The 112,758-nt window shown below is 34.1% G+C and overlaps 9 protein-coding genes and 2 long non-coding RNA genes across 16 annotated transcripts; 5 read left to right on the top strand and 6 right to left on the bottom strand.

Moving 5' to 3' along the window:
- Nucleotides 1-14,219: 14,219 nt before the first annotated feature.
- On the bottom strand, nucleotides 14,220-19,455 carry LOC145611459 (putative inactive receptor kinase At2g26730). Its single transcript, XM_081666788.1, has 2 exons — nucleotides 17,820-19,455; nucleotides 14,220-15,515 (listed from the first exon to the last, which is right to left on the bottom strand). The coding sequence occupies exons 1-2, from the start codon at nucleotides 19,153-19,155 to the stop codon at nucleotides 14,839-14,841; spliced, it is 2,013 nt and encodes a 670-aa protein (XP_081522914.1). The 5' UTR covers nucleotides 19,156-19,455; the 3' UTR covers nucleotides 14,220-14,838.
- A 10,552-nt stretch (nucleotides 19,456-30,007) lies between these two features.
- Nucleotides 30,008-37,095, bottom strand: LOC145612457 (uncharacterized). Its single transcript, XM_081667825.1, has 7 exons — nucleotides 36,763-37,095; nucleotides 36,064-36,440; nucleotides 35,755-35,940; nucleotides 34,508-34,606; nucleotides 34,110-34,181; nucleotides 33,880-33,993; nucleotides 30,008-31,508 (listed from the first exon to the last, which is right to left on the bottom strand). Exons 1-7 carry the CDS (start codon nucleotides 36,977-36,979, stop codon nucleotides 30,252-30,254), a joined length of 2,322 nt encoding a protein of 773 aa, XP_081523951.1. The 5' UTR covers nucleotides 36,980-37,095; the 3' UTR covers nucleotides 30,008-30,251.
- Nucleotides 37,096-37,854: 759 nt separating this feature from the next.
- LOC145612754 (uncharacterized) lies at nucleotides 37,855-38,469 on the top strand. Its single transcript, XM_081668048.1, has 2 exons — nucleotides 37,855-37,972; nucleotides 38,048-38,469. The coding sequence occupies exons 1-2, from the start codon at nucleotides 37,855-37,857 to the stop codon at nucleotides 38,467-38,469; spliced, it is 540 nt and encodes a 179-aa protein (XP_081524174.1).
- Nucleotides 38,470-43,904: 5,435 nt separating this feature from the next.
- Nucleotides 43,905-49,862, top strand: LOC145610306 (sodium/pyruvate cotransporter BASS2, chloroplastic-like). The gene is made up of 13 exons (XM_081665633.1): nucleotides 43,905-44,264; nucleotides 44,404-44,500; nucleotides 45,419-45,548; nucleotides 45,657-45,698; nucleotides 45,812-45,925; nucleotides 46,029-46,091; nucleotides 46,618-46,745; nucleotides 47,047-47,128; nucleotides 47,688-47,739; nucleotides 48,278-48,375; nucleotides 48,467-48,625; nucleotides 49,243-49,332; nucleotides 49,427-49,862. Exons 1-13 carry the CDS (start codon nucleotides 44,153-44,155, stop codon nucleotides 49,502-49,504), a joined length of 1,245 nt encoding a protein of 414 aa, XP_081521759.1. The 5' UTR covers nucleotides 43,905-44,152; the 3' UTR covers nucleotides 49,505-49,862.
- Nucleotides 49,863-51,484: 1,622 nt separating this feature from the next.
- Nucleotides 51,485-61,188, top strand: LOC145610348 (transcriptional corepressor LEUNIG-like). 6 transcript variants are annotated; one of them, XM_081665684.1, is made up of 18 exons: nucleotides 51,485-51,735; nucleotides 52,239-52,336; nucleotides 52,436-52,545; nucleotides 53,899-54,225; nucleotides 54,330-54,418; nucleotides 54,508-54,592; nucleotides 54,742-54,826; nucleotides 55,600-55,655; nucleotides 56,227-56,529; nucleotides 56,604-56,756; nucleotides 57,477-57,722; nucleotides 58,012-58,126; nucleotides 58,209-58,318; nucleotides 58,442-58,591; nucleotides 59,121-59,276; nucleotides 59,361-59,477; nucleotides 59,685-59,894; nucleotides 60,769-61,188. In XM_081665684.1, exons 1-18 carry the CDS (start codon nucleotides 51,695-51,697, stop codon nucleotides 60,907-60,909), a joined length of 2,592 nt encoding a protein of 863 aa, XP_081521810.1. In that variant the 5' UTR covers nucleotides 51,485-51,694; the 3' UTR covers nucleotides 60,910-61,188. The 6 variants fall into 6 exon arrangements, with proteins under 6 accessions (XP_081521810.1, XP_081521809.1, XP_081521811.1 ...); XM_081665683.1 differs by having other exon boundaries at nucleotides 57,474-57,722; XM_081665685.1 differs by having other exon boundaries at nucleotides 52,224-52,336; nucleotides 56,227-56,409; nucleotides 57,474-57,722.
- A 760-nt stretch (nucleotides 61,189-61,948) lies between these two features.
- On the bottom strand, nucleotides 61,949-70,608 carry LOC145611346 (ABC transporter G family member 32-like). Its single transcript, XM_081666664.1, has 24 exons — nucleotides 70,099-70,608; nucleotides 68,877-68,997; nucleotides 68,688-68,776; nucleotides 68,512-68,596; nucleotides 67,987-68,146; nucleotides 67,816-67,892; nucleotides 67,664-67,717; nucleotides 67,346-67,436; nucleotides 66,949-67,250; nucleotides 66,591-66,872; nucleotides 66,152-66,468; nucleotides 65,891-66,051; nucleotides 65,707-65,810; nucleotides 65,455-65,605; nucleotides 65,178-65,300; nucleotides 64,996-65,087; nucleotides 64,561-64,893; nucleotides 64,083-64,373; nucleotides 63,905-63,988; nucleotides 63,688-63,821; nucleotides 63,373-63,600; nucleotides 63,098-63,269; nucleotides 62,753-63,007; nucleotides 61,949-62,382 (listed from the first exon to the last, which is right to left on the bottom strand). The coding sequence occupies exons 1-24, from the start codon at nucleotides 70,374-70,376 to the stop codon at nucleotides 62,110-62,112; spliced, it is 4,257 nt and encodes a 1,418-aa protein (XP_081522790.1). The 5' UTR covers nucleotides 70,377-70,608; the 3' UTR covers nucleotides 61,949-62,109.
- Nucleotides 70,609-84,803: 14,195 nt separating this feature from the next.
- Nucleotides 84,804-88,519, top strand: LOC145612096 (uncharacterized). Its single transcript, XM_081667466.1, has 6 exons — nucleotides 84,804-85,243; nucleotides 85,585-85,752; nucleotides 86,624-86,858; nucleotides 87,165-87,353; nucleotides 87,562-87,827; nucleotides 88,100-88,519. Exons 1-6 carry the CDS (start codon nucleotides 84,974-84,976, stop codon nucleotides 88,277-88,279), a joined length of 1,308 nt encoding a protein of 435 aa, XP_081523592.1. The 5' UTR covers nucleotides 84,804-84,973; the 3' UTR covers nucleotides 88,280-88,519.
- Nucleotides 88,520-88,976: 457 nt separating this feature from the next.
- On the top strand, nucleotides 88,977-93,075 carry LOC145612161 (protein PGR-like). Its single transcript, XM_081667535.1, has 5 exons — nucleotides 88,977-89,307; nucleotides 89,460-89,573; nucleotides 90,591-90,813; nucleotides 91,381-91,629; nucleotides 92,566-93,075. The coding sequence occupies exons 1-5, from the start codon at nucleotides 89,141-89,143 to the stop codon at nucleotides 92,695-92,697; spliced, it is 885 nt and encodes a 294-aa protein (XP_081523661.1). The 5' UTR covers nucleotides 88,977-89,140; the 3' UTR covers nucleotides 92,698-93,075.
- LOC145612162 (uncharacterized) lies at nucleotides 93,061-94,048 on the bottom strand. The gene is made up of 2 exons (XR_014106548.1): nucleotides 93,730-94,048; nucleotides 93,061-93,398 (listed from the first exon to the last, which is right to left on the bottom strand). It is a non-coding gene; the product is annotated as an uncharacterized LOC145612162 (long non-coding RNA).
- Nucleotides 94,049-100,540: 6,492 nt separating this feature from the next.
- LOC145612752 (uncharacterized) lies at nucleotides 100,541-102,418 on the bottom strand. Its single transcript, XM_081668047.1, has 5 exons — nucleotides 101,682-102,418; nucleotides 101,186-101,347; nucleotides 100,985-101,092; nucleotides 100,818-100,886; nucleotides 100,541-100,684 (listed from the first exon to the last, which is right to left on the bottom strand). The coding sequence occupies exons 2-5, from the start codon at nucleotides 101,333-101,335 to the stop codon at nucleotides 100,541-100,543; spliced, it is 471 nt and encodes a 156-aa protein (XP_081524173.1). The 5' UTR covers nucleotides 101,336-101,347; nucleotides 101,682-102,418.
- A 260-nt stretch (nucleotides 102,419-102,678) lies between these two features.
- Nucleotides 102,679-104,968, bottom strand: LOC145612597 (uncharacterized). Its single transcript, XR_014106656.1, has 4 exons — nucleotides 104,793-104,968; nucleotides 104,373-104,592; nucleotides 103,617-103,724; nucleotides 102,679-102,693 (listed from the first exon to the last, which is right to left on the bottom strand). It is a non-coding gene; the product is annotated as an uncharacterized LOC145612597 (long non-coding RNA).
- Between the last annotated feature and the right edge of the window lie 7,790 nt (nucleotides 104,969-112,758).

Raw genomic sequence — 112,758 nt, 5'->3', positions numbered from 1 at the left:
TGTCACTCTTGCCTTAGATGTCTATTGATAATAATTTAACCAAAAAGTGATTTTCTGTTATATGCATATTATATATTGTTGATGACATATCTCATTGATTTGCTGTATTAATCATACAAATGAATTAGGTATGAGCAAGTGATAAAATGGACCATAGCTCCTTTTTATAGGAATAATCCTTCTCAATTTAAGTCTTATAGCACATGGAAGGAACCCTCTTTTGTTAAAACAAATTATATTCTTAATTTTCCTTGCAAGAAAGAATGATTAAAAAGGTTGGATAAAAATTTCTTTTGTTTTGTTTTGGCAAAAAGAGAACAATCTTATCTCATCTCATATTATTATTCAGTTTCCTAATGCTTGTCTTCTCTGTCAGTATCATGCAGTTGGTATATTACTTATTGTTGCTGCTGATTTTTGGTGTGTTGAAAAGCTAGCTAGCTTGCTTACTCGCTCGCCGTATCACCGTGGTTATTTTCTCCGGTACGACCACACATCCACACTATTTACAAATCAAAGAGATCAATCTATCAAGCTATTGGTCTTGGAACGTTGAACAACCCTAATTTTGTCGTTGAAACTTCAACTTCTAATCACGTAATAAATGTTTGGTTGAATAATTAGCTAAAAGTAGTTTATTACACCATGTAGATGATTGATTGCCTAACACTCACGTCATAGTTTTTTTTTTCTCCCTCTTATAATCATAGCTATTGAACCATGCAACTTTATTATGGTTATTGTGGAAACACCAAAACTTGTCACTAAATAAATAGAGTAAAAATAAGGTGACTTTGTTTACAAGTTCTCCATATTTGCCACTAAATTAGGTGAACGGTTAGGAAATTAAATGATGATTATGGTCATGGTTACAGAAATAGTATTTGTCAAAAGGAAGTCATCATAATTTTGGATGAGTTGTAGATGAAGTTGTTAATAAGAAGTATAAGCCTTTAAGGCTGTAATATATGGTCGAGCATATGGAGGCATACTGGCTAATTCTGAGTTATATAAACTACAAAGTCCATGTTAATTAAACTTTCACACAATATTTATAATCAGATCTTAGACTCGATCAGATGGTTCCATCCCTAAATAATCGCCCACATTTAATTAGAGTTCATTTCACTTTTAAGAAATGTAATACGAAGTATAAATTATGAACTACGAGTTAATTTGAAAACACTTTTGTGTCAGAGAGTGCTCAAAAGCAGGTATATGCATACACTTTCTCCCTAAGAAAGCAAAAAAATTTCCTCAAGTACGCTCCAATGAACTAACGGTCCAATTCAACAATATATATTTTTTGGTTTGCTATGTAACATTATTTAGTAAGTTATTAAACTATATGAATGGTAACATTTTAGATGGACCATGGAATAATCATGGATACAAATGATGGTATCATATGTTAATATCCGTTGAGAGAGACATATCCTGCAAGCCTAATAAAGATCTATGATTGAAATTTTTTTATATCATAGAACTTTCTTTTCTTGTTTTATATTCTTTTATTATTATTAGTTTATTGCCATGAATTTAAGTTCATAATTTATTAATAGAGGATGTTCTTTAGTGTTGGTCTAAGTAGATTTCTGTTATGTTGCTTTCTTCGTCTTTAAACCACTAAATATAAAGTTAAAATAATTGGGTTACAAATCTTCTTCACTTTTTATTATACACGACAATATGTTCCGTTATATAATGTAGGATTTAAAGCCCTACCATTATGTAAAGTACTTAAATTATTAAGCCTGTAATTATTTATTATTTACTTTAGCTTATGATTTGGAGAGTTACAGTTCTTATATTTAAATCATGGTTTTTTTAAATGATAGAAAATAATAACCATAATTATACTAAAATTTGAAATAAACGGCTATTTGAAAGACATTGTTTGCTCATGAGTACCACGGGATGACGAACCATTTCATGACGAGTTGTGCAACACATAGTGTTTTCATTGCATGCATCATACATAAATGTAATAATTAAACTTATCTAGCAAGTATGATGCATAATAAACACACAAATTCAAAGGAGCGTTGTGTAACTATGTTGCTTCTACTTTATGTTTATTTATAAGAAATAAAAATGAAGAGAAATAAAAATTAATAAGCTAAGGGTTGTTCAAATTGTTTTTCTCGTAAATTTAATCTCCTTTTGAATGGGTTTTTTTTTCCTTGACTCCTTCTATCCTTTTCTTCTTTCCTCCGATCTCCCATTTGTTCCTACAAAGTAACAACTACATTGATACAGTTTATGTAACACTCGATCTTGTCATAAGAATAGTTGCAATAATATGCCTATTGTATACAACTTTTAATTTGCCATAAATATAAATATATAATCATCAATCAATCTCTATCTAACTATAAAATCATCTAATTAGTTATTGTAATACTTTTATCAATAGCAAATAACATAATGTTTTACATCTATACTAGACTAACTAGAGCTGTCAAAAACTGACCCGACCCGAGAACCTGACCTGAACCGGCAATGATCTGAACCCAACATGTACCCGGACAATGGGGTGAAACTAGTGACCTGTAACCCGACCTGAACCTGACCTGATGTTAACCGACAACCTATTTGATCTAATACTTTTTGACCTGAACCTGAACCTGCACCCGACCTGAGAGTAACCGTCAACCGATTTAATTCGACCCGAGTACAATCTGAACCCGAACTAGTACCCAACCCAATTAGAACCTGTACCTGAGTCATGGTAGGTTTAATAAAATTTATATGCCATTTGTTCAACTTATAAACTGGTACAAATATGTAAACCCACAATCCGATTCAGCTTGCATACCCTTTGGTCTCTATTACTCATATATAGGTTTAATAAAATCTTGATAATGCGTATCAAATTATGTAAGGCGTAATTATATAGGTTCAACTTGAGCACATCGATATTTATTGGAATTGAACTTGAACCAAAACCCAACGAACTCAGCACTCACTCGAACCCGAATGTACCATCTATTAACCCACTCAAACCTGACTCATACACAACCCGAACTTAAAATTGAATCCAATCTTAATTTGGCTCCAATTGAACCCGGGGACCCGACCTTAACCGACAATGATCTGAACCCAACCTGTAATCGAACAATGGGATGGATTATAGTTTTCAATTTTGCCACTTTACGCCATCAGCCCCCAAAACCTAAAAATTTCATTAAAAAAAGTGGATTATAGATTTATAGCCATCAATTTTGTAATTTTTTGACCTTTTTTTGCCCGAAAATAAAAATTGTCAGGTTGTTTACCATGGTCCCTAATACCCCCTAGATGCCCAATTGGGTTGGTAGAACCATCCAATATGTTGTGAAACGGTCATTTTACCCATTCGAAACTTGCACCGATTTCGTAAACTCAAGCCTACCACGGACGTTTATGACAACATATAATGATTATATATGGTTTCAAACGGCAATATATGATCCCGAGATGTATCCCCTAGGGTCTCAACACTTTTCGCCACCGGGTCCTTAAATCTCAAAATTTCCTCAAAAAGTGTGGATTATAGTCTTCAATTTTGTAATTTTTTGAACATTTTTTCGCTCCAAAATAAAAATTGCTGAGATGTTTACCATGGTCCATAAAACTCTCCGAAAGTCCAATTGGGTCAGTGAAACCATCCAATATGCCCTTAAACGGTCATTTTACCCGTTCACAACTTGCAGTGATTTCGTAAACTCAAGCCTACCACGTACATTTATGACAACATATAATGATCATATATGGTTTCGAACAACAATATATGACCCCGAGATATATCCCCTAGGGTCACAACACTTATCGCCACCGGACCCCAAAACCTCAAAATTTCCTCAAAAGGCGTGGATTATATCCTTCAATTTTGTAATTTTTGAACTTTTTTTTTGCCCGAAAATAAAAATTGCCGAGATGTTTACCATGGTCCCTAATATCCTACGGAAATCCGATTGGGTCGGTGGAACCATACAATATGTTCTGAAACGGTCATTTTACCCGTTCTCAACTTGCACCGATTTCGTAAACTTAAGCCTACCACGGACGTTTATGACAACATATAATGATTATATATGGTTTTAAAAGGCAATATATGACACCGAGATATATCCCCTAGGGTCTCCACACTTTTCGCCACCGGGCCCCCGAAGCCTCAAAATTTCCTCAAAAAGTGTGGATTATAGCCTTCAATTTTGTAATTTTTGAACTTTTTTTCGCCCGAAAATAAAAATTGCCGAGATGTTTACCATGGTCCCTAATACTCTCCGGAAGTCCAATTGGGTCAGTGAAACCATCCAATATGCCCATAAACGGTCATTTTACCCGTTCACAACTTGCAGTGTTTCGTAAACTCAACCTACCACGTACGTCTATGACAACATATAATGATCACATATGGTTTCAATCAACAATATATAACCCCGAGATATATCCCTAGGGTCTCAACACTTTTCGCCACCGGGCCCCAAAACCTCAAAATTTCCTCAAAAGGCGTGGATTATATCCTTCAATTTTGAACTTTTTTTTTGCCCGAAAATAAAAATTGCCGATATGTTTACTATGGTCCCTAATATCGTACGGGAGTCCGATTGGGTCAGTGGAACCATCCAATATGTTCTGAAACGGTCATATTACTCGTTCTCAACTTGCACCAATTTCGTAAACTTAAGCCTACCACGGACGTTTATGACAACATATAGTGATTATATATGGTTTCAAACGGCAATATATGACCCCGAGATATATCCCCTAGGGTATCAACACTTTTCGCCACCGGGCCGCGAAGCCTTAGAATTTCCTCAAAATGCGTGGATTATAGCCTTTAATTTTGTAATTTTTGAACTTTTTTTTGCCCGGAAATAAAAATTTTCGAGATGTTTACCATGGTCCCTAATACCCTCCGGAAATCCATTAGGGTTAGTGGAACCATCTAATATGCCCATAAACGGTCATTTTACCCGTTCACAACTTGCAGTGATTTCGTAAACTCTAGCCTACCACGTACGTTTATGACAACATATAATGATCATGTATGGTTTCAAACAGCAAAATATGACACCGAGATATATCTCCCATGGTCTCAACACTTTTCGCCACCGGGCCCCAAAACCTCAAAATTTCCTCAAAAGGCGTGGATTATATCCTTCAATTTTGTAATTTTTGAACTTTTTTTTTGCCCGAAAATAGAAATTGTCGAGATGTTTACCATGGTCCCTAATATCCTCCGGGATTCCGAGTTGGGTCATTGGAACCATCCAATATGTTCTGAAACGGTCATTTTACCCGTTCTCAACTTGCACCGATTTCGTAAACTTAAGCCTACCACAGACGTTTATGACAACATATAATGATTATATATGGTTTCAAACGGCAATATATGACCCCGAGATATATCCCCTAGGGCATCAACAATTTTTCGCCACCGGGCCGCGAAGCCTCAGAATTTCCTCAAAATGCGTGGATTAATAGCCTTTAATTTTGTAATTTTTGAACTTTTTTTTGCCCGGAAATAAAAATTTCCGAGATGTTTACCATGGTCCCTATTACCCTCCGGAAATCCATTAGGGTTAGTGGAACCATCTAATATGCCCGTAAACGGTCATTTTACCCGTTCACAACTTGCAGTGATTTCGTAAACTCTAGCCCACCACGTACGTTTATGACAACATATAATGATCATATATGGTTTCAAACAGCAATATATGACCCCGAGATATATCTCCCATGGTCTCAACATTTTTCTCCACTAGGCCTTGAAACCTAAAAATTTTCTCAAAAAGCGTGGATTACAGCTTTCAATTTTGTAATTTTTGAACTTGTTTTCCCCCGGATATAAAAATTGCCGAGATGTTTATCATGGTCCCTAATATCCTCGGGAGTGCAATTGGGTCGGTGAAACCATCCAATATGTCCTGAATCGGTCATTTTACCCGTTTGCAACTTGCACCGATTTCGTAAACTTAAGCCTACCACGGACGTTTAATTATGACAACATATAATGATTATGTATGGTTTCAAACGGCAATATATGACCCCGAGATATATCCCTAGGGTCTCAATACTTTTCTCTTACGGGCACCAAAGCCTCGGAATTTCCTCAAAAAACGTGGATTTCAATTTTGTAATTTTTTGAATTTTTTTTTTCGCCCGGAAATAAAAATTGCCGAGATGTTTACCATGGTCCCTAATACTCTCTGGGAGTCCAATTGGGTCTGTGGAACCATCTAATATACCCTTTAATGGTCATTTTACCCGTTCACAACTTGCAATGATTTCGTAAACTCAAGCCTAGCTACCACGTACAAAAATGACGACATATAATAATGATCATATATGGTTTCAAACGACATTACATGACCTCGAGATGTATCCCTTATGGTCTTAAGGCTTTTCGCCACCGGGTCCCAAAACCTCAAAATTTCCTTAAAAAGCATGGATTATAGCCTTCATTTTGTAATTTTTTTACCTTTTTTCGCTCGGAAATAAAAATTGTCAATGTTTGCCATGGTCCCTGATACCCTTCGGAAGTCCAATTGTGTCGGTGGAACCATATAATATGGCCTTAAACGGGCATTTTACCCGTTCGCAACTTGCATCGATTTTTTAAACTTAAGCCTACCACAAACGTTTATGACAACATATAATGATCATATATGATTTCAAACGGCATTATATGACCTCAAAATGTATCCCTTAGGGTCTCAAGGCTTTTTGCCACCGTACCTTTAAACCTCAAAATTTCCTTAAAAAACGTGGATTATAGCCTTCAATTTTGTAATGTTTTTGACCTCTTTTTTCCCGGAAATAAAAATTGCCGAGATATTTACCACGGTCTCTAATACCCTCCGGAAGTCCAATTGCGTTTGTGGAACCATCTACTATGCCTTTAAATGGTCATTTTACCCGTTCGTAATTAGCATCGATTTTGTAAACTCAAGCCTACCACGGACGTTTATGACAACATATAATGATCATATATGGTTTCAAATGGCATTATAAGACCCTGAGATATATCCCCTAGGGTCTCAACTCTTTACGCCACGAGGCCCCAAAACCTCAAAATTTCCTCAAAAAACGTGGATTATGCCCTTCAATTTTTTTAATTTTTTAACCTTTTTTTGCTCGGAAATAAAAATTGTCGAGATGTTTACAATGGTCCATAATACCCTCTGGGTGTTCAATTGGGACAATGGAACCATCCAATATTCTCTTAAACGGTCATTTTACCCGTTCACAACTTGTAGTGAATTCGTAAACTCAAGCATACAACTTACGTTTATGACAACATATAATAATGATCATATATGGTTTCAAACGTCATTATATGACCCTGAGATATATCTCTTAGGGTCTCAACACTTTTTGTCACTAGGCCCCGAAACCTCAAAAAATTTTCAAAAAGTGTGGATTATTAGAGCTGTCAAAAACTAATTCGACCCGAGAACTTGATCATAACCGACAATGATCTGAACCCAGCCTGTACTCGAATAATGCGGTGAAACTAGTGACCTGTAACCCGACCTGAACCTGACTTGATTTTAACTGAAAATCGATTTGATCCAATACTTTATGACCTGAACCCGAACCTGCACCCAACCTGATAGTAACCGTTAACCGATTTAATCCTACCCGAAAACAATCTGAACCCGAACTAGTATCCAACCCGATTAAAACATGAACCCGAGTCATGAAAGGTTTAATAAAATTTTATATACCTTTTATTCAGCTTATATACTAGTATAATTCTGTAAACCCTCAATCTGATTTTATAAAATCTTTTGTTCAACTTATATACCATTTGCTCTCTATTACTCGTATAAAGGTTTAATAAAATCTTGATGATGCTTGGTCAAATTATGAAAGGCGTAATTATATAGTTGTAGACACCAAATTGTGTCTCCCCAAAACCAAACCCAGTGATGAATACCTTTCGCGTCGAACCATAATCGAATGAGGTGAAAGTGTTGAAAGTCAAGTGTTGCGGTTAGTTTTTATTAAAATCCTTCTTTCTGTTTTCGAAAACCCACTCTATTTTATGAAAACGTCCAATTCAGTTTATTTTGGTCCATGATAAGGGTCCAATAATAGTGTAGTTGGATGGGGCTTGAAAAGACCTTTCCAACGATATATTATAAGCCCAATTCCGATGAATAATGAGGAAGTTATGGCCAAAATACTAAACTGGGCCCAAACCGGATTTTACCTACGACCCAATGATCATGAGAAGGGTCCAAAGGTTTAATCCTATTCCTAAACTAATTAGGATTGATTAGAATCTTCTATAAGTTTCTAAAATATCTTAATTATCCTTTTTTGAAAAGATAAGATCATGGAATTTGATTTGAATATAAACTTTCCTTTTTTAAAACTTTCCTAATTCTATTCGGATTTAAAGATGTTCAAAGATAGTCAGATATTATTTTCGTGCCTCATATATTTTATCCAAATTTTATATGGTTAGATAGATCTTGAAATTATCTTTCTAATGATATATTATAATAATAAATCCGAGCTATAACGAAAAAGATATTAAAGATATACGAAACTCTATCCAAAACTGACACCGTCCTACTATTTCGTCCATATCTTTTTATCTACAAAAGATTTTAATCTGATTCCAATTGCATTAGAAAGTATACTTCAAGAGATTTCCAACGACATATTATATGCCTTATTTGGAATTCTGGATCAAAAGATATGATAAAAACAAAATTCGCAAAAACTGCTGTCTACGAGTTTTATTTCGATTTGAATTCGGATTTCTTCGACCTTCTCTTTTTTCTTATAAATAGAGGTCTTATCTCCCCTTTTTCATTCATCATCTCTCATCAATTCTTACTCAATTCTCCCAATCAACTCTCCTATCAATTATTATCTTTCATCAATTCTCATCATCAATTCTCATCAATTCTTCCTTAATTCTTATTTTCTCTCCCTCTCTTTCTAAACTAGCTTTTTACACACAATTCCGCATTCGCAAGACTTAGAGTCTCTTAGCCAAGTTCGAAGTTGCCTTCGCCCTAGACGTGAAAGGTTGATAATTTCTGAGGGTTTGGTCAAAAACTAGTCAAAACTTTATTTAATTTGATTTCAATTTAATTCTTTAATTCTTTAATAATTCTTTATTATTTTCATTGAAGTTTACTAATTTGTGTATTTTGTTATTAGAAAGAGATACGAGGCTTCAAAGTATGTAATCTTATTACTCTCTTTCAATGTAGAAAGCATGTTTAGATTTGTTTATTATTGTTTATGATTCCTAGTATCATGTTAGGATGTTTTTTATGCTTTCTAGTATCATGTTAGGATGTTATTTTATGTTTTCTAGAATCATGTTTAGGGTGCCTTTACTTATTTCTAATATCATGTTATCATGTTAGTACCATGTTAGGTTTAAAGCTTTGATCTTTGTTGTTTAGTGACATGCTAGGGTTTGTTATTAATCTTGTTAGTATCATGCCTAGGATCTTGCTATTATTATTGAGCTTTATTATGCCTTATCATGCTATTATCATTATTGATTTATTATTATGTTGCTTGATTATATTTTGTTATTGCTTGATCACACCTTTTATGCATGTTAAAGGGAATTTGTACTTGAGATCACGCTTAATAAGATAATTAATAATTTGGTTTAGACTAATGTGATTTTAACTCAAGTGATCGCCAATAATAGTATTATTTGTGCATTAATTTCAACCAACATAGATAAACAGGGTAGGTTTAATACAATGTTTGTATGTTATTCGAAAAGCGCACATGAATACGAGCAGAACAAAGTAGAGGCCTATTTTATAGGGCGGGTCCTTTCTTTTGTAGATTGGATTCGTACCCTCATCCCCGGACCCTGTTTGGTTCAAGACCTTATGGAGTAGTTGACGGTCCTTTGGATTGTCTTTTGGGTTTACAAGTTCCTAAAACTTGTTGGCGACTCTTTTTGCTCTTTGTCTTTCCCTTTGGAACGCCGCCGTACTTTAGTGTATGATCACAGTGGGGTTCAAGTTTGGGGTTATCATAATACTTGAAATATTCCCTACAATAGTTCAAATTGGCCACATCGATATTTATTAGAATTGAACTTGAACCAAACCCGACTCAACACTAATCCGAACCCGAATGTACCATCTTGTTAACCCATCTAAACCCGACTCAACACAAACCGAACCTGAAATTGAACCCGATCTGATTTTAACTCGTATTGTACTTAAGGAGTTATGTCTTCGATAAGTGCAATTACTAGATATATCAAGGATCACTATTATGAAGATAATAAGTTCATTCTATAGGGTCGTCAATATCTGGTGCTGGATAAGATAATTGATTTTTGGGTTAGTTAAATAGCCCAAAGCCTTATAGAATGGATCCTATGAGGTCACACAACAAGGGTATTGGGTTAAACAAGTAAGAGGCCCATTAATGGGCCTCATGAGATTATGACATACCATGTAGAGTGTTGGGCTAGAGTAGTGTGTTTAGGATAAGGGTTTTGGGATTTTGTCATGGGCTCTTATTTAGAGATGTGATCTATAAATAAGATCCATGCCTAGGGTTGCATGTAAGCAGTAACAATCAACATACAGTGGATTGTGAAAAAAGCAACCAAGTCCCAAACCCTAAACATTCTCCTCACCTCACGGCCCTCCCCTCTCCCTTCACGTCCGTACGTGCGGCGCTCCTCGTGGTGGCTCGTGGTGTTCGTCGTGGTGGTTCATGGTTAGCTCGTGTCTCTCCTCTCCGTTGAAGGTTGATTGAAGCGTTCAATCACGACTAACTAGCATTAGTGGAGGTTTAATCTGTGCCCGTGGACCAAGTAGAGGAATCACGCTTGGGGTTCTTTATCTCCCATTGTTCTTGCTCGATCGCACGTTGAATCACGCTTCAAAGGTACAATTATGTGTTCTTTATGTGTTATGCATTAGATCTTGGGATTAGGTACTATATGAATATGATTCATGTTATTTCCGCTGCATAGTACCTATAAACTCCTACAGTACTCGACCTATATCCGAAAAGGTGATTGACACGTTATAACTTGAACTGAAATTGATTCGACCTGAATCTGAACCTGATCTGAAGCTAGATTGACCCGACATAACCTGATCCTGATTTAACCCGAGACCTAATTTGGCCCAACTCAAACTTGACTTGAATACCCGAATTGACTGCTCTAATCTATACATATGCCATTATCTGACCTAAGCCACCAAACTATATATATACTTTTGCTAGCTGAATGTTGGTATGAAAATAACAAAAACAAAAAGCAATCATCTCTTTGGGTGAACACCAAAAAAACAAAAACCTAGAGTTCTAGAAAATATACAAGATAGTTACAAAGTTACTTAGCAAACAAGAAGATAAAATCAATTGATTTTAACGTAGGTCAAAAAAAGAAGGTACGTTTGGTCAATTTATCATAACTTTTTTGTAGTAAATTAAATTAAATCACTTTCGGTGCACAAGTGGCATCTTATGCTCTCTCTCAGTCTAAGCCCCTCTCATCTCCCATGCACGTGCTTGCTCACCTCATTTCTCTTGTAAATTCTTCACCCACGCTTCTTTGGTGGCGCGTGTGTGTAAGTAAATAAAGGGCAAAAGAGGGTAAAACCGTAAATTTACAACTTTTACAATTTTGTAGCTGACAAAAATTCACTAATTATTTATTGTATGTAGTCTTATGGTGGTATTTAAAACATCGGAATATTAATTTTTTTTTTATATAATATTCCCTCGGTCTTTTTTTTTTTTATTATTATTGCATCACTTTGACAATTGCACTATTCACATATCATGATTGACTTAATTTTTTTACCTTTAAAAAATGAATAGATGTTATTATATTATATATCATTAGATTGGTCATAATCTCTAGTTTCATAATATAATTTTGTTACAATTTTTACTAATACACAATTAAAGATATTTATGGTCAAAATAGCATCTCGGCAAATATACCGATTAAACTGATGCATATAAAAAAACAAAGGGAGTAACCTTTTATGCAGGTTAAAAAGTTGGTCATACGAGCATGTTTTATGACAAGATGAGATAACCATAAGTTTATACGAGTAGTAATTAAAATAGTTCATTGTACGATGTTTTTCCCCTAACGTATCACAAGGTAACTTGGATGGGCTATGATTTACAATGCATTGCCTATTAATGCTTTACAAAAGAAAAAAAAATATATATATTGTGCCTTTTTATACACCTAATTAAAATCAACTAATTCTTCAACAAAGTTGATCTAATTAGGATTAATTTAATTGGAAAAAAAAATTGATCGATGTCTTAAGTTCAAACCTAATTGATAATGTATAGTTGAGAATATATAGGGAATTAGGAATATAATTATGCTAATTGTGCAATAGATGGGGACATTAAGATTAATAATTTAATACGGAGTAATGTTTATAATAAAATGTGATGTTTGTACTTTGTAGACATATCGATTTTGTTCATTTTTGACATAACAAGTTTGTGTTAGTCGATCAAGCTGTACAATAAGTCGTAGAAAAACTACTTGTACTTTCTTGCTATATTTGATGTGTACAATTAATTATATGTTTGGGGAAAAACAGTGAAATTTAAATAATTGCAAACCAAAAGATTAAAATAATGATTGGAACTTGAGCATGCTAGAGTGAAAAAAGAAACTCAATCATCAAATATCAAAGCATGAAGGTTCGAGATACAACCAAAGGAGTCAAACTAGGGTGGATCCACGGTTGATATATTGATAAATCACTCAATCAAATCCAAATATATAAACTAGAAAATTAATTTTAAAATTTTAAATATTATTTTTGTAAAAAAAAAAGTCAATAAATAAAAAGAATGGGATTTCAATGGGGACTATTTTGTCAGTAATGTGAATGGAGTAGAGTTAAGCAGGCCAGCCTGGTTCCCTCAACTCCCACATGCATACAAATTTCTCCATAGTGCTTCTTTCTTTTATTTTTTTCCCTCCTTTTTTTTAATTGTTTTTATAAAATTTACTTAAATAGATAAATAAATTAATTCATATGATAACAAACATTCAAAAATACAAAAATATAAATAAATACAATAAATAAAGTTACTCCTTATCAAATTTCTCCAATTATTTATTTCTTATTTTAACTTTAGTCCATTAGAAATCAATTTTTTTTAATCTTAAGAATAGCTTATTATGAGTTATGAATCTTGTGATCAATGGCTATCTTCCAAGCAATCACTGACAAAATGATTTTTTTTTTTTTTCATAAATTGGATTAGTTTAAACAGTTTAAAGACACTTTAAGTTGGATTAAACATAATTGTAGGCCTTACCAAAAGGATCATGTTTCCTAATTGATTTTTAGCATTTCTCCGTTTCTTGATACAATTATGTGAGGCCTTACCAAAAGGATCATATTTTCTAATTGATTTTTCACTATTGCAATTTATAATGTTTTGTACTCTATAAATTCAACTCTTGTTGACCTATCTAAATATCTACTAGTAATGTGTAAGTAGTTAAGTACATTATTACAGTACACATTGTTTGTAAACAGTTCATATTAGATTTTATTTTTTTTTATTTTTATTTTTTACTCGTATCATTTATAATTAATACCGTAGGAACATTATACCCAACACATGTCCACTTTGACTATCGACAAGATCAGGTACTTAAGAATTTTCAATTAATTATGCTTGGGTTTTACTCCGTAAAAAATTTGATAAAAAAGTAATTAAATGGCTGCTATCAATTCGTAGAAACTAGAAAGAGTGACAAAATAAGGCGTTTACACTTACCATTGACTTCAAACATTGAAGTAATATCAGAGATTTGTTATTTTTAATACAAAAATCACCGTACATTTATTTATTTATATGGTGCAACCAAGAGTATTTTGAGTACGACATATACCCTACACTACAACATTTTAAAAGGATGCCTGTTCGTGATGGGGTATGAAATAAATTGCGACGAAAATTAGATAAAGAATTTATTCTCCATAAAAGAGTGCGTTGGACAACAGCAAAACAGGAAATTGTTATTTGTTAGAATGATGATTGCAATCCTTGGGTCTTAAGTAGCAAAGGTGGAAGACAAGGAAAGCAAAAGTGATGCAAGCAAACACTTTAGAACAAACATAACTACACAAGCATTAAAAGTTATGGAGCAAAAATACTTAATTACAAAGCCTTGTTATTAAATTAAGCATTATTATATAACAGTACTAACTGGCAGATCATAACACAGTACTAAAAAACTTTATAATATAAGATTGTAGCAGTTTAAATAATTAATACAGCATGAACTGTAAAGAACATAGGTATATATAGATCAAAGACAAATATTCTGAGGATAATATTGCTATTTAATTGAAAAAAGAATTAAATAAACAAAGTTGAAAAATTAACAAAAAAAAAAAAAATGAAAATGAAAATGATATCCCTCCCAATCAGAGTACATCCACCAACTTATAATAAAATGGTCAAAAGCCAAATTCCAATAAGTTCATGGAATCCCAAAACCCTTTACATAAAAACAAACCATAAGATCGATCCCACCATTTTTCTTGTCTCTCTCAAAAACCATTTCACACATGTAATAGTGACCCCAATCTCTTAAAAAAAATAAAAATAAATAAAAAAAATAAATAAAAAAAAAAAATTAACCTCTCAAAAATATACTATTAAAAAAAAAAATTTAAAAAGAACCTAAAATGGTCTGTTTTCCTCAATCTAGCCTCATCTCCACAAATTTCTGCGCGATTTATACACTTAATTACGCGTTGTGCGCAATTTTTGTTCGAATTTCTGTAAAATAATTGATCAATGAGATGACATTTTGTGCCTTATTGCTCAAGGAGTAACAGAAGAAGGGGGTGTCCGAGACTCCATGGGCGGGGTATGCCCGTCAGACCCTTTAGAAGGGTCATCTGAGGACTGTCGGATACCATCATCGGTGTTACTTTCACTCCGGTTTATATCTTCAATCATCCGGAGTACCTCAGACATTGAGGGTCGTTGATCAGGCACGGTTGAGACACATGCCATTGCTATTTGCAAGAGTTGTACCATTTCCTCTTCAATATTGTGATATCTCATCAGCTCAACATCAAAGACCTCGGCTGTCCATTCTTCACGGACAACTGACTGTACCCACCTAGGAAGATCAATTCCATCGTCTCCTAATGAAGCTTGGTTTGGGGATTTCCCTGTAAGAAGTTCCAAAAGGAGGACACCAAAGCTGTACACATCGGATTTGTATGTTGGTTTTCGGGTTTCAACAACTTCTGGAGCTCGGTATCCAGCAATGCGATTGTTGGTGGAGGAAGTATTAGGGGAGAATATGTTAGAGAGGCCATAATCCGATACAGCAGGGTCATTGTTTGGGTGCAAGAGGACGTTGGATGATTTAATGTTACCATGAACGAGGTTGTTTTTTACATGAAGGTTATCAAGACCTCGAGCAGTGCCAAGGGCTATCTTCATTCGGTTCTCCCAATCTAGTGATGTGCGGCCTGCACTTCTGCTACCTGTATTTTCACAACACATTATATCAGTACAGTCGCTTGAATGAAGCAAAAGAACACATTTACAAAAAGCTGTTGCCAATTTGTAAAATTCATGCAAGTTGAACAATATGCAGAACTCCTAGATGATTTTTGTGATCGGAGTAAAAAGTCGCTCGTACAGAACCTTCTCTGTCTAGTTCAAAATTCTACTTATGGTTATCTTAAACAGGATACTTAAGACAAATAGCAGCAAACTGTTAAGCTAAATGGATGTACAGTGTTAAACCTTTTTTATCCACCTTTTTCAAGCCCCATTATTCTCCAAGTTCAATCATGTTCTACTCTCCCAACTTTCTAAGCCCTACTAATACTCCGTACCTCCAAGTAAAGGCAAGAAGGACCTCAGGTTGATACTGAAAGGATTTAGTGGAGTGTGAAGTATGACCCTTTGTAAGTTGCAATATTCTACATTCTAGCATATGTAGGTTGCACATTAGATTAGCAAGCCCTTTTGATAGATGACAAGCATGTTTGTGACCGGAGGAAGTGGGAGATGAGCGCACAAAAATACTATAGAATGACATGAAAAGGCAAAAGTTCGTTCATCACTACTCTGCCGACCCCTTTCTGCCCAAACCAGCAATATCCATATCTTATAAAGTTGAGGTATAAATGCTCACATAATCGCATATTGACAAAGCAACCTTCAAATGTGTTGTTATAGTTGGTATGTTGGACATAGAATTTAGCAAATAGGCACTACTTTCATTTCGATTCTAATGGAATTCCCATAAAAAGCAATGCTTCCCTTGGTCCCTCATCAAAATATTAGCTTGGACCAATTTTGCTTGAGAAACATTTAATGGTTGTCCTTGCAACATATTGCCTATATAACTAGTTTTTCCAGAAGAATGTTCGATAAATATAAATGAATTCACAGCAACCAGAATCCAAATCTTCAGTCCTACTTCTTAGGTTCTACACTTCCTACATTCGTGTTGATCATTTTTATCACTATCCAGGTCTCATTACTCAATCCAATCAAAACGAACAGCATACAAGTGACACATGAAACGTAGGACATGACAATTTTGTTCGGCCATGGCACGAACTAGACAAGGGATTCCTTACATTCAATTGTAGTGCCACTCCCTCCCTAGGAACTTTAATCTCCATTCTCCAACCAAAAGTGAGACTACCAATAAAACTTAGAGGATTATTAAAATGACAAAACTAATCTTTCGGTTCTCATTAACCAAAAGAAGTACAGCAGCCCCACGTTGATCATCAAAAGTGTCACATTATTTACCAAAAAACAGTTGGCTAAAGTTGGAAATTTTGCCTTGGGAAACTCCTTAATTTTCTCACCTATTTATACCAAAATCTCACTAATCAGCTTTCTCAACAGAAAAAGAGAGCACCCTAAGTTTTTTTTCATGCTTTATGGTCCCAAGAAAGAAAATAAAAATAAAAAAAAAAATCAGGGAAAAGTCCAAATTGCCCTCAGAGAATGGGATTCACAGAATGTCAGAATCATACAATGGGCAAATCATACTGAACACCTTCACAAAGTCTTTTTTTGGGTTTTGATGAAATTTTGTAACATGCAGCTTTTTTTTTTTTTTTTTTTTCTTTTCTTTTTTCCTTTTTCTTTTTAATCTTTTTAGTTGAAAAATGTGAGAGACATTGTTAGAACAGAGTGGCTTAACTCAAATCATTAGAAGTAAAAAAAGAAACCTAAGTCACAATGACCTTTGTCGGTGCCTAAAATCATGAAAGGGTATGTTACAATCTTGGTCCCAACTTCTTATAACCAAATAAAGATTAAATTTTAATCAATAATAATTTTAATTATTTTTTTTCTATATAAAAAAAATTTCCTCCTCCCATTGTTGTCCAGCTCAATTCTCTCAAGTACAAGTGTGATAGAAGCAACCAAAATAAGCAACAATCTATCATCTATGCAATTCAATATCCACCCACCACCAATAATATTCATCTTATCAAATAATCCAAAAAATAAAAGAATTTCATTCTATATTATGATGGCCAAGCAAGTAACTGTACCTAATCATTAAAGAAATGGGTATGAACTTTAAGTAATTAATTTCCCCTTATAGTTAATTAATTTAACAATACTCATACGAGTACTAATTTTCTACTGTTTTCGTCTCTAAAAGTTCAACCTATTTGGACGGTGTATTATCAATTGTCCAAAAATAAAAAAAAAAATAACTAAAAATAGCAATGTAATTGTAATTTGTAAAATGTAATGCAATGCAATAATCTCAATAATAAAAGAATTAAAAATCCAAAATATCATACCGTGTAATAGAGCAGACAAGCTACCGGCGGCCATGTAATCATACACTAGCAATTTCTCATCTTTGGAGAAGTAAAATGCTCTTAGTGGCACAACATTTTCATGCTTACACTTTCCTAGTGCCTCCATTTGTGTCTCAAATTCCTTCTTTCCGGCCACCACATCTTTGAGCCTTTTTACGACAACCGTCGTCCCTTCCTCGAGCACCGCCTTGTAACTCGTTCCGACACTGCCTTTTCCGAGAACCTCAGCAGACGCCCGCAGCAGATCCTCGAGATCGAAGCTGTAGGCGCCGCCGTTGACGAACACCAGCCTGTTCCTCTCCCCGCCCTCGGGGCCGGTGCCGCTGGTGAGGTCGTCTTTGGAGGACGACGTCCCAGCCTCCCCGGCCCCGCCTCCTCCTCCTCCAAGCCCCACCGCCCTGGCCCCCGCGACTCCCGCGGCGGGCCCTTTTAGGGCAGTAGCCTTGGAGGACTCCCTCTTCCTCCTCCTCAAACAACAGAAAACAAGACACAACAACAGTAGCAAAAAAGCAGCTGCAGCTGCTACTGCAATACCAATAATTGCTCCCTTTGACAACTTCTTCTTACCACCGACCTCGGCAGGAGAAGACGGAACCACCGGCGACGGCGACGGTGACGGCGACGGAAAGAACGACGAGTTACACGGCTGAAGTGGGCCACCACAAAGCTGTAAATTCCCGGAAAACGAAGCTTCTGGAAACTTCGAGAGACTCTTTGGAATAGACCCATTTAAATAATTATTAGAAACATTAAAATCGATCAAATTAGCATTGATGCTTGGAATTTGACCCGAAAAATTGTTATTTTCCAAGAACAACCCATTTAAGGAGGTAAGATTGTTGATAGAAAACGGTATTGGACCAGAGAAATTGTTGCTAGACAAGTCAAGACGAGTCAACCGATTCAACTGAGTCAAACTCGCCGGAAACTCGCCGGAGAATTGGTTTCTTCCGACGTAAAGCGCGCGAAGAAAAGTAAGGTTGGAGAAATCAGAGGGAAGATTTCCGGTGAGACGGTTATTGTGAATGCTGAGAACACGAAGCTCGGACAACCGTCCGATTGTGCTCTCCGGAATCGGGCCCACTAATCCAGCGGCTGGGAGACGAAGCGAGTGAACATGGGTCTTAGCCGGATTACACTGAACCCCAACCCAGTTACAAACCGAGTCAGACGAGTTCCAATCAACCCGCGACGCGTGTGGTACCTTAGAGAGAAATGCTTGGAGAGCTTGCTTGTCCTGAATCGGCTCCGAATCGGAGCACTCAATCAGCAATAGTACTAGTAATATCAACAATGGTGACAATCTCAGCCTCATTTTAGTGGGTTTTGAAGAGAGAGACAATTGGGTGGTTAAAATCAAAGAATAGTTGTAAATGGTTTCATGAAATTGATTGTTTGGGTTTGGTCCGATGAAGAACAGAGCACAAACCCATGTGAGAGAAAATGAGTGAAAGTAAGGAGAGAGAAAATAAAAAAAAGAGAGTGTATCACGAGAAGAAGAAAGGAGGAGGAGAATGGAGAGAGAAAATAGAATTAAGGTCCATCTTTCTGCTTTGCTGGTTATCAAGTGAGGTTATAGTGGTCTACTCAATGTTTTTTTTTTTGGTGTATAAAATTAGGTTTGTAATTTTTGAATTTAAGAAACTTCAGACAATTATTGGGTTTTTTTTGTACTACTATCACCTACTTGTATAGTTGTATCTATTTTTTATTTTACTTTTTGATCTTGCAGTGGTGGCGCGTTTAGTTTCTATTTTGGAGAAGGTGGAGTCTTACGTTTTCAATACAGGACGCTTGCGCGATTGGTGTACTTCCTCTGTTTCTTTTAGGAAAAATTGTCAGGAACTACACGCTTAATGGGGGTATTTGGAAACAACTACCCACTAACAAATTTTATCAAAAAAACTACCCCCTTAATTTAAAAAGTTAGAGTAGCACTACCCATTTGATTTTCCGGTGAGAATCTCCGGCGCGTGGGCCCACTTTTTCAATTTTTCTCTGAAAAAACACGATGCAATGACAAATTGGACCTTAATTCTTAACCCTAGGATAACCAATTTGAATTAAAAGCAACAAATTCAACTAATTTCAAATTATCCCCAATTTCTAAGAACCCTAATTTTTCTAATCGTGACACCATAACATCAAAATTCATAATTAATGGATTTAAAGAGACGAATTAACTATGAATTGCATACCCTACTTGTTTTCAATTCTTCAATTAGGGATTTTCAGAAGAAAAATTGAAAAAGTGGGCCCCACACACCGGGCTTTCTCGCCGAAAAATGCAAATTATGGGTAGTGCTACTCTAAGTTTTTAAATTTAGGGGGTAGTTTTTTTGATAAATTTTTTTAGTGGGTAGTTGTTTCCAAATACCCCTATTAAGCATGTAGTTCCTGACAATTTTTCTTTTCTTTTATACTCGTAATTTTGTTTGGACTTTTAACTATGTGTGTTTTTTTATCTATATACGTTAAATAAAAAGAATACACTAATGATCAAGCTATATTTCATAGTTCATAGAACGGTAAAATCAACTGTTGCAATTAAAGAAGAACGGAATAATGTGCGATCCCTATATTCTTGATCAAAATTTGAATCAATTGTACTAGTAGTATACTTAAAAACAAAGTGAATTTCTTGATCAAAATTTAAATGAGTTGTACTAGAATATTAAAAACAGAGTGAAATGTTTGGTGCAAAATAATTGTGGCGCGTGGAAAGAGAAGACTGACAGAAGTGAGAGCTTTAGAAAGACGCAAAGAAGTAGTGGCAAGACAGTAGGCAGAGGTCGGGGAACAATGAAATGGGTACGGGTAAACGGGTTACTGGGTTAGAGTTTTGTAATGTGTAAGAAACCCATTAATATAATCCGTATTTGTTACTAATCATGATTATAATATGCGTGTTTTGTGTGTATTCTCAAAGGAAGGTTAGAAAATTAGCAATTTGGTGAGAATTTTCATGTTGTGTTCTTTGTTAAAATTAAGTATGACAGTTGAATTACTTTTCTTTCACTTCACATGACTAATTGGTGATGAGAATTATGAGTTTCGTCTCTATTATTGGGTGCCTAATCTCTTTTGTCCAATCATTAATTATTTTGTTATATTTTAACTTTGTATGTGCTTTTTTACTACATGATTTTTTTTTTTTAAAAAAAAGAATGTATAATTGGTTAGTTGATACATAGTTTTCCTTATATACTTTCTATATTTTCTTTCACTTGAAAGTTGTAGTATATAGAGTGGTCTTATAACACTCGCTTTAAGAGAATAATTAAAATAGGTAAACGCGCAAACTATTTTATCAAACGGATTTTTACACTGAGTAAAGGGTGCCTACCTATATTATTATGTGTGTAAATAAGATCAAATTACAGGTCATGGAGTTGTGTATGCTCAATCTTTTAATTTTATCTTATGTGATACATGAATATTTTTACAATCCATAACAGTTGTTTTGATTTGGTGTCATCAACTATACATGCATGTAAGACACTTTGTAACACCACCAAGATTTGAGCATATCATAATTATTGTATGTAGTGATGTAAATAAGATTTAGGGTCTGTTCTCTTACGTTAATATTCAGTTCAGTTCAGTTCAGCTGAATTCAGTTCAGTTCAGCTGAATTCAGTTCAGTTCAGTTCAGCTGAGTTCAGTTCAGTTCAGTTCAGCTGAGTTCAGTCAATGAGAACAGGCCCTTAGTCTCAAGTAATAGCAGACTAATAGATACATCATTATCCTTTATTTGATTACTAATGTATAATACCACTTTATTTCTTTATTACATAAATTTTTTTTTGTATTTTTTTTTGTCCATGGCTACATACATTGTAATAATATATCAATGATACTTTGGGATATCATAATTGATATCATATCATCCCAAATTTGCATGAATTTTTTTTTTTTTTCTTTTTTTTGAAAGAATCTCACATATCTACTAAATGCAGAAATAATATACAAGTATATCATAAATTTGGAATATATGATAAGAGTATTTTGGATAACTTATAATTGTGATATCCATATATCCCAAATTAAAAACACAAACTTTTAAATAAAATGGATGTTCAGTAAATTACTGAACATCCGTTATAAATTGACAATAAAAGGCGCAAAAGTTACACTAAATCGCACAAAAGTTACACTGACATATGTAAGAGTTATGTATGCTTCATTGATAAATTTGACAAAAGTGATACTAAATTTGACAAAAGTGACACTAAATTTGACAAAAGTGAACTCGATGTACAGTAAATTACTGAAAATCGGGTGTATACAAAAGTGATTAAATTAAAAATATAATATTATGATCTCTAAATAAAATTACTACTCGTGTAGTGGGAAATGATTTTGGCACACCCCTCATGTGAGAGCACAATTTTCTATGCTTTTCTCACATAGGGATGTGCCAAAATAAATTAAAGGCGTGCCAAAATTAATTTCCCGTGTAGTGTATTCATATCTACTCTATTGAAGTTGTTCATTAAAGTCTCCAACACGAATATAATTGAACATGCATTATACATTTATACTTGACAGTTGATACTCTACAGTCGCACAAATTTCAGCATGAATTAATGCATTATATATAGTTATGTTGAATCAAAATAATATCAATGTTAGTTGATCATCACCATGTGTTTGTTAATTTTTTTTCCCGCTTTTTCTCCCTCATCTATCTGTTTTTTCTCTTCTTTGAAGATCCATGTGGTGGTTTTGTCAAATGACTCAAATCAATGAGGAAGGAAGCTAAGTAAACTTCGACTACAACATATAAGCATCTTGTTATATCTAATATACCTTCTTCGTTTCTGAATGTTTAACTAATTTGACTATTGCATGCACAATTTGAAATGCACATTTTTTACTATTAGAAACATTTTTTTTCCTCATCTATATGTCAACCAAACAAACACTGAGGGCCTGTTCATATTTACTTAATTTTAGTTCAGTTCAGTTTGGCTTCAATCAATTCAGTTCAGTTCAGCTCGTAATTTCCTTCTCTCATAAAATATTCATTTCAGCTCAGTTCAGTTCAGTTCGGCTTCAATCAATTCAGTTCAGTTCAGCTCATAATTTCCTTCTCTCATAAAATATTCATTTCAGCTCATTAGCTCCAATCAGTTCAGTTTTGTTCAGTTCAGCTCCAATCACTTCAGTTCAGCTCAGTTTAGTAAATGTAAACAGGCCCTGAGTGTGGGTGTGTTAGCACATGCCAAAAACAAAGCAAAAACAACTCCTTATTAGCTAGGAACATGCTATATTAAATTAAAAAAAAATAAAAATAAAAAAAAAACAAAAAAAAGGTGTACCGATCTAGCCTTATCTTGACCTTTTGGTCACCTGATCAAGTTTCTTTAGGGGCAACTTTAGGGCAAACCGACAAAGTAAGTATTTTCTGATCCTTTTTCATTCTCAAAGTGTCTGGCTAGTAACACCTTGAATAAGTAAGCCTAATTCCATCAACTAATAACGAATATGAAATAGTAAATAAGTAAACTAACACTTACTAACGAATTTTCTTTATATATAAAGCTTTATTATATATCATTAATTGAACAATATATTACTCCCTTGAATAGTTGATATAACAAGTTTTGTAATTAAGGGCCTGTTCTCTTACGTTGAAATTCAGTTCAGTTCAGTTCAGTTCAGCTGAGTTCAGTTCAGCTCCTAATTTCCTTCTCTTATAAAATATTCATTTCAGTTCAGTTCAGCTGAGTTCAGCTGAGTTCAGTTCAGTTCAGCTGAGTTCAGTCAATGAGAACAGACTCTAACTTGTCCATTTTCATTTTCATTAAACTTTGCATTTATTATATTAGAAGGAAAAATAAAACTTGGTGAGTAGGTATAATATTTTTGAAATTAGCAAGAGACGTAGCCCGGATTTTCTCTATTTAAACACCCCCTTCCCCCTTATTTTTAAAAGTGAAGTTGTATTGTTTTCTTCCTCTAATGTGTACCTTTCAATTATAATTCTCCACATAAAACTAGAAAGCGATTGACATCAACATCATTAAACTTAAACCTTACGGTTATTGATAATTCTACATAGATATTTTGTAAGTCTATATTTATAATAAGAATAAATATATTTTTATCATCAAAATCATAGTCCTACGTACGTACATTATGAATTTGTTAGTTGTGCATAGTGAATTGAACTTGTATTTGAATGGTTCAACTTTGAGGTGATGTTTAATGTGGATGGAATGTGACATAACCGCTTTTACATTGGCTAATATTCAAAACACTTCTTCAAATACGTGTTTCACTTCGGATTTGTTTTCTTCACTTAAAAGTACGAAGTACTGTAGTATATAATAAGGCCGGTTTGGTCATAAATGGTCTAAATCTCTTTTATTTGATTGGTGTCATTATTTGAATAAACTTCAATTGTAATTCTACAATTGTATTGAAAAACTTTTTCAAGTGGTATGGTCATATGGTCTCTAATGTCTTATTAATTTCGTTTCAATGTATATTACGGAGTATCCAATATCAAATATTCACTAAATAAAAAATAAGCAAATGAAAGAAAGAAGATTAAATCTGATTAGATCTAATTGTTTTAGGTACAGTCTAATAATTTTGACAAGAATATGACTACTTTTTCTCCATTTTTTGTTATATGTAACAAAAAATTTGAATATAATTTGGAAAAATACACAACTTTGTTCATTATCAATTACTCTCTCCATTTCTAAAAGTTCCTCTTATTTTGGTTAGTTTTGGAAAACAATCATTGTCCAAATATTAAAATAAGCAAATGAAAGAAAGAAGATTAAATCTGATTAGATCTAAATATTTTAGGTACAGTCTAATAATTTTGACAAGAATATGACTACATTTTCTCCATTTTTTGTTTGTATGTAACAAAAAATTTGAATAAAATTTGGGTAAATACACAACTTTGTTCAATATCAATTACTCTCTCCATTTCTAAAAGTTCCTCTTATTTTTATTATTTTTGGAAAACAATCATTGTCCAAATATTAAAAATTATTTTAGTCTACTTATGGTATGTCCTAGGAGTAAAGATGAACTATACAGGTCCAAAAAGTGACACATAATTATTCAATAAACCTAATTATTTATCTTATGTGATTAGATGGTTAGGTGGATTGAAATGATAGAAATATGTCCATTTGGTGTCACATATCATCCATAATTATAATTCGAGATTATGTTGTGGTTAATTAATCATGTCATGACCTATTTATATGTGTACTAGCTGATGGCATAGGTTGGAATGCAATGAAAAGAAATGGACTTTTCCTGCGAAGTTAGTTTGATATAAATGTAACTAAAAAATTAATAAGTTTTTAGAAAATATGGAGTAGTCCTCCAATTAAATTAATTTGTGCTCTAGTGTTACATAGATTATGTTCGAATATGAGTCAATTTTGTGTGTGTTTGATCAGTTTGAATCATTTTAAGCACAAGACAATTGTAAGTTACTCCGTAATAAATAATGCCTCAAGGGCTCAAGGTGCATTCATCATCTAGTATGGTGCTCTTGTCGACAAGTGCAAGACACACGAGGTAAATGTCATTTACAAGAAAGCATGTGGTGCGCTCTCTCTTCAATCTTTACCGGACTAAATTAGACTTTTAAAAGTTATTAAATCAACTTATTTCGACTCTATCTTGGCCCATAACATTTTTAATCAAACTTTGTCAATTTGAATAATTTTGGGTTGAAGCCCTCGTTCAAATTTAAAAAGAAGAAAAAGTACTTCCAATAATCTCGATATTGATTATCTTACTAGTAATTCATCACTTGGTACAACTTAATGTAGCACATACAAGGTTTATAAAATTTGGCCAATCAAATCAATTGACATCTATAGTTAGAATAACATATATTATAGATTTTGGGGAATAAAATTGCAACAAGAAAATGTCAATTGGACAATAAGAATAAACTTAGCATACATGATTCTTGTAGCCTAAACCTACCAAACAGTCCTAGCTAGTACTCAACTAGAATTCTAGAAACGACCCTCCCCATGCTTCATGTTTCTCCCCTAAAATTCAGTTACTATATTCTTTCTTGTGTTATCTTCAAATACTAAATTGGTGTATGATTAGTACATTACATTGATTGATTGGATCGGAGAGCCCTTTTTCTTTTAGCAAAAGTAATCAAGAATTCATTTAAATACAGGAAAATATTTCCTTATTAGTTGTCAAAGTTTGGAAATTTTAAGAATTTAAAGTTTATATACACGTAGTATTGAGTGAGTCTATTAGACCATAAGTTCACCCAAAAATTGATATATATGTTTAATAACTTATTATTGAACAAATATCTAGTTAATTAAAAAATAACATATAAGCTTCTTCAAAAAAAAAAAAAAAATAAATAAAAATAAAAGTAGTAAAGTCTTTCAAATTGATATTTAAATGAGATTTATAAGATAATGAATGATGTGTTCATTTTTTTTTTTTACATTTCTTCTTTTAGTCTTTTGTTTATACATAGTTTTAGCATAAAATAACTTGACTTACTTAGTCTGATTGTAAATATGACATTTATCTGAGTGGTATTGCGTTTACATATTTTGAAAAAAATATGTAAAAATTAGTACGGAGTACTAATCTAAATTGATTATAAGAAAATGACCTTATTTTGACTATGAAGATTGAAGAAGACATCAGACGATCACTTTAAGACACTTTCTTAGTCGGGGAGTTGGGAAATCAATCAATCTAGATGTAGGTTGACTACTAAAAATAGCTAGCTTACCTCACATCCAAGCAATTAAGCAAGCTTACCACACCCAAATGCTGTTTACTTTCCTACAAGAAATTGACTATATCCTTGCCTTAATTTCTTTTGGTCTACTTAGGATATTCCGGTTATATTAGATATTTTTATATTCTGATTGTAAATATGACATTATTATTTCATAAAGTAGTACGGAATATTACGGAGTACATATTTAAAAATATAGCACTCCGTAAATTTGATTGTTTTTATTCATTAAAGATGAAAAATGTATATAATGTTTAATGCTCACGGAGTATACAATAACCGTTATCAATAAGTAGCCGTGATATTAGATTGGGTGAACCCTTTAAACAGTATTTATGGGCTTTTGCTCAGTAACGTACGAGGAATTCTTGGACTCTAACTGTTAGAGTCACACGTTGGTATTTCACATGATACCAACAATAAATTATATCGATACCAACAAAACAACTTTATGTTCGTTGGTATCATTGAATAAAGGTGGTTGGTATCATGGTGATACTATCTAAAGTATAATGAAATACCAACATGTGTTATGACATTATTTTTTTCAAGTACGGTAAAAGTGAATGGACGATTATGCCCCTTGTTAAAGTCATTTATGACTCTAACAGTTAGATTCCTAGAATTCCTCGTAACGTACCTATCAAATTCCTCATTAAGGAGACCAAAATTCTTAACTAACGTTGAAAAGAGGGAAACATGAAACAAAGTGAACGGGACTTCACTTTTATCCTGCTTACTTTTCCAAGCAACAAACACTAACATGTAAAAACTTGTCAAAGCAAGACGAAAGAAAAAAGGAAAAGAAGAGGTAGGTAGAGAGAAAAAGAAGAATGCTAATATTTTTACTTAAAGCAAATTATTGTTTTTTTTTTCTTCTTAGGACACTTTTCACTATTAATATATCTCACTCCGATCTTATCATTATACTAATGTATAAAGCAAAATATCCTTTAATGATTTATTTAAAAAATAACAATGTGTATAGAAGTTCCGAAATACTTAGTGTAATTACAACATTCATGATTAAAATTGTGTTAGCCAAACATAAGAAGTCTCTTAGTGAAAAGATTAAACATAACAGACTAACAGAGGAAGTAAGAGTCTCATAAAATAGATACTCTGTAGTAATCATATACGAAGTACTTCAGTCTAACAATCTTGGTTTAATGTAAGTTTGTTTTTTTTTTTTTTTTTTTTTTTTTTTTTTTTTGGACAAAGAGATCTATTAATTAAAAAAACAAGATTACAACCTAAGCTAAGTAAAAGGAAATAAAACACCACACATACAATAAACTCTAACACATACAAACTAAACTAAAACAAAACAAACGCTGGTAAAATGTGGCTTTTGCACTTGATGGAGGCTTGATTGTTGGACGAAATCCACGAACGGTAGTGGTAAAACTTGTCAAAACAACCGACACCTGTGGTATGCCTTGACATCAACCCATAATATCTGTTGGCTGCACTGAAGAAGAAGAAGATAGTGTAGAGACTGGGGTAGAAACCTTGAAATGGAACCAAAGGACACCAATAGAGCTTGACAAAACATGGGAAAAGTAAAGAGAACGAGTATCCATGGCCTGATTGAGAGAAACTTGCGAGCAAGACTTGATGCTCACAATAAGAGCAATCCCAATGACCTATAGTCAAGTGGGATTCTTGGCTCATTACTACAACTTGAGTCACATTTCCTTGTGACTCAGTACCCATTTGAAAGGGTACGGTTGGTCTATCCTCCTTGAATGGGATAAGACACAACTTCATTAGAGCGCTATGAACCCCCAAACATTGTGTAAGGGGAGCCTCTTTCAGATAGAAATTTTTTAAAGCAATGACTTTAAAGATCATTGCAAACTGACAAAGGGAATAACCTGTCCTTGTTAATTCCCTCTCGACCCTCATATACTCAATCAAAGACCAAGAAACATAAAGTTGCGTTCTGCCACAAACCACTGCTATAACACTACCCATAAACACCCTGCATTCTAAACCCTGCAAATCTGCAAAGTGAAATACGCTAAAACCCTTTCCCAAAAATCTAACCCTATAGAGGAAAAAACATAAACATCCCAACCCCAAACCCACAAACAGAAATAACTCCTGTGTAGTAAACCAAAGGACAAGCACCTGCCAAGTCCGAACAGCAAAACCCCGAACTACCTCCCTTCGCCCCTGTATTCACCAAGGAGTAAACCAAGAAGCAAAACCATACAGCCTAAACCATGGATAGCCAACTACAACTTCAAACAAAAGAACTCCAACTATAAGAAGCCTAATTACCAGACTTATTAGGGAAAATAAACTAAACAAACACAACATAAAACTAAGAGAACACGAATAAGGCAAAAAAAAAACTGACCAAGAGATTTAAGGCTAAACTAACTAGAACAAGGAAAAGGAATACAGAGGGGAGTGACCAATTAAGCTGAAAAACTACCTCACCGGCGGAAACACACCCGAAAAACTTCGGTCAACCGTCAAGGCCAACGCAAGGAAGCCGTCTCACCTGAATCAGACTTCGATTAGCGAGAAAACCCTAACCTTAACTTCACCTTTACCGTCGGGAAAACAATTAACGGAATTCCTTTCGACGGCGGCGTTAAGACTAGTCTTGACTCCTTGTTTCGTTGGAGAAGAAGCTAAACCACTTGACGACACCAAAAAACAAGAACCACCGATGAATTAGGCGAACAAATTTGCTGTGGAAACTCCTTGTTTCCAATTCCCAAACAAACACCTAAAAAAATAAAGCAAACTAAAGCTAGTAAAGAAGACCAAGACTCGCCGGCGATGGCTAGGAGAAGAACGTCGATCGCCGGCGAGCAGAGGATGAGAACAGGGGAAGCGGTGGGGAGATAAGGTTGGGGGTTTTCTAGAGAGAGAAGCTGATGGTTTAATGTAAGTTATGTAACTAATGTCGATTTAACTTTAGTACATAATGTTCAGAACATGAAAAGAAGACTCAGCGGTACGAAATGTCATTCTCCAAACTAAAGAACTACTGTGAAAAATATGGTTTAATTTTACAATCTCCTCGAGGCTCAATCCAGGCCAACCTTCTTCATATACGCAACAAACATCAATAACAGAGGGAACAACTCACAAAAACGCACAGGCATAGGGAAGTTCAAAATGCTTCATATGGGACTTGTGCTAGGGCAATATCGCAACTACCAACTCGTGACAAACTCCCCCCAACTAAGCCACAAACGTCCTCATTTTGGCTCTGCAAGGTTAGTTCCACGGCACTAACCCTGCGCAGAACATATTACCAAAGCCTCTCTCGTATAACACAAGTGAGATGTGCTGCTCTCCTCTTTGACACATACCAGGTCTTTGAAAGTGTAAAAAAAAACCCGGCAGTAATAAGGGAATGTAATCTCTCATATAAAGAAATGAAAAACCCTTATACATAGAAGTTAATTAGATTTTGTCAAATGGGTTTCAGGTTCCAACATCCCTAATATCCTAGCTAATGAAAGAACACAAAATTGCCAGTTTCTCATAAAACTCTACTTGCTAGGGAATACTACAAGTCCTCTCAACAGCAGAAAACTACAACTAATTGTAATTGACAGGATCAGCAAATGCTTCCTTAAATCGAATCAACATCATAACAGTTTAATGTTGAATTATCGAGGTGCAGTGTACACCTGCTGAGATGCATCATACTGTGGATAACCAGGCTGAGGCTGGGGTGACAGGGTTTTTCCATAAGCAACAGGAGCACCAGCAGGAGCAGTAGCATAACCACCAGATTGAGGGGCCACTGCCGACTGGTCATAACCAGTTTGAGTTGGAGCTGGTTGAGCATAGCCTTGTGCCACTGCAGGTGTGGCACTGTAAGCTTGTTGTCCTGCCGCTGCAGCATAAGCTGATGGGTCTACTTGTCCCTGATACCCATAGGTTGCGGCACTAGCCGCTGCAGCTGCAGCTTGATCGTTGTAGCTCGCTTGTGCAGTTGGTGGATATTGACCATAACCTGTGGTTGATCCAGCAGTTTGAGCATAACCAGTGGCTTGCTGCCCATAAGCAGGAACAGGCTGGGCCGCTTGCTGTGGGTAACCCCCTGCAGCAGGTTGGGGTTGACTATAGCCATCGTTTGCTACAGGAGCAGAACCATAAGGTGCTTGTGGATATTGCTGCTGAGGCATGTTTTGAGCATAAGGCTGAGCTGCAGAAACAGGAGCTTGGTAAGGTGTATCTACAGCAGGTTGGCTTGCTGCTGGAGGGGCATAACCCTGAGGAGGGGCACCCTGTGATGGCATGCCATAGGGTGGTGGTCTATTGTATTGCTGTTGAGGTGCATAGCCTTGTTGTGGTGCATAGCCTTGTCCTGCATAAGGTTGCTGCTGCTGCATTGGTGCCTGTGCATCATACTTCGGCTCTCCATACCCATGACCGTAACTTTGAGCAGATGGTGCAGTTTGGGAGTATGGAGTAGGGTGAGCATATTCTGCACCTCGAGGCTGGGGGTAATTGTAATTTGCTTGAGAATGAGGAGGTGCCATCGATGGTGGGCCAGATGCATGATGACCTGGCATGTGTGTAGAGTGTGGAGCAGATGCCGGAGCATTTGCTCCATGTCCTCCTTGTCCGTAATAATCATATCCACCGCTATGAGAAGGTGGTCCTTGAGCTGGTGGTCTTTGCTCCCAAGAACCAAAGCCGCTTCTTGGAGGGCCCTGTGGAGGATAATTTCCATAAGGCTGAGGTGGGTATTGCTGATTTTGAGAAGGATAAGGACCTCGCTGGTGATAGTCGTATGGCATTGACTGACCGCCATGAGGGCCACGGGCACCCCACTGAGGACCACCGCCAGGTACTCGAGGACGATAACCCTGCTGGCTATAGCTATTGCTAGAGAATTGTGATGGCCTCCCAGGCATCTAGGAAAATCGAGAAGAAAGAATTAATAGTTAATATATTTTCATAAATCAAGGTCTTAATATATAGACAGTGACAAAAATTGCTTAAAAACCATAATTATAGCAAATTGCCATGTGATATCAGAACTGAAAATAAATAATCATGATAGAATCGGAAACTAAAGAGCATGAAGCAACAGCAATGGCAGAATTCAAGAAACTTAACAGGATTGACAATCACCTGGACAGGCAAAAAATAAGCCTACAACAATTATTTATATTCTATAGCATGAAAAGTAAAACACAAGATACCAAAAAAGTGTGCAATGGCATGCCTTCATAACTGAATTTCTCAAAAGAACCCTCTGAATACAAGAATACGCAATTAATTGATACGTAAACAATTATCAGTTGTAGCACAATGACAAGCTTTGACATTCGTGAAACTAAACCATGAAAATATCAACGCAACAGGAGTTGAAATAAGTAGATGTGTTCTCCACTGCTTATCACCTTGACTAACTTACTATGTTATAGGCATGAACAATACTAGCAGAGATTCATTCAGAGCAGTGATAGCAGCAAGCTGGGACCAAACATAGAGGGAATAATTAAAAAGAAAATACATTTCTATACACTAAAATCTGCATGCCTTGCATTCTTCAAGTATTTGTCTGATACATATGATAAATTACATGCATCCACAATCTGAGAAAAGGAAAAGTGAAAAGATAACAAGTGAAATATTCCGATCTTTCATATATAACGGGACTTGTATTTCAAAACTCTCATCCATACAAACAGGAAGATCATCAGTCAGAATTGCTTTCTATTAATACATGTTTTAGTACATGTGGCACCATAGAACACTGAGGTCTACATAACATTCTCTTGGTAAAAATCATTGTTTCCAGTTTCTAAGTCTCAAAGCAATCTTACCAACTAGTAAAATCCAGCAATGGCGAGACTTAACGCCTGATACCTCTCTTCGGTGGATGACACTGAAATTTGGTTGCCTACTGATACACCAAGAAACGAATGCTGACCGCATTTGGAAGGCAATAGCCATATCTGCATTTTTAAAGCCAACCAGTTCGCAGTCGGAACTTTTTAACATATGAATGGAATACAAGATTTTTCCAGTTGCATCAAGTGATCTTGGCATGGATTATGTATCATCTTTGCAAACTCTCATATAGATCTATCTCTCACTCTCCAGTCAGTATAAACTACAGCATAGTGAACACCCCCCTTCCTCTCCCAATGAAGGATCAACAAGTCAGCTATCCAAGTGCCAACTATGATATGTATGCTACCCATTACAAACAAAGTCAACCTCTTCATAGCAAAGATAACATTCTCCCACATAAAAAATTAATATAATAAAAAACAAAGAAGCTTCTAAGAAAGCAACATACTGGACTAAGAGTACTACAGCACTACAACAATCATAATAAAATTCATTAGAGAAGTTTTGTTACTTGTACGGTAGTTTTTAAACTGAGTATAATACTAGATGTAGCAATTAGGCTCTTGCAGAGGCAAATCATCTTGATTAATTTGAATTAAAACCCCAAAAAAGAATTTTTGGAAATAATACGTGAATGTAGATGAGAGACTACAGATAGCTCATTAGGTCAAAAACAATGAATTATACCTAGATAATGCAAGTATACATACAGAGAACAAATACGATGCCAAAAGGATTGTTTTTACAATTAAGATGTACCTTCAGATATCTTTTATATTTTGATAAGAACAGGTGTATCTCTTGATAAAAAAAGAAGTGACTTGCAAGATGTATTATCATAGTTGGCAAAAGGAAGAAAGTCAGCATGTTATGCAACTTACATCAGAAGAAATTGATGTCAAGTTGTCAGCTTATGTAGGCTACACAGTATGACATCCATTAAGTGTAAGAAGCAAGAATACAAATTTAAAGCCCCAGCTTATCTCAATTGAACAAATACAAGCCTACGGGTGGATCAGTAAATCAGTACTGAAGCATTTGTTCCTATAACTACTAAAACAGAGATTTCAACTGAACATAAGAATCAGACTCCACCCTCAATAAAACTTTGTGACATTCATAGCAATTAAGGAAGCTGCTACAACAATTCATTGTGTAACTAGAAAACTTTTTATGTGGGCCAACAAGAATAACAGGTACAATAGTGACATGCTAACCTAAATCAATATCAAACACTTGTATCAGAAGTGCCAGCACATACATAAATACATAATCTTAGCGCATAAATAATAATGATGTAGAAGAGGATACAGAACAGATAGTACACTCAAACCTATATTATTAAACCAAAAACTCCAAAACAAATATAGTAGCTTCTAAATAATTATGTAACAAAATATTTAGATTATGGCCATTAAATACCTGATTCATAACTTCCTTTATGAGTTCCCGGGCTATCTCCAATTGTTTCTTGTCACCAGTAACTTTCACCTTTTTCTCTTTGGATTGGTCCCCAGGAAGATTTTGCGGTATCAACTATAAGCAACAATTGGAGGTTCAGATAAGAAAACTTTTATTTTCTTGGAGATACAAGTTATCAGAATAAGATATGCTTAATAAGTCTATTCGAACATTATTTTTATGTGAGATACCTGGATGCGTGCACCAGATCTCGTCTGCAGATTCCTAATAGTCTCTCCGCCCCTGCCTATAATTAAACCAACCTGCATGACAAAAATGAGTATTCAATAAGAAAGCAAGAACTCCAGCAGACTTAAGACAGTTTAACACAAGATAATTCAAAGACCTTTTACAAGTTCAATTATAATATGCTAGCTTTTTACTTTAATTTCAGGTAGGCTTATCAAACTAGACTTGTCAGATTTTGATATGTACATAGATTTCACAAGCTATCATTTCCCTATCTCAGCTTTCTACTACTCAAAATTGAACTCCTTTTACAGAGATTATTCATCTTAAAGTAAGTATACAGTGAAGAATTACAAGGAAAAAAAGAAAGGAAAAAAAAGAAGTGTAAAGCTTAAATTACTTTGTCAGCAGGAACAGGTATCTCAATTTCTAATGATCCAGAAGTAATAGCAGCAGTAAAACCCCTAGCCACAAGGGATGGTGAGCCTCCAGCGTCAGCCTGCAAAAACAAATATAAAGGGTTTAAAAAATAAATAAATAAATAAAAATAAAACCTACAAATATGAGGGGGAGTGCATGGAAGAGACCCATAGCAATAATACGCATGCACACACTACAATTAGTCTTAGACTTTCACTTATTGTCCATTTCCAACAGGTGAAGACCAACCATTCTCTGGCTTTAGACGGGACTGAATTCAAACAGCCTTGTGACATTGTCTCAGCTACTAATTTACTGGACAGCAGTCATTGGTCATCACATTTCATATTAACACCCAACACATCCTCCTTATCCAGCCTAAAGATGGGGCTTCTTTGAATAGAGTAATGCCAGTGTAGGTGCATTATCATGACTAAATGCAACTTTCTCCAGTTCACATTTTGAGCTCACAAAAACTGCTAGATTACACAATTTTTTACCATGTTTTTCAAAAAGCTAAATTGATCAAGACAACCTCTGAAACAACAAATATAAGGCCTTGTTATTATCATCTTCAAATGTAAGGGAAAAAGTGCACATCAGTTCAGGTAACTTCAATAAAGTACGCATACTTTTAGTTATTAAAGATCAAGATACAAGGGCTTCCAAGTTCTATCTATGCTATTCCTAAACCCCAAAGCAAGGAAATTCTATGTGACCACATGTCACCCCTCTCTAAAGATGAAAAGGCTCTGCATCCATGATGATGTACTTCAGTAATCAGTCTAATCACTTCCCATAATAAAAGCGAGTCTACAAAAACTAGAACCAACGAATTTTTTATTTGACATGTAAATAACTTAAGCGCTATTCTATACTCCATTTAATGCTTTATGGTATCTATCTAATCAAACCAGCCTATAACATTATTGTATCTAAAAGATACAAAAAAATTTAGAAAACTAAAATAACCATTTAATTACATTCACAAGTCATCATCATTTAAAATTTAATTGTTAACAAACAATTCACCTTCGTACATTATTTACATAAAATCGCCGAGGTGATTAGAGGACATGGAGAGAGAAAATCTTGGTTGAAAACTAGACCCATGTAGTCAGCAAACACCACCAACTAAAGAAACATGGCAGCAATAAAAAAAAAAAATTAAATTTTTAAAAAAAAACTCAAACAAAGAAAACATAATAATCTTTGCAACGACCATACCTCTGCTATAACATCCTTTATAAGACTCTCAGCCTTGTTTAAACTTTGAAGTGTCCCCTCAAGTTCAACCGGCCTAGTTGCAGACCGCGGATCAGCTTCTGCATCTCTAGTGATTTGAATCTTGGCCCCTGAATTCAGCTGTAGATACTTTATCGTATCTCCAGACTTTCCAATAAGAACTCCAACCTGAAACATTGCAGAATCATACTTGAAATTCATTACCAAATTAACTGCTCTCAATCTAGTCATTCCAATAAAATTATAAGGAGTAAGCAATAAACGCTACAAAGAAAAGCTACTCAAAGTCACCTTATTATTCGGAATCTCAATCCTTCGAGTCATGCTTTTATTACCAGAATCAGGATATTGTTGCTCAGTTGCAACATCACCTTGTTCTGCACCTTCAGTGGCAGTCGTTTCCGCACCTTCAATCGGAACATTCTCAGATGAATGTATCTCAGCATCCTTCTCTTCCGAATCACCGTCTTTGGCATCACCTTTCTCCTCACCCTCAGCAACGGTAGGTTCCGTTTCAGTAACTTCTTGAGGAACCACCTCTTTAGTGCCTTCCTCACCACCTTCCTGATCATCAACAGCCGCTTCGGTACTCTCAACAGCTACCTCGGTTTCGGCATCCACCACACCATTCCCATTCTCCTCTTCCGGCTTGTGTCCGTTCTCACTTGCTGTATTTCCCGAGCAACATAAAAGACATCAATGTCAAAAACATCAATTCCAAGATAAATGAGCATATTACGTACTATTAATTATAATAACATCATCAAATTAACTCAAATTCAGCACAAAATAACATTGAGTAAATTCATTTCCTACAAAAACATCAATCAAAAGCAAAATCCAGCAATTTTTCAAACAATACTCTTTGCAAGAATCAAACCTAGACAATCAGCATTTGATCATCATCAATGTCAAAATTACATAGCAAACAAAATTAAACACGAAAATCAAAGCAATAAAGAAAAGGGAAAAAGAGAAACTAAGGCAAACCTAAAGAATCAGGCTGTTCATCCAAACGAAGGCGTTTAGCAGGTTCTTCGCCGCCATTTTCAGCGTCAACAACCTCGTTGTGTTCGCCATCAAGCTCGGCAGTAGAATCAGGCGCCGCTTCGTCAAGAGTAGGTTCCTCCATATCTTCGAGCTTACGTTTATGGTGGTGATCGATAGGAGCTTCGGAGAGCACAGCAACAACCTCTTCTTCCGCCATTGACGGATCTTGAAGAAAAAAATGGAGGAAGATTTTAGGGAGGAGAGAGAATTAGGGTTTACAGAGGTTGGAGGAAGAAGATAGAGAGACAAGGAGAAGATTGCGTCAGTAGAGGGAGTGGAGTTATTTATGCTTTTATATTTATGCAAAAAAAAAAAAAAAAAAAAGGATTTGAGATATTTTTCAGTGAAATAAAAGAGAAATGGGCTATTGTTGGTTTTGGGTATTATATGGGCTAATCTATAATATAATTGTAGAGTGGATCAATGAGGAGCCTCCAAAACCCCAACCAAGCCTCCTCATTCACTCCCGCCTAATTATCCTAATCCCTCCAATTTTCCATTAACCAATCTAATTTAAATTTAAATTTCAAAACAAAACAAAACAAAAAAACAAAACTTTCTAACTAAATGCGTGTAGCATACTATCATATTCTGATTATATAATGCCAATTTTATTATGTATTGTAATTTTTGGTGGAAAATTATATTAAAAAGTGAAATTGTAATTTTCTTTTTGGTTGTTTTGTTTAATTGTTATGCGTACATACTTTGAGATTTTTTTTTTTTTAATCCTACTATAAGTTATAATCCTCCGATATCCTTGAACAAAATCGAGAATTTGCTGATTGGATAATAAAAGTTGGAGGAGGAGTAATAGCAGGAGTGTCCATTACAGAGGAAGGTGAACCAAATTGGATTGAAATATCACGTGATTTTTTTATAACCAATGATGAACATGGTTTGCAAAATCTCATTAACTTTGTCTTCCCCAACTTGCCTTCAAATTACACGGATTGGGAGTACCTCAAGGATCGTGGAATTCTAGCACCAACAAACAATGATGTAGATGAGCTAAATTCGAAAATTTTATCAATGTTACCAGGAAACGTGCAGAGATACTATAGTTCAGACACTTTGGGTCATACAGAAGATGGTGGGATCCTTGATAACATGGAGCCTATGGAATTATTAAACTCATTAAATTTGTCAGGTATTCCTAATCATTGCTTAGAGTTAAAAGTTGGTGCCCCGGTAATATTGATGTGAAATATGAACCAATCCATAGGGTTGTGCAATGGAACACGCCTTATAATCAAGAAATTGGGCTATAGAGTGATTGAGGCACAGGTGATCACAGGTCCAAGAGCTACAGAATCAGTTCTAATTCCGCGAATTGATTTAACACCCTCCAACAAGAAGATAGATGTCCCTCTTAAAAGAAGGCAATTTCCATTAAAATTAGCCTTTGCCATGACAATAAATAAAAGCCAAGGACAGACGTTGAGCAAAGTTGGCATTTTTCTCCCTAGGCCCGTGTTTAGTCATGGCCAGTTATATGTTGCAATGTCACGAGTTACATCTCCTTCCGGGCTAAATATCTTAGTACAAAATAAGAAGGATGTTTCTCACAGTTTGACTAAAAATATTGTGTATAAAGAAGTATTAAACAGTGTAAATGTATGTAGTTTTGTTATAACATTTACTTAGTAACTATTAGCAATGTTTGTTTTAGTGTTATTTCAGAGCTATGCTTTTTTAAAAAAAAAAATATATATGAGCTATTAGATTTTTTTAAAAAAGCTATTAGATTTTTTTGTCATGTTAATGCTACCATTTTACTTTATTAAAGATTTATTTCATTATCTATACTATTTGTTTTACCTTTATACATGTGCGAGGTTGGATCACTGATTATTATATGAGAGTCGATTATTTTTTATGCCCATGCCACTTCAATAATGTTAAAAAGCAGGAAATGAACACGAGATACACACCATATCATTGTATTACCCTTACGACATTGAATGTGAATATGAGAGTGTGTTTATTATGGATGGTCACTGAACAAAGTACAGCTAGAGGTACAAATTATGTCCATCGTTCATGGAGTATGGTATTCATCGACTCAGAGGTGATATTTAGCTAGAGGTACAAACAATACCCTAGATTGTGTCCGTGCAAAATGCACGGGATATATTAGAAAGATATTAAATATGAAGTATATAATATAAGAAAAAAACCTCATTCACTTACAATTACGTATATTTAGCTAGAGGTATTAAACATATATTTAGCTAGAGGTACAAACAATACCCTAGATTGTGTCCGTGCTAATGTGAACTTCCACTATTAAATATATTTTAAATATATGTTTGCAAACCATGTTTACTAAAATTAAATATATGTCGTAAGGGTAACACATACTAAATTTAATTTAGTATATTTCACTTTAGCTAAATATATGTTTGAACTCCATGCAGAAATATAATTGCAAATTTATTTCTCATTTTTGTTCCAGAAAAATAATCGTTGAGCATACACACTGATTAGAATTAAGACGAGATCCAAATTTTCCGAAAATTAATAATTGCCGTTGGAAGTGAAGCTTGGACCTGATTGCTGGGAGTGAAGCTTGGACTTGATTGTTGTTGCAGCTGAAAGAGACGAGTTGGTTGCGAGCTTAGTAGGTTGTAGACAAAATGGAATATGATATTAAATATCTAGCTAAATATACAATATTTTTTTTTCTTATATTATATACTTCAAATTACGACGGATGGACACAATCTTATATTTTTTTGGTTTTTGTTGTTATTGTGTTTTGGTTTTATTAAATACCATTTGCATCTATATATTTTGTATTTTTTTAATTCTATCCTTAATTATATCCCGTGCATTAGCACGGGCACATTCTAGTTGTAGTAGTAGACTAGTAGTGTAGTGTTTTTTTGGGTGAAAATTGTTTTGAGACAACAAAGTTGAGCACGTTTTGATTCGGCATGTTAATCAATCGGTTAGATTTTGAGTGTGGCTATGTTCGATTTTGTAAGAAGAGGTGTGATCACTACAATTGTGTGGAGTAAGTAAAATAAATCGGTTGAAGCTTAAGATAGGAGTAGATAAATTTGATCGGATGAAAAAATAAGATTGTAGATCAGATGCGAGAAAAGAATTCATATTTGATTATAACATGTATAACATATACAAATGTACAACTATAGAATTAACCAATAGATGATAGATTATCGTATAAAATCGAGCGAATTCAAAAGCTCGTGATGAGTTATTTATGGAATATGTTTTAATGTTAGATTGGCAGGTATTATTTGGTGTGAGCCTAAAATGGACTTAACTAGATGAAAGTCCGTGCGATGCACGGTTTTTCATATATAAATCTCAAGAAAAGATATTTTTGTATTTGATTATTTTACTATATAATAATTTCAGAAAAAAAAAACCACATAATAATTTAATTAGAGTGTTATTGCATATTACAAAAGTATAATTTTTTTTTGTATATGTAATTTATAATGCGACTTTATTTATTGTTGTTTTGTATTTTATTTGTGTTTGTTAGTTATATGTTGAATTTAAAAATATGAATATGATATTTTAAAAAAAATGTAAATATGATAATTTATTAGTTACATGATAAAATTTTTAATGTGAAAAGATATTTTCTTTGTTTACATATTTTAATCCTAAATCATTATTGGTTGGTTTATAAAATAGAAATATTAAAAAAGTAATAAAAATATGTATACAATTTATTTCTATTTCTTCATTCACACCCATATCTTTTCCATCTAATAAAACTGGATAAATAAAACATACGTTAACAAAATAAAATTTATATAAATTAAATTTATAGTCTTATAAAATAAATTAATATATTTATCATGAGTGATTTTTTTTTTGTGAAATTGATCTAAAAATTGTAATTTTACAAAATCAAAGCTATGAATTGAAATTTTTTATTAGTTCCCAATCGCCGCTAAAAATTAAGTTAATTTGATATAAGCTACCTAAATCACAAAAAATTATTTTAACCATAAAATTAATTAATAAAGACTAAAAAGGTATATAAAAAAAATTAACAAATGTAAACGATTTATACAGATATAATACCTCCTCGTACTTGAATTTTTCAATCATTTTTGCCCAAATTTAATTCTCTGATTAAATTAGATCTGCATGTAAAAACAAAATTCAGTAAATAAAACATAAACATATAATCATTAAGTATTCCAAATAAACACAATGTAAGCAATAATCAAAAATAAAAATAAGAATTAAACTAAGAATTACGCAGCCATAGATGACCTAAAACTGACACAAAACTCTCTTTGATTTGGTTTTGTATTGATATGAAATTTTATTGGTGTTGTAGGATGTGTCAATTTATAGTGGTCGGCATAAAAAAAATATTAATTTAATTATTATTAAGGAAGATTTTTTATTTCTTATCATAAACACTGTCAAGATTATCTTAGTTATATAAATTTTATATCTATAGATGATTTTTTTTTAAAAAAATAGATAATTTTTAGTTTTTTAAATAAATTAATTCCTTATAAATCGCTCTTCGTAAAAAGATAATTTTAGTTTTTTATATATATATATATATAATTTCGTGGGAAGATTCTTTAATCTCATTCGTCAGTTTTACCTAGGTGGCAAGTGAATTTTTTAATTTTAAAATAAAATAGATATCTATTTTTTAATTGGTCAAAAATATACCTTTGCTTATGTGGCGCGCCGAATGCTCTCCAAAAATGCCTACTTTATTTATATATATTTGGCTTGCTAAAAAATTGTCAAACATTAAGTGAAGAATTTGAAGATCACAAAGTCTACTACATATAGGTATAAAAAAAAATGCCGAATTACCTTATCATCTGAAGTAAAATCACATCCATATACAAGAAATTTTTATGGCATGGAATGATTAACACAAATTGACCTAAACGTAACTCACAAAGTTGTCCTTTTTCCTACACACAAGTATGTCCTTTAGTTTATTCTTCTCGTGAATCACAAAACTCTAATATACAGTAATCAATTAGTACTTACAAAAATAGATTAAGAACATCAAAGTTAATTCGTTTTTTTTTCTTTGTAATACACAATAACATCAAATTCGTGCCCGTAATCAAAAGTTCATGTAATCACCAAAAAAAAAAAAAAAAAAAATTCACAAATTGCCTCTTTGTTGGACCTTTGGTAGATCAAAAATAGCGATCTTAGCATACCAAGGAGATGAAAATTTTACACTACACCCCGGTGTAGCTTCTGCTACCTACACCCCCCTCCCCAAGTGACGTCATTTTGCACATATAATATTTCAAAACTGAACAAATTTTATTAATAGTTGTAAATGAACATACAATTATTTATAAATGAACATTTAATTAAGGAGCATTATTATAGATGAAAAATGTATAAATTTATAATTTTGTACTTGTTATTGAAAATTTTTGAAGGTAGCACACACTCCTTATTGTAATTGTAAGAATCATTTCCATGAAAACTACAACATAGCACACACTCTTATTGAAATTCCTTATTAAATTTGTTAAAATAACTAATTCAGTATATAATTGGGTGCTTTAATTAGTAGTATAAAAATGAACTTTTAAGTATATGCACATATTCATTTTAAAATTAATGCATTTACTTGTTGATCATGAATAAGAACGAAAATGAACATTTATCAATACGTAAATTAACATTTATATATAATGAAAATGAACATTTATCAATACGTAAATTAACATTTATCATCTATTAAAATGTGAATGACGTTATACTAACATATAAATGAACATTTAACAAAATGAAAATGAACATTCATAAAAATAAAAAAAAAATTGAAGAAATAATAATAATAATAAAAAAAAAATAACTACGAACTATAATCTTTGTTTCTATTCTCTGAAACGGTTTCCTTCGCTCTGCAAACAAAACTGAAGAATGTACAGATATAATTTATTAGTTCTTCAATAAAAATTGCTAAGATTATAGTATAATATTTACATTGATTTGCATTACTATATATATAAATGAAAATTATGAATTTCATATGATCAAAAGATTTCATAGTATGCATAAGTCAGTTTCTCAACTCACATGAATGAATATTTATGCATTTCATAAATGTGCATAACGTATCATAAAAATGAACATTTTTTATTTTGGCATATAAAGTCAAATATAAACTCAAATAGATTCAAATATACAAATGAACATTTATAATTCAGTATATGTTCATATATTACCTCGGAATTGTAGAAATGTTAACATCTATACCATAAGTTTTAATATCTTTTAAAAGTTTTTGATCTACAATAGGAGATTTTTACAATGACTATGTAGTAATATATAAATAAATATTTGTATTAATCATTTATTTACATGTGAATGATTGTATACTAATATATAAATGAACATTTATCAAAATGAAAATGAACATTTATAATTTTTTTTTTAAAAAAAAAACCACTACGAACTAATTTAATTAATGCTTACTTTTCTCCAATTTTTTTTTGATGTTCTTCTCTGAAGCTATTTCCTTCATACTGCAATGAAAAAAAAATGAAATACTTCATACTCAAAATTCAAAATGTACTTGTTCAAATTACTAGTTTTAAAACTAAAAATAGTAAATGTTCCTGTAACACAATTGCAACAATAAATTATAAAAATTAGGGTTTATACTTTTTTCGAATTAAATATGAACAAAATCACTTACTCCTTTGAATTTCGACTTTGATTTGTTGAATTATGTAGCAATTGAACAACTTTTTTGGATAATTTGTCGCAAAGTTTGTTGAAAATTTTGGATTATAAAATTCTGAAAATGGGTGCAGAGAAAGAAAATGCAAAAAATGGGTGAGGAGAGAGAAAGTGAAAAAAGATAAATGGTGGTTGATTTTACTGTACAATTGCAGAAAGTGGGTATATGAGGGAGATTGTTAAATGCATTGTTTAGAGGGGGGTGTAGGGTGTGGTACCTACACTAGGGTCTAGTGTATACCAATTACCAAGGAGAAGTTCACTTCCACAAGTTCCATTAAATTCATGCAAATTGTGTTCCCCATTCAAATCTAAAACGACCCCATAACTTCTATCAGCCTCTCTGATCTTGATAATCAATTCAGTTGTAATTTTTCGGATGACTTTAAGCCTCCTTATCTAAAAAAAATCTCCCATTTTTAACATTTTGCAACTCTCTTTACCCCACCAATTATTTCCCAACTTGTCAAAAATAGCATGATACGTTATTGATAATTTGATACCCTAAACCTCCCATCTAAAAGACTAAAACCCCATAATCTTGCTTGTTTTTATTTGGGTTTTTCTTATCTCTGAGAAAATTTGAATCCTTTCAATGGCATCTATGTCAAGATGTGTGTTAAAAGACTGTAAATTTCAGCTTAATGATGCTGTTTATTACAGACCCAATTCCTGTTTTTCTTCAAGAATTGTCCAATCTCATTTGGGTATGTTTGATTTGTAGATTTCTTATCATGTCTTGCTTCATTTTATTAGTATTGGGTTGTTCTTATTTGCTTTGGAATTTGCAAGTTATGATTTTATTATGTTGTAATATAGTGTAATTTGAATTGTTTTGATCAACAGATTTAAGACATGGATTATCTTCACATGAAACTCAAATGACTTGTGTTGCTACTACCCAGAAGAAGTCATCGAGTCCTATTGTTGTTCATCCTACAAGGTATGGTTCTATGTTGTGAAAAATTGAAAATTATGTAAGCTTTGATGTCTTGATGATTGTGTATTATTCGATTATTTGCTGTGCAACTAACCATATATGTTAATCAGCCATTGTAAGATATTGTCCTGTTTTCGGAGGTCGTTGTTCGGAACCTTAGTTTGTTGAGCTTGCAATGTCCTTTCCCTTTTTCGGAGGTTGTTGTTCGGAACCTTAGTTTTTTGAGCTTGCAATGTCCTTTGTTTTTGGAATGTGGATGTTTGACTGTTTGTATGTGAGATTGATTATGGATTGCATATTACTACCCTATTGGAGAAGGGTTCTGGCTCAAGTTTTAATGAGGTTAAATGGTTGGAGGTGTTGAATGTTATTTCTGTGGACATTGATTTGGTTCATGTTCCAAAAAATTAGAGATTTAGTACTCCCTCCGTCCCTAAATTACATTCCTCTTTCTCTCTATTATGTGAGGAATAAATGCTAGAAATAGGAATGTAATTTAGGGACGGAGTGAGTAGTAGATAAATGTATTTAATGTTTTTAAAAAAGGCAATTATTAACTGTTTTTTTTAAAAAAAGTTCTGTTGCATTTTAATTTATCTTGAAAATGTGAATTGTCTTTATCAGGCAAATAACCTCCGTGTGTAATGGTTTTTTTTTTTTTTTTTTTTCTTTTTTGGATGGTGATTGTCTCACAAAAATATTTAAAACAAGAACTTTTACAAACGGCAGAGAAGTATCTCTTACTTGCATTATTGTCCATAGTTGAATTTTGTTATCCATAGTGTTTAGGTCAAGGCTTTAGTTAAGTATCATACACTTGCTGAAGGTTAAAATTTGTGGAATGGCAGATTATGGACTGGCCTTGAATTTGAGTGTTCTTTTCTTGCACATGTTAATGTAATGACAGTTGGTTGGCTGCAGATGTAGGAGCTCCCTATTTCTCTGCAAGGCAGCAACAGACTATTCTGGAGATGTTCCCAGCAATGTCCCAAAGGAAATGAGTCAGTATGAGAAGATTATCGAGGCCTTGACAACTTTGTTTCCTGTCTGGGTATGTCTTATTGAGTGTATATGTAACTGTGTGTCTAATTAATTTGTTGCAAAAAAATGATGCTAAATTGATCAAATTATAACTGTGGTTGTGCAATCTATTATGCAGGTCATACTGGGAACAATTATTGGCATTTATAAACCTTCTGCGGTAAACTTGTTAAATTTACTGTCTTGTGCTACTATATGAAAGGGCATAAATGTAATTATTAGTATAGTGAAGTATATTTTTGTATAGTGACCTTTATGGAGTTTCTCCTGCAGGTAACTTGGTTAGAAACAGATCTTTTTACTCTTGGTTTGGGTTTCCTCATGCTTTCGATGGGGTTGACTTTAACATTTGATGATTTTAAACGGTGTTTGCGGAACCCATGGACTGTAAGAATAATTTTCAGTCCATTCAAGCTTCTATAATTACTTTTAGAATGTAAAAGGTGGTAACCTTTCCTAGTGAATTGTTTTATGTTTCCTCCTCATTCAGGTCGGAGTTGGTTTCCTAGCACAATACATGATCAAGCCTTTGCTAGGGTTCTTAATTGCATTGGTATGTCTTGATCCACATTCCAAGTATCTGATGTCCTTCTATAGGCTTTATAAACTCACTTTCTAATGATGGTGTATTGTGATGCGTTGATGATAAATGAATCTGCTTTTAGATGAAATGAAATCGAAATATGATAGTGATTTTACTAGGTGTATACATGTTACTATCTGTTGAATGAGTTCTGTAATTCATATTTGCAAATAGCTTCTTGCAATGAGTTCTGTCTTTTGGCAGGTGTTCCCTACTGCAGTTCATTGTTTATGTCAAGTTATTGTGGTATCTATCAGTTTGTCGATTTAAAATACCTTCTCAATGTTTGTGATACCTCTTTATATGAAGTGATTTTGGTTGAAGAAAATTATTGGAACCTTAGGGTTTTATATACTTCGTATAATATATATACTGTTCTCTTTCCTTCCTAATAGTGAGTCTGTTTTGTAAGAATTATAGAGTTTATTTGCATAAGATATTGGTTTAATAAACACAATGTAAGCTACTTTTACTGATTGTCATTGATCTTGTACAGACTCTGAAATTGTCCGCACCTCTTGCTACTGGTTTAATTCTTGTTTCATGCTGCCCTGGAGGCCAGGCATCAAATGTTGCAACCTATATATCAAAAGGAAATGTTGCACTCTCAGTTCTTATGACAACGTAAGTTCAGTTTGTTAATGTACCTTATTTTGCTATAGATGAGGGAAATCTTTTGAGCTTGAGAAAGATCTGTGGGATAAACATGTATTATGAATAAGCTTTAGGACATAAGTTGAGTCTGCATTTGGTTAAGTGTTACTTATAATACCTGTAAATTATGTTGACACCCAATGACTTTTTTGGTTTATGATATCATACTTATACACCAGGAACTTGCAGTGAGATTCTTATTTTTTAAAGAAAAATATCCTTGTTCTTATTCTTTATTTAACTATATTTAAATATTTTGTGATATTTATAGGTGTTCAACCATTGGAGCTATCATTATGACTCCACTTCTCACTAAGCTTCTAGCTGGCCAACTGGTCCCTGTTGATGCAGCTGTGAGTCCACTCATTCTTAAATCATAAAATGGTTCAATCACAGCTATTCGATTTTAAAAGATTTTGGTATTGTTATGGGTGTGAGAATCTGTACTAAAAGAAAGAGGCTAAGTTAACCTATTGGCAAATCGAAAGAGTAAGGAAACAGAGACCAAAATAATATATGAGGCCATAAGTCAATTGAATGTTTAAACTCTATGTCTATAAAGAGAGAGAAAAAAAAATAGGGGATAGACAGGACAGAAAGAAAGTAAGGATTACAAATTAATGCCTCCAATTTTATAATTCTTTCATTTCTCTTTATTCACATTGATAACGTAGTTGTTACCACTGAGAGAAAATTAATCGATTGTTAATGTAGTTGTATCACTGAAAGAGAGAGTTTATTGATTTGTTGAGAATAAATCTTGAGAGGCCAGAGAGGAGAGTTAGCGATTCTCAAGCTAGTAACTCTCTATATGAGGAGCCTGAGGCTTATGAATGTTGTATGTATGTGTGCATGCTAATTGTCGGTGTTTGTCTTCACTGAGAAAATTAATCGATTGTTTCCTCTTTCTAGGGTCTGGCTCTGAGCACTTTCCAGGTTGTCTTGGTACCAACAGTTATTGGAGGTAACTTGAAGGTGGCATCTAGCCATTATCCTTTATGATAGATTTTATTTGCAAATCGTAGAATATCCCATGGGTTGCAGTTTTATTGCCTAGTATGACTAATTGGGTATCTATGATGGCATTAGAAGGGGTTAATTGGTTCAGAAACAGCCTCTTTACTAGTTTTGACAGGTCAAGGCTAAGCTTGCATGCAATTTTGGCCACCCTAGATCCCACCTATGGCAGTAGTCATACTGCATTCTGTTGTACTTCTTATAAACTGAGTCCCAATTAGCTTACTTATCTCAGGCATGAATTTCCCAGCCCTGCAGAAAGTGCAGCTATATGGTTTAGGGCCATCCCCCTTAAACTAACTCCCACGTGAAAATTCCTTGGGAATTACGATTGGTGTAACGACTATCATATTAGGTAGATTGATCATTGATTTATCAGGGACCAAGAAACAAGAATTTTTGGCTGCTGCTGCTGTTGTGACTTGTTTTGTCCCTTTATGTATGAAAAGTACACATATCAGTTAATTCCTTCCACTTTAATGCAGTACTGGCGAACGAATTTTTCCCCAAGTTTACTGCAAAGATTATCACAATAACACCTCTAATTGGAGTGATCCTCACTACCTTGCTTTGTGCTAGTCCTGTAAGTTTTTCCATGATGCAATTTGATTTCCCTTTGGCAGTACCTTGACGGCATCATATAAGCTAACTCTCCTTTTATCCCTATGTGTTAGATTGGACAAGTTGCAGGTGTCCTGAAAGCACAAGGACCACAGCTGATTTTGCCAGTGGCACTCTTGCATGCTGCTGCCTTTGCAATTGGTTATTTTGTCTCCAAATTATCATTCGGTGAATCCACTTCTCGTACTATATCTATAGAATGTGGAATGCAGGCAAGTTTCTTCTCCCTTTTTCCTTGAAACTCATATTGGACAAGTGCTATTTCTTTGCCTTTTTTTGTTGTATGTTTAATATTTCGGTTTAAATGCAACACATTTTGTTCTTGATCTGCTGATTGACACATGCTACATAGCATGAAAATTGTATCTTGCTTTGAACATGCTTAAAAGCTTTTATCCTCATTTCTTTCCTTCTTTATTCCCCTCAAGCTGTCGGCTTTTTGTGTATGAGCACATATAACTGAATCGTCATAATACTATGTGTACTTCATACAGAAAAAGCTTCTGTTGGCTCAAAAATAATCAATTCTGGATATAGTCCTTATGGTGATGCATACTAGGGGTTAAGGACCTTAAGGCTTCATTCTACTCACCTGAAATCCACCTATGTGAACTTACCTGAAATTAATTAGCTTAATGCCTTAGCTTTTTTTGGCCTTTATATGAACTATATCGACCCTTGTATGAACTCGTCTGTACCTATTATAAATTTAACTAGGGCTCTTTTGTTTGGAGAGAATATTTGGGTACTTGTGAGAACTTTATTAATCTTTTTGTAAGGTGAATAGAGCCAATCTACTTAAGTTGATCTTTTTACATGAATGTTGCAGAGTTCTGCACTCGGGTTTCTACTGGCTCAAAAACATTTCACAAACCCACTTGTTGCTGTCCCTTCTGCTGTGAGCGTGGTTTTCATGGCGGTACATGATTCTGTGCTGAGTCTCTGTATATTTAAAAAAATTGTCTAGTTGCATTCATCAAACTGAGCCATTGTTCCCTCTTTTGGCCTTACAGGTCGGTGGTAGTGCTCTCGCTGTTTACTGGAGAAACATGCCCATTCCTATTGATGACAAGGATGATTTCAAGGAATAGAGCAATCTATCTCAATTTGATCTTGGGAGTCTTTTTCTTTGCCAAAAATGGCCAAATCTAGGAGCCATTCTTTTCTACAATTCATTATTTATTCCGTTGGGAATAATGAATTTTGTTTAGGTAATTTTTTTTTTCCTTTTATATTAGGTACTCAAAATGGTGATGTTATTCCTTTGCTTCTTCCCCCTATTCCCCTTCCTCGACGCATTTTTAGGTTTAAAAGTAGGGGGGTGAAGAACAAGTTCATAACGACATTGAAATGACATTGGAGTATTTCTCTTGTATTTTTGACCCATTGTTTACAAAGTTTTGCCAAACTCTAAATGTAGATTTGAATAAAATGTACTTTGATAGGTGATTTGGCGGCGTGTCTACATTGACAAAATATATAAGGGGAAAGCCTCATTAAAAGTACCTTGCAAGCCCATGAATCTGTACATTACAATGAAATCAAAATACTCTAGTTCAAGTTGTCATTTACTGAACTGAGCTGAACTGATTGAAGCTGAACTGAACTAAACTGATTGGAGCTGAACTGAACTGAACATTTTATGAGAGAAGGAAATTAGGAGCTCAACTGAACTGGTTGGAGTTGAACGAAACTGATTAGAGCTGTACTGAGCTAAAATGAACTGAAATTAATTAGCTGAAGTGAACAGGCCCTAAGTAGTTTATAAAAATACAAACCATTCTTGTCGGATATCACCTTCTTTAATCTTTCCTTTTATAGTCTTCTTATACGAAATATAAAATACTACAAAAAATTAAAATTACAAAAAAAAAGCCTTAAATTTATACATGCATTAATATTGTTTAGTTTGCTGTCTCCCAACTTAATTTCCTCTACAAATTATAAAATTTTTGCGCATTCTTCTCCTTTCTAAATTATTTGTTTTTTTTCCAATAAAAACATTTATTTTAAAAAAAAATACACTATATAAATCTATAAACAATTCTTGCATTGTACGAGCCAAAAGACTTATTATAAAGTATTCGTAGCAGATTTTAATTATCATGATGCCAAGGGTCTATCCATTCCAATTATTTTCATTTCTTCTATACTAAGGATTTAAAGCATGAAATTTTAGATATCATGGTGCCACGTGTCTACCCAACCCTAGTAATTTTTGTAAAATAGAAAATTTGGATATTTGATACCACGTGTCTCCCCACTCATAATGTTTTCATTTTCTAAAAAATAAAATAAAATACATTTACAGTATTTTAAAATATTTTTTTTATCATTCGTGATACATGTGTCTACTCACTCCAATAATTAACATTTCTATAAAATCAATATTTTAAAATAGGAAATTTTAGATATTAATATCAATAAATCACGTGTATCCCCATTCATAGTATTTCCATTTTTTTTTAATATCACGATATTAAAAACCATTGTATCAAACCATAACCTCATACACGTAAACCTGACCCATTTAACGGCCAAGATTCCCCTAGAGATTGGGGGGGGGGTGTTAACGAAATCCCTACCTCAAGTTCCGCCAAGTGAGGAATGACCTACATGGTGCTTACCAATTAGCTAGACCAAATACTGTCCTTATCACTAGACTTGGTCCATTCTAATGTTAATTGGCTACTTCTATCATTCTTAACCTTTGTGCATTGCACAAGATTGAAAAAGGATATACACTGCATACAAAAAACCTAAAATCTATGTGTCGCTATTAAGTTAGTCAATTACCGAGCAAGGCCGTAAATCCTAGAGGTTTAAGGTTCGTTGCCAAGTGAGAGTGCTTGGGGGTGGAGTCCCTTACCTCCTCCTACTCTCAAGCGTTTGCCTCGCAAATACCGGATAAATAAAACCGTGATTATTGAAACCTAATCAAGGATAGCCCGGATAGGTTAGCTGATTACTAAATTACATAAATAACCTTCTAAAACAACCGTCCCAATGACGATCAAAGTATTATAAGAAGCAAATTCAGAGCAAGTCAACTCGATTTCAGTCCAAGAAAAAGGGGAGAAAAAACGAAAAGAAATGAGGTTGTTAATCCCTATAAATAAGGTGTAATCAAATAGGAAGAACCTTCCGTGTTAAGAAGCAGAACAATACTGCTTGCCTTTGCTATTAAACCTTTTTCTAGTATTCAACTAAACAATTCTACTCTTCAATTTCATTTTTCTGCAAAAAAAAATTGAAGTTTGGTGATTCTCAGCTTTTCAACTATGTCTCAGTCATCGCAGACTAACTGGGAAGCCGATAAAATGTAAGTTTTTTATGCTGAAATTCAATTTTATTTCTCATCAATTTATTGGGTTATTGGTTCCAAGTAGTATTAATTGGTAAAGATTGAATCTTTATTGGGTATTTTTTGTCAATTAAGCTCTTGATTTTTCATTAATTTTGAGTTGGGGTTAATGGGTATGGTTAAAATTAAGCCTTTTGATTGAATTTCTTGTTAGGTTTTGTGTTTATTTGCTGATATTCAATCTGAATTTTGTTGTGAATTTTCTAATGGTTGTTTATATGTGATTGTAAATTTAAATTAGGGCTTATTATTTTAGGGGCTGGTATAATACGGAGTATTATTGCAGAATTAGACAACCCAATTAAATGAAACCAAATTTGGATTGTACTATTGATTTTAAATTAAAATTTAGGGTTTCTAAGAATTTATTGCTTTTTTTTACAAAAGTTATGATTTGTTTTTTTGTTTCCATTGTTGGTTGTATGATGAGTCTTATTACTTGGTAGTTGCTTGGGTGACAGGTTGGATGTGTATATACATGATTACTTTGTAAAGAGGAAGTTACATGCTTCTGCTAAAGCTTTTCAGCAAGAGGGAAAAGTATCTACAGACCCTGTTGGTAAGTGAAGCTTCAAGAAAGTTATATATACTGTATATTAAAATACGCGCTTTTTAATTGTTATTCTATGGCTTGGTGTTCCTTCTTTTGATTTTGTAGCAATTGATGCTCCTGGCGGGTTTCTCTTCGAGTGGTGGTCGGTATTTTGGGATATATTTATTGCAAGGACTAATGAAAAACACTCAGATGCTGCTGCTTCTTATATTGAGGTGTGATTTTTAGCTCGTCTTGTGTTAAAGGGTTATTTTTATCCACTTTTGCAAACTGTAGGGGGTAATATTGTTAGATTTCATGGATTTAAGTTAGAAGGGGGTCAGGGAGTTTATCGTTATCTTTGTTTCTAGTGAAAATTCATTTGTCGGAACTTCAATCAGGGGCTATGTTGTGTACAAATTTGTGTATGTTGAGCTGCATAATGATATTGGCATGACTCCTTGATGTATAATGATATTGGCATGACTCCTTGATGTATTATATATTTCCTTCTAATAATTAATCTGAAAGTTTAAATTTGTTTTTCACTGATTTGAATTTTGCTATCGTATAAGTGTACTCAGTGTCTCAGTAAGTGATTTTTTTTTTTTTTTTTGGATTTTGACCAAACGGAAAACCTAAACGTCCAAAAGTACTGCAGTTCAATGGTTGTCACTGATATTAACAGATTAGCTCCTTAGAAGAAAGTTTTGCGCTGAACTTAGAGTCTCTTTAGTTCCATTCCAGGGCCCTCAATAACTAGAAATAGAGTCAGAAAACTCTTTCTAGAGGGATTGGTTATAACTTGCTCCCTAGTGAATCCTTTTCAATTTTGTTGAAGATGGATGAAATTTGCTTAGAGTCTCACTCATTCCAACTATAAGATTGAAGCTAGCCGGGGCCAGGAGCCCCTGTTTTACTGTAATGCTCCCTTCTACCGTTCATTGTCCATAAAGAATCAATATCTTTGAATTATATGGAAATTACCTGGCCCTAGAATAGAACCATAGATCTCTTGCTGGGGTGGGTTCGATAAGCTTTCAATTTTATAAACGCTGAAAGACAATACCCAATGATGTTATTTTCCTCCCTGGAAGAGATTAGGACGCAGTCTAGGCCTAGGCTTGTTTTCTTAGAGTGGTGGTGGGAGGGTAAATGTACTTGAAAGGACAACTTTGCACACACTGCTCTACTACATTTTGGGCCACATAAGAAGCTGAGAACTGAACCATTGATCTCATGGACCATGGCTAGAACGTGGTAGCATGTTCTTGTAAGCTTGAAGGTTCTTAAATAAATCTATGGTTTCTTCAATTTCCTTTTAGATTTTTACAACTACAGTGCCAAAGCATTTTATTTTGTAGTACAAATATTGGGTGTTAGATACTCACCAATAATGTATCACGAAAAACAAGTTTCTACTAGGAGATTTTCCTTGTCCATAGAGGCAACTAAGCGGCAATGTCTGGATTACAGGAGTTAGTAAGGTGTGAGAAGGATTCTTACACCTCATAGTAATGGGTTATGTATGCTTTAATTCATCCATTTTGAAGGTTGATTAATGTTTTATCTTTGCTTCTAAATGACAGACTCAAATGTCCAAAGCAAGGGAACAGCAGCAACTGCAAAAATCACAACAGCAGATGCATGTGCAGATGATGTTACAAAGGCAGGCACAACAACAGCAGCAGCAGCAGCAACAACAACAACAGCAACAACAGCATCATCAACAGCAACAGCATCAGCAGCAGCAACCGCGGAGAGATGGAGGCCAACTTATGAATGGCAATGCCAATGGAATTACAAATTCTGATTCTCATATGAGACAACCTGGAAGTGCTAGTGCTATGGCTGCAAAGATGTATGAGGATAAATTAAAGCTGCCAATTCAAAGAGAAGCATCAGATGACATGAAGGTAATTGTATAGTGAACTTTGTGATATCCTTTTCTTTCTCTGAAATTCTTGAAGGTCTCTCTTTTTCCCAACTTCAGTCAGTAAGTGAGGCCCTTTTTTTTCAGCAAAGGTTTGGGGATAATGTAGGCCAGCTCCTGGATCCAAGTCATGCGTCAATGCTGAAATCAGTTGCTATTGGTGGCCAGCATCAAGGGTAAATTATGTTCAATTTTGTTGTTGATCATCTCATTGGTTTCTTGGTACTGCTATATTAGCTATTGAATTGAGTGTCTACTTCTTAAGGCAAATGCATGGGACTCCTGGAAGTATGTCTGGGAATCTTCCGCAGTATCATAGTCGGAGCCCACAACTTCCCCATTCTATACAAGTATGTATGAGTTCTCATAATCATCAAGGCTTCTTGAGTTCTGACATGCCTTTTTATATATATTTTTTTTATTTTGCGGAGACTGAATGGCCTTGCCAAAATGTCTTCTCGATTTAATAGTGCTCATACACTATCTCTGTTTGATACAGGACATAAAACCTGAGATGAATCCCATGATTAGTGCTAGAGTGGGTGGTCCTCCTGGTCCAGATGGGTCTTTGATGGGTGTTCCTGGTAAGTTGTTTAGAAAGCTTAGAATTTTTTTAGGACACTTGTGCAACCTGGTAAGTTGTTTAGAAAGCTTAAAGTATAAGAGTCTAGAGGTTAATGTCTCAGTATGTCTTAATATTTATGTTACTTTTTTTATGGGAAATTTGAATGAATATATTCCAATAAATTACATGAATATGTGAGTTGATATGCACCTGCTGTTTCAAGAACTTTATCCCTCTGTATTGATCATTTTCAGCCTGAGATTACTAAATGTCATGTGCTTGGTTGTTGTCTTGTTGATGACAAGAAAAATTAAAGCTTCATATCTGTGATTCGATCCGTCATTGTTTCTTAGGAGATAGAAATTTGTATTTGTGATCTATGAGCGTTTTGGAATACCACAGTAAATTCGCACTCTAATTTATATATGAAAATTGATTTACTTGTGGCAATCAGCTACTTCATCCCAGAATAGAGTGTCTTTTGCCTTTTGATATCATGAAGATAGACATTAATTACCACTCTTTTTGTTCTTTTATATAAGCCAAATTTCTAAAAATAAAAATAAGTATAAAATGCTTAAATAATATCTTATATTGTAACTTATATGCTTTGTGGAGTAGTAATCTTGTAGTATATAAATAATTAACTGGTTACCAATTTCAAGTCTAAGTGGAAGTTTATGTTTGGTTGGAGGGACTTAGGGAGTATTATTCTTTCTTATTTCACTAGCTTAGTGATTTATTTTTGTTACTTTTGTGGTTCATCATGATAGTTAGATGCATATGTTGCAGGATCAAATCAAGGTGGTAACAATTTGACATTAAAAGGGTGGCCACTCCCAATGGGTGTAAGTCATCTTAATGTTCTTCACTCTTTCTTAAATAATCAATCGATCTGTTACTTGTTCTCGTTTGTATTCTTAAAGTTAGAAATGTGATACTGTATAATCTTTAAATTCAAATAATACATGTGTCATTGGCTCTTCTTGTGTTTAATTTCAAGCTGACTGTAAGCTCACATCCACTGGAAGCCACTGTGCTTGTTTTACATAGCCTTTCAGGATTATTCATAGGATATCACTCCAGAGGGGGGAAAAAGCAGCCATTGATAACTGAACTTAGCTAGGAGCCTAGGACGACTTGGTGTGCACTTTCTTGTTTCATAAACAGTGGCACTCTTTTCTGCGATTTTTCCTCTCTTCCATGTCTCCACAGGATTTTAACTTGGTACTCCGAGGATGAATCTGTTTATGCACTGGTCAATGTGGTCATTATTAATATGCTATATTTCATATTATTGTGTAAAAGGTCCCTCTCGTGATTTATAGGTTTCAGTCTTACCGTAAATAGTTGAAATATTATGCTTCATGTTGTAGGCTGCTGTTATTGACTTGGTTTATGCCATGTTATGAATTTTAGAATTTTGATCCGCTGCGACCTGGGGTTCTTCCTCAGCAAAAATCTGTGAATCAGTCACCTCAGTCTATGCAGCATATTCAGCTGCAGCAACACCTTCTCATGCAAGCACAACAGAACTTGGCTTCCCCATCATCCATGGATCTCGAGACGAGAAGGAGAATGATTCTTAATAATAACAGAAATGTGAGTCTTGGGAAAGATGGACAGCTAAATAGCGTAGGCGAAGTAGTCCCAAACGTTGGTTCACCAGCACAAGCTGGTTGTCCAGTTTTGCCTCGAGGGGACTCTGATATGCTAATGAAGGTGTATACTTGAAGTTATGCATTATTGCATTGTGTTCCTGGCGTGTTATATTAACATATGATTTTTTTTTGCAGCAACAGCAATCAAACAACCAACCTCAACAACAAAATCCTCAAAATGCACTCTCTAGTCAGTCACCTCAGATTTCTAACCAACCTGATAAAATGGGCTCTGCCAGCATGACAATGGATGCCAGTATGCCTAATTCATTTCGAGGAAACGATCAGGTTTGTAATTTTGTGCTTCAAAGTTTGGATTTCTACACAATATTTCATTGTTGTGTATGAATGATGCTCAGAGGCTATGCAGAATCTATGTTATAAAAATTCTTCATGTAGTTGTCTTGTTGTTGAACATTAGATAACTGTGCTGCATCACAAATTAGGGTGCATTCTCTTCATTTATCTGAGCAATCACTTATATTCTACCTTAACTTATCTGAACTTATATTAACTTATCTGAACTCATATGAACTCATCTTAACTTGTTAGAAAAGTCGTAATTATTAATTGAGCAGTTGAAATTGGGTAGCCTTGTTGGCTTTGCTTATCTTGCTTAATTGTTTGGGTTTGAATGTAACTTAACCTATTTTTCCTAAATTAAAGTTAAAATAGGGTAAGGAGTTTGAAATCTTAATCACTGCACTCTACCTTTTAAAGAAAATATTTTCAAGCCGACTGATGTGGACTGGCAAAGAGTAACGATTAGTTTGGAATGGCCATAGTTGAGAGTGACAATTATATTACAAGAGCAGATAAACATGTTTTCCAAGCATGATCTTGAGTTTTTTAATGGCAATTACAATTTTATTTAATTTTATTCTATTCTCAGACCTACCTTATTGATGCTTTCATAGGGCATTGGTACCCCTACTCTCTTCCATTATCTAAGTGTTTTTATTTTTTTTTATTTATTTTTTATTTTTTATATTAATAATTTTTTAGCAGGCACCAAAAGGTCAAATAGGGAGGAAGAGAAAGCAGCAGCCAAATTCTTCAGGTCCTGCTAATAGCTCAGGTACTGCAAATACTGCAGGCCCTTCCCCCGGTTCAGCACCTTCTACACCATCAACGCACACACCAGGGGATGTCATGTCCATGCCAAATTTACCTCATAATGGTTGTTCCTCGAAGCCTTCTCTTGTGTTTGGCTCTGATAGTGTGGGTACACTCACATCAGCCCCAAATCAAATGGTAAGCAGCTTCTATTTCTTGTCAAAATTACAAGAATTAGATTGGAAGAAGGAGCTGTTAAGATCACTGGTAGGCAATTGAAAGTGGTTTAGATATGGCAACTTGACCTTGTTAGTTGAATCTTGAAAGTTTTGCTTGGTAAACAAGTTTGACTAGGATTTTATATGATTCTTATATTGAACTTGTGATGGAAGTAGTGGAGGTTTGGGTTTTATTTGGTGAGAATATTGAGCTTATGTTGTGGATGTCTTTTGGATGTGATATATGAAATGTTGTGGTGGAATTGCAGGCTGAAATGAACCGCTTTGGTGATGAAGCAACTTTGGATGATAATGTCGAGTCATTCTTGTCCCATGAAGAGGTAGATCCAAGGGATATGGGTCGTGGTATGGAAGTCAGCAAAGGTACTTGTTTTTCATAAGCAATTTTTCCATGCATTAAAGGTGCATCCAGTGAGTACAAGTAACATATCTTCCACTATTATAGGTTATGTATTCAAGGAACTGGCCCTTATTCAAGCCAGTACGAGCAAAGTCAATTGTTGTCACTTCTCCCCAGATGGAAAGCTGCTTGCCACTGGTGGCCATGATAAAAAGGTTATTGCTTGGGAATCCCCCCATCCCCCCTCTTTATATGTATATATATATATACACACTTTTTATGTCAGGTCCATTATAGACTTTGGAGTGTTGAACATTGTAAATTGAAACCTTGTGCAGGCTGTGTTGTGGTTCGCTGATACTCAAAAACCAAAGTCCACTCTTGAGGAACATACTCATATGATAACAGATGTTCGATTTAGTCCAACAAAGTCACGGCTGGCAACATCATCTTTTGACAGAACTGTCAGGGTCTGGGATATTGATAATGTTAGTATACACATGCTCTACTTCTTATGGCCTCTCTTGATGCTTAGTAGTTGTAATATTTTCAACTACATCTAGGACAGTAAATCTCCTGTCATCATCTTTATTTTTGCAGTTTGCATTGATGCATTATAATTTAAAGTTCTTGTTTCTGCAAAGTTGCAAATTATGCATGGATTTAATGCAGATAGGTGGAATAGGCGTGTTCAAGCTTAGTTCTGCTTCTGTACTAGGGCACTAAATAAATTCTTTTTGGCTAATTTCCCACCCACTTTACCAATAGTTACAATGAAGTTTGGCAGCAAGCCTAAAAGATCTCTATTTTCATCTCTTCTAAAATTTAATATTTTAATAGGGGGCAAATGTTCTCCTTATTTCTTGTCATCTTATCTCTATCTCTTTTTAGGAAAGTGTTGCTACTATTTGAATCATGACGCGGGAAATTTTTATAGTTGGTTTATTAGATAGCTGTCACTATTGAAGTTTGATTTTTTAAGTTTCTCATGTGACTTTTAAACATCTCTTCTTTCAGACTGGCTATTCGCTACGGAATTTCACTGGTCACTCTACCTCTGTTATGTCGTTAGACTTCCATCCTACCAAAGAAGATCTAATGATCTCTAATGATTCAAATGGGGAGATTCGAGTTTGGAGTATCAACAATGGTAGTTGTCCTAAGGTTATAGAGGTATGAAGTGTGACATAACTCCATATTCTATACTTTTGTGTCACATGAGTTTATTGAATTATTAATTTGCTTTCAATGTTTCAGGGTGGAACAGTTCAGGTCAGATATCAGCCTCGTACTGGCAAGTTGCTTGCTGCTGTGTCAGAGCTGGTTGTCAACATAATTGATATGGACTCATACAGAGTCGTAGAGCAACTACAGGTGATGATTCTTCTCACTAGTATTTAGTTGTATTGGTTTGGCTTGTATTCTGAGCATAATTTGCTGATGTTACTGTGGCTCATTTGATCTTGCTAGTATAGTACTTCGTAGTATGTAAGATTTTAAGGTAACAATTTTAATATGGAACTTAAGATTATAGAAGCAATAATATCCGTAATCTGATTGCCTGAATTTATTCTGTATCAGGGTCACTCTCAAAAATTTCATTCAGCCTGCTGGGATCCTTCTGGTGAACTTCTTGCATGTGTTAGTGAGGATATGATCAGAGTTTGGAGTGTTGGTTCTGGCAGCAGCAAATGGCGATGTGTGCACGAGCTGACCGGCACTGGCAACAAATTCAACACCTGTGTTTTTCACCCTGTTTATTCTTCTCTTTTGATAATAGGGTGTTACCAGGCAAGTTTCTATCTCTCTCTCTCTCTCTTTTTTAATTTTTTAATTTATTTATTTTTTTATCCATGGATTTCCATGTCTATCCTACATTTAACATTTCTATACTTTCCATGGAGTAATTATTTATTAGAAGTGTCAACATTTCAGCCTTTGTTATGATAAAACAATCACCACGTAATTTTACCACTTTATTCTATGCCATAGTGTTGCATGGGCATTAAGAACCACAAATTTAGGCATCTTATACATCAAGATTTGACAGTAGAATTTTGCAATTATATCAGCTGGAGGGAGAAAAAGAAGAGGGTGGGGTGGGGGGAAGACTATATTGGCCTTGTGGCGTCTTAGCATAAAATTTAAAATTCCAGCTAAAACTTTCATTCTGCACTTGGAAAGTACCCTTTGTAATCTTTAGTAAGAATCTTTCCTTAGAATATCAGATATAGGCTTCGTTTGTTTTAAGAGAGTAATTTTTTGATTCTCCATTGAAATAAATTTCAAAGGAAAACACAATTGTAAAAAAAGTTTTCTTTTGTTTGTATCCTTACAAGAAATATCGTAGAAGAAAGGGGAAATAAAAGTGGAAGGTAGAAGATGGATGAGAGGAGAGCGACGAGATTAAGGAGTAGGGAGGAAAATGTGGCATACTTACATTTCAAAAGGAAAACATTTTCCTCTCTTGGGAGAATTATTTTCTACCTTTGGGGATATTGTTTTTCATCATTTACTAACCAAACAATGGAAAATGTGAAAGTCATTTTCTTGAAAAATGTTGTGTCAAAACAAACGGAGCCCGGGAGCCATAATGCCTTTTAATCTAGTTAAGAGGCTTCAACTTTTTAACTGTATTTAAATTCACAACTTTTATTCTTGCCAGAACTTGGAACTCTGGAATATGGCGGAGAACAAGACGATGACATTGGTAGCGCACGAAGGACAGGTTACTTCATTGGCTACATCCGTCTCAGGCTTGGTTGCTTCTGCTAGTCATGACAAGTGTGTAAAGCTCTGGAAGTGATTGGGCTCACATGTTTTTTTGGAAGACCCGATATTTTACAGAGACTAGACCGACTTTGTTTTTAGAAACTTGTTCCTGGAACGTGTTTGAAATTAACAATAGAAATCATGTTTATATTCCTATACTTAGAATCGAATTGTCTTTTGCTTAGTGAATAGGATTTTGGATAGAACATGCTTGTATTTGTTTTTTCTTCTAGTGCTAACTCAGCAGTTGTATGATGATACTAAACAAGCTGTCCTTTTCTTTTCTATAAAACGAAATAACTTGTTATACTGAGTTGCAGGATATGATCTAATTTTCCTAAATTGTAGATTGCTGTGGATTAGTTTTAAAGAATTGCTTCCTCTTTTGTGGTTTATACATTAAAAAAAATATTGTGATGCGAGATTTTGTTATATTTATCTTGATACATTTTTATTTTTTTTTGAACGGTATCTTGATACATACTTTAATAATATCAACTTGTATAATATTTACATAAAATTAAAGAATACAATGTCGAAAATGTGCATTTGGATACTTGAATCCCCCCCAGGTGCAATAGTTGGGGAACAGAACAGTGAATGATAGGTACTCACAAAGTCACAATGGAGGAAATTAGGTTGAAGTCTAAATTAATGCTTTGTAAAATCTCTTTTCTTGCTTGTTCAATTTCACTCCATTGCATACCCTCCCCCCATCTCTCAAAGTGATTAGCCTACAAACTCGGCTGAGTTGACTTGTGAAAGATTCCGGTCTAATAGCCTAAATAGAACAATTATTTTATTTAACTAAAAAAAAAAATTCACCCCATTGCACGATGTACGTGTACAATATTTACCAAGCTAGTCTACGGTAAGGGGTTGAATTTGTTGTTTAATACCATTCATGTCACAGGTTCGAATCCCGCCAAGGGCACTTTGAGGGGTGCAATATTCTTGCCTTTCGGATTTTCCCCATTCTCGAAGTATAGTAATTCTGGAAGAGTTGAAAACATGTATGGAAGGAAATTGGCAATGTTTATTAGTATTTAAAAAACTTTTTATTATTACTGATGTTGGATGGGTCTGAAATGCATATTTATTTCCTTCTAGCATTGCAAAACAAATTGTAATCAATATGTCCCAAAGTATAAAATCAATGGCCTATATGTATGTAGATTTGCTATACAGATAACTCATTACATGTCTCTTTAAGAGCTGATTGTAGAGTGTTCTATCACCTTTTCTGGAAATTGAATGATTTTATAGCATAAGCGAAAATGACTGCAAAAAACAAACAGAAACTGGCTACCAAGATACCAGCAATGCCCACAAAATCATTCCTGAACCCTAAACCATCTCTCAGCAATTGGCTAATAGGTACCGTACGAATCCCGTCTGATAACTTCACCAGCGTGTTATCATCACCGTACTGTGAGGTAAGAAGACCGTAAAGACTCCAGGCCACCGGGTTGAGCCAGTAATACCACCTCCACCATACAGGAATTCTCTGATGTTGAAAAGATTTTAAGTTAGTCACCCTTAAAAATACAGGTAATAGTATCCTATAAAAAAAACATGAAATATTGGTGCTTAATAAGGGTAATGCTACACATCTAATACCACACCAATAAAAGAGTCTTATTCACTACACTTAACAATATATAGAAATTTTTACCCCATAAAGAGTTACTGTAAAATATAAATAGGGGCACGAGTCAACCTTAAATCGGGTGTATATGCCTTTTTTAAAAAAATAAAATGTTGTTTAAATCTTAGACCTTTTAGAAGACAGAGTTTCCATTTTCATAAAGGAACATATCCGAGGACACAATTCCCATTAGTACAAGACTAGAGATTTTGATTTTAGTGCACTGTACCTTGTAAGGGATCATAAGGCCACTGAAGAGGTTCCATAGCATATAGAATGGAGCAGCTATTATGGCGGCGACATTGTGATTGGGTGTTATAGCAGTGGTCATCATTCCGAAAAAGGTGAAGTATAGTACAGTGAAGAACGCGAAGAACATATACCAAATAAACTTTAAAGCTGTCCATTCAAATGCAGCCATGGCGTAGAAAACTGCTGCATAAATGACTGTCTGCACAAAAACATAAGGAAACTCTATTGCTACCTGCACAATCGACATAGGAGGCAAAAATTCAGCATTAGAATATATTTCCAAGAAAAAAAAGGATAAATCAGAGATAGTAGTAAGAAATACCTGTGCAAATGCAAACGGTAAAGCTGAATACAGCCCTGCAGCTCTCTCTCTGTAGGAAACAAATCTTTCAACGGAAACAACAGGCTGAACTGCTGTTCCATTTGTAATTCCGAGGAAGAGTACTGCTGCATATAGCGATCCCATTGCATTTGTAATGTCCTGCTGAGTTTCCCTTCAAAATTTTCAACAAGTAGTGTTAGCAGAAGTACTTTATCTTTTGCCATAAAGCATTTAGATATTGTTGATAAACAAAAGTGAAAGTCCAACTAGTATACTTTTTAGAGCCAAATCTCCAACATATTGATCCAAGCATCAGTGAGATGATAATGGTGTAGAAGAAACGAACTGCTGTGTACTGAGGATTCCGCCAATAAGATAGATTTTGCTTCCAAAGACACGTCAGGAACTGATCAAAGAATGATCGAGAATATTTGGTTGGAAAAGATATATCTTTAGAGTTACTAGGTGGTTTGCTGAGACGATCAACCAACTCTTTGTTATACCTGAGCCAAAAGAAGGCGGCCTGTTAGGCAAGAGTTAAACTAATGATGAAAAATCAAGCTAAAATAAAAAATAAAAGCTGCACATACTGAAATAGCCGCGAACTTTTGTAGATCTCTGCAAAATCTACATCAAGGCGTGCTTCTTCTGCCATTGAAGTAACATCAAGCATCCATGCTGCGGGGTTATAACCAGGCTTGATCTTCTGCACCCCTTCCACTGACTATAAATTTACGAAACAGTAAGGATAAGATAACATTTTAACAAAAGTAACCGATTTATAACTATGTTTGAAACTTCACTAACCTCAAAATAATCAATAAGTTTGCAAGATCTTGGTCCGAGTGGGCCAGCATAGATGACTTGCCCCCCGCGCTTCATAAATAAAAGCTGCCATGGATACAAATATTGGTGTAAACACACATTACTATCAATTATGCTTCAGAAATGAGGACAGTTTTAACTTCCAAGAGAGAAAAAGTACCTCATCGAATGATTCAAAAATGTCTATGCTTGGCTGATGGATTGTGCAGACAATTGTTCGACCAGTGTTTACGATGTTCCTCACAGTTCTCATCACAATGGCTGCAGACCTTGCATCCAATCCGGTTGTTGGCTCATCCATGAAAATAATTGACGGATTAGCAACCAATTCAACGGCAATTGTTAACCTCTTCCTTTGTTCCGTTGACAAACCATCAACTGCAGGTAGACCAATCAATGCTCCACTCAGGGATGTGAGTTCCACAAGTTCCATAACTTCATTTACAAAAGCCTGAAAAAGTACGCCAGAAACAATTATTCGATAACAACAACAAAAATGCCCAATAAAGATCTTGGTGAAGAGATATTAATTCATAAAGACCCACTAATACAATTTTAATACAATGGAAGCAAGACAGCAGCCTGAGTTATTAGTAGTCTAGAAAATTCAAATGGGAGAAAACACAGGTGACAGATACCTTTTGAGTCTGCAAGTCAACTTCAGGTGATAAACGTAGCCAAGCAGAAAACAGAAGTGATTCCAAAACTGTTAAGCATGGAGAATGAATATCATTCTGCTCACAGTAACCAGATACTCTTGCAAATGTTTCTTGTTTTTTGGGATGACCCGATATGAATATACTTCCTTCTATGTATCCGCCGGTTTTTCTACCAGCTAATACATCCATAAGAGTTGTTTTACCAGCACCACTGACACCCACCAATGCAGTGAGAACACCAGGCCTGAAAGACCCAGTGACATCAACCAGCAACTGTAGTCTGTCCTCTGATACGCCTTGTTGTTTCATCTCCTGTTTTAGCAGATGGGATTATTAAAAATTATTACTGAACCAAATGCATTCTGAAATCTAATTGCTAATTGAAGAGAAATTTGGGCCTTATTTTGTACTTACCAAAGGAACATCCACGTAGTAATTGACGTTATTGAATGACATTGACAGTGGTTGAAATGGTAGAACCATCCCCCTTTGTGTACATGGTTTTCCTTTGTTCGTAAGATCACAAACAGAAGAGAAAATAAATTTCTAACACATAAAATTAAGAAAGAATGAAACATATATGTAAAGTTACAAACCATTTAATGAGCCTGAATGCTGCAAGAATTCTCTCAACTGGATGACCACAGTTTCACCCCTCTTCTTCCTTTCCCTCTCTATGAATTCGGAATTAGAAATTACAGCTTGTCTCTTTCCAAGGGCTGATTGATTAGTAAAACATAATGTGATTAGTATAGTTGTCTCAATGCATGGCTCATTATCTACAGCTCCGTAAGTTTGAACTGAAGACGGAAGACAGGGCAGTATTCTAACTAGGATAGACTTCTACAAAAATTATAGCAGATGTGTGCTTACGATGAAGGTAATTAAGGTTGAATGTGAACATAACGTTGAATAAGACTGTATATGCAACCATTACACCTACTCCAATCCAATACCAGTAGCTTTCTGTGAACAAACTCCTTGATTTCAGTACTGCTTCACCAAGTCTCATATTCCCAACAAGCTTGAACAAACCAAAAAAACAAAAAAAAAAAAGCACAACAGTTAGAACCTTTTAAATATTATATACCTTGGGCTACAACAAATAATAAAAGAGATGATTACCTTATCCCAGGAATGACCACTGAACTCATTCACAGAAACTGCATTTTGACAGTACATGAGGGGAGAAACCCAGAAACCCCAGACCCACCAACGAGGGATGCTATCTGTGCAAATCAACAATTTACGTCAAGGTTGGATCTTGGAAGTCTATATATAGAGGTACCTGTAAAGTACTTATTTTTACCTCTTGAAATGATGTATCCACCTAGACCCATCACAACCAACATGGCAAAGGATCCAAATGTGTTGGCCACAATCATACTTCGACCTAAGGATCCCATCACACGGAAAAGTCCCAAAGACATCTGATGCAGGAGAAAGTAAATCAAGAACTGCTTAAGGAATCTGAAAAGAAGAAAAAGGAATAGTCAGTCAATAAGTGTTCATGCATGAAACTCTAAGGATCCAGACAGAATAGATGAATCCGCTTTTAAGCATAGATTACCTTATAATGTTGGGCTCATAGCCAATCACAAAATATGTGACGATCACCCAAACACCGGATTCAATTAGTGAAGTTGGAATGCTCAAGAGCCAAGAAGGGATAGAATAAACCCAACAAGGGTAGAAGTGCAAGTCTCTATGCTTATAGAGGACTGGAAGTTTCATCACTAGCATGGAGACCTCGGTAAATCCATTGAAAAGAATTATAACCATGGAGAAGTAGAGTGCACCAAGATAGAGGCCTCCATCATCAACTGTATTATGGTGCATCTTTGTTCGGAAGAATACTGTCATTGTAATGGTAGCAACAAAAAGCAGCTGCAAAAGTGCATGGGATGAAAAAATTAGAATAGAGTAGTTTACTATGAAGTTAGAAGCAACAAATGACAGAAACCTTGTTGGCCTCTGAAAGAATACAATGAAATTCATAGCTATCTTACCTGTATAAACTTAAAGACATAGATGAAAGAGTTCCTTTTCATTAGGAGCTTCTGCCATGAATATCCGATCTTAAGAAGTTCCCATTTCTTGACACCATATGGAGAAGTTGATAAAGCTGCAGGATGACTATTCCACTTATTATAAGGTGTAAATAGATCCCGGCACAGATTACTCCCCACAGAGAAAAAACGGAATGCTTGTGCAAATTTTTCTACAGGAACATATTGATATGCGCGAGAAAGATCAGACCAATACTGCTGTTGGTCCTTCTTTGATGTGACCTGTGAACAAAGTTTGTAATAAGTAACACATTCAGGTAGGAGCCTAGAATAATTAATTTAAGCTAAGGAACTCTACCTCTTGCAGGAAATCTGCAACATTCTTCCTCTCAGGACAATTAAATCCCATGGATGCGAAGAAATCAAGAACAGAATCGCGTGGTCCTTGATAAACAATCTGACCTTCACTTAACAGTATAACGTCATCAAACAGCTCAAAGGTTTCTGGAGCAGGCTGAAGGAGAGAGATCACTGTGGTCCCATCAAGTGCACTGGTTGAATGTTTGAGATACTTAATAATCTGGTAAGTAGTTGAGCTATCCAGTCCATTTGATATCTCGTCCATAAACAACACTCGAGATTGTCCTGCTAATAATTCACCTATAAAGCAAAGAGACCTCTACATCAGCAAAAAGGATACAATATCCAGCAGGCACTTGCCATCAATGAGAAGATACAATATCATAGTTAAAAACCTGTTGTGAGCCGCTTCTTTTGGCCACCAGAAATCCCCTTGATCATCTCATCACCAACAAGAGTGTCCGCACATATATCTAAACCTAAAATCTTTGTATAAATAGTTTTAGTGCTTTATCACAAAAAGAAAGAAATATCTTGTTGGTGTTACAAGGAAAGCATCAAAGTTAAGCTTAAGGTCACTTTTAGAAAACAAGGGAAACATTTTTGAAAACAGATTGGTTCTCAATCTAATCAATTCGATTATCTGCCAAAGATATAAATATTTACATTGTCTTAATACTGATGCAATGCATCACGCAAAATTAGTACAATACCTTTAGTATATAATCCACAAGAAGGCTTGTATCTTTTCCATCCAAAGACATAGCCTGCACCAGTTATATATACTACATTATTGAGGGTAGTGACTTCAAAGAAACAAACTCGCAAGCAAGGACTACAATACAGAATAAGAGACTGCATTAACCTTGATAAATATGTCAAGGTCTTCTTCAGGTTTTAGTCTAGATTGCTTCTCTCTTCTCGCAAGCTCCAGAAGCATATCTGTCATAATGGTTATACAATATACTACATCATCAGGAAGCAATATCCAACTATCGTGTCAAAATAAAAAGAAAGCAAGGTAGAACTAGCTTACCGTACTTGCTTCCAACACCTTGACAGCGTGCAGCAAATGCTAGAGTTTCCCTAACAGTCATCTCTGCTATATGGCAATCCTGTTGGCTTACATATGCTGATGTCCTCTGAGGAACGAACTCTCGGAGATCATGCCCATTATATGTGATTCTCCCTGACATCTTTCAATTACTAAAGAGATATTAGCTAGGAGGTCATACTACCACAACCATTTTGCATGCATCTCATCCAAATTGCACTAAACAAAATAGTGTCCCCTCTTCCAATTAAGTTGGACATAAATCCCAAAGTAGACATTAAGTTGGACAAAGGATTTACATAAATAATACTCCGTAAAGTAAACCAATTTGACACAGAGGAAGTACTCCGTAGTTGGAAAGCTTAATCAATAATGAGTGGTCAAAGTTAAAGTCGTCCAACTTTCAAAAGACCATATTGGACCTTCAATATATGATTTAGACGGAGCTTATATTATATAATGATATCATAATCATTCTTAAACTAATCGAATTAGAATCTTTGGTACCTGCAATCCAGGTGGAAGGCGTCCTGCAAGAGCTAACAGCAAAGAGGTCTTCCCAGAACTAGGAGGGCCTAATAGCAAGGTCAACCTACAATGTTTATATGTTATCATCAGTCAACTATATGTAAAACATTAAACAAAAAACTTAAGAAAAACAATGAAAGTTATAGTTTAAGCACCTGGAAGGTCTGATTATTCCACTTATATCATCCAATATGGTAATTTTTTTCCTCTTGCCCGGGAACATATGTAACTTCCTTAAGAGAGCCTTCGACAATGTGACAAATAATTCCGTGATTAAGACATTGATTGATAGATAATTAGAAACATAGTTAATATCAGGAATGTTAATCATAGTTTGTTTTCACCTCAGACATGTTGAAAATGAAATTTGGAATTGTTGGCAACGCCCTGCTTCCTAGATGAACATATGACTCTACTGTCAAGTTCAGAAAGCGAACTTCTACCTTCGGAAATTCCAAATCTACCCTGTAACACGAAAAATTTAAACGATTCAAAACACTAGCTTATTAGAGCTTTTCATTACTATACTATGGCATCTAAATCTCACTATAGTCTACATATCTTCAGTAAAACTTTACTATACATTCATGTTATAACAAATCGTTATAGTCAAATTAATAAAATGAATAACATACGATTAATTTCCTTTTTTATCATTAGACATATAGCATTACTACCTTCATTTTAACACTAATCGCGAATCCTCTGGTAACATAATTGATGAATTCGGAGTATTGACTCTAAAAAATTATGTAAATTTATTTTCTTCTCAACTAATTACTCTGTGAGCAGTAATTATTGTAATTGTTGGTATTTACCAAAAAAAAAAAAAAAAAAAAAAAAAAAAAAAAAACATCTCCAATTTCTCTGTCCTCTATTATTATTTGTCCAAAAAATTTCTAACCACTAGCTAGATTGAAGTATTCATTTTAGCAGTAAATACAAAAAGCTAACCACCTCTCTAGCTAAAGTACCTACAACCCTCTTTCCTCAAGCAATTCATGCTTCCAAAATATAAAACAAACAAAAATCATGCTTACATTTCTGTTCAATAATTCAATTACATTTTCAACAATTTTTCACGAACTCATTATATAGACCAAAAAAATATATAATTTCCGAAATTAATAATATCACATGCAATGGTACTAAATAAATCTCCAAAATCAAAATCAATTACTATGTTTATCCATTTTTTTTTTCCTCAAATTCGAAATTCTTTACAATTCTTCTGCAACACTAATATGTACATAGTATTTAAAACATTATCACATGATAATGTGTTAGATTTGTTGTATAGGTATATTAAAAAATACTCCCCCGTTTATTTATTTAATTAATTACCACATTTTTTCACTGCATATAAATTGAAAGAACAACATTATCACGTAATAATATCGTGTTAGATTCATTTCAATACCTAAATTAAAAACATCAACTTTTTATAATATTCATCGTTACAAAACAAGTACCTAATTGGAAAAAAAAAACACTCATTTCATTTAAAGACCGTGAAAAGACAAATGAAGCAATTATTATGAAACCGATAAGAGTAAAAAAAATTACGCTTGAAAACGGCGGCGCATTCGATCGAAGAACAACTTAGGATCATTCTCAACAGAGCTAAAAAGACGATCCAAAACAATCTTACGTTCATCAGCTTCAAGCTTACCAACATGGATCTCCTTGGTATCACCTAGAACATTCCGGAATATTCCACGACGTACCCTTGTGTACGTCGGAAGTCTCTGAAGTGCCGCCCATCTTAACGCCTCTTCATCCTCTCCTTCTTCTCTAAACGACTCCGATCTCGCAAACACATTCTCCGCCCCCGAATTCCACATTATTACTATAAAAGATCAAACACACGTTACAAATTAGAAATTAGGTACGTCTTCTCTCAAGACTGTACCCTTCCGTCTTTTTAAAAAAGAAGGAAGGGAGAGAAAATGTGAATGTGAATGTGAATGTGAATGTGGGTTAGATTGAGGTGAAAGGAGGATGAATAAATGGAAGGAGTTGAGTAGCTGCCATTGTAAAGAGAAGTATTTATTTCATTTTATTTTTAAAGGTGTAATTTCTGAAATAGTAGTAGTGGTGTAGTGTAGTAGTACTGTCTTGGTAGTTGGATTTTTTGGCCATGCAATAAATTTCTTACTTCCAACTTTCTTTCTATCTTTCTCCATCTCTTTCAATATTTTTCTCTCTCTTGTTATTATTATGACTTTACTATTGTTTTTGTGTGTGATTTAATTTGTGTCAATTTGTACACCCGTTGTTTATATCATGCCCATGTTATCCTTCTGGCTGGTGTAATAATTGATACAGTTTGTGATATTGTAGATAATATTTAAGGTCGAAAAAATAATAAATAAATAAATAAAGACAATGTTGTTATACTACCTTCGTTAATATTTAAAGTTGCAGATAATAGTTAACGGATGTAGTATGTAATTTTAAGGGTTAGATACAACTATACAAGTAATGTAATGATGTGATGATAATTGTTAAACTATGTTGATTAGTGTTAGATTGTTTGATCATTTGATTATTTATAGGAATATGTTACAAGACTTACAACCCTTCTAATACAATTTAGTTGAATTATTTTTCCAATCTTTTCTAGAATGAGTTTGGTGAGATTACATCCTGGCCTTACACACGCTTTTAAGTTAGAGTACTACCCAACTACTCTAGCCTCACATGATATGATACATTGTTAGAAACGAATCGTTAATCAACTGATTAATCCATGTTTAATTTTATAAAATGCGTTTAGTGTGTTTGATTTTATGCATCATGCATGAATCATCACCCTATACACACTTTGAATGTGAGATGTTACTTAATGTCCTTAATTAATAAATACTCGTCTACTCGTAGTTGCTTTGTTAGTTCAGTTTTGATAATTTGGTGATATTTCCCCTCAGTCTTCCCTACACATTCTCCACGAATTCTAGTGGTAAATAAAGGGGGCCACATTAAATAGCTGTTGTGACTTGTGAGTAAACCAATAGTTGAGGATGGCGAAGGTAGGTCCATTCTTTTTCTCTAATTTTACAAATCTTAACTATATCATTATCATAAATAAATCAACTAAACAAATCTTTCAGTAACGAAGAAAGTACTTACGAATGTATGATGATCCATTTTAGGCGCGTGAATAATAGATGCTATGTGTCATGTACTCATGTGTGCGCTCATTACGGGGCCAAAGATAATCAGTTAAACGCTACCAAAAGAAGGTACAAAAAAGGAGTAAGATAAAAGACTTAAATGCAATGGTTGAAGTATGAGTTGTGACGGTTGGGAAGATGGTGAAAATGAGAAATGAAAATCATGATGATTCTGCAACCGTTATTGGCTGGTTTTTAGGTTAAAAAGAGTAAAGGGGTTATAGCAGCAAACAACCTTGCTGAGGTCAGATGATAAAGCTATATGTCAGTTTCCTTCTTTGGCTTTGTTTATGAACATGGAATAATGGTGCTTTCAACTACAATCTCACGGTGTTTTTCAACTGAATTCTCATGCTATACTCCTTCCATTCTTTAAAGTCCTTATTTCTATTTTCCGTGGTCTTTAACATATAAATTTGTCTATTATTATCTTCAATTTCGTATTAGTTAAAATTACCACTCCGTATAAAATAAAGTTGATATTTTGTGGAGAAGGAAAAAAAAAATTGCAATGAATGTAACAATATTTCACATGTACAATACAATAAATTACAAAATATGGTCAAATATTTTAAAATGTTTATTGCTTATCAATATAAATAAATAATCCTAAAAGAACCGAAATAGTAGCACTATTATCAATCATCATTCTGAGTCCACAGTAGGAAGCTTTGCTTGCCAAGCTCAAGATAGTAACAAAGGTATAATGATGTTTCAATTCATATGTATGATATATATTGCATGGCCTATTCATGGAATTATTAGAAGTAAAACAACAATATTAGTTATCGGGAAAAACAAAAAAAAATGTACACGAAGGTTAGAACACTATTCTCTATATACTTGTACAAGACTTAGTTATTATTCCAATCAAGGTATAATAGCTAAGTAGCTAGTACCTTATAATATATATACTATACAATCAAGGGACAGTTCATGTGAAAAAATTAATCGTTATGGATGGCGTATAATATTGGTCATATTATATACAAGTATAAATGTATAATAATAATGGTGTCGAAAATGATGGGGTTAAAGATAGAAAAGGCCTTAATAGTGTTACACCTGGACAGTAGACATGCACATATTATACTCACCGCCATTGATCGATCTCCTACTAATAATAAGTATTTGATGCTACAGAATTATACTGATATTTTTTATAGTCTTACATTATTATTACATGACCAGAATAATATGCTCATTTTCAGTTCCCGGCTGGCCGGTTCAATGCCCTACCCCTTTTATTGCTTTGCTATAGGCCCGGCCAGGGTTGTATACGTAGTAGTCGTACGTTACTCCCTCTATCCTATATTATTGCACTCGCATTATTTTAACTTTTTGCACTGCTACCTACACATGTATTTGGGTTGATGAACCCTCCATCCCGACTATAGGCCAAGGAGTCAAGGATACATAACATTTTAAACCTTCATTAGTATAAACCAATTCGGCATTAGAGAATAATATGACTGCATGCTATGTTACTTGGACACGGCATTTTGGCCGGCATACCCGGGTCGATACGACGCGACACCGATCCGGGTATGAAATCCGTTCCGGATACTCCATTTTGCTCTCGGGTACGGCGGCCATTGAAGGAGTTGAAGCTTTGAAGAAGATGAAGACGGTTCTCAAACAATTTCGAAGATGAACACGGTTACGAGTTTACGACGGCCATTGAAATACTTGAAGCTTTGAAAGTTTGAAGAATTAGATGAGGATAGGAAGAAAGTGATGTTCAAGGAGGTTTTGTGACTGTAAAATTTTTACAGTTGAAGAAGATGAACCGTTGAAGAAGATGAACCGACTCTGAAGCAAAATTTTGCTATTGTATTATATTTACTTTACAGCTGTTAATTTGTGGGCAGTTGTTGTTTCCCAATAAAAGTGGTACAAATTACTAGTATTAGATTATTACTAGTTTGTTGGCACTACTTTGGCTTCCCGAGCAAGGTTTCGAGTGTTTTTCTTTTGAGTGTTTGTATATACAGTACTATTTTTGATATATTATGGACAAAAGTATTGGAAAAATCTTACAACTAAATTACTGAAGTATATTAAATACAAATAATATGATACACTTTATTAAATAAATGGAGTATATGTATAACTTTTATTTAATTTTTACACAAATGAAGTCTAATACTCTGTAATATTTTTTCAAAGAAGAAAACCGATACTAGAAATAGTAATTAGATGGAGTTTGTCTATATTTGAAAAACAAATGAATTATAATAAATGATATTTGCTACATTTTTAAAAAGAAACATTTTTCAAAAGAAATATTGTGTATAAAGAAATAAATTAATTTTTATTTGCGGCGTAGCCGCAAAATTTTTTATATATTTTTAATATAAAAGCTTAAAAGCTTGATTGATTAGTTCAATGGTTGGGAAATCACGCACATCCTAATTTTTATTTTTTACTAGAAAATGAGATTATAATTAATTGGTGAAATAAAAATAATTATAACTAGCTAATCGGTATCAACATCATAATATTTACCAATGATCGAATCAATTTATCGAATCAACATCATTATACTTACGTAGTAGTTTTAAATAAAACTAAACAACAAAGGAATCGTTTATAATAAGCTATTAGCTAACCTAATAAGAATCCAATAGAACGAGATTACCGAATCAATGTATTATCAATTTACCGATTGATCAATATCTAATTATGTATTGAAACAACATTAGTAAGCTATTGGCTAACCTAATAATATAAGAATCCAATAGAATGATATTACCGAATCAATATATTATCGAATTATCAATTGATCAATATCTAATTATGTATACAACATTACAAGAACAACAATAAACAAGAAAGGAATCGTTTATAATAAGCTATTGGCTAACCTAATAATAGAGTCAGATTACCGAATCAATGTATTATCAATTTATCGATTGATCAATATCTTATTATGTATTGAAACAACATTAGAAAGCTATTGGTTAACCTAATAAGAATCCAATAGAACGAGATTATCAAATCAATGTATTATCAATTTATCGATTGACCAATATCTAATTATGTATTGAAACAACATTAGAAAGCTATTGGTTAACCTAATAATAAGAATCCAATAGAACGAGATTATCGAATCAATGTATTATCAATTTACCGATTGATCAATATCTAATTATGTATTGAAATAACATTAGTAATAAGCTATTGGCTAACCTAATAAGAATCCAATAGAACGAGATTATCGAATCAAGGTATTATCAATTTACCGATTGATCAATATCTAATTATGTATTGAAATAACATTAGTAATAAGCTATTGGCTAACCTAATAAGAATCCAATAGAACGATATTACCGAATCAATATATTATCGAATTATCAATTGATCAATATCTAATTATGTATACAACATTACAAGAACAACAATAAACAACAAAGGAATCGTTTATAATAAGCTATTGGCTAACCTAATAATAGAATCAGATTACCGAATCAATGTATTATCGATTTATCGATTGATCAATATCTTATTATGTATTGAAACAACATTAGAAAGCTATTGGTTAACCTAATAATAAGAATCCAATAGAACGAGATTATCGAATCAATGTATTATCGATTTATCGATTGATCAATATCTAATAATTATGTATTGAAATAACATTAGAATGCTATTGGTTAACGTAATATAAGAACGAGATTATTGAATCAATGTATTAACGATTGATCAATATATAATTATGTATTGAATCAACTTAACGAACTAAATTATTGAATTAGTGTATGATTATTTGCTATCTCAATGAAGTATCCGTGTTACTTATATCGATACTACTATTGATATGGATATAATTATATAAAGTAATATAAATGTTTCAAAAAAAAAATATAAAGTAATATAAAAATATCCTTTCCAATCCTTCTTCCTCGGTTCCTCCGTGACTACTCTAGCTATTCTCCATGACCCTTCCTCTTCCCTCATTAACTACTGTCTACCACTCTTCAAATTAAACTCTTCCGCTTCTCCATATAGAATGGTTTTCAAAAACCCCTATAAAAAGAGGATGTTAGTAAAACACTCCACAAAATTTAGTATTTACAAGAAAATTTATCAGATCTCCAAATATCACAAGGTATGTTAGTAAATCAAATCAAATTCCCTCTAAACTTTTTTCTTTTTCTTATGATAATCTTCAATTATATCGCATGCATTATTTTCTATGATAATGTTTTTCTTATGATAATCTTTTTCTTATGATAATCTTCAAATTTTTATACTTTGTTATTATGATAATCTTCAAATTTTTATACTCTGTTATTTACTTGAATAATTTAATTGATTTGTTATTGTCTTATAATTTTGTACTCTGTTATTTACTTGAATAATCCAATATTAATTTTATACTCTGTTTTATACTCTGTTATTTGTATCCAGCATCCATGCCTCGGCCAACCAAGAATGTAGGGTTTGATGAAACACCATTATGGACTCATGTCGAGGTTTTGCGTGTATCTGCTGGTGGAGGTGGTAACAAGACGTGGAGATGCAAGTATTGCAACAAAGAAGTCAGTGGTTCTTATTCTAAAGTGAAAGCTCATTTGCTTAAACTTCCCAAACAAGGTGTTGCACCTTGCACAATAGCAGATGACGTGTATCGCGAGATTAAGAGGGAAAATGATGAAGCTGAACAAAAGAAAAGGGCTCATAATTTAAGCGTCAAACAGAGGCAGGATTACATCTCTCTCCCTGAAGGTTCTTAGAGTTATCATTTGAAAATATCTAATAGCATTTGATGACATTTGAGAAGAATTGAAGTGTTTTTTAGAGTTATCATAGTGCTGCCAATGATTTAGACATTTAGTTGAACAGTTGAAGAACATCTTTTGATATCTATATTGTTTTTGTATGACTCTGCTTGTGGTCTTTTATTACTTAGTCGGCATTGTTTGGGATATTTAGCTTTAATCAGTTTTAATGAGGTTATGTAATCAGTTTTATCTAGTTGAAGAACTTTTGTTATGCGTTTATCAGTTTATGTAATCAATTTTTAAATTTGTTGCACGAATTATCTATTTATTTTTTTTTTTAGAAAAATTATTGCCGTATCCGTACCCGAGTCCAATGTTAAGACGGTGTCCCCGTGTCCTAAATTTTTGAGAATGGCGTATCCGACACTCGGATACGTACCAATATCGGATACCCGTACCCGTGTCAATGTAACATAGACTGCATGTATAAATGATTACATGTTACATCTTCCGTTTTCTTCTTCTACAAAGTGGGCGGGTGTATGTCTAGTTAGTGTCAACTCACATGCGAGTTATTCACTAAACACATTAATACATTTTCTTAAGCAAAACGACTTTAATATAAGCACGCAATAATAAATTTTCGTACTATTTAGCCATATGCAAAGACCAGCGAGATGCTTAAATTTCAACATAGACATCCAAACTACAACATCCGTAGATATTGTTGAATGTTGATAGATAATAATGGGAGGAAAACGACTTATTGGCTGCAATAGTATTCTTTACCTATTTATATATCATAAATTTAATGCATAACATAATGTTAATAATTTGACTATATGTACACCACAGCAAATTTTGGTCTAATATGCATGTGATGTATTTGAAATATGAATCCTTACTAAAGTTATTCCAGCTTGCATGCTATCACTACAAAAATCATTATCCCTAATTACACCACGCCTTGTGTTATGTCAGACTAATTAAAGAAGAATTACATTAGCTAATAATGTTAACATCAAATTCAATGATAAAAATTAACAAATACATTATCAGTCTAACAGATGTCGGATGACTTTTTATTAATAAATTGATTTGTTTCAAAAAAAAAAAAAATTGACATTTGATTTGCATGAATGTTTATTTTCAAAATGTTAATCTTTCTAACTATAATTATTGCTAAAGTTATATGTTATAATTTTGCTAAATTAAAGTAGAATAACTAAAAAAACAGGGAGAGTACTTCGTATAGATAGTAGTAGATTAGTATACAGTATGAAATAAGCTAAGAGGAGAGAAGGAGACAAAAAGAAATAATTGTGTGTTTAGTGGTAGATAGTCTTCTGCCCATATATATGGCCATGAAGATCCTTAAATGAATCCACACCATTGTATAATTGCATAGAATTGTCATATTACCCATATATGTCATATTTATATGGGGCACGTGATACGTTTCCCCGACCCCAAAGTCGATCTTAATGTTGATGTACTTTGTATTTGTTATACGTATATACTCCGTAGTTGTTTGATTGACATAAAAACCATAAAAGTATAATTATATAGTATGTGAGTTGACCCCACCTCAAAGTATACACCTACTGTGCGTATTACTCCCTGTGTTTCTTATTAAGTGTTACATTTGAAATTATCTCGTGAGAGAAAAATGATCAAAACATAACAAATAAAAAGAAACGGAGGGAATTATCTTAAACGGAGCATATTGCTTATCAATATACTGTAATAAATAAAATCTAGTGTCTAACTAAAAAATTGACACGAGTACTTTAAGAAAATTCTTAATCGTGGTACCAAAGCAATTATTGGTCAACATTGAAGATAATTGGGACAATTGGTACTCAAAAAATTCATTGATCAGCGAAAAATTTTGGTGACATAATTGAATGTTCATTAATATAGGATTGCTTTACAGCTGACAATTTAGGTGAGATTATAAATAACGATCTATCGCAAGGTGCCCAACATTATCAGCAATCATCTATGTTTATTATTGCATGGTTAATATAAATTGGAACGTAATTTTCGTTTTAATGTGCAAATATACAAACTTACTCAATTTGTATCCTTACTATCTTTGTCAGTTTCTTATTGTCTAAAAACTCCATATTTACTACTGAAAAGTCATGATTTATACTGGAATTATGGGAAATAACAATTTCAAAATTGAGATCTGAATGAAAACATTGAATAATGGGAAATATTCTTATCAAATTTTTGAAGAGCATGGATTCATTAGTATGATGGGCATAAAAAAAAAAAAAAAAAAAATTCATGATAGACTACAAACAATTTGAAACTACTTGTATGAGTTAGTCTTCGATAACATATTGTATAATGTTATACAGTACTTCGTGAATTATTAACTTCTCAAAAATATATGTACTTCGTTTCTACTAAATTAATAATTTATCAATACTCATAATTTACTTCATACAACGTAGTAGTTCTTATGAGTAATCTGAACTAAACTACACTAGAACTTCAATATGTTGTCATACCTTCCAGCATTGTTCAATTGAGTAATTAAGCATGGGCATTTGTACATCCGTCATCCGTACATCATTCCTTCTGAAGACTAGAAGGCCAATTAAGGTAGCACACTTTTTGCCTACGAGCTGGGGAAAGCTAAACACACACTGTCTCCGGCCAAATTAGGTAGCAACTAAAGTGTAACCAGTAAGGACTGAGCGTTCACAGTAGTCAGGGTGGCAACAGTAAAAGGCGGGGGAGGATGGGGGTGGGGAGGTGGTGAGAATGGGCACATAATATTTACAAAACAAGATGATGGTGAACTTTGTTCTGTGCCTTGGGGTCTGAAATTCCAGACTCAGATTTCTCCTCTAACGTCTTTGAACGTTTGGGTCAGATATGAAACTAATCAAAGACCTAGCGATAAGTTCACTTGAAAGATTAGATCACAATTCACCAATATTAACAGATTTGAGTTTGGGACTTTATTTGTCTTCCTAAATCTCAGAGGGGTTGGGGACTGCCAGGCTTGGAATAAAGCAGCAATTGCAAAGTATGTCTGGTAGGTCACTTAAAAACTGATGTTTTCTGAGGTGAAATGGACATGTTTCTATGAAGCCATTAGTTGGTGGGAAAATAAATCCACCAGTAATGTCAGTTGGAGACTTGGAGTAAAGGAATATTTGCTGTATGAAAGAGAAACTTCAAAAGAGCCTATGCTAACGACGTTTGGACTGGAAAACTCAGAAGCATATCTATTCTATTGGTTCTGGGTCAATGCTCCTTAATGTCTTAAGTTTGTGTGGAACAGATAAAACATTCCTAAACGGCATTTCATCTGACGGTTTGTTAAGATTGGTAGACTAATAGCAAAGGATAGACTCCAGAGAATTGTAATTTGTCCTGATAACTTCTGTTGCCGTGTGAAAAACTGAAAAGGTAGCCTTATATATCAACTTTTCTTTAGATGCTGCTACAGATCCCGGGTTCTTAAACTTATCTGTAATTGCCTAATTGGATTCGAGTTACATACAGAAAGGGAGTTACGTTGGATTCTTTGTGGAGGGAAACTTATAGAAGCTCAAGGAAGAAGAGAAATCTAGGGTACGATGAAAGATATGGCTAGTTTGGTCTACAATCCTCTGGAAGCAAAAGATTTATTGTGCTGATGTCTGTGATAATATTAAGTCTCGAGTGATTACAAAAGTTGATAGTTGAAAAACTAGTTAATGGCGTAATGCTGAAAAGGAGTGGTTAGATGCTCTGAGATAACTAGATGAGAACCCCTTGATCCGTTGTCCTCCTCAAGGGTATGCCCTTGACTACTTGCACCTAATTTTTGGTTTTGTAAAATTGCATGCTTGCTTTAATATATATGAACCATATAACAAGTCCTTAAACACTCCCCCTCTTGCCCCCCTTAATCTCAAATACTCATCCCAATACATTATAGAAAGTCACCCTCATGACTCTCAACATATGTAAGCCTTTTCCCAATTATATAACAAATCATCCCAAGACCAGCTGGTTGCATTAAAAATAGGTGCAATCAGTCACACAAAAGTTTGTGCGCATTCTAAGAAACAAAGTTGGTGGGCCAAGCACAAGTTCAGAGGTGCAATACTCTAGACCTTCACTGAGAAATTTAACATTTATTATTAAAATAAAAATGTAAAGAGAACTTTCATTACCTGATGAGGATCTCTCCAAGATCTCCAGTCTTCTGGCCTTCAATATACTCTTCTGTGTTTGCCAGCTGCAGGCAAGTCATTAATATTGGAACAATCAGGCAAGCAGCTATGAGATACAACAATAGAGCATAAACAAAAGCATCCACTAATTCAGACGAAGTGTCATTGAAATGCAATAAAACAAAATGGCTTCTAGTAATTACCTGTAGATTCATGTATCCATCAACTGACACAAGATAACCTGCAAGAGGTCATAAGAAAAGCAATATCACATTCATTTCATCATGGCCAATTAAAATACCTATTACACCCAATAACTATGAAAAAGAATGGCAATCCCTTCTTTCATTTCTTTTTTCCTGAAAACCTATAGGTAAGCTTGAGAAAACAGTCGTGAAACTAAAGAGAAATAAGGGCAGACCTCATGACATGAAAACTAGATTTCCTGATCACAAGATAATTACCTTTGTACTCCATTCCCCACTTGAGCTTCACAATGACAGGTTTTCCAGTTAGATTGTTCAAGAAAGGTTTAGGATTTACTGGAACAGTCTGCAAAAGTAAGCACGATTATTAAAGATATAGTTTAAAAAATCATGGTAATCAGAAGATGAAACATACATCAATTTGGTGGAAATGAGGAATTCTACACTCTTGCAACTAAAACTAAATTACTACCCAATATAACTCTTACCCTCTTTCCCCATTAATGGGCTGAACAAATAAGTCTGAACTTCATTTTCAGATAATTATGTTCCAGACAATCAATGCTACAAAAATTCCTCAATGTATGTGGTAAATCATTTTCCATGCTGGTAAATAAATAGCAATTTCTTGTTCGGATAAGGCCATCATACATGAAATTGAACCAATTTTGGAGATTTGGGATCCGGTTTTAAATACACTTGAGATTGTAAGGATTGCATGTTGGGGTCATATAAAGTTGTTTGGAACCATATATGACCACTAGTCGGTCATAAAAAGTCCCACGGTAGCCTTAATTAAGGAAAGGAGGCGTAAATTGTAAATGGCTAAATTGACAATTTAAAAGGCAAAATGGAAGGTTCCAGCAACCCAAATGGACTCCTTGGGTGTCGTGGGATCCGGGGAAAGCACTCCGATCTCTTTCCTTTTCGGGTCCGGAAAAGGTGAAATTATTCACAATTGAAGGCTATAATCCACGCTTTTGAGCCAATTTCAAAAATAAAGTCCAAGATTGAAGTGAATCTGTGGGGTGTCTGGTCATTTAAGTTGGTTTGGAATCATAAACAAGCCTACCAATAGTTTATAAAGTTTTTAACTTGAACTACGTGGTAATGAAAACTACAAGAGATAATTGTTTATACTACCAACTTGACATCCCAATGTGTCGTGAATCTTTGTCCTCATTAATGTTGTTAAATATTCTCAAATTCATTGCTTACCAACATCAATCATGAAAAATGATATACCACATATATGAGGAACTTTTTGATACACCACATACATGAGAAATGTTTGTAGCACTAATTGTATGGAACCTAATGGGTCCGACGCTCAATGAATGGAAGTTAAAAGCCAAAATAATAATTCAGAATTTCAGACACTTTCTTGATCGAATAAGTTATGCTAAAATATTACTCCATATAAGGAGAATGCTAATGGGTTAACTGATGGAATCTACAAGGACTTGCAGAACCGGAAAAAATTATAAACATCTCAGAATCTCATATGCATTTCACCCTTCCACTCATACCATCCATACAGGGGCTGAAGAGCACCTTGATGTATCATTCAATTCATCTAGTTAAGAAGAAAAAATTTAGCAAACCACGACTTCACCTAACTTTGTTAGTTATATACTTATATTATAATGAAAATATTGCATTGCAAACAAATGATGTAACCCAAATATATTTGGAGTACTAATCGCAATGACCAAGCACTTGAAATGCTTTTTTTTTTTTTTTTTTTTCAATCCATCCCGACATGGACTCACTGTATTGAGCAAAAGCATTGCAAACATGGTTTCGGCTCATGATTCTCAATAGGGGCATAGAAACACTAATCAATTTTTGTCCATTAATTATGATCAATCAATCTAATTAAAACATTAGACTCTCACATTTACTACAAAAAGAAGGCATTAAAGAAGACGTTTTCATAGGAATTATATCAGAATTTTGACAAAAGAAAGCAAGTTCTTACCGCCATTTTAGTTTCACAGTCAAGAGTGTCCTTCAATTCTGGGAAAAGGGATAAAACCAAAGCCTGCAAGAGGCTGCAACACATTAGCAACCAAAGTTGACTCAATTATCAAAGTAAGCTCGAAAAAATGGTTAAATTCTTCAAGTAAATACAAATTTACAACCAACAATCCAATAATTCTTTTTGAAGAACCCTAAATCGAGTATGTTGACAATTAACACTAGATTGTGAAATTGAAATTCGATGGTTTAATACAACATGTTACCTCTGAAGCTGCTTTAATGGAGGAGAGAAAGCTTACGAGCCGCTTCAATGGAGAGTAAGCTTTAGTGGAGTAGAGAGAGGAAAATGGTGCAGCGAGGCAGCGCAAACGCGAAATAGGTCTTTTGTCTATTTCTACTTCTTTTCTAGTTAATAGTCGTTAACATGTGGCGCGTTTATATGAGGTTAAATGCATCATTTTGCCAGCTTTAGTGAGGGTAAAGTCGTCAACATGAATTAAATCCTTAACTGAAGACTACCGGCGTTAATCCTTAGTATTCAACACTCCGTAGAACAAATTTCATGACCCTGTTCTAAATTCCCCCTTCCAATTCATCTCCTCAAGTGATACGGTAATGGACACGACACTAAATTGGTGGAAGTGACTGTAATTGCATTTGGTAATTATCGTGGAGGCGAATTGCAGTTGGTAATTATCGTGGAGGTATCGTGGAGGCGAATTGCAGTACCAATTTTAAAGGTTAGAGGAGGTCGGGGCGGTGACTGAGAAATTCAGATCTCGACAACCATCTTCCATTTGTTAGCTCTGTCAAACCAAATAGTCAAACCTTCAATGGCCAGCTACAAACCAAAAACATTAAAATATTAAAAGATCTTCAATGATAACAAAAATGTCATCATATTTATGAGGGACGTTTCAAAATCGACCACCTTTTTTTTTTTGACAAAAGAACTATCAAAGAAAAAACAAGTTGCAATAGTTTAAAACAAACTAGAATTGAAAAAACAACAACTGTCGTCGTTGAGCGCAACAACTAGCTAACTAGTGAGCCAGAGAAACCCAAGACCGAGGAACCTTACGAATTTGACACGGCAAAAAAGACTCAACAACAGCCCGCAATTCCAGAGTGAGCCACCAAACCAAAATGTCCATTGGACCTGAATCGGAAGCAAAGAAAGAGGGGCTGCACAATCAGAATGAATCTGAATCTTCAAGAATCCTTTGCGAACCACCACCTGAAGACTGAAGTCCTCACAAACAAGCTTGTAGCTTAGAATGTAATTCAAGGCTTAGACCAAAAATTTAAAATTCAAGGTTGGGAAATTGAATTGATTGTATAAGAATTGGAACCACAATGGATTGATAACTGATTTAAAATTTATAAAGTATCCATTTATACCAATTATATTTTCCGATATTATCTCTAACAATTTTTTACTCCGCACATTCCATTGCTTCTTCCAATTTGATATGTATATTGCATTCATTATTCTCAATTGGATTTAATTTTGAAATGATAATTGTACTTATTAAGCATATCAAAAGGATGTAACTTTATTTACGAGTGACTTGCTTCAGATTGATGATGAGTTAGACATATCACTCTAATTAGCCCTACAATAAGAAAGTAATGTATTGTAAAAATACATTTACATTTATGTTCTAACGAATATAATAATTTTTAGTGATTTTTGGTTGGAAATTAGCAATTGAAAGTTACTTGCATATTGTAACGTAGTTGCAAAGATAAATTACACCATTTATTTATAAAAGGGTTGATTTGCAAATGTCACCAAACTTATGGGGTTAATTCACCACTTCGTTTGGCATAGCCCTATAAGTTCCTTATGAGTTATGGTTATTGTTATTGTTAGTTACAGTTTATGATATAGCCCTATAAATTACACCATTTTTTTGTTTTTTTTGTTTTTAGCTTATTGTTAGTTTTTCTATTAGATTGAAACTTCTCGCAAATCAATCTAGTCGGTGCGCTTCTTTAACACGTCACGATAGTCCAATCCAATATCGCAGTCTGGAGACTGGACAATGGCGGGTTAGATTAAAGCCCAACCTATCTTCAAAAACAACCTACCAAAAACACACAAAAATTGAAATTTCCCGGTTTATGTGTAAAACCTTCTCATTTCTGAGGAATCGATATCAATGGAGTCGTCGTCTTCATCATCACCATTAACAGAAAACTTGCTAAAAACCCTAACTAACAGAGGCTGGTGTTTCAATGACCTCAACCTTGATCAAGTTCGAGCAATCATCACCGTTAATTCCGCCATCAACGGTGATTCTTTCTCCGTTAATTCCTTGGAATCCGAGCTCTGTAACGTTGATTTGCGTTCAATTGGCGGCAAATCGTTACCTGATTCTTCTCTCCTTCGTAAGGCGTCTCAGTTTCTTCAACCTCCTAAAGTTCTTCAGGTAATTTTTCTCTCTCTCATCATCTTTAATTACCCCCAATTTCTAGGGTTTTTCTGGGTTCGTATTGAAAGTATGAAACAATTCAATTTAATATTTTTGGGGAATTTGGTGGTTGATTAATTGTCTTAGTATCTTCAATTGTTTTTCAAATATTTCTTCCCCAGATTTCTAAGGTTTTTCCATGTTTTTGTCTAACATTGACCGTTTTCATAGGTTATTTTTGGGGGTTTTAGTCCAGGCTGATTTTTTCCCCAATATTGTATTTTTTTTTCTTTCTTTTTTCTGAAGAATTTCTTTATAATTTGCTTTTGTTGATTGTATTTAGGTTTTGGATTTTGTAGATAGCTTCAGTGAAGGATATAAGTAGGAGCAGTGAGGTGCTTGGTTTTAAGGGTTCGAGCGACCGGAGGCTTCTGAAGTTGATTTTGAGTGATGGACAATCTGAAGTTACTGCGGTGGAGTATTCTCCTATACCGGCATTGTCCGAAAACACTGTCCCTGGAACCAAGGTTATTCTCTCCTATGATTAGTCGATGCTAGTGATTCGGTTATGCATTTGTTTTGGTTAGTTGATGAATTGGTTTAGTGATTGGCCTATGTTTGTGACATCTCTCAATTTGGAAGAATTTTGGAATGAGCAATAGTTCAGTCTTCAATTTTCACTCTACATCATTGCTTCATAGAATATTTGATGATTTTGTGAAATGTGTGGAGATTTTTATTGAATAATTATCTTGGCATAGGCATAGCTGCTTGTGGAAACCATCGATTGAATGAAAAAGTTGACAGACATATTGATCGAACAAATAGAAGGTGAAGAACGGTATATTTTGACGTTGGATTTAGTACATTGTCATCCAAAGTTATTAAAATTTGCCATTAGTGGCTGCTCCAACTTTGTTTGAAATAGATAGTACCTCTAGTTTTGATTATGTGCAATACATGGCTGTAAGCTTTGTATGTTGGAATGTTTCTTCATTGGAAATTCATGTTGCTAGAGAACAAACAATAAAGGAGATAGTATAATTGACATCAGCAACCTTAGGTTAGACATGCAGATATTTGTTAATCATCCTAAAAAAGAGATGAGCCTTAAGGAAGAAAAGACTTGCCTTGGTCTGGTTGGAATTCAGAGACTTTAAGTGTTATCATATGGATTGATATGTAAAGAAGAAATTTAGTAATTTCTGTTGAAATTGATTTTGATTAGATGCTGTCATCCAAGAAATGACATTGAAAACAAGTAGACTGTGCTCTTCATTTGTGTAGCTGTTATCGCTTATGGGCTATGGTATATGTTGCTTGGTGGTTATGGGGCTTATATTAGTTTCGTTTATCATTGGTTAACATTAATGAACGCAAGTTGTTGCTTGTTGTCAGGTCCGTTTAGAAAAGAAAGTGGTGGTACACTATGGTATTGTGTGCCTTACACCGGATGTGATTACTGTACTCGGAGGAGTTGTGGAATCATTGTATGAAGAGTGGCAGATGAACCAGAAGTATTCAGGTTTTGCCCGCTCCTCTCTGAGGCTAGGTCGAGAAGGTGATGCTGGTGGTCCCCCGCCGTTTGAGAAATTGCAGATTGGAGGTCCTAAACTTGGTTTAGCTCGTACTGGTATATTTCTCATCTTGCTATTTTGTTAATTGAGAATAGGAAGATATTATTGAGGTGCTTGCAATCTGCATGTCATTTGTCAAGCAGTAATTATTAATACATAAAACAGAGAAGGCTTTGATGCTGCTGACTGCCACCATGGTTAGGGCTTGGGTTCTGAGTTTAGGCCTAAATTTTATCAAGTGAAACAGAGCCTGTGTTGTGGAATACATTTGACTTATTACATGGATCAACTATTGCTGTAACTTCTCCTTTTGTTAAAATTATATTCCTTTGGTGTTTAATATACATATTACATTGGCACAGCGGCATCAGCTTCCAGGAACACCAGAGCTCCTGTTGCCAAGTCTTCCAGAGAAACTGATGTCCGGCAGGTGGATCAAAAGCAAGCCCGTAATGCTATAGCTGATGACGCATTTGCTAATCAGAAAACTGGTTCAATTTCCCAGAGAGCTGAAGAAAAGCCAACAAGCTCTGACACTAGACCAAAAGAAGGTCCAGCCTTTTTTGATCTTACTTCATATTAATTCATTCTGTCCATGTTCATAGAACCACATCGTGTTCATAGTTTCATACCTCAATTTTTTTCTTGTGCTCTCCATATTACTTTATGTTCACTGATAATAGATTGGTTACTATGATGATATTGACTTTATTATATCAATAAAACTGACTGAACGAGTTGGAATTTCTTGCCTGCCAGTGACGGAGTACATCCCTATTCAGAATCAAGCAGCTGCACAAAAACTCCTGCAAAAAATGAATAATCCAAACCATGGCAATGAAAGACATAGAGGTTCAAGGTACAAGGGAAGGGGGTATGAAGAAGAGAAACAGGTTTTCACTCTAGAAGAGTGGGAAAGGAGAAAAGCTGAGGGAAATCCAGCAGCTAGGAAAGAACCACTTGATCTCAGTCATGACGAGGCTCTTGCTTGGCAACTTCAAAACCAGTTTAATTTAGAAGATCAGGTGAGTGCCTATTACTCTCTTCAAAAAAGTTAATGCTCAAAATGCATTTTTGGGTGACTTTAGAAGTCTTCAAGATAGTGGACATCTTCTCTGATATATGCATCATTCGATCTATGGTTATATTTTCCTCTCTTCCTTTTCTTCCCTGTGAGTTCAATTTGTCAAACCTTATAAGATAATTAAAATTTGAAGTTATACTTTCTAATATTTCTCAAACATGAAGATTTAGGGCTTTTGTATTCAATCTGTAATGTTCCTTGTTTCTCCTTCAGGAGCAACGGGGTCCTCAGAGAAGCAAGGCAGAAGATATAAGGTTGAGCATGTTCAGTTTTGAAAAAGACGACAGTGGAGATCAAGGAATGTCTGGTTCAAGAGGGAGGGGAAGAGGGAGAGGAGGGGGCAGGGGTAGGGGTAGAGGAAGGGGTAGGGGAAGAGGGAGAGGGAGAGGTTGATGATGCTCTCTCCCGGACCTTTTTTTTTTTTTTTTAATAATTTTTTTCCTTCCTGTGTTAGTGTATACTCTTATAAAGTTTGTTTTTGAGTTCTTTTCTGGTTTTCCCTTAAAAAGGTTGTAACTATCTTGGGGTGAAATCTACAGCCAAGAACTATGTAACCCTTTTAATCAATATAATTTTTTTTTTTTTTTTTTTTTAAAAATCAAATGTCGACGAATTTTGAACAGGGAACAATTGAATATCGCCTACTTGTCTACTACTGGAGCTATAAGAGTCAAATAGACAACCTTACTCAACTTTTGGAGAACAATTACTTGAATTTAATGGTAAGGAATTATGCCCAAATTTCTACGATAATAAAATACGGAGTAAGGAATTATTTATGAAATCTAATTTAGACAACTTCTAATACTGATTATATTAGAAATTATTTACGTGATTGGAATTCATCTTATGACTTTGAGATCAGGCAATAGCCATAAAAATTAAGCAAACTTATGCCAAATTTTGCCTCTCTTAACCATACCGGGCTTGTCCGGGCTGATGTCAGATTGTGTCTATTCCGTTCTATTCCGTGCCAGCTGGGCACATATTCAAATCCAATACACGTGCTGACGTGATATGTAACGTAGTGCCTAATTGGAGTGTGTTCATTCATTTCAAGCTTGACTGCTTGAGAAATAAACGAGGGAAAAATAAAATTAACAATTTCCAGTACGACGGCTTCTTCGACCTCAACTACTCCTCTTCACAATGTGCTAATCTTTCAACTATATAACATGTAACTAACTTCATTTTCTCACAAATTTCCCAAAATAATCAAAAACACCAAGAAAAACGACAGAGAAAATCAATTCAATGTTCGAATCATCCGTAAAAATGGAGAGAGCTTTGATTCAACCTCTACTCGCTGCATTAATGGCGGCAATTATCGCTATTCGATCTTACAGGAAGAAGTCTCTCGATCTTTCTGGAGCTTTCTGCGGATTTCTCGTCGTCTTCATTCATCTCGCTACTAATATCAGGTTCAATCTCACTTTTCAAACTTCTCTATTTTATTTTTTCTGGAAATTTGTGTTTGATTGACTTCGATTTTGTTTATATTAGTTGATTTGTTGAAGATTTTTGTTGAATTTGGTTTTGATTGTGAAGTAATTTGGTGAAATTGATTTTCTAGGGCTGGAGTTTTGTTGTTAGTGTTTTTCTTTACTTCATCTAAGTTGACCAAAGTAGGAGCTGAGAAGAAACGTAAATCTGAAGCTGATTACAAGGAAGGCGGTCAAAGGAACTGGTATTACATTTTGCTTCTTCTCTAATTATAATTGCTTGTTACTTGTATATGATTTTGCATGCATTAGTATGCTGTTTGTTATGTTCATCTTTGACCGTTTTGCTAATCTAGATTAATGAAATAATTTGATGATAGAAATTTTTGGTAAAGAAAATCAGTTTTTCTATGAAATGTAAAAAATATGAAAGAGTCAAACTCAGCTAAGTTTTGACCGTCTTGTGACCGTGCAAAACGCGGTTGTATCAATAGAAGGAATGGAGAAAGGTGGTAGATATGAGAAAGGGAGTTTAGTAGGATGATACGTGTAAATTTGGTTTGGTAAATTCTAGGTATTGATATGTTTTGAATTGTGTGAAGAAACGAAGTATTAGATGTTGCAAGCTACGTGGATATGCTTTAAAAGATTGTGTTCAGGCAAAGGAGCAGAACTTAATTTGAAGTGCTTGAAATCGAGGTCTAAACAAATGTAACTTCAATGTATTGGAGCAGGGATGTTGTACTGTAGACCTGTAGTATATATTTGGCAGTAATTGAAATTTTATGGTTAATCATTATCAAGAATCTGCCCTTAGCTCTTCGGTGTGAGTAATTGGTCCTTGTATATTTTGTTTTGACCTAATTGTTTACTAATCCATTGAGAACAGTAAACCATCGGACTTTTCAGGCTTGATCTTGTTTTGACATTGATATCGAAAATTTGTTTCTCATATTAACTTTGGATTTATTTTTCTGGGAATATAAATTACTTTGAGGCATAGTAGAGTGCTTCATCTTGGATAGGAAGGATTTAGAAATGTGAATGGACTACTTCCAAAGTTTTGTGGTTATGATTGGATTCTAGCTGGATACAGTATTTTGAACACAGAATATTCTCCTAGGTTAAAATGTATAGATTTGTGAATTGTAAATAAGCAAGCAATGAGTAGTTATCATAAGTTCTGAAGGCTTGAACTCTTCGTTGTTTTGGTGATTTTTTTTTCAACATTGTACTGCACCTTATGCTTTGCCAATTTGCAGGATACAGGTGCTTTTTAACAGTGCCATTTCTACTGCTTTGGTTGTGACGATCTGGAAGTTGGTAGGATCGGAAGACAAGTGTTTGGATACTAGAGAATCTACTCTTATCACAGCACTATTGGGTGGCATAATTGGTCACTACTGTTGTTGCAATGGAGACACTTGGTCTTCAGAAATCGGTGTACTTAGTGCTGCACAGCCTCGACTAATCACAACCTTAAAGGTGACAATTATGCTAATTGGATTTACATAGATACTCAAGTTGGACTTGATTTTATAAATTTTAGCATATTAATAGTCTAACATGAATTGTCAAGTGTCAGTGTCAGTGTGACATAGGGTGATGAATGGATGATGCCATTATTATTATTATTATTATTATTTTTTTTTCCTTTTCTTTTTTTCCTGCAGATACTCTTTAGAATCAATGCATTTCTGATACTTTTCTTTAGTTGGTTATATTATATCGTTATACAAAGTATATTGGAGGTTTGAAGATACATTAGAAATGTAGACAATAGATTTAAGCGTGCCGGGGGTGCTGCAGCACGCATGATGCGTCACATGATTTGCATTTATGACGGGAGTACATTTGAGCATTAGTTAACGTAGTTGTTGGTATACATGTGTCTGATACTCTAATGTGTGTATGCATGGTTATTGACTCCCAGATATTATCTAACATCTGGCATTTTGTTATCCGAGTCATTCGGCAGATCAATGAAATTTGATTCTAATGTACTTGAGAATAGATTGCTTATTCTGATTTTTGTTTTTCCATGCCTATCAGGTAGTTCGGAAGGGTACAAATGGTGGTGTCACAAGAACAGGGCTCCTGGCAGCTGCAGCTGGAGGCGCTGTGATTGGACTTTCTTTCACTGTGTTTGGATATTTTACTATCAACTGTCCTTCTGATGTGGCTTTGAAACAACTTCTGGTTATACCCCTTGCAACATTTGCTGGACTGTTTGGCAGTTTGTTAGATTCTTTATTGGGTGCTACACTGCAATTCAGCGGATTTTGTACTGTTCGTAAAAAGGTAAATTTTGAAATAATTTCTGACAGTCCAGGTGTCTGATTGTGCTGATTATTCCAGATTCAAACATACATATTCATATAAAATGAGGAAATGACCTGTGTAAAATGTACAACATTTCAAGTCATGTTAGGTTCTCTTCACATATTCATTGAAAGCCTATGTATGCAAACACATTACTTTTTGCTTTTGTTGTACCTGTTTTAATCTACATATGCTTGAAGATTTTTCTACAATATCTGTCTCTTATTGCTTTTAATGTATTCTATCACTTTTGCTCTTCATAGAGTCCATACATATTGTTCCGCACATGTATCTAGAATTTTTCTGCACACTTCTTTCATACCTTTTGTTGCTGCTTCTCTTTTTAACTATCTTCGATTTTTCATAAAATTGATGAGCACCCTCCTACGGTGACTGAGTGGCCTGTTGTTGGACTGCCTTGCCTCAAAGGTTTCGATTTAGATATTTTTGCTGACTATAAAGAGTAACTGTGATGCTTATATTTATATGCATGTAGAATGAAAGTGCTCATGAAGTCTTAGAATTTTTATTCTTTCTAAGCTTTCGAAATCTCAATGCTTCTTTTTTTCTACATACTGTCATGCTTGTGGAATAATTGGCCATGTTTCTTGTCATAGTTATTTTGTAATTTCATTGATAAGAGAGAATTAGTTAGGAATATACTGACAATTTAAACAGTATTGCGATCACATTTATACTCTAGTACTGCACTGCTGATCTACTATGTCAAAATTTATACACATCTGCTTCAGCTTGCAGCTTTATCTGTGGAAGTAGTTCATCTTGAACATTTCCTGTGTAAAACTGAAATCTCTCTCACATTGTTACAATCTTAAAATTCATCATTTTGCATTTGCCAGCTTGCTTGATGATACTGCTGATAATTACTAATGAATTTAAAATTGCCAATTGAAGGTTGTTGGAAAACCTGGACCAACTGTCAAGCGCATAACAGGCGTTGATATTCTTGACAACAATGCTGTCAATCTTGTCTCAGTACTGCTCACCACCCTGCTGACTTCTGCTGCCTGTGTGTACATATTCTGAGACCGTAAAAATTAGAGAAGGATGCTTTTTGAGTAATGTCGAATTCCAAAATTCAGTTATACTATCTTCAAATTTTGATAGCCTATTCTCTGCTATAAGATGCTGAGTTGCTCTGTACACCCCAACATGAATTCAATAGCAAGCTTGATGATGAAATCATGAGGACTTCACAGGTTTTGTAGACCGAACATTGTAGTTAGTCTTTTCATTTTTAAACTTTTTGAAATAAGTTCACATGTACATTTCTTTCGTTGGTCTTCTGTTCTTACTTCTGGAAGATGGAAACGTTGATTGCGTTGTCTGTAAGAAATAGTTCATATGTAGGAAAGTTTGTTGAATACTCATTTTAGAATTGGCAAAGAATTCAATCTTGAATCTCCCTTATTTTTTATTACTTTGTATGAAGTACTTTACAAAACACCCAATCAACCACAGTGGTACTAGTATTACATGAACTTCTTGCTGAAATAAGACAGAACTTTACAAATTCAAACTGACAGCTAGAAACTAAACTCGACATAAGTATGATACAAACCCAGCTCAATCCAAATACGAATTCATCCACATAAAGCAGTACTATACAGTAGTACAGATAGTTTCTGTCTGAAACTAAGGTTTGTGCTTAACAGCAACAGCAGAGGATATCAAAGCAGCATTCGCAGGTTTCGTAACAGCAGAAACAGCAGCATAACGCAAAACAACTGCATTCAAAATAGCAGAAAAATGAGGCTTAATTAAACTGGATTTAGTTGTTAACTTGTTAACATTGAAACACCTACAATAATTTACTCAGCAGAAACAATTTATATTAACAGAATGCTTCCACATATATAGGATATACAATTACTCACAACTTGATTAAAATCATATAAATTATGAAAATTTTCAAGTGATTGAAGAATGAATCAAGCAAGTCCATAAAGTAAAATCTTGATTAAACTCTAAATTATTTTCTTAAATATAAAAAAATCGCGATAAAACAAGCTAAAGAAATGGAATGATAAGCAATATTGGAAGGAAAAGAAAACAAACGTTGCATAGATGCATCCTTTCTCTTCATGGCGTCGCTTAACATGATCTACGTATGTTATTTCTTGAGCTGGAGGTGGCTGATCTGAGTACATTTTTACTCTCGTTCTTTCTCTCTTCTGTTCGAAATTTAGTGATTGATTTATGTTTTCTGGTTATACTATGATTAACTTGAATTGGTTTATGTAGAAGAAGATTAGAGTGTTAGCTTCATATTTTGACAATTCTTGTTCTTGTCACACGTGATACAAGCCAATGAAAACATTCACATGTGTGAGATATGGATAACACATAATTAATCAATTCAATGCGATTGATTGCAAAGTAGTTGGTAGTAGTGGAAGGGAAATTTCTCCACAAATTATATTAAACCACACAATTGTTTTTTTGGACTATATTGTAATTTACAAATATGGTTTTGGTTGTATCTTTATTGATTAAGAAAGGGATAGTGACCTCTCTTCTCTTCTTTTCATCAAACCCGATTGTAAGGGCTTCCATCGGTTTTCCCTTTTCCTACACTACGATTAATTGTCAATCTTGTAGAATATTGTTTATTACGAGTACAAATTAGTCTATTAAGATTGCTATTAATCCGATTGTACTATTCGATCACTTGCAATTTATATGGCGATCTTTGCAAATAATATGAAACAGAGGTATTAATAAAAGGCGTTCCTAAATAAGTTTAGGTGCCACAAGCACAATTTGAACTCAAGACCCCGATTTTCAATACTATATTGCTAGTCACTAAGCTATACTATATTATGTCATTTTGTTAAAATTATATGTAATTAAGAATTTTAATCATGAAATTAATTTAGTAACTCGGGGCATCGCCCGAGGCCTAAAAACTAGTTATATTACTGGTGTGAAGTATAAAAATTTGATATCTAGGTACCAACTATCGAAAACTATCCGATTCTAATAAAATCCTATGTGATATTTTGTTTTGTATATAATAAGTAGAAATAGATGGTCAAAGTTTTATTTTTTTAGTTTAATCCAGTGAATAGTAAATTATAAAAAAAAAAAAAAAAAAAAAGGTAGAACATGTAAAAATCTTCGTGTATTAAAAAAATTGAGAATGTGTGGAATATTTTTTATATGTTATGTTATTTGTTAGACACCTCATCAAATGTATTAGGATCATCCCCAAAGAGTCAAAGGCAAATGAAACATTTGTGCCTTTACGGTAGTAATTAACAATTGGCAATTTGCATCAAAATATCAAATTATTAAAACTTTATAGTGTAACTTTTGGTTTGTTTTTTCTTAATTTAAAGAGATAAGCCTCAAACAATGATCTCAGAAATTTGGAAAACTTAAACCACTTGATTTTGTAGTACTTGTCAAAAACACCCAATCATTTACACAATTACATAGATGAACTTTGAAAAATACAATTCCTTTGATGAATTCAAACATGGCATAAATACGATACAAACTAATTTAAATCCAAATACAAATCCTTTGACTTTGAGTAGTGTAATATACAATTCAATTTATACACAGACTTCCTCCGTTTACATTTATTCTTGTAACATATTTGACACGTAGTTTAAATAAGAGATTAGAAAAGGTAAACGAACAACTCAACATTAATTAACTTTAACAATCCGATTCTTCTCCTTAAACCGGTGTTTAATCTTTTTTAGTTAATTTATTTGTTCACGTTCTCTAATTTTTTCCCCTTAAACTACGTGTGTTATTAGTACGTTCAAGGTAAATATTAACGGAGGAAGTACATAGTTTCTTTTAGAAACTATAGCTTCTGTTTAGCAGCAACAACAGCAGATACTGAGGCAACATTCACAGGCTCCATAGCAGCAAAAACAGCAGCACAGTGCAAACAAACTGCATTGATCAGAAAAACAGGAAAAAATAATTAACATAAACTAGTTGTATGTACTACTTGTTAAACTTATTATTAACCTATACTTATAGTGATAGATTTAAATCTCATCACTATAATACAGATATACTTAAGTAGAAACAATATTAACACAAAAGTTATTGAAGGGCAGTAAGAACGAAAGTAAACGATATATCGAACAGACGTACGCTGCATAGGCGACTCCTTTTTCTTCACGGCGTGACATAATATGATCAGTGTAAGACATTTGATGACTTAAGGGTGGCTTGTCTGTAGATGGGGTTTCGTCGTCTTTAGACAAAGGGGGTGCCTCTCCCTCATCTTTAGATATGGGTTCGTCGTCTTTAGACAAAGGGGGTGCCTCTGCCTCATCTTTAGATATGGGTTCGTCGTCTTTAGACAAAGGGGGTGCCTCATCTTTCAACTGAGGTTCTTCGTCTTTAGACGAAGGGGGTGCCTCAGTTTGAGATGAGGGTTCGAGTACCTCGTCCTTAGACGAAGGGGGTGTCTCATCAATTTGAGAAGGGGGTGCCTCATTTGGGTTCATACTTTATATTTGTTTGAGATTTTTGGTGATAACATTGAACTATGATCACTTGGTTTATGTAGTAGTAGAAAATGAATAACTCAATATTAATTAATCCAATGTCATATGATCTGTCATATACGTAATAGTTGGTATTCTTCTCCATTATATGATAATTAATCCGATGTGATTATGATTAATTATATAAAATCACACAAATTCATTTTGAAAGTAAGACTAATATTACAAATATGGTTTTGGTCTTCCTTTTATAGATAATTACAAGTATATGAAAGAAATTGATATGTTATACAAGTATGTTTATTTGAAACCTCATCAATAGCGTAGCTTAGTCATACCCAAAGACATAGGACAAATTTAAGGAAGCTAAATTAATAGATTAATACCTTAAAAATTATCAATTTGTCTAGAATATACAACAGATTAGTAATAGTTGTTGCTTTCATGATACATTAATAGTATAATTACTATAAATAATGTTATAAAAATCAACTAATTATTGGATTGATTCTTGGTTGGTGACATTTTTTTTTTAATTGCTTCAAAACAAGCAAGCTATTCAATGGGACCAAAATTGTAATGGACTTGTTTATATACTTTTTTTAATATATATTTTTCGATATTTAATTATAATTTGATTACAATATTAAGTAACGTAAACACTATGATAACTTGATGTTAGGTGAAAGTCAAGAAACTCGAACTTTGACCTAAGAAATTCAAGACGCTAGCTTTGATGATTAAAGACTCTGATAAGGGCAATTGATCCTTGTATTCGCGTAAAAGTGATAATAGGTTATCCCTGATTCCTCGTGCGACGCATGATTAAAATTAATTTTTCCTATAATTTATAATTGATGTTTTATTGCATTACATTATATAAAGTTTAGGATTAGATATTAAAATAATTTATAGTTAAAAATACATATGTAACACATTATTTACAAATTATAGTTTTTTTTTTTTTTTGACAAGATTTACAAATTACAGTTAATGATTTACGGATGCATATGTTAAAATAGAGAGAATATTGGAGAAAACAGCTTAGCCTTTTGTATTCTATTAATCACAAATATATACCAAAATACAATAGAATACCTAACTTGCCTAAAACTCCTAAACAAGATAAACTTTCCAAATATACAATATTAACAAATATGATAAACCAAACTCTAATAGCATATTAATAAAATCTTAACAAAAGGTGGAGTTTTTTTTTTTGTTTTTAAGGATGCATATTAATAAAATCTTAACAAAAGGTGGAGTTATTAAACAATGATTGACAATTTGACATTAACCATGAGTTGAACATATTCAACAAACAAATTAAATTGACATTATTCAAGTCCAAGTACTTGTATAAATTGTAAGTAACCAAAAAAATTGGCGCTATCCAAATCCAAGTAACAAGTATAAAGTGTAGACAAAAAAGATTTATGACATCACAATTTAAATTGGTGGCAAATTTTTCACTGAGAAAAGGGATAGTATGGAGGTTGATGATGTTAGTACGGAGTAATATTTATTTTTAGTATTAGTTATAGATTTGTAATTACTAATTAACTTTGTTGATTAAATGACTTAAGATGGCTTGAAACTTGAAAGATTGAGGATAATTAAATAAATAGATGAAGTCAGGTGATAGGTAACTTATTATTTGGTTATCGATCTCTAGTTCTCTACAGTACGAGTTCATTAGTTTGTACAAAAATGTTTACTCCGAATACCATATAATGGGTATTTTAAAGTGCTGTCAAAAGTTGATCCAATCCGAAAAGATCCGATTATTAACCGACCTGTTTGAACCCGAAAAAATGGTGACTGAAATTCGATATGGCCCGACCTGAAACCAACCCTAGACCTGACTTAACCCAAATATTTGAGACCCGAACCCGAACATGAACCGACATGGAGATGACTACACCTAAATATAACCCGTAAATTATTGACCTATACGAACCCGACCTGAACCAAAATGGACTCAAATCCGTTTTAAGTCAAAACTCGAATATATCCCAACCTGTTACTAACCAGATTCTCATTAAACCCTACTTGTTACTAAACCGCCTCGAATTTAACCCAACTTGTTATTAACCCGACCCGTTACTAACCTGACTACTAACCCAGCCCGAAATTCAACCCGATCGATCTGTTACTAACCCGACCCGAAATCAACATAACTTGTTATATTGACCTGACACAAATTTAACCCGAATTGAACTTGACCCATTTCAAACTCAACCTAAGTTGTTATTGACTTAATCCGATTTCAAATCACCTTAAATTCAATTTAGACCACCTTATTAATATTGATCAAAGTATAATTATATAGTTACGTTGTCACTTGTGTAGTTGTGTGCTTGTTCAAGCGAGTTACTATGATAAGTTCATTAGTTAATAGTTCAAACATACGACTCCTTACATAGATTAATTAGAGCTATTTGCTCATTTCTAATTGTTAGAATATATTAACCCAATATTTGAGACCCGAATCCGAACTTGACTCGACTTGGAAATGACCCGACCTGATTGTAACCTGCAAATTATTGACTTGAATCGAACCTAACTTGAATCTGAGAATGACTCAACCTGATTATAAACTGCAAATATTTTACTTGAACCAAACCCGACTCGAACTTGAGGATGACCCGACCTGATTATAACTCGTAAATTATTGACTTGAACCCGATAAAGACTCCAACTCATAATAACCTGTGAAAACCTGAATTGAACCCGACCTATTATTCACCTGACCTGAATGTAACCCGACTTGCTGACCTAAACCCGATCCAAACCCGATAATTAAGATGTATGACCCGATGTGACCCAACTCAAGCATGACACTACCTGAACTCGATCCGCATAGGTTACGACATTAACTCGAATTGACTTGACCTGACTCACACTTACCCGACTCAAACCTGACCCGTCTACCCGAATTGAAAGCTCAAGTATGTTACTTCCTCTATCTCAGAATATCTGACACATCGGTCAGTTTTGCATAATGCACTAATTTGACTTTATATTTGTATAATTAAATATTAATGAGAGTTATTTTAAAGATTATACTCCCTCCGTTAATTATTATGTGCAACTTTGGAATATTTTATATTTTACAAATAATACCCCAAAGTTGCACATAATAATTAACTAAGGTAGTATTATGAAACTTTATATTAACTAGTCGTTGGAGCACGCGCGTTGCGCGTGCCCCCCGACGGCAAGATTAGTAAAATTCGTTGTTGTGTTCGATTTTTGTGATATTCGTAGCAAGGATACAAGAATTTACAAGTACTAACAAGAAGTGATAAAGTTTGTACGGGGATATATTTATGGATAAACAATTTTAATAAGTTATCTACAATTTGTTAGAATTTAAAGATTTTTTTTTAAAAAAAAAAAACCGATTAATTTAGATATTATTTTAAAACGCTATATGGTTTCTTATTGAGTAACTTAATAATTTTCAAACAGCTCTATCTTAAATGATTGTGATAATAAGGAACAATAATAAGGAAATACAATTTTAAAGGCTAAAGTTATATAAAATGGATTAAATGCAAAACTTAAGAAAAAATTATGTATTTCTTTGTTATTAGTCTACATAATTGGTGTGATCTACACTTCTTCAAAGCTGTTTTTGTATTTGTATATTATTTCTTCGAGTTGCATAATGAATTTTAGTTTTTTTTTTTATTCTCGATATTTGTTTTGCCTGAGTGAATATACAATCTAATTTGGGCAAAAGTAACTGTCTTGGCAAAAAACGTAATGTTTTTCAATAATGTGTAAAATGAATTTTCTTTCGCTCTCTTCCTGACCTCCTCTCTCTCTCTCTCTCTCTCTCTCTCTCTCTCTCTCTCCTCCCTTTTGATCTCTTTTCATCCTGCCTTCTCTCTTTCTCTCTCTTCCCTTGGCCTTGTCTCCTTGTTCATTTTTTTAATAGCTTTGAAAATTATAAACTGTAGTTACTCCTCTCAATCATTCCTTCTTTTTTATTGGTCGAAACTCTTTCTCTCCTACTTTCATTTTTGTTCTTTCCTAATCCATCTTGTCCCTGTTCCTTATTTAAAAAGGCTTTGAAAATTATAAGTTGCACTTGTTCTCCCAATCCAAATCCTCCGGCTTCTTTATCTTTCCCAGCTTTTCTTTATAATTCTCTTTTTCCTTTCGGCCTCCTTCCCCTTTCTCTCTGTCTCTAGTCCCCTTTATATCTTATTGCTCTATGGCTATCTCTTTTGAACTTTCTCTCCCACTTCTGGGCCTGTTTCTCTTACTTTCTTCCTCTTAGGCCATCTTTCTTTCTCTTTCTCTTTTCTATTAACTCCTCTCTCATGGCCTTTATTTCTTTCACTTTATCCTAGACCTCCCCTCTCTCGTCCTCCCTTTTGTTATCTCCTCAGCCCCCTCTGTCTCTTTTTCGGCCCACTGTTAGTGCGGTCACTGAAGCCACCTTGCTCACCACGTCCACCACGCCCTTGCCCCCTTCTAGCAGAACTCCGACGATGGAAAGTTGACTTGAAGATTTCATGTACCTAGACAGCCTGCTCAAAAAAAACAACAACTATGAATCTAAAGATACTCAGGAAGGCAAGTTAAAAGATTCATTGACCAACTACCATGAAGAATTAAAAGAAATGACTATCAATCTCATTAGCTTGTACATACCACAAATTTACGACTCTTTTCCTTCTTCTCAAGGCTTCCATCTTTCCGCGGCTTTTCCTCCTCAGATATCTGGAATAGAAATTTAAGCAACGTTCATTTAAAAGATCTAAATTAAGTCATACAAGTTATTAAGTTCTGAACGCGAACAATTAAAACTCCCAACTCACCAGATTGACATCACTCTCAGTAACCTCTCCATTGTCTTCTGTCTTTGAAGTCTCTGATGCTTGATTCTTGGGACTATTTTTCATCTTTTGCTTGTCCTTAGCAGGTTTCTACACAACATTGTAAAATAACAAATACTCAAAATTGAACTCCATGTCTCCACATAGAGATACCGAAAATCAAAATGAGAATTAAACTCTCACCCATATCTCATCAATAGCAACAGGCTTTTTCTCAATCAGTTGCATTCCCTCCAATTCCTTGTCAATAGTCACTTTCCTCAATTCTGTCTTCTGCGAATTCAGCGCCTGTCTCTTCTCTAAGAGCAGCTTTTCATATTCATCCAGAGTCATGAGTGCAGCTTCCTAAATGACAGTAATTGTGAAAGAGGAAAATTGATTAGTATCTAAGCCATAGAAACATGCCATCTTACTGAGGTAACAGAACATATACCTTCATTTCTTCCTCTTTCTTTTTTTTTTGAGAGAATTTGATTTCATGGCTATATTCATTTTTCATACATTATTTTTTCTCTGATTTCCATCTAATTTAACATTTTACCAGAATAAAGAAGTGTAAATTGTAATACTTTAGTATCTGATCTTTTAGTTACTATCATTATTTTTTTAATAATCAGTAATTGTGGGATGAGTAAAGTCACAAATCGACCATGATGCAATAATATCTGAGTTTCTTCACCTCAAACTCGAATCCACCAAACCTTGCTCCGTCATACTCCTTCCGCCTGTTTTAGAAAGAAACAGAGAAACTGGAGGATGAGAAAAAAAAACACACACACAGTCAACATTCATAAAAAGGTTAGAACCAATTAGAACAAGAAAGAGAAAGGGGAGATAGAATTGTACCTGGAGATTAACAATTCTGTTACAAATCAGACAATAATGCTACTAACACAAAAAATCAACCCAAAAAAACGATAAATCACTCAAATTCAACCTAAATAAAACCACCACACAATCGAAGAAGGCACTAAAATTCAACCCAAAAAACGAAAATAAATAGAACAAATAATAACCCTTAAAATCGTCAAAAAACAAGAAATTTTTAATTTACTTACAATCTCAATAGCTAGATGAATCTATTAAAAAATATACTCTAGATACTACACTTAATTAATATGATAAGCAACAAAGTTTTAAAATACATGCAACAGACATACTATATCAATAACCACAGTGTCAAAATAACAAAAAATAATCAGTATACAAGAAGATGGACATGCCTGTTCCATCAGACTGAGAGTTTCAGGGTCTCTTGGTGGCCAGGTAAGCTCTTGATCTTCATCCACCACATGTTTGAGGATTGATTTCAAAACATCGGTAGCTGACTCAATTTTTTCCTTCACAAAAAGAATTAAGAACATAAGATCAAGCACTGAACAAGGTGACTGGATTGAATGGAAGGTTATCCCAATTAAAACAAGACAGTACATTGGTTTTGTGAACAAGACGGTCTGTTGTACACATTAGCGTTGCTGCCAATTCTTCATAATCTTTCAGGATGCCAACAAATCCGGGTCATTTTTAATGGAAATAAGAATCCACAACTTAGTATTCAACGGAAAAATAATGATAACAGTGAAGAAACCATGCTTTATCATCCTTTGATTTGCAGGTATCAGTTCTGGCAGCAAGCCGAATCCAGAAACCTTCACTGAAAGCCAGAACATTTCATCAACGAGCTGTAGTAGCTGTTACAAATAGAACCAATATCAGCTAGTGAGAAAACTGTCAACAGAACCAAAAATCTTGAACTGGTTGAATTTAAACAATTGCTTAAAACAAATTTGCTAATAAAACATTTTTGTTCAAATAATGATTTCTAAAGTACACTTGCACCAAAGAAGTGAAAGAACCTTGATCAACACTCACAAAAGCTCTATCAAAAGGGGGCTTATCCGCTAAATTCATACGCAGGCAAACCGAAAACCAATCGACCAAAATAAAGCCCAAAAATCAAAAACAAATCGATCAAATGAACCTCAATAATAATGAAGCAATTTCGCACAAATACACCCACAATACTACTCCGTAAAATCTCCCTATCTCTTATTACTAATTCAACAAAGTAATGCTTATTATGTTCAAACAATACTACTCCCTCCCTTATTATGTTCCTTATTTCCTAAGGATGTCTTCATGTTCTTATCGGTCTCATCATCATCTTGAACTATAGTTTTCGAATCATTGAATGCTGAAAACCAAGTAACAAATAAGATTAAGCAGTTAATCATAGAGTTGTCAAAATTAATTATGAACTTCAACAAAGAGATTAAGTGTGATCAAGTGATCTTACGATTTAAGTATGTTAATGCCACGATATATAAGATGTTGAAGACAACAGCATACCCCAAAAGAGCACCAATACTAATCCAATACCAATATTCTTCTTTAAAGTAGCCTTTTGATGCAAGGATTACTCTACCGATAGTTGGTTCATTTATTCTAGGATCTATATTAGGCTGCATTGATACAAAGCATGGTTAATACTACTCTGATAGTGTATTTAGTTGAGCACAAAAAATTACTACTCCGTAAAATCTCCATATCTATAACTAACAATTTATCGAAATTGAGAAGGGAGGGAAACATTCAAGAGGGGAAGAGAGCGCACTTACAGTGCTCCATCTTTTGTCAAGAAATTCGTTAAGAACCAAAGCATGTTGCCCATACATCATAGGAGAAATATAGTAGCCCCATATCATCCAAGGAGCAACATCATCTATAAAAGCGCAATACATGAATGATATGAATGTTCATCTTATTAGATATTAAAATTCAACATTTTGTGTGATGCATGGGATAATTAAAAGATAGGATAGCAAAAGAAATTTGTAATATTCTAATTCTTATCAAACACTATATATTGAAAGGTATTGTAAAGATCTTCTAATAATTGAGCCTGCATTAACACCGTACCCACGCACCACCACTGCCAACCTTCCACACCCACCTCTAACCACGCACCACCACTGCCAACATCCAACCCAAAACCACCTCTACCTACGCACCACCACCGCCAATCTTAACCCAAACAACCAGAAACTAAACCAAAATACAAAATTTAAATCAAAATTAACAATAACCCCACAAAATTACTCACTAAAAACAAACCACAAAATCAAACCCAAAATCAAAATTAGCAAAAATCAAAACGAAAATAAATCTGAAATTTAACAAAAATAAAACTGAAATTTAACAAAAACAAAACCCAAAAATCAACAAAAAAGCGAAACAAAAATTAAACCCAAAACGAAGATAAATAAAAAAAAATTATCAAACATTCGAATATGAGAATTCGGGAAAAAAAAAAAATCAAACCAAATTCGAAAAAATCAAACAAGAAAAAAATATAAAAACGAAAACATACCTCAAACCTTGAATGAACTTTGAATTTCACCTCGAATTTGGATTATAAAGCCAAATTCGACCATGAAAAGTCTAGATCTAGCCTTTTCATGGTCGAATTTGACCCTAAAAACCATTAACTTGTTTAAGCATGAGCTTGTGACGGTGGGGATCGTGGCGGTGCAGTGGGCTCGTGCTTGTGACGGTGGTTGTAATGGAGGTGACGGTTGAAGGTCACCTACCTAATGGAAACACTACATACACGTACGTTATTCTTCCATATCTCAGTATATAGAGCAGCAAAATCAGAGAATAAATTCAAAATAACAAATACAAATCAAATTAAATCTTTTATTTAGACAGATCTCCGCAAAATTGAACATCTAAACCCTAAAAACCAGGAAAAAAAACAAATAAAAAAAAATAAAGAAAACACACAAACCTGAGCAGCTTGGTAAGCATTCAAATTCAGCTTGGTGATTGCTGAATTTCGATTAATAATCTGAGAGCATCGATCACTGGTGTCTAAGGTTTCTCTCTCTAGGTTTTTGAGAGAGAGCGAAGGAAGTCGGTGAAAGGAGAGTTGAGGAAATGAGGAAATATCATCGGTCACTGCAACAAAAGCCAGGAAGACCACTTGCCCTGTTCAATACAGATGGCAAAAGCAAAGGGCTTAAGCAAGGGCAAAGTTGGCATTTCATTTAATTTAAGGGCACCTATGTCATAACACCAAAAAACACTATTCATAAGGAATAGTAGCAAAGTTTGCATTTTTATAATGGTTATGGATATCTAGTTAACAATATATTTTATAATAATATATGTTTTTATATTAGTAAATTTTTTTACTTAAAGCTAATATGTGAATAGTGAATAATGTCCAACGTCTCAAATATTTTAAAAATGGATTGAGTACTAATTTAGTTCTAGACCTTCTAGTCTCTTCCACCATAGACCATAGACCATAGACCATAGACCATAGTCCATAGTACTAAAGTTACACGCTTAGCTTTACATGAGCTGAAGTGTTCAATAAAAAAGTTGATCGTGTTAAGAGTTAATTAATTTAGTCAAGGTGTGAATGTCCACACTCCAATTTCTTCATTGCATTTAATGTAGTAGCCAACTCTAATTGCCACCCTCTAAGGTTATAGCCCACAATGTAATAGTGGTTCTTACTACTATAAATAGCCATGTAATTTCACTTGTATGATGCACAAAAATATTACCAAGAGTAATACATAAAAGTAGTAATACTTCTCTTATTACCTTCTTCTCTTAATCCTCTAATTTCTATATATTTCATAACACGTTATCAGCACCATCTTCAATCAGGTATACTTATACCGATTATCCAATTTTTACAAAGATTCAATTTCCTTCACAAAATATATTTTGAGGAGTATGCTCTATAGTTGCCCATATGGGATCCTCTATACCAGAAACTCACAATATATTTCTCCACAAAATTACTCCACATTATTAGCCATGTTGATTAAAAATGAGGATATCAATACATACCTTATTTATGATACTTAGTTTGGTAACTCTCATGCATGGTTATAGAAAGTAATATATAATTACTTTTGCATGTGGAAATATTTGTTGTATGCATGTTAATAGAGTAAATTTCATGGTCACACAAATCATGTTTATACTTACTTACTTGTGCATAATTACTAAAATGAAAAAAATGATGCAGCCTTTATATTTATTTAATTTTTTAGATTACACACTTTTATGTTTCTTTCAGTTTTCGAACCCTTGACCTCATGAATAGATTAGGGTTCTCGGACCACTACGGCTTGCATCCCAGTGTGATACTTATTTACGTTTGTAAATATTAATAGTTTGATTACGATTATTTTACCAGTCTACTAGAACATTGTATGATATTTTTACAGTAGTGTAAAGCTGAAACGGATAATTTACCCCCCTATAAAAGGCGGATTACACCCCCTTATTTCACCATACAAACCTTATCCCCTCCTTAAACTTTACCCAAATTATCTCCTCTTCTTCTTCCTCCATTTACACCGGTCATACACCATGTTCCCCGTCGACAACCGACAACCACCACACCCCTTTACTTTCGAAGAAGATTTAAGGAAATTAAAACTATATTTAGTTTTAATTATGGCCCTAGTAGTTTTATTAATGGCAATGATGATTTTCATCATTTTACATAAGTAGCGCTCGGTTTTTCGACAAAGGGAATTCATGCATGTAATCTCCGTAGTACTTCAAGTTTTTTTGTCTTCTAGGTAGATTATAAGTGCATTTTGTTATAATAAATGTTCCTTTTGTCTTATCATTAATGTATGTCATTAATATTAATATTATTATTGTTGTTGTTGTTGTCGGTGATATAGTAATAGTAGTAGTATTTATTGTTATTGTTATTATTATCATTGTTATTGTTATATTTGTTGTTGTCGTTGTTTACCTAAAGTAATTATCATGTTTAATTTTAGCTTAACTTTATGTAAATCATAATAATAACCCAAGGGGGAGAAGCAAATATGTTTTAAATGGATTATTATTATGATTACAATTTGATTACTTTAATTATCACTTGCTTAATTGGCTTAATAATAATTACCTATTTGATTGTAGTTAAAATGGGAGACTTGATGAAAAGACAATTTGACGTATTAGACTTGTCCGGACATAATTATCTTGAATGGACAGTTGATGCCCAAATGAATTTAAAGGCTCAGGGATTGGAACATACAATCAAAGAAATTACCATCCCAGGAAACGAAAAAGATGCCCCTGCTCAAGTTAAAGTTCCAACTGATCAAGAGAAAGCAAAAGCTATAGTTCTCTTAAGGCATCATTTACATAACAGTTTAAAAACTGAGTATTTAATGGTGGAAAATCCCAAAGAACTATGGGATAGCCTGAAAGGAAGGTATGACCACCACAAAAGGGTACTCCTTCCTTCAGCACAGTTTGAATGGACAAACCTGAGATTTCAGGACTTTAAATCTGTCAGTGATTATAATTCATCACTATATAAAATCGTATCAATATTGAGATATTGTGATCAACCAGTCACTGAAGTGCAAATGATAGAGAAAACACTCTCTACATTCCATGCTAACAACATTGTATTGCAACAGCAATACCGTGAAAGAGGCTTTGCAAAATATTCTGAGCTTATTTCTACATTATTGGTTGCTGAAAAGAATAATGATCTTCTGTTGAAGAATCACAACCTAAGACCAACTGGGTCTCAAGCATTCAATGAAACAAATGCTGTAGAAAGCTCAAATCCACCCGAGACAAATGTTGCTCATAGAGGTGGACGTGGAAAATATAATAACCGTGGCAGAGGTCGTGGAAATTTCCGCGGACGTGGCCGTGGACGTGGTTATGGCCGTGGTAGAGGCCAATTTCCCCCTAGAAACAACACTCAAAGGGGGCATCAACAAGGAAACAAAAATCAAGCCACCACAAAAGGAAAAGACACATGTTATAGATGTGGCATGACTGGACATTGGGGACGTACTTGTCGTACGGCCAAACATCTGGTAGAACTATACCAGGCTTCCATTAAAGGGAAAGAAAAACATGCCGAAACAAATTATGTTAATGAAGAAAATGTCCCTGGAATTAGCCTTGATGTGTCTGATTTCCACATAGACAATGGTGAAGCTAGTGGTGAATTTATCTTTGGAGAGAATAATCATGTTTAGATAATTCATCAATTACTATGATATGTATTATGTTTTCATTATGTACTTTTCTTGTATGTTTTTTTTTCATGTTCAAGTTATGTACTCTTAATTATTCATTATTAATAAAGTACGTCCAGTTTAATTATCTTAAACTAATCTTATACTTATTATTTTATGAAGATATGGATCTGCCCGAAGTTGGTTCCAAATTTCAATGCCTTTTGGACAGTGGAACAACACACACTATTCTGAAGGATAGAAAATATTTTTTAAAGTTAAAATTATTTCAAGCAAATGTTAATACCATTTCTGGGTCAGCCAAGCTAATAGAAGGTTCTGGAAAAGCTTGCATAATACTCCCAAATGGAACAAAATTAATCATTATTGACGCTTTATATTCGAGTAAATCTCGAAGAAATCTTATAAGTTTTAAAGATGTGCGTCAAAATGGTTTTCATTTAGAAACAATGATAGTGGATCAAAAAGAATATTTATGCCTCACGGCAGAAAAACATGGCAAGAAACATGTGTATGAGAAATTGCCAGCATATTCTTCAGGGTTATATCATATAGATATACGACCAGTTGAAATAAATTTGATATCTAACCAGAAGTTAGATAATAAGAATCTGCTAAATTTATGGCATGATCGTTTGGGTCATCCTGGTACAGGAATGATGCACAAGATTATAGCAAATTCAGTAGGACATTCAATTAGGAATGTTAAAATCCCTCGATCAGATGAATTAACATGCTCTGCATGTTCACTTGGCAAATTAATAATAAGACCATCTATGAACAAAATTGCTACTGAATCTCCAACATTTTTAGAGAGGATTCAAGGAGACATTTGTGGACCAATTAATCCTGCATGTGGACCATTCCGATATTTTATGGTATTAATTGATGCCTCAACTCGATGGTCACATGTAAGTCTCTTATCCAGTAGAAATGTTGCTTTTGCAAAACTCCTTGCTCAAATTATTAAACTAAGAGCACAATTTCCAGACCATACAATAAAAAGAATAAGGCTTGACAATGCAGGGGAATTTACATCCCAAACATTTAATGATTATTGTATGTCGATTGGAATTGTTGTAGAACATCCTGTAGCTCATGTTCATACACAAAATGGACTTGCTGAGTCATTAATTAAGAGACTACAATTGATTGCAAGGCCATTATTGATGAGATCAAAATTGCCTTCATCTGCTTGGGGTCATGCCATAATACATGCGGCAACTCTAATTAGGTTGAGACCAACTGCTTATCATAAGTTCTCACCACTACAATTAGTTTTTGGTCGAGAACCTAATATCTCACATCTAAAAATTTTTGGTTGTGCGGTGTATGTTCCTATTGCTCCACCCCAACGAACAAAGATGGGTCCACAAAGAAGGCTGGGAATTTATGTTGGGTTTGAATCACCCTCCATAATTAAATATCTTGAACCAATGACCGGTGATTTATTTACGGCCAGATTTGCCGACTGTCATTTCAATGAGACAGTATTCCCAGCCTTAGGGGGAGAGAAAGTGCACCCACGAAAGAAAGAAATAGAAATCATTTGGAATGCAACACAATTGTCAATGTTTGATCCACGAACAAATATGTGTGAACAAGAAGTTCAGAAAATTGTTCATTTACAAAGCATTGCAAATCAGCTGCCTGATGCATTTATAGATGCAAAGAAAGTGACAAAATCACATATACCAGCTGAAAATGCCCCTGCACGAATTGAAATTCCATCTGGTGATAAGATCACTGAAAATGAATCTCTAGCACGCCGAAAGCGTGGAAGACCACTTGGTTCAAAAGACTCTAAACCAAGAAAATTAAAAAGACCTGATGAGATCAACAACATTCCCCTTACGGAAGGTCAAGAAAGACAAAGTACAGATGAGAATAGAGAAAAAGATGATAATCCGAAAGGGGATGAACAAGATGACCATGACATCGATAACAATGAAACTTCAATAAACTTTGTTTCTACCAGGAATTATTGGAATAGAAATGATGTTATCGTAAATGAAATATTTGCATATTCCATTGCAATTGAAATGGCATCTGACGAAAATGATAGTGAACCAAGAACAGTGGAAGAATGTCGTTGCAGGCATGATTGGCCAAAATGGAAAGAGGCAATGCAGACAGAGTTAAAGTCACTCGAAAAACGAGAAGTGTTTGGAAAAATAACCCTTACACCAGAAGGTGTAAAGCCAGTTGGATACAAGTGGGTATTTGTGAGAAAACGAAATGAGAAAAATGAAATTGTAAGATACAAGGCAAGACTTGTAGCCCAAGGTTTTTCTCAAATTCCTGGGATTGATTATGAGGAGACATATTCTCCCGTAGTTGATGCAACTACGTTAAGATTTTTGGTAAGCTTGACAGTCTCAGAAGGACTAAAGATGCGATTAATGGATGTAGTAAACGCATATTTATATGGGTCACTCGATACAGATATTTATATGAAAGTCCCAGATGGACTAAAATTACCAGAAAACCACAAGCCTAGACATTTACTTTCCATAAAATTAAAAAGGTCACTTTATGGATTGAAACAGTCTGGGAGGATGTGGTATAATCGTCTTAGTGAATACCTTATGAAAGAAGGGTTCAAGAATAATCAAATCAGTCCTTGTGTTTTCATTAAGAGATCACAATCAGGGTTTGCAATTGTTGCAGTTTATGTTGATGACTTGAATATCATTGGAACCCCAAATGAACTTGAAAGAACTGCAAAATACTTGATGAAAGAATTTGAGATGAAAGACCTTGGACAAACTAAATTTTGCCTTGGATTGCAAATTGAGCACTTAAATAATGGTATTTTCGTCCATCAGTCTAACTACACCGAAAGAGTGTTAAAACGTTTTTTCATGGACAAAGCGACCCCAACAAACACCCCGATGATTGTTCGGTCTTTGACTATGAAATATGATCCATTTAGACCTCGAGAGGAAAACGAGGATGTCCTTGGTCCTGAAGTACCATATCTAAGTGCAATTGGGGCTCTAATGTATCTAGCTAACAATACTAGACCAGACATAGCTTTTTCTGTGAATTTGTTAGCCAGGTTTAGCAACGCACCAACGAAGAGACACTGGAAAGGAGTAAGACACTTACTACGATATCTACGAGGAACAAAAGATCTTGGTTTGTTTTATCAATCAAGGCAAGATGCCACCCTCATCGGATATGCAGATGCTGGATATCTATCAGACCCACAAAACGCCAAGTCACAAACTGGATATCTGTTCACCTATGGTGGAACTGCAATTTCTTGGAAATCAACAAAGCAAACCTTAACTGCGACATCATCAAATCATGCTGAGTTGATTGCCCTTTATGAAGCAGGACGTGAGTGTGTATGGCTAAGGTCAATGATCGGCAATATCCAAGAAGAATGTGGGATGAAAGAAGTAACTGAAAGTCCAACCATCATTTATGAAGATAATACTGCATGTATCGCACAAGTAACTGAAGGATATATTAAAGGTGATAGGACTAAACATATATCCCCAAAACTGTTCTTTACACACGATTTGCAGAAGGAAGGGAAGATAAATGTCCAACAGATCCAATCATCTGATAATCTTGCAGACTTGTTTACAAAGTCCCTACCTTCGAAGAGTGTTGAGCGGTTGGTCCACAAGATTGGGATGCGTCGTCTTCATAAACTATGTTAAAATCAGGGGGAGCATTATATGCACTGCACTCTTTTTCCCTTCGATCAGGTTTTTATCCCAATGGGTTTTTCCTGACAAGGTTTTTAATGAGGCAGTACACTAAAGCATATAGTAATATATTGTTGTACTCTTTTCCCTTAACTATGGCTTTTATCCTAAAGGGTTTTACCTAGCAAGGTTTTAACGAGGCAACATATACCCTATTCTGTATGGACATTCAAGGGGGAGTGTTAAGAGTTAATTAATTTAGTCAAGGTGTGAATGTCCACACTCCAATTTCTTCATTGCATTTAATGTAGTAGCCAACTCTAATTGCCACCCTCTAAGGTTATAGCCCACAATGTAATAGTGGTTCTTACTACTATAAATAGCCATGTAATTTCACTTGTATGATGCACAAAAATATTACCAAGAGTAATACATAAAAGTAGTAATACTTCTCTTATTACCTTCTTCTCTTAATCCTCTAATTTCTATATATTTCATAACAGATCGAATAAATTCATAAAGCCAATAATTTTGTACGGAGTGGAACATTATTTTATACTTTAATTATTTTTTTATGAGCTAAAGTCATTTTTTATAGCACATTAATCAGTAATGCACATGTTGACACACTGGTACACTTTATTTTTTATTAAATCAAAATTTCAAATTAATCAATAATTAACTCCTTTAATAGAATACTAGATAAGCCCTGTACGATGCACGGCATAAAAAAATTCATTGAAATAAATATATATTTTATATATGTCCCTTATATGAAATAAATTATAGAAACATAACTATTAATTTCCATTTGCAATGATATATAGATCTTATTAATTTTGAAGAAGAGTAAAAAATTAAGAAATCTATGCATTACGGGGTACTCTATAACCGAGAGAATTATATTTTGAAGTCAGATAGTCACTCATAAATTTATAATATAAAATATAGAGTATAATATAATATAATATAATATAATATAATAATAATAATAATAATAATAATAATAGTTTTACAAAAATGTTGTTATAATTTAAGGTAAAAA

This window comes from Chenopodium album, chromosome 24, assembly GCF_948465745.1.
Source record: "Chenopodium album chromosome 24, dcCheAlbu1.1, whole genome shotgun sequence".
NCBI lineage: Eukaryota > Viridiplantae > Streptophyta > Magnoliopsida > Caryophyllales > Amaranthaceae > Chenopodium > Chenopodium album.
This window is presented reverse-complemented; position numbering and strand designations above follow the sequence as displayed.

Coding starts and splice junctions, on each gene's coding strand:
- LOC145610348 (XM_081665680.1), top strand. CDS start 51,695: ATGTCTCAGTCATCGCAGACTAACTGGGAAGCCGATAAAAT. Junction 54,827..55,599: donor GTCTTTGATGGGTGTTCCTG/GTAAGTTGTTTA, acceptor CATATGTTGCAG/GATCAAATCAAGGTGGTAAC. Junction 57,723..58,011: donor CATCAGCCCCAAATCAAATG/GTAAGCAGCTTC, acceptor GTGGAATTGCAG/GCTGAAATGAACCGCTTTGG.
- LOC145612754 (XM_081668048.1), top strand. CDS start 37,855: ATGTTACCAGGAAACGTGCAGAGATACTATAGTTCAGACACTTTGGGT. Junction 37,973..38,047: donor AAACTCATTAAATTTGTCAG/GTATTCCTAATC, acceptor ACCAATCCATAG/GGTTGTGCAATGGAACACGC.
- LOC145612752 (XM_081668047.1), bottom strand. CDS start 101,335: ATGACTCTGGATGAATATGAAAAGCTGCTCTTAGAGAAGAGACAGGCG. Junction 101,093..101,185: donor TTGCTATTGATGAGATATGG/GTGAGAGTTTAA, acceptor AATGTTGTGTAG/AAACCTGCTAAGGACAAGCA. Junction 100,685..100,817: donor AAAAGAGTCGTAAATTTGTG/GTATGTACAAGC, acceptor CAGGCTGTCTAG/GTACATGAAATCTTCAAGTC.
- LOC145611346 (XM_081666664.1), bottom strand. CDS start 70,376: ATGTGGAATTCGGGGGCGGAGAATGTGTTTGCGAGATCGGAGTCGTTT. Junction 66,873..66,948: donor TTGCAGATTTCCTGCAAGAG/GTAGAGTTCCTT, acceptor CTTTGTTCACAG/GTCACATCAAAGAAGGACCA. Junction 63,601..63,687: donor AAAAGTTCGCGGCTATTTCA/GTATGTGCAGCT, acceptor CTTTTGGCTCAG/GTATAACAAAGAGTTGGTTG.
- LOC145612161 (XM_081667535.1), top strand. CDS start 89,141: ATGTTCGAATCATCCGTAAAAATGGAGAGAGCTTTGATTCAACCTCTA. Junction 89,308..89,459: donor CATCTCGCTACTAATATCAG/GTTCAATCTCAC, acceptor TTGATTTTCTAG/GGCTGGAGTTTTGTTGTTAG. Junction 89,574..90,590: donor GAAGGCGGTCAAAGGAACTG/GTATTACATTTT, acceptor GCCAATTTGCAG/GATACAGGTGCTTTTTAACA.
- LOC145610306 (XM_081665633.1), top strand. CDS start 44,153: ATGGCATCTATGTCAAGATGTGTGTTAAAAGACTGTAAATTTCAGCTT. Junction 47,129..47,687: donor TGGTCCCTGTTGATGCAGCT/GTGAGTCCACTC, acceptor TCCTCTTTCTAG/GGTCTGGCTCTGAGCACTTT. Junction 47,740..48,277: donor GGTACCAACAGTTATTGGAG/GTAACTTGAAGG, acceptor ACTTTAATGCAG/TACTGGCGAACGAATTTTTC.
- LOC145612096 (XM_081667466.1), top strand. CDS start 84,974: ATGGAGTCGTCGTCTTCATCATCACCATTAACAGAAAACTTGCTAAAA. Junction 85,753..86,623: donor ACACTGTCCCTGGAACCAAG/GTTATTCTCTCC, acceptor GCTTGTTGTCAG/GTCCGTTTAGAAAAGAAAGT. Junction 87,828..88,099: donor AGTTTAATTTAGAAGATCAG/GTGAGTGCCTAT, acceptor TTTCTCCTTCAG/GAGCAACGGGGTCCTCAGAG.
- LOC145612457 (XM_081667825.1), bottom strand. CDS start 36,979: ATGGCGGAAGAAGAGGTTGTTGCTGTGCTCTCCGAAGCTCCTATCGAT. Junction 35,941..36,063: donor TTGAGATTCCGAATAATAAG/GTGACTTTGAGT, acceptor GCAATGTTTCAG/GTTGGAGTTCTTATTGGAAA. Junction 31,509..33,879: donor TAAAGGAAGTTATGAATCAG/GTATTTAATGGC, acceptor CGATTTTCCTAG/ATGCCTGGGAGGCCATCACA.
- LOC145611459 (XM_081666788.1), bottom strand. CDS start 19,155: ATGAGGCTGAGATTGTCACCATTGTTGATATTACTAGTACTATTGCTG. Junction 15,516..17,819: donor CTTGTCTGCTCTATTACACG/GTATGATATTTT, acceptor GTGAAAATACAG/GTAGCAGAAGTGCAGGCCGC.